This window comes from Malaclemys terrapin, chromosome 17, assembly GCF_027887155.1.
Source record: "Malaclemys terrapin pileata isolate rMalTer1 chromosome 17, rMalTer1.hap1, whole genome shotgun sequence".
In the NCBI taxonomy this organism is placed as follows: Eukaryota; Metazoa; Chordata; order Testudines; family Emydidae; genus Malaclemys; species Malaclemys terrapin.
This window is the reverse complement of record NC_071521.1, coordinates 21,591,497-21,713,392: the sequence shown is the minus strand read 5'-3', so window position 1 is coordinate 21,713,392 and position 121,896 is coordinate 21,591,497. Positions and strand designations below refer to the sequence as shown.

The 121,896-nt window shown below is 55.5% G+C and overlaps 5 protein-coding genes across 5 annotated transcripts; 3 read left to right on the top strand and 2 right to left on the bottom strand.

Annotated features, from left to right (window-relative positions):
* Nucleotides 1–701: 701 nt before the first annotated feature.
* On the bottom strand, nucleotides 702–45,597 carry NDOR1 (NADPH dependent diflavin oxidoreductase 1). Its single transcript, XM_054007452.1, has 15 exons — nucleotides 45,531–45,597; nucleotides 38,476–38,610; nucleotides 37,088–37,165; nucleotides 36,352–36,449; nucleotides 34,362–34,460; nucleotides 32,976–33,077; nucleotides 29,681–29,872; nucleotides 28,706–28,827; nucleotides 22,638–22,858; nucleotides 20,884–20,991; nucleotides 19,758–19,872; nucleotides 18,645–18,791; nucleotides 18,209–18,327; nucleotides 6,047–6,141; nucleotides 702–964 (listed from the first exon to the last, which is right to left on the bottom strand). The coding sequence occupies exons 2-15, from the start codon at nucleotides 38,608–38,610 to the stop codon at nucleotides 820–822; spliced, it is 1,776 nt and encodes a 591-aa protein (XP_053863427.1). The 5' UTR covers nucleotides 45,531–45,597; the 3' UTR covers nucleotides 702–819.
* A 38-nt stretch (nucleotides 45,598–45,635) lies between these two features.
* TMEM203 (transmembrane protein 203) lies at nucleotides 45,636–46,393 on the top strand. Its single transcript, XM_054007453.1, has one exon. It carries the CDS (start codon nucleotides 45,636–45,638, stop codon nucleotides 46,044–46,046), a length of 411 nt encoding a protein of 136 aa, XP_053863428.1. The 3' UTR covers nucleotides 46,047–46,393.
* A 5,978-nt stretch (nucleotides 46,394–52,371) lies between these two features.
* On the top strand, nucleotides 52,372–76,100 carry TPRN (taperin). Its single transcript, XM_054007369.1, has 4 exons — nucleotides 52,372–54,386; nucleotides 72,489–72,681; nucleotides 73,279–73,394; nucleotides 74,186–76,100. The coding sequence occupies exons 1-4, from the start codon at nucleotides 52,377–52,379 to the stop codon at nucleotides 74,246–74,248; spliced, it is 2,382 nt and encodes a 793-aa protein (XP_053863344.1). The 5' UTR covers nucleotides 52,372–52,376; the 3' UTR covers nucleotides 74,249–76,100.
* Nucleotides 76,101–80,304: 4,204 nt separating this feature from the next.
* Nucleotides 80,305–87,928, bottom strand: SSNA1 (SS nuclear autoantigen 1). Its single transcript, XM_054007968.1, has 3 exons — nucleotides 87,835–87,928; nucleotides 87,167–87,366; nucleotides 80,305–80,520 (listed from the first exon to the last, which is right to left on the bottom strand). Exons 1-3 carry the CDS (start codon nucleotides 87,884–87,886, stop codon nucleotides 80,419–80,421), a joined length of 354 nt encoding a protein of 117 aa, XP_053863943.1. The 5' UTR covers nucleotides 87,887–87,928; the 3' UTR covers nucleotides 80,305–80,418.
* A 548-nt stretch (nucleotides 87,929–88,476) lies between these two features.
* ANAPC2 (anaphase promoting complex subunit 2) lies at nucleotides 88,477–110,584 on the top strand. The gene is made up of 13 exons (XM_054007383.1): nucleotides 88,477–88,595; nucleotides 90,333–90,955; nucleotides 92,458–92,590; nucleotides 98,316–98,490; nucleotides 98,684–98,803; nucleotides 99,284–99,401; nucleotides 103,956–104,137; nucleotides 104,314–104,455; nucleotides 105,398–105,473; nucleotides 106,103–106,306; nucleotides 107,908–108,037; nucleotides 109,016–109,251; nucleotides 110,020–110,584. The coding sequence occupies exons 1-13, from the start codon at nucleotides 88,509–88,511 to the stop codon at nucleotides 110,230–110,232; spliced, it is 2,439 nt and encodes an 812-aa protein (XP_053863358.1). The 5' UTR covers nucleotides 88,477–88,508; the 3' UTR covers nucleotides 110,233–110,584.
* Nucleotides 110,585–121,896: the final 11,312 nt, after the last annotated feature.

The window sequence follows — 121,896 nt, the reverse complement described above, 5'->3', positions numbered from 1 at the left end:
GAAGCTCACACTTCTCTGAGTCATGCGTTCAGGCTACTGGCAGACTCCGGAAGGTGAACTGGCATCAGTGACACCTGCTTCAAGTATTCAAGGACTCACTAGCTTCCCTACATGACACCACCATTCTGCAGCAGGAGGCAGACTCTCAGAGAGGAAATACAGGACACCATGGCCTTGTTTACATGGGCGGGTGACTGGGTATACTCATGATTCTGCCATGGACTCACTTAGCCTTGGGCAAGCCATTTCCCCTCTTTGCGCCTCAGTTTCCCCTCTAGAGATGGGGATAACGTGACTCAGCACTTTGAGCTCTGCCTAGGAAAGATGACAGGTGAAGAGAAACTTCCCGTTCCTGAAGAGAGCACATATCTACGCAGCCCCTCGCTAACACCCCTTGGCCAGCTCCACAGATACCAGCTCGAGTCCATCAAACAGCTGTTCTGTGGCCAGCGTGAGAAGTCTGGGGCCTTGGCCTAGACAGGCAAAGCACCAGCACGGCTTGGCAAGGAGACTGAGCGCCCCCTCCAGGCCAAGGGTGAGGTGCGCAGGTAAACAGGCAGCGTGACGGACACTGACACTGCTGCTATGGGTGCAGGGGCTGGTGTGGGGACAAACCCAGCCACCTCCAGGACCAACACCCTGTTACCGGCAGGGCAACTGTGCCAACTGAGACGCCCTCGGACTGAAGTGTGAGGTTGATACAAGGTGCTGACGGGTTTATTGGACGTTGTCTGTGCCTGGACACTCCCACATAGCTACAAGCATTTGGCTGGGCGGAGGAATGGCCAGGAGCAGGCAGTCCCAGGCTCGGCTCCAGGCTTACGACCAGGTTTCCATCTGGAAGCGATGGGCTCTTTCCAAGGCTGTTAGATACTCCTCGGCTTCAGAGGGGGACAGGTCCCCTTCCAACTGGAACACGGATTTTAGGGCTTCTGCAACTGCTGCCGGCATTTGCTTGGCATTTCTGGAAGAGAGAAAGTCTCTATTGTAACTGCAAAGCAGAACACAGGACAGTCTCAACACATCAGCCCCTCCAGCTCCCCTGTAAGGCCAGCTCTGTTCATTCCTATCACTGATGGGGCCAGGGCAGGGCTTTCTCTGCAGTCCCCCCCATTGCTTCTCCAAGGCCCCATGGTGGGCTGGATACAGCTCTCTCTCACTCCCAGAGCTGCGCAGTAAGGGTTGGTTTCAGCTTTGTTGGCCCGGTCGTGGGACCAAACCCAGCTGTGCTGTCCTGACCAGTACAAGGGCGAGCTCCATCGTAGTGACACTCAAGCCCTTTCTCCAGCCCTGCCGTGAGCACGCAGCTATTCCCAGCAGGGCTAGCCTGGCTCCCCTTGATGCAGCCCATCGGCTGCCTTGCGGGTCAGTTCCTGTGCGGTGGCTTTATAAACACGCACGCAGCATAGCGCCCCTGGGCACTGCGCTGGATACAGAGCAGCTTACACTTGAACCAATGCACTCGCCAGACGGGGGTCCAGCGCCCAGCAGGGAGTATGTGCCTGTGGGAACGCAGCTGAGGCACATGGCTGCGAGCAGGGGTTCCCGGGCATTAGACTCCTCGGCACGACAGGGGCAGCCTGTCTGGCTTTGCACCGAGGGAGGCCGGGGGGCTTCCCGGATACATAGACCCAAACCAAACCCTGGGTTCCAAAAGCCGTTGTGGCCATTCCCTGGCAAACAGGGCCACTATCTCAGGTCAGCTCCAAGCTCAACCCTCAAAACCAAGGACACGGCCAGCTACGGAGTCATGGACTCACCTCCCCACATCACAAACCACAGTATAAAGCCGGGCCGTTTCGTCACAGCGCAGCAGCCTTAAGGCGGCCCTGTAGATTGTTGTGGTTTTCCGAGTATTATTTCATGTATGTATGTATGTATGTATACATACATCTATTGTCTTTAGAGTGATTTTGATCACCAAGGATCTTCTCTGAAGGGATTTCTTAGGTGGGAGATATCCCTCACTATTTAGTAACTGGCGGTGGAATATGATACCGGCGTATCTAGGGCTGCCACGGATCTTCTGTGGTCTGCACAAGAGGGTCAGGATAGCAGGAGAGTGTTGGCTTGTTTGGAGTCCAGGGCCGCCCTTATAAACTCACGTGGCTTTGGTTAGCCACCAGCATGGATTTTGGCAGGCTGCCTACCAGCCCTATGGCCTGAATCAATTTGCTGACCACAGTTAGAACTGAAAGGCCTCCTGAGACAATCTACATTGAATCAGTCAGTCAGCCAGGTGGATACGCAGACTCCCAGGGTCCTGAGCAGAATGCCCATACAGGCAGGCATTCAGTGAAGACCCTTGGGACCATGGACAGGCTGTATGGTAGCACTGGGTGATGATATTGTCTGCCCCTTACTATGAAACAAAGGTCCCCTGCGAGCTGGATGAACCGTGATGTCCTGCAAGACCAGAGGGACGCGCTCCGGAGGAGGGTCTCGGGAGGGCATGAGGGAGGTTCATGTCACTGTCTGGAACTTCAGCTGTTTCCTGGACTTGCCCAGATGTCTGTATCCCACGATGGGGGGCAGTCCTTTCTGCAGGACGCATTACCTTCCATCAGCCCTTCCGCAGGAGTTAGCCACCGTCCTTTGCTGGCTCTACGGCACCTTCATTTATGGGTACGGCCACTGCATCCACTTCTTTGGGCTGCAGGGTGTCAAAGAGACTGTGGGATTTCTCTTGTCTCTCTGACCATTCTGAGTCTCGGTCTGTGAAACTGTGCCAAGCAGCTGGTCAATGAACCTGACCCTCACAACTTTAAATCCAGGCTGGGGGTTTCTAAACCATCCTCGCGAGTTCAAACAGGAATTAATTCAGGGCAGTCCTATAGCCTGTATTCTACAGATCAGAATGGATGACGCCGGGTGTGACAGAATATACCGGGGTGGCCAAACTTACCGAGCCGCCGAGCCACATACCCCGATCTTCAGAAGTTCAAGAGCTGGGGCACACCAGCTGGGGCTCGGGGCTTCTGCAGCAGCTGGGACTCGGGGCTTCTGCCCCGCAGGAGGCACCAGCCGGGCTTGGGGCTTTGGCTCTGCTCCAGCTGAAGCCCCAAGGACTTGCAGGTGCTCCCCGTGGGGCTGAAGCCCCGCCACCGCCCTCCATGCTGGGCAGAAGCCCCTACCCCACCACCCTGCTGCAAGGTAGGGGTCCCGAGCTCTCCCCAAGTCTGGTAGGTGGCGAATGGGTGGGGGTGGGGCTCTGTAAAAGAGCCGCATGCAGCTTGCGAGTCACAGTTTGGCCCCCCCCGGAATATACCCATGTCCACTACTGTAATAATCTTTGTACACAGCAGGCCTGTCAGGGCATCGTTTGAAAACTCATAATTTGCTGGTCATTATTGTCCTAGAAAAATACGTGTGGCAACGTTGTATGTGAATTACTCACACACGTTCCAAGTCTGGGGAGTGGCCAAACCGGTTCCTCGGAGACAAAGGGCAAGCTGATGCCTCAGCCAGGTGTAAACAAGGTCAGTGGGCTAAGCTAAGTGGCCAATCTTTAGCAGGAAAGATGAAAACTACATCTTAGCAAAGAAACAGCATGGAGTTCCCGTCCACAGAGTCCGCCTGTCCCTGTGCTCCCAGCAGGACATGCTTCTCAAAGGGAGGATGGGACAATAAAGGGAAGGGGCAGACAACCCAATAGATCCCCTCCTCCTCTCTCTCTTTCTGCGCATTGATTCACTGCACCAGAAGGAACAAGAGAAGCAGCCATTACCCAGAAGAAGGGGTCCTGACTGAAGTGCCCAGACTCACAGACATGGGTGGCAGGAAGCGGCTGGGGCTGCCCTGACAGACTCTGAGCCCACACACACAAGGCACATGCCCAGACAGGTCTCTCTCCCCTTTGGGTGCCTAGCACTGGAGCCAGGTGCCTGGGGGTCGGCTCCTCCATTGGAAAACGGTGGCCAGTTGGTCTTTGGGATGATGGAGTTTTGAAACGCTCCCTGAACCTTAAACCGGAGGGTTTCCGGCCAGAGGACACTGCTCATCCAGGCAGCCAGCGGGAGAGGTGCCCCAGGGAGGATGGCGTGTCCTGGGTGGCCAAGGAAGACCTAGTGCGCACTTCCAGGACTGCAGAGGAGGTCAGTCTCACCCCCAGGATCAGCGAAGAGGTTCCTGTTCTTGTTGTGGATTGGCAGGAAGCTGAGAGGAACGGTCCCTCCTGCTATTGCTATCAATGAGGACAGAACTAACGATGGTCCGTGTTAACGTAGCACTTTACATGCTCCCGGTGCTGGACAGACGTTACATCTGCCTTCCCTAGCCCTATTCACCCGCTGACCTCACAGCACTTCCCAGACGGCAGCGATGCCACGTAACTCCCCTGCGTGTGAGACAGCAAGTCTTACCCTCATTCAACAGATGGGGGAATGAAGGTGGACAGGTGACGTGACTTGGCGTGGGTCAGCAGCAGAGCCAGGAATAAGCCCAGATCTCCTGGCTCCCCAGCCTTGCTCTAACCACTAGACCCCACTCTTTGATTAACAGCAGTCGGGATTTGACTGGGCTCAGGTCAGAATTCGTGAGCACTAGGTTCTGGGCAGAGATCTCAGGGGCTGTTTCGAGGCAGCTGCACAATGTTTAGCCAGTGACAAGGCTCACGAGTGTAACCTGGCTATGATGCAAGGCAGGGACGGAGTCAGGCAGCACGTGGAGGCCTGGCCAGAGGAGAGAGAGGCTGCTCCAGGAAGTCATTCTCCAAGGTACTATCGGAGTGAGGCAGGAAACTCTAAGGAGCTAGGAAAGCTGTCTGACATGGCGCACTGACATTTGGAATCGGATTGGCTCTCCTATGAGATGGGGCTTTAATAGTTTTGTTCTTTCCTGAAGATTATGTTGGGCTCTTCCTTTCCCTGGGCCTTACCCTGGGATCCCAGAGGGCTGTGTGTGTATGGAGGGCCAGGCAGGCAGGCTTGGATGAGATACTGTGAGCGGCAGTACCACCGCTATGCTGGAGGGGATACTGATTGGCAAAGAGAAGCACACCCTTCTGAAGGAACTGGCAATGACCACCAGGAACATGTTGCCAAGAAGACTGGAAGTCTTAGGGTCTGGCTGGCTGTGTCTTCACTCCTGTAGTCCCACACAGCAATGGTGGCCCCTGCCGGCAGCTGGCAGGCGTCCTCTCTCGTCTGGGATGTGGGCCACACCGTGCTCACTCGTGTCCGTCACCCTCAGCCACATTAACGTAGCTCTGTTTGGGGCTGAAAGCCTCAGCTGGTGCAGGATGGGCCGGGGGCACACGGACGGGTATACTGTGTGCGCTCTGCATTGGTTGACAATTGCCTGCTGAGTGCCTGGCTGTTTATAAGGCCCTAAGTGGTCTAGGCCCCAGTAATCTCAGAGTTCCGTGGCCCAGGGTGCTCGGGTGGAACTCACCGGGAGCTAGAGAGGGGAGGGTATTTTTGTGTCATCTTAGTAATAATGCTGGTTTGCACTTGCACTACAGAGCCTCCAGTCACCAGGGTTGGGGTACCGTAGTCAGGCTCTCTCCCCTGTGGGGACGACTGGAATCCGGTTTGCAATGGATCCCTGGCTCCCAGTCCCTTGGGCAGGTCCTCTGGCCATCAGCACAGTATGTTCTGTTCAGGGAAATCCCTGGACTTGTGAGTTCTGTACAAGGTGCTCAGATACCATGAGCAGGACCCTCAGAAGTGTGTGTTCTCCGTTCATGAAATACTGCGATCACACAGGGAGAGGTGTGCAGGGCGGCTAACCCCAACCGACTGCTTCCAGCTACCAAACCCACCTACAGCTCTACGCGACCCCACTTCCTGCCAGTGCCTGAACCAGCCGGCTGTGCCCATGGCAGGCTGTGCCCACTTCGCTCTGCTAGGGCCTCGCCTGGCAGCCTGTGCTGATGGGAGTGCGGGCCGCTTAGCGACGCAAGGTCTTGCCCTGCCGGCTGGGGAAGCGAGTCCCTGTCTCTTGAGGCACCGCTAGCCTGTTAATGGGAGGAAAGATGGTGCCCAATTATAATGTGAACCAGACCTGCCGTGGGAGAGCAGCACTCCTGGTGCAGCGAGATACTCACCCCGCCAGGTAGATGTGAGCGTTCCCACGGCTCAGCAGGTCCCAGACCAGTCCTTTGTTCTCTCTAATTCGGTGCTGAACATAAATCTTCTCCTCCTGCAGGGAAACACACACCCCATGCTAGCCAGCAGCCATGTCCGGTTATTGGCATAGACACCAGAACTAATGCACTTGCCCATCCCTGGGGTGAGAGCAGGATCGCACTGGTCAGTTATTTCCAGTGTTTCAACAGGCCAGTTTATACAATGGACATCAGAGGGCATCAATCCAGGCACTTGGTAGGCTCTACAGAACAAGGCCTTACAATCTCTGCTCACACAGGAGATCCTCAAGTTCACAGACAGACGAGGTCCAGGGGGGACGCGGCACTGGGAGACGGGCACAGCAGAGGGATCACATGTGGAGCTGAGTGGCTATCATAAATGGTTTTCTTTCAGGACACCGATCCCGTCCCTGCTCCTCCCCTGCAAGCAGCTGTTGGCATGGGAAGAGGTGCTGCCGGGCCATAAGTCAGAGAAGCTGCAAGGAGCAGGGTCCCTAGAAGCATCCCATTCTCCCGCAAGCCAGCACTGAAATAAGCAGGCAGCACCGCACTTCTTTAGACAAGCCCAGCAAGACACTCCGGCCAGAGAGAGTCCTGCACCTGTCCTGACTGCAGCTCCCCTACTTCACCCCAAGTGCCAGTGTTTGAGACCGTCCTGCCGGCATCTGCTCCATGGCCAACCCGGGCTGTGAACCCGACTGCCAGAATCTGCTCCAAACCCCACTCTCCTCTGGGCCTAGCGCTAGCTGGTGCAGCGGAGAAAGTGGGCAGGGCTGGCCTGAGAGGAGGAGACCAGGCTGACTAGGCGATTACCTGACTCAGTGCATCTCCTAAGCAGCCTCCCTCCAGCTGAGCTCCTGTGGAGCATGGGCAGGGATTTAAAGCTGCCCTCCCGAGGCAGAATTCCCAGGGGAGAATGACAGAAGCACCACTGCCTCTGATGCAGCTATGCCCACTGGAGACAGCCTGGCAGCCACTGGCCCAAGCACAGCAGGGCACTAGGATATCAGACATGTAACTCCCTGCTCTCCATGTGTCTGTATATAATGCCTGCATCTGTAGCTTTCACTCTATGCATCCGAAGAAGTGAGGTTTTTACTCACGAAAGCTTATGCCCAAATAAATCTGTTAGTCTTTAAGGTGCCACCAGACTCTTTGTTGTTTTTGTAGACATCTAACTGCTCGTGCTCCACCACGGCCTGCCTGCATGCAACCCAGAGACACATCCAGGGGCCTCCGGGCCACTGGGTGAGGGACAGCATCTCCCCAGGGTGCCCCCTCTGCCGTTGGAGAGGGCTGGAATGACCTCATTGGAGCTGGGTGAGCACTGGGTGCACCTCTCAAACCTGCCAGGGGTCTTTGGCATTGGAGACATAGCTGGGTGCAAGCCCAGGAGATTGCTGTCTTTTGACGCTTTAGTCTGGCCCTGTAATGGTTTCTGCTTTCAGCAGGGAGGCTGGTCTGGGCAAGATCCCCTGCCAAACGTCCCTGGCTCAAACACCCTCAGTGGTTTCAGTAACATTCCCCCAGCCACTACAGGGCACCCTGCAGTGTCACACTTCAGCGTAACTCAGAGAAGTGGAGCAAGGTCCCATGGGAAGAAAATGGAAGGGAAAAAGGAATTCAGAAGAGCTGGCAGTTCCTCAAGGAGACAATATTGAAGGCACAACTGCACACTATTCAGATGCGAAGGAAAAATAGGAAGATTAGTAAAAGGCCAATATGGCTCCATCAGGAGCTCTTTAATGACCTGAAAATCAAAAAGGAAACCTACAATAAGTGGAAACATGGCCAAATGGATAAGGAAGAGTACAAAAGAAAATAGCGCAAGTGTGTAGGGGCAAAATCAGAAAGGCTAAGGCACAAAATGAGTTACACCTGGCAATAAGACGTTCTTTAAATACATTAGGAGCAAGAGAAAGTCAAAGGAAAGTGCAGGTCCTCTATTTAGCGGGGAAGGAGAGCTAACAACTGATGTCTTCAAGAAAGCGGAGTTACTTAATGCCTATTTTGCTTCAGTCTTCACTGAAAAGATTAATGATAATTAGATACTCAATAAAATGAATACTGACAACCAGAGGGCAGGAACAAGCCAAAAGAGGGAAAGAATATGTTAAAGAATGTTTAGATAAGTTAGATCTATTCAAGTCAGCAGGGTCTGATGAAATTCATCCCAGGGTACTTAAGGGACTAGCTGAAGCAATCTCAGTGCCATTAGCAATTATCTTTGAGAATTCCTGGAGGATGGGAGAGGTCCCAGGAGACTGGAGAAGGGCGCAAGCAGCACCTAGCTTTAAAAGGGGATCAAGGAAGACCCAGGGAACTATAGACCAGTCAGCCTAACTTCAATACTTAGAAAGATACTGAAGCAAATTATTAAACAATCAATTGGTAAGTACCTTGAGAATAACAGGGTTATAAGGAACAGTCAGTGCGGATCTGTCAAGAACAAATCATGCCAAACCAACTTAATTCCCTTCTTTGAGAGGATTACTGACGTAGTGCATGGGGAGAAGCAGTAGACATGATATACCTTGATGTTAGTAAGGCTTTTGACATAATTCTGCATGACATTCTCATAGGCAAACTAGGGAAATGTGGTCTAGATGAATATATTATAAAGTGGGTGCGAAACAAGTTGCAATACTGTAATCAAAGAGTAGTTATCAATGGTTTACTGTCAATTTGGGAGGATGGATCTAGTGGGGTTCCGCAGGGGTCAGGCCTGGGTCCACTATTATTCAATATTTTCATTAATGAATTGGATAATGGATGGAGAATATACTTATAACATTTGCAGGTGACACCAAGCTGGGAGGGGTTACAAGCACTTTGGAAGACAAGTTTAAAATTCAAAAATGACCGTGACAAATTGGAAAATTGATCTGAATTCAACCAGAAGTAATTCAATAAAAACAAGTGCAAAATACTTCACTTAGAAAGGAAAAATCAAATGCACAACTACAACATGGGGAGAAATGGTCTAGGCAGTCATACTGAAAAAAGGCTCTGGGGGTTATAGTGGTTCACAAACTGATTATAAGCCAACAATGTGATTAGGGTGACCAGATCACTGACATGAAATATCGGGACGCTGGGGGCGGAGCAAAAAAAAAAAAACCAAAAACAAAAAAACCCACCACAAATAAATAAATAAATAAACAAACCCATTTTGCTGGGCACATGCGGCGCGTCCTGCCGCCCCGCGGGGAAGGAGCCACTGGAGCGCAGCCGAACGGGAGAGGTGCGGGGCTCCGGACCCCGGCAGCGGTGGTGGAGAGCGGCTCAGGGCTGCGCGAGTGGCCACGTAAAGTTTATCAGCTGCGGGGAGGGGGGACCCTGGCCGGCTCCTCGCCCTGCCCTGTAGGGGGGTAGCGTCCCTGCCCCGTGCCAGCATGTCTCGCCGGCTGCTGCAGGCCAGGTAGGGAGCCAAGTCCCCCTCCCCCCCATCCTGGCTCCTCAGCTGAGCGGCATTCCTCCTCCCTCCCCGGCTTGAAGCTGGAATGCTGGCGCAAGCCTGGAGGGAGGGGGTGGTGGCCGACTTCCAGTTCCTGGAGCTGAAAGCACCAGGTGGGCAGGCAAGGGTGCTGCTCCCCCAGGACGGAGACGGGGGGCGGGAGGGCTCAGCTGAGGAGCCAGGACGAGGGGGGAGGGGAGGACTTGGCTCCTTATCACCCCCCTACAGGGGCGAGGACCGGCCGGGGTCCACCCCGAGCCGATAAACTTTACATGGCCACTCATGCGGCCCCGAGCCGCTCTCCACCGCCGCTGCTGGACGCGCCACATGTGCCCGGGGCCCTGGGGGGGGGCACCGCACGTGTCTGCGGTGCGGCCCCCTTGCCTGCCCAGTGCCCGTACTCACCAGCTCCAGGAACTGGAAGCCAGCCACCACCCCCTCCCTCCAGGCTTGCCGCCATTACAGTGGCAAGCCTGGGAGGGAGGAGGAATGCCATGTGCTTGGGGAAGAGGTGGGGCCAGGGCGGGGATTTGGGGAGGGAGCCAATAGGGGAAGGAGGGGGCGAAGTCGGGGTGGGGGTGGGGTGAGAGCCCTTCCGGGAGGGCAAAATTGCTTGTTTGTCCAGTGTCCCGACTGCACATCGGTCAGGACGCGGGACAAACAAGCAAATATCGGGACAGTCCCGATAAAATCAGGACGTCTGGTCACCCTAAATGCGATGCAGCTGCAAAAAAGGCTAATACGGCTCTGGGGTGTATTAACAGGAGTGCTGTATGTAAGACGTAGCAGGTAATTGTCCCGGCTCTACTCGGCACTGGTGAGGCCCCAGCTGGAGTACAGCGTCCAATTCTGGGCACCGCAGTTCAGGAAGAATGTGGGCAAATTGCAGAGAGTCCAGAGGAGAGCAACACAAATGATCAAAGGTTTAGAAAACCTGATCCTACAAGGAAAGGTTGAAAAAACCCTGGGCATGTTTAGATTGAGAAAAGAAGACTGAGGGGGGGACCTGGTAAGAGTCTTCCAATGTGTTACAGGCTGTTATAAAGAGGACTGTGATCATTTGTTCTCCAGGTGCACTGGAAGGAGGACAAGTAGTAATGGGCTTAATCTGCAGCAAGGGAGATCTAGGATAGATATTAGGTAAAACTTTCTAACTCTAAGGGCAGTTAAACTCTGGAACAGGCTTCCAAGGGAGGTTGTGGAATCCCCATCATTGGAAGCTTTTAAAAATAAGTTGGACAAATTCCTGTCAGGGATGGTCTAGGTTTACTTGATCCTGTCACAGTGCAGGGGGCTGGACTTGATGACTTCTCGAGGTTCCTTCCAGTCCTACATTTCTATGATTCTATGTAAACATAGTAAAGGGGTAACAGGTGCTTTACCAAATGGTTAATCAAATCAAAGAGATTGTTAGAGAGTCTTGAACCCATGGTCCATGCCCATCTGTAACACCACCTACAGATGCGCTTACAGCCAGGCTACTAACACAGGCTACTAACGTGGGCTTATGCTTATGAGTGCCATAAATCATTCAGTAACCCATTATAAATGACTGATATATGCAGCCTTAACGGAGTGAGACCCAATCCAGACACCACAACAGGTGACTGACGCTTCATTGGGGGGGGGAGGGATAGCTCAGTGGTTTGAGCATTGGCCTGCTAAACCCAGGGTTGTGAGCTCAATCCTTGAGGGGGCCACTTAGGGATCTGGGGCAAAATCAGTACTTGGTCCTGCTAGTGAAGGCTGGACTCGATGACCTTTCAAAGTCCCTTCCAGCTCTAGGAGATGGGATATCTCCATTAATTTATTTCCACCCCCACTGAGCTAGGCTCTTGCAATTTGGTACATTACAGGACACCAAGTAGAGGAAGACATCCCATGTACCAACTTGACCTTTGATGACCTCTGATGGAAGGGCAATTCCAGGACCCCTTTGAGCTACAGTCTGGAGATCTGGAGCACACTGTCCCTATGGGAGATATCCCCAAAGTAACCTGTGATCCTGTCTGGCACTGTGGCAGGCCATCAGTGTCATGAGTACATCAGTTATGTCCATTCTTTCCATGTGGGAGCCATATTGGGCAGGGTGCTGTAAGGTATTCTGAGGTGCACAGCTCTATGGATCAGATTTTGGCCAAAAAAGTCATTAAAGGCGAGTGAGCGTGTGGCAGCCATGGCCACCCAAAGCTCAATGTCAGCATCATTGATATTAACTGGTGAAGTGCTGCCAGCAGTCCTGCCAGGCTGGGGCTCCGAACAGGTTCTGAACACCCAGAGCCACCAGGGAACACCAGTATTCCGGGGGGATCGCAAGCACCTACATTACAATGCCTCGTCTAAACCGGAATGTGGCACACTGAAAATAAGCCAGTCAGATGGGTTCGGATTGGGATCAGTCTCTCTTTCCTGCTTGGGAAGAGGCATGGATGGGGCAGGAGAACCAGGAGAATGAGAGGGTGGTTGTGACACAGGGGCTAGCTGGCAAAGGGTTCGCTGTTCTTTCCAAGCAACTCCTGTCTCAGACCTGACAAACTCACCACACCTAATACACCACTTTCATAGCATTTATCCATAAAAGATAGCATGTCTCCACTGAAAGCTGGTAACTTATCAATACTCATTGTGAGATGTGTGTACGGGTTGAATTTAAGGAATAATGTCACTATGCTGAAAATTATGCCCTTATGGCCTTGGAGTGAAAGTGAGGCAGCAGGAAATCATGTGTCTTGGTGATGGCCCATTCAAGCAAGAAGGAATTGTCACCCCTCTCTGGCTAGCTAGTTGTGTAACATATTGCTCAATTGTCTACCACTGCAACAACTTAGAAAAGTCAATGGAAAACCATCAAAGAGAACGATAAAGATCAAAACCACTTGGCAGTGAGGAGGAACCATATGACAGCGAGGGGATCGCCTTGTCTATGAATAAAGAGAAAAGACTGATTCAGTATATCACAGGGTAGAGAAAGACACTCTGTGGCCATTCACTGAGGAGGCAACTGGACAAGCAGGGGTGCTTCATGGAAGACTGGGTTGTGGCTCCTTGGGGCCAGCAAACACTGTGAAAGTCTGAACTTTGGGGGTGAGAATCTACATTATTAGCTCAGAAAAGGAACTGGTAATAAGAGCCAGCACTACTTCATGTTTGATTATTTTGCTTTGTATGTAACCATTGGTTTCCATCATTAACACTTGTTTCTATTTGAATCTCTCTTCTTTCTTACACAAATTTCCTTTTGTTTTACTATAACTGAACTGGGGTAGTGTCCCTTTGGGAATGGAGGCTCTGGGATTTCTGTGGGTATCACGTGATCAGGGCAGGACACCACAGGGGGACCTTTGGAGGGACTCAGGGGCTGGGTGCATCTATTGTCAAGGGGCAGGACTGGCATAGCCCAGAGGTGAGCGTTTGAGTAGCTTGGTTTGTCAGGGAGATGACACCCAGCTGGCACAGGTAAGACTCCCTCACGCTGGAGGCAGGGGACACCAAGGTGACTCACAGCTCTGGTGCCCCAAGAAGTGTCACAATGACTTTCCCACCTTGGGAGCGGAGGGCAGATTCTGATCAGCTCCTGAGAGGCCCAGCTTAGGACAGGATCTCCAAGCATGGACGCTCACATGAGTTAACAAGCTCCCGAAAGGCATGGACCGTGTATCAGCAGAGCATTCTGGACAAGCTGTTCCTTTAGGCCACATTTCCTTGGAGACAGTGTCAAATAATGGTATCACTACTATTCGCTGCGCATCAAATTTAAGGGTGCTCTACCTCCCCGGGCCCCACAAGGGCATCTTTCGTGGACTTCTCATCCCCATCACGGACAGACCTATCTACCTCCACACACAGCACGAGACAGGAGAGTTTCAAGCAGGGGACTGGATTAGAGGACCTCCTGAAGTCTCTTCCAACCCTAATATTCTATGATTCTAAGCACAGATACAAATCCAACCCCTGTCCCCTCCCAAAGGAGCTATAAAATATCTGACCACAGAGGAACATCAAGTCCTGCCAAGGTTGGGCTGAGCCCAATTCAGAGGGGTTTAAAAAAACACATCAAAGTGACCCGATTGTTATAATTCACCTGGATTTTCAGAAAGGTTCCGAGCTGGCCCCTCACAAGAGACTGTTAAGGAAAATGATCAGGAGGTAAAAGGCGAAGTCTTGCTGTGGCCTAAAAGCCGGCTACGTGATAGGAAAACAAAGCTCTGTAGTGAAAAGCCTGAAGAGGGGACGCCCCAGGGCTGGTGTTGGGAATGCTGCTCTCCTGGATTAATGCAAGATGGGGAGGAGGACACAGACAGGAAGTGGGTGACATGCAGAAGTGGGCTGTAGTCCACGAAAGCTTATGCTCTAATAAATTTGTTAGTCTCTAAGGTGCCACAAGTACTCCTGTTCTTCTTTTTGCGGATACAGACTAACACGGCTGCTACTCTGATGACACTGGGTTGCTTTGGCCGTCTCTCCTGTGAGTTTATGGAAGAAGACTCGGTCTCTGGGTCTGCTTTCCACACCTCTGGAGCAGTGGGGTCCACCTATTCCTCTTGCAGTCAATTAATCAGAGGAATTTAAGAGTCCAGTTGGATATTTGCTCTACTTTTAATCCGAGGGTTGGAGGGGTTTAAGATACCTTTGTAAAATCAATGACACATAAAGAAAGGAAAAACTGGGCCAGTTAAGAGAGCTGGAAATGAGCAATTAACCATTCCCACCTTATTCAGCAGATAGCAGCTCCAGAGTTAGTCTGCCACTTTTTGCCTGGCTGGTTTGCTTTGGGATTTTCATGGTGGTTTTACATCTGGACACCACAGCTGTGCTGCTCACAGATGACTGGGACTAGAGACCCAGAGCGTCAGACCTTTACAAGTTTGGAGAGAAACTTGCAAAGGTCTGAGAGAAAACGCAGCCCAGGAAAGATTGGAGAAACCAGACCAAGGTGGCCCAGTGCTCTGGGCAAGAGGTGACAGGACTCACAGCCGTCAGCCTGGGCTCACTGAGGAGCTGCCGTGCTGCTTGCAAAGGTCTGACGCTCTGCTTCAGTCTTCCCCAGAGCCCTCCCATACCAAGGTCAAAGGGCAGCTTGGAGATGGCTGGTTTTAAGCAACTGAGCTGGGCATGGGAGCAGAGAGGCTCGGTTCAGGCAGGGTTACCTTTTCCTGTTTGCTCGTTGATTACCGTGGCAACCGCCAACCCTTTGAGGGCTTAGGACCCTTTTATCTACCCCGTTTTGCTCCACCAAAGCTGATGAACACCATATCTGGGCTGGGTTCTTACTCGTGTGAGTACCCATGCTCAGAGACCCTCCTGCTTCCACAAGGGACGTTACACTACACTCCTATTGGTGACCTCGCGCACGTGGCACTGGCACGGAGAGCAGCCGGAGACCCCCGCAGAGCAGAGCTAGGGTTACCATACGTCCGGATTTTCCCGGACATGTCCGGCTTTTGGGGGCTCAAATCCCCGTCCGGGGGGAAATCCCCAAAAGCTGGGCATGTCCGGGAAAATCGGGAGGGAGGGCTGGGCCGGGGTCGCGGGGCCGGGCGCGCGGTGCCGGGACGGGGTCCAGGGGCGCAGTGCTGGGCCGGGAGCCGGGCCGGGGCCGCGGGGTCGGGCCGCCGAGGGGGTGCGCTGGGCCGGGAGCCGGGCCGCCGGGGGGGGGGTGCGCGGGGCCGGGGGGGTGCGCTGGGCCGCGGGGCCGGGGGGGTGCGCTGGGCCGCGGGGGTGCGCTGGGCCGCGGGGCCGGGAGCCGGGGGGTCGGGCCGGGAGCCGGGCCGCCGGGGGGGTGCGCGGGGCGGTGCGCTGGGCCGCGGGGCCGGGAGCCGGGGGGTCGGGCCGGGAGCCGGGCCGCTGGGGGGGTGCGCTGGGCCGCGGGGTCAGGCCGCCGGGGGGGTGCGCTGGGCCGCGGGGTCGGGCCGCCGGGGGGGTGCGCTGGGCCGCCGGGGCCGGGAGCCGGGGGGGTGCGCTGGGCCGCCGGGGGCCGGCCGGCAGTGCTGGGCGGGCCGGGGGTGGTCGGCCGGGGGCCAGGGCCGGCACCCCAGGGCCCGAGCCGACCCAGGCTGGAGCCGCCGGGGGGGCCAGCCTGGGCCGCACCTCCTCCCCCCACACCCCCCCTTACCTGCCCAGGCTTCCCGCGAATTAAATGTTCGCGGGAAGCAGGGGAGGGGGCGGAGACTTTGGGGAGGGGGCGGAGTTGGGGTGGGGGGAGGGGGCGGGGCTGGGGGCGGGGCCAGGGCCCCGTGGAGTGTCCTCCTTTTGGAGGCACAAAATATGGTAACCCTATTTAACCACCAGCTCCCAGGAGGACTTCACTCAGCTATACTTGTTCCCAAAGGGAGACAGTGAAAACGGCCACTATAGAGAATAGCAGGGACCAAGCCATTACCCCACCTGGCTTCGGGGTGACACTCCAGCCCCATGGGAACTGTTGCAGGTAGCCAGAAAGAGATGGAAAAGAAGCCATCCTTCCGAGTGGCCTGGGGCAGGTGGACGGGCAGAGCGCTGCGGGGCTTGGCTGCCTGCCGGGGAGCTGGCTCTGCCAACTGGGGGCGTGTCTGCAGCTTTAACTGACTTCGTACCCCAGCACCTGCAAACAGCCCAACCATGTTTGATGGGATCAGACCAGATGGAGGGGTCCCAACCTTAATGTGTTCATGGGACACCGGCATCAGCCCAGCCCTCTCGCTCCCCTCCCCCAGCCTGGGTGACACCAGCATCAGCCCAGCCCCCTCTCTCCCCTCCCCCGGCCTGGTGACACCGGCATCGGCCCAGCCCCCTCGCTCCCCTCCCCCGGCCTGGGTGACACCGGCATCGGCCCAGCCCCCTCGCTCTCCTCCCCCGGCCTGGTGACACCGGCATCGGCCCAGCCCCCTCGCTCCCCTCCCCCGGCCTGGTGACACCGGCATCGGCCCAGCCCCCTCGCTCCCCTCCCCCGTCCTGGTGACACCGGCATCGGCCCAGCCCCCTCGCTCCCCTCCCCCGGCCTGGTGACACCGGCATCGGCCCAGCCCCCTCGCTCCCCTCCCCCGGCCTGGTGACACCGGCATCGGCCCACCCCCCTCGCTCCCCTCCCCCGGCCTGGTGACACCGGCATCGGCCCAGCCCCCTCGCTCCCCTCCCCCGGCCTGGTGACACCGGCATCGGCCCAGCCCCCTCGCTCCCCTCCCCCGGCCTGGTGACACTGGCACAGTCTTTGGGCTCTTGCTCAGCATCCCCCCACTCACTGCCAGCACCTCTCAGGGCTGAAGTGCGTCACCAGCTACGCACGTCTCTGGAATCTGCCCCCCCTTCAGCCCAGGGGCAGGTCACACGTAAAACGCCACCCTGCTGCAACTGCACCACTGTAGCACTTCAGTGGGGACGCTCCTAGCTGGCAGGAGAGCGTCTCCCGTCGTAGGTTCAGTACTCGCCTCCCCGAGAGGCGGGAGCTAGGCCGACACAGCGCTGTCTGCACCGAGGGATACCTCGGTATAACCACGTCGCTCGGGGGGGTTCACACCTCTGAGTGACACAGTCATACCGCTCTCAGCCTGTAGTGTAGACCTGCCCTCGACTGGGAAGGGGAGGTGTCCAGGGTGCTCGGGAAGCAGAGGCCCCTGCAGGCCACGTGAACCCTGCAAAGGCTGTTGCATGGCCTGAGTGGGGTGTAGCTTGTGCTAGGGACAGCAGGACGGCGGGGACCTGCAGCTGACAGCGCCAGCCCCTCACAAGCAGTGGGAACGCCCTCCTTGAGTGCTGGGCCCATCTCTCAGATGGCCCGACAGAGAAAGAAAAGGTCGGGCAGGGCCTCAGACACCTGCTAGCCAGGGGCAGATGCCACAGGTGAGCAGACAGCAGCAAGGTGCAGGGGCAGTGCCCTGGGGAGAAGCACGGTGCCATTACCTAGCTGCAGGAATCCTGCACAGGGGCCTCTCCCAGGCCAGCCCCAGTGCCCACCTTTCAAACAGCCTCTGGCTCGAAGGAGTCCCCAGTGCCCCAGGCAGGCCCCTCCCAGCCTTCTCCTGCCCAGGGAGGGCTCCTTCTCTGAGGCTGCAGGTCCCCCCAGCGTGCCATCCTCTTGCTGCACCTTCCACTCTACCCGTCCGGGGCACACAAAGTGGAGCACAGCTCCCCGGCGAGGACATGCACTGGCGGGAATGCGTCACCACGCTCCTTTCTGCCTTGGCTCGGGATGGGGGCTTTGGAAATTGAGGTTGTGCACTGACGTATTTCCACTGAGTGTCCAGGTTGATCCCCAACCCCGTCTCTCTCAGGACTCAACTCCTCCCCTTCCCACCCCGCGGGTTTAACAACAGAAATAACATGACACCCCCACTCTCCCGCTCTCTGCCTTCCCAGCCTGCAGCAGAGAGAGATTGCTTTGGTATGGGGGAGGCGAGGTGACCCGATGCAAGGGGCTCTCTTTGTAAAGAAAAGAAAAGCGAAGGGCACAGGGAGGGGGGCCACGGTGCTGGTCGAGGTCCGGGACACATCAGGCTGCAGTTCTAGTTTGGATGCAAGGCCCCCCCACCCCGTGTCCTGCTCCAAGGTGTCTGCCATTTAGCAAAGAGCCCCTGCCAGTCTGCAGCAGGCGGGGGTGTGCTCTGCCCGTCACTCAGCAACAGGGTTCAGCAAAGCCATCCCACATTGAAAGCCCGTCACAGGGCACCGGCCCCTGCACAGTTACTAACCTGGTCCCTGGAGAAGGCTGTAAAGAGAGTCAGGTGCCCGCTCTTCACCAGCTCCTGCCACTCAGCCCCGCAGTAAAAGTCCTTGGATTTCTGGCGGCAGCCAAAAAATAAATAGTTCCCTGCAGAGACACAGAAGGGGTACGTTGGAGTGAGCAGAGCTCCTCGAGGACTCGACTCTGAGCGGAGACACAGCCAGTCTCCCCCCGTCCCGGGGCACACCCTCCCCTTGTCCTGGGGCGCACCTTCCCCCTGTCCTGGGGCACACCCCTCCCCCCGTCCCGGGGCGCACCCTCCCCCTGTCCTGGGGCGCACCCCTCCCCCTGTCCCGGGGCACACCCTCCCCCCGTCCCAGGGTGCACCCTCCCCCTGCCCTGGGGCGCACCCTTCGGTGGCAAGGAGGGGGCCTGCAGGAATAATTCCCAGGCGAGCTCCTCACCTTTCCTGCCGTGTGCAACGCGCTCTTGTATGGCTGCTCTGAAGGGTGCCACTCCCGTGCCAGGGCCAATCATGATGATGGGGGTGTCGGGCTCCACAGGGAACTTCATCCCCCCGCTCTTCACCCACAGAGGCACCCGGACAGCCCCTGCAAAAGGACCAGGCCAGGTACAGTCAGGCCCTAGAACTGCAACTGCAATGTAAGCAGCAGGCATCCAGCTGGCAGAGCACTGCCCTGGGGGAAGCTCGGCCTTGTGCCAGCCAGCCATCATCCGGTGCTATAGGGAGACATACAGATAGAGCACAGAAGGAAGCGGCAGCCTGCATGTCATGGGTCTGAGGAAGCCGCTAAGTGCTGCAGCCCTGTGGGCAAGCTCAGGGCATTTGGGGAGATGGACTAAATACGACCCCATCGTTCTTCCATCCATGGAGCCAAATCGTCATTGTTCTACCAGGCGCCGGCGTGAACCCCAGAGACCATGGCCGCGGCACAGCAGGGAGCAGCCGCAGGGCCAGCTCCTCGCCTAAACCTAGCCTTGGTGGGCAGGAGGGGCAGTGGTGGAGGAGAATCGGTCACCCCGATGATGGCGTTCGGAGCGGCAGGACTGACCACGGTGAGAGCAGTTGGGAAGGTCCAGTTACCTTGACAAAGGGATGGCTTCCTGCCCCCCGTCTCCTCCCCGGGGATCCCTGTGTCGGAGCAAAGGGCCACGCCCCTAGGGAGGGAGAGGGCTCCCTTGAGACGGACAAGGATGATGCATTTAACAGAAACACTCGCCTGCCCAGGGTCAGTGCAGGACCCTGGAGGCAGGACTCAGCACTTGTTCTGCAGCAGGGTTTGGAAGAGGGAGAGGCGCTCGGGTCCTTAGGGTGGGGGCTGGATGGATCAGGCAGTCAGAGAGGGGCTGCGTGCCAAGGGGAAAGCAGGGCAGTCAGTGCTGGGTCACTGTTCACAGAGTACCATGAAGAGGAGGGAGGCAGGGCCTTCGGCCTCTTGCCAAGCTAACCCGTGTCCAACTCTGTGCAGGCTCTCTGGCACAGAGGGGGGCATGCCCGTGGCCTAGGGGCAGTGGAGCACCCAGAGCTCTGCCTGTGATCCCGAGTGACCAGTTACCTTGCTGCGGGCGGAGGGATGCCAGCCAGGTCGAGCAGAGGCCACGTCGGGGTTTGCTGAGGCGTGTCTTGTACTGCACCACAGCCAGGAGGATCTGGAGTCTGTTGGGGAGAGCCTGGGTGCAGAGAGGTGCCATGTCAAACAGCCTGGACTCAACAGGCCCACCGAGCCAGCCAGGCCCTCCCGACTAACACCACGGGAGACCAGGGCAAAGCCCCGTGTAGCCTCGTAAAGGGCACCTGGCCCAGCCAGAGATGAGTGCAGTGGGGGTGGTGCAGAACCAGAGGGACCGACGGGCTCAGCTGATGCGGCCGGAGATGGGACAGGGGAATGGCTGGAGCACTGGTTTGCAGGAGGGGGCCACGTGGTCTGACTGGGGCAGTTCCTGGGCCTGGTGCTCTCCCCACCCAGGAGGTACTTCCTAGCCTGAGGCTCCCATTTTGGCAACAGATCAGGGAATCCCTCCTTTCAAAGCTCACCCCTGACCAGCCAGCCCCTGCAGGCACGGAGCGCCTCGCCTGCAGGAGAGGGTCCCGGCAGAAACCCTCTCGACACTGCCAGACCGAGAGGACAGGCCAGCCCCAAAGGCTGAAGAACCCCAGGACGGAAGGGAAAATCCTACTAGCTACTGGGCAACTCTTCAGCTCCTGTTCACGCCCTCGCCCCCCACGGGACAGGCGCCTGAGTGCCATCTACTGGTGGGGACAGGCAACGACTACACCCGCTGCCTTACATGACCCATGCTGGCGATACAATACCACTGTCACACCCATACCCAGAGTGCAGGGTGCCCAACAGTCCCCACCTGCGGCACGCCCAGGCCAGACACCCCTCACCTCATCGCAGCCCTCGGTCCATAGGGCCGGGGAAATAGCAGGGATCCCTTGGGCTACATTCAATGCCAAAGCTCCTGTGACTCCCAGGGGCGCAGGAGTGAGGAAACGTGAATGGCCAGAGCAAGGGGTGGAGCCTGTGAGAGTTGTGGAGTCCGCAGGATAAAGGAGCAGACAGCTCCTTCCTCTCTGGGCACTGGTGGGGTCCCGAGCGAAGAGCCTTCTCAGGCAGTGAGTCGTCAGCCCTAGCCCCAGCGACTACGTGGGAGAACTGCAATGCTGGAGCTCCTTACCAGCATGGAGGAGGCGATGGAAAAGGCACGGGGCTGGATCCGGGGGATGAGGTCCAGCAGGTAGTCAAGCGGAACAGCACAAGTGGTGTGAGGGAAATCGCAGAGGACCTGGGAACACCAAAGAGATGTGAGAAAGGACAGGACAGGACTAGGGAGATGGGCCCATGGAGAGAAACCCCTGAGCCTGGCAGAAGCAGCCCTTTACTCAGCTGTCCAATGCTGGTAATGACACAGATGGCACATGCCCAACACCCCCCCCCCCACAGCCTTTCAGGAAGGACGTTGATGAACTGGAGAGGGTTCAGAGAAGAGCTATGAAAATGATACCAGGATTAGAAAACCTGCCTTAGAGTGACACTCAAGGAGCTCAATCTATTTAGCTTAACCAGTCAATAAGAACCTAACTGGGGAACAAATACTTAATCATGAGCTCTTCGATCTAGCAGAGAAAGTGTAACACGACCCAGTGGCTGGAAGCTGAAGCTAGACAATTTGGACGGGAACTAAGGCCGACGTTTGTAACAGTGAGAGTAATTAACCTTTGGAACAACTCACCAATGGTGGTGGTGGAGTCCCCATCACTGGCTATTTGTATATCAAGGTGGGATGTTTGTCTAACAGATCTGCTCTAGGGATGATTGTGGGGCAGGTCTCTGGCCTGTGCGATACAAGGGGTCAGACGAGATGATCACAATGGTCCTTTCTGGCCTGGGTGTCTCTGACTCGACACACACCGCTATCATTCTGTTCTCCTGGAAGGCAACCTGTGAGCGGGGCAGCCTGCGGCCACCTCCTTGGCACTGGTAGGCCCTCTAGATGTGCTTGTGCTCTGCCCACCCCCACACCAGAGCCCTCCATGGGCTCCCAGCCCTTGTCTCCTTCACAGAGTGCTCCGCGCCGAGGAAAGGGAACCCGGTACTGTGGAGAGCAATATGTACAGGACATAGTTTCAGCACGGGGGCATGCAAGCCCAACCTTGCTGCCGGTGTCTAGAGCTTCCTGGCCAAACTGTCTAAGCCAATAAGGAAGGTTCTTTTCTTGCCATTCCTCCCCTGCATTAAAAAACCTGGGAAATTCCATAGGAAAAAAATGTGTGTGAAGGGAACAGCAAAGTTGCAAATTAAGTCCAAGTCAGGGAATGTCCAGGTCGCGGTGCCCTTGTGCATGTGCATTACACCCTGGGTCTTTCAACCCAGGACCACGTGCAGCCTCGTTCAGTGCCCAGCTAGGACAGCGGGAGGTGAAGGAGATGGGACTCATCGTAAGAGAGCCCTTAGCCCTCCAGTAGGGTAGGGAAGTGGGGCTGGGGGCTGACAGGGAGGAGAGGAGCAGGGGGGGAAGTAATCACATGCAAGGAGGGCACAGCCTAATCCTCCAACACACTAGGACGACCCCCACCACTTTCTCTTGTTCCCTCAACTCCCCCCCGCTCCCCTTACCCCCAGGAAGGGCCCAACTCACCCTAACACACCCCTCTGCAACCCTCTTTGGCCTCCAAGGGCTGCCTGGGACTCTGCTCTTGGCTGTTACAGGGACTGCACCAGGGGCACACTTCTCCACGAGGGCCGACCTGCTGCCCAGCCAGGGGAAGGGTGGAGCAGGCACACGGCCCTTGCTGACCCTCGCTGTGCCTGACTTCGTCTCAATCGTCCAGCATCAGGGAGAGGAGCAAGGCCAAGAAGAGCCAAGAACTCAATGCAGCTCCCCACAGAAAGTCCTCACCCTCCCCCAGCAGGTTCCTCCAGCTGCCCTACCTCCAAGGTGGTCCTGCGGGGCCGGTTGCAGTAGCTGTAGAGCTCCTCCTGGCCCTGCGCAGAGTTGAATTCCTGCAGCTTCTCCCGCTCCAGTTCGTTTGGCGAGAACCAGGACAAGAGCTCGAAGAAAGAGCGACGGGGAACACAGGAAATGTCCAGGTAGCAGGCGACCAGGTGCTGGATGGTGCATGGCTGCGGCAAGTGGGCAGGAAGGGGGATTCCTGCAAGGGAAGGCATGAGGCCAAGAGAGCTCTTGAGACTGGCGCTGACCCAAGTAAGGGGCAAGAAGCCTGGCTGCACAACTGCCCAAGGAGCTCCCTCCCCCACACCTAGGGCTGCCTCAGCTTGGAGCCTGACCGGAGCCGGAGCGGCTCTGCACTAGCAGAAGACACGTACGGTGCAGCGAGTGAGTGATGCTGCAGTCAGCTGAAGGGGGTTCACTTGTTCCTAGGGGAGTCACTGAGTCACCCCAGCGAATGGATTTGCCAGCACCCGGGGGAGCCCAGTCGAGTCGAACCCAGTGGAAGCTCCCCAGGACAGGTGACTTACCTGAGCTGTAACTGGTGCTTCGAGCTGCGGGTGCAGACATGTGTTGCACTCAGGTGCGTTTGCACGTCGCGCATGAAGAGTCGAAGACACTTTTCCTACAGCAGAATCCACTAGGGCAGCAGGCGCTTGGTGTCTCCATGCGGCCCCGCCCCAGGCTATATAAGGGTGGCACCAACCGAGCCCCCCTCAATTCTTTCCCTCGAGAGAGGCAGACTAGGACTCCAATGACGAGGGCTGGAGGGTGGGTCACAGAACAGACGTCTGCATCCACAGCTCAGAGAACAACTGCAGCAGGAAAACCATCTCCGGCTCTCCATGCCCTAGGTGCAGACACGCCTGAGTGCAAGGCACATCTGCAACCGCTTGAGGAACCGGCCACAGCATTGTCCTGCCAGCCCGCGGAGCCCTCGCTGCTCTGCTCCGCTCCGCTCCCCTCCCCCAGCCACCCCGCACGACCACAGCTCCCTACCCTCTCCCTGGCCACCCCGCGCGGCCACCGCTCCCTACCCTCTCCCTGGCCACCCTGCGCGGCCACCGCTCCCTACCCTCTCCCTGGCCACCCCGCGCAGCCACCGCTCCCCGCCCCCTCCCCGGTCACCCCTCCCTGGCCACCCCGCACAGCCACCGCTCCCCGCCCCCTCCCCTTGCTGCCCATAGCCTGAGACGGGGGAGGCTGGGGGTGCTGCAGAGAAGAGTGGGTGCTGACTCACAGGAATGGATTTTCTTAGCTGTCTTGTGTCTGTGGATCTCACTCCAGATGCACGAGCACCTCCGGGATGCGAGAGGCGAATCTTTGACCAGCAGGGTCTGTTGGCCTGTGACCTGCAATCCTTGTGCCCCGCCCGCCTGGGGGCTTGTAGGGCAGAGCAGCCCTGGCTGTCTCTGATCCCCTGACTAGTTCAGAACCCCAGCAGAGATGGACGATGAAAGGAGCAGGGCTGGAGGGCAGGCTGGGGGGCCACACGGCCAAAACACCTCAAAGCTGCACAGTTCCTGGCAGATCTGTCTCCAAGTTTCTGTCTGGGTGGGTCCCCACTTGCGGGGGCCAGATACACCCACCCACCAACAGGCGGGAGCAAGGAGTGCGGAACTGCTCTCCTGAGCCCAGATCCGGGTGCTAATGGATTGTCACAGTCTGCGCTGGTTCTGGGTAGAGTTTAGACCTCTGGAACAGCCTCCCAACAGCGGTTGTGGGGGGCAAAGAATGAATTCGCTTTAAGCGGAAGGTGGACACGTGTCTGAGTGGACTGTACGATGGGGTTGCTGGTGATGGCGGGGGGCAGGGCTCAACCCAGAAGGGTCCTGACTGCTATGTCTCATGTACCTAAAACTCATGCATCAGGTCCTCAGCTGGGAGATGCTCCCCTCCCCACCCTGTTCTCTGGGGTTTGGTTTCTTTCCTCTGATGCCCCAGGGCTGGCCCGGGCTGGAGATGCAGGGCCAGGGCTCTGAGCGTGGTCTCTCTCAGGTGCTTGGCTGGCTGGATCTTGCTAGCTGATTGCCCTGCGTGGGCTCAGGAAGGAATCTCCCCCCAGCTCAGATTGGCAGTGATCTGGGGGTGCTCACCTGCCTCTGCAGTGCCCGTGTGCAGGTCACTGCCAGGAGTATTTGGGTGTATCTCGTTTCATTCTTTCCTTGATACTCCTGGTCCCTGCCTGTGGCTGTGACGCTTTCGTCTCATCGCGGTGCTGGGGGGAGAGTGCGCGTGCTGCCGGCCTGTCACCCACAGGGAGCAGACCACTCGAGCTGGAGACCCCTGCTGGCCTTCCACGCTCAGCAGCTGCCCTGCACACTCCCAGGACAGGAGCGCTCCTGTGGCAAGCTGGAGAGACTGGCTGGGCTCCAGCTGCGTGGGCTCTGACTCCTGACAGGGCGGGTCCCAGGGTGGGTGGCGATGGGCTGGGCTGCCCAGGGCGGGTCTCGGAGCAGGCGGTGATGGGCTGGGCTGGCCGGGGCGGGAGGCGATGGGCCGGGCTGGTCTCGGGGCAGGCGGCGATGGGCCAGGCTGGCCGGGGCGGGTCTTGGGGCAGGTGATGATGGGCTGGGCTGGCCGAGGCTGGTCTCGGGGCGGGCGGCGATGGGCCAGGCTGGCCGGGGCGGGAGGCGATGGGCCGGGCTGGTCTCGGGGCAGGCGGCGACGGGCCGGGCTGGCCGGGGCGGGAGGCGACGGGCCGGGCTGGCCGGGGCGGGAGGCGACGGGCCGGGCTGGCCGGGGCGGGAGGCGACGGGCCGGGCTGGCCGGGGCGGGAGGCGACGGGCCGGGCTGGCCGGGGCAGGCGGCGACGGGCCGGGCTGGTCTCGGGGCAGGCGGCGACGGGCCGGGCTGGCCGGGGCGGGAGGCGACGGGCCGGGCTGGCCGGGGCGGGAGGCGACGGGCCGGGCTGGCCGGGGCGGGAGGCGACGGGCCGGGCTGGCCGGGGCGGGAGGCGATGGGCCGGGCTGGTCTCGGGGCGGGAGGCGATGGGCCGGGCTGGTCTCGGGGCAGGCGGCGACGGGCCGGGCTGGCCGGGGCGGGAGGCGACGGGCCGGGCTGGCCGGGGCGGGAGGCGACGGGCCGGGCTGGCCGGGGCGGGAGGCGACGGGCCGGGCTGGCCGGGGCGGGAGGCGACGGGCCGGGCTGGCCGGGGCGGGAGGCGATGGGCCGGGCTGGTCTCGGGGCAGGAGGCGATGGGCCGGGCTGGTCTCGGGGCAGGCGGCGACGGGCCGGGCTGGCCGGGGCGGGAGGCGACGGGCCGGGCTGGCCGGGGCGGGAGGCGACGGGCCGGGCTGGCCGGGGCGGGAGGCGACGGGCCGGGCTGGCCGGGGCGGGAGGCGACGGGCCGGGCTGGCCGGGGCGGGAGGCGATGGGCCGGGCTGGTCTCGGGGCGGGAGGCGATGGGCCGGGCTGGTCTCGGGGCAGGCGGCGACGGGCCGGGCTGGCCGGGGCGGGAGGCGACGGGCCGGGCTGGCCGGGGCGGGAGGCGACGGGCCGGGCTGGCCGGGGCGGGAGGCGACGGGCCGGGCTGGCCGGGGCGGGAGGCGACGGGCCGGGCTGGCCGGGGCGGGAGGCGACGGGCCGGGCTGGTCTCGGGGCAGGCGGCGACGGGCCGGGCTGGCCGGGGCGGGAGGCGACGGGCCGGGCTGGCCGGGGCGGGAGGCGACGGGCCGGGCTGGCCGGGGCGGGAGGCGACGGGCCGGGCTGGCCGGGGCGGGAGGCGACGGGCCGGGCTGGCCGGGGCGGGAGGCGACGGGCCGGGCTGGCCGGGGCGGGAGGCGACGGGCCGGGCTGGCCGGGGCAGGCGGCGACGGGCCGGGCTGGTCTCGGGGCAGGCGGCGACGGGCCGGGCTGGTCTCGGGGCGGGAGGCGACGGGCCGGGCTGGTCTCGGGGCGGGAGGCGACGGGCCGGGCTGGTCTCGGGGCGGGAGGCGACGGGCCGGGCTGGTCTCGGGGCGGGAGGCGACGGGCCGGGCTGGTCTCGGGGCGGGAGGCGACGGGCCGGGCTGGTCTCGGGGCGGGAGGCGACGGGCCGGGCTGGTCTCGGGGCGGGAGGCGACGGGCCGGGCTGGTCTCGGGGCGGGAGGCGACGGGCCGGGCTGGTCTCGGGGCGGGAGGCGACGGGCCGGGCTGGTCTCGGGGCGGGAGGCGACGGGCCGGGCTGGTCTCGGGGCGGGAGGCGACGGGCCGGGCTGGTCTCGGGGCGGGAGGCGACGGGCCGGGCTGGTCTCGGGGCGGGAGGCGACGGGCCGGGCTGGTCTCGGGGCGGGAGGCGACGGGCCGGGCTGGTCTCGGGGCGGGAGGCGACGGGCCGGGCTGGTCTCGGGGCGGGAGGCGACGGGCCGGGCTGGTCTCGGGGCGGGAGGCGACGGGCCGGGCTGGTCTCGGGGCGGGAGGCGACGGGCCGGGCTGGTCTCGGGGCGGGAGGCGACGGGCCGGGCTGGTCTCGGGGCGGGAGGCGACGGGCCGGGCTGGTCTCGGGGCGGGAGGCGACGGGCCGGGCTGGTCTCGGGGCGGGAGGCGACGGGCCGGGCTGGTCTCGGGGCGGGAGGCGACGGGCCGGGCTGGTCTCGGGGCGGGAGGCGACGGGCCGGGCTGGTCTCGGGGCGGGAGGCGACGGGCCGGGCTGGTCTCGGGGCGGGAGGCGACGGGCCGGGCTGGTCTCGGGGCGGGAGGCGACGGGCCGGGCTGGTCTCGGGGCGGGCGGCGACGGGCCGGGCTGGTCTCGGGGCAGGCGGCGACGGGCCGGGCTGGTCTCGGGGCAGGCGGCGACGGGCCGGGCTGGTCTCGGGGCAGGCGGCGATGGGCCGGGCTGGTCTCGGGGCGGGTCTCTGGGAGGAGAGGGGCTGGCCCAGTACTGATTTCTGGGGCGCTTATGAAAGACAACGGAGGAAGACGAGCTCCTGGGGTCTCGCTGGAGGAGCCAATGGTGCCTCCTGGGGCCGAAGTGCTAGACCAGAGGGGTAGTCTGGGCTGGTCCCCAAGTGATGCCCGCTGGGGCAATCCTGGGCCCTTGGGAGGAACGTGTCTGGGTGATCCTGGGCCCCCACACTGAACCCCTGGAGCTGACCAGGCAGTAAAGCGAGGAGCCACCGGAGGGCAGGAGCTTCCCGACAGGTCGGCTCTGAAGAGAGGCTCATAGACTCCTAGACTTTAAGGTCAGCAGGGACCATTATGATCATCTAGTCTGACCTCCTGCACAACGCAGGCCACAGAATCTCACCCACCCACTCCTGTAACAAACCCCTGATCTATGTCTGAGCTACTGAAGTCCTCAACTTGTGGTTAAAGACTTCAAGGTGCAGAGAATCCTCCAGCAAGTGACCCGTGTCCCACGCTGCAGAGGAAGGCGAAAATTCCTTCCCAACCCCAAATATGGCGATCAGCTAAACCCTGAGCATGTGGGCAAGACTCACCAGCCAGACACCCAGGAAAGAATTCTCTGTAGTAACTCAGATCCCACCCTATCTAACATCCCATCACAGGCCATTGGGCATATTTACCTGCTAGTAGTCAAAGATGAATTAATTGCCAAAATTAGGCTATCCCATCATACCATCCCCTCCATAAACTTATCAAGCTTAGTCTTGAAGCCAGACATGTCTTTTGCCCCCACTGCTCCCCTTGGCAGGCTGTTCCAGAACGTCACTCCTCTCATGGTGAGGGCGCTGGGATGCCGCAGGTGGAGTCCACTGAGCTCTGTCTCACGGCCCCGGCGCTAGGGGGAACTGAGGGGCCCGCTCTGCCCGTCATGCCCTCAGAAGGGCGAGGGCGAGGACGCAGGCTAAACACTGCTGGTCAAATCCCGATCTCCCACATCTGGAGTGGGACCACACGGCCAGACTGGAAGCCCAGATAAGGGCGGGAGCCTCTGTCTGCTCACGAGACAGAGAAGGACAGCCAAGCCAGCAGTGGCTGACTAGCTCTCCTGCAATCTCCCAGGCTCCAAGCCCAAGAAAGCAGAGACTGGAGCTGGAACAGAGCCACCGAATGGGCGGCCCCATCCTGGCAGGGAGAGGAAGGAGCGGGGGGTGGGGGCACGTACCGGGCTCAGAGGGCTTCAGCACGAAGCATCTGTCTGGATCCAGGCGCAGGAGCTGGCAGAACTGCTGCACGTCCTCAGGGGCATTCCGGGGCTGGATCATCACCACGTCTCCCGCACTGTACCTGCAGGGCACGTGCCAGCTGAGCATAGCCGCCGGGCATCACCGCTGCCAGCTCCTCCCGCACAGCCAACCGCAGCAGGAGGGGAGCTCACAGGCCCCTGCAGAGGGCGGGGTCCGAAAGGGGGATTGCCAAGCAGTGGGAGGCAGGTGGAAGCCTGTTCCTCAATGCAGGCCCCTCCCATGGGTGGAATCACTCTGCCCAGCTCCCTGCCGCCTCGGTTTCCAACAGCAACAAGCGAATCCCAATCAGTACCGGTGGCAGTGCCGTCCCAATCCCCAGCTAGGGCCAAAATACAGCCCAGTTTTCCACCAGCTCTGCTGAGTAGGGAGCCAGCCCACGAGGGGCTAAACGGCTGGAGACTAGGCACCACTGGGGCCCATTAAACCGTGGGGCCCAGCATCCTTGCAGAAACCTGGAGAGGAGCGGCCGGGGAGGGGGAAATGGAGGCCGGGTGGCCTGGGGATCACATTCATCCCTTCCTGTGGGATCAAGTCAGCTCCCCTCCCGAGCAGCACCTGCCTGGGGCATCACTCAAAGGGCTGCCCAGCGGCAGTGAAGCAGAGCGGTGGGGCCCACCATTGCGCAGGTGGAGAGGCTGACAATAGGACAACAAGGAGAGGTGCAGAAAGCCAAACACTGATGGCCCTGCTCAGATTGATAAACCTGCTGAACGAGTCTCTGCTCTGGCCAGCAAGAGACCCCTGGAGAAAGAAAACTCCCTTCTTCAGGGCAGCGAGCCAGCAGGGACAGAGAGTGGCTGAGGTCACGGGGTCACTGGGAGCACAAGGAGGGGCCAGGGCAGCTCCCGTTCCACGTGTCTGCTAGGAGCCCAGTGCATCTAGGGGTGACTCACTCAATCCCGGAGCCTGTGACATCAAACTCAATGAGCCGGACATCCTGAAAGTGTGATTCCGCCGTGACTCTGAGGTTGGACACCACCTGGGCAGCAAAGGGGTGCAGCTCTGAGGGGGCCTGCCTGGCTGCCTCCCCGTCGCAGCCACTGGAGCGCTCATCCAGAAAATGCAGAGTGAACTTGGAGGGTAAACTGCAGGGAAGAACAATGTGGCACAGTCAGTTCCATTGCACGGCCTCTCTGGGCCAGTGGTGGTTAGCACCAGTCGCCCCCAAAGCCCGGAGCATTGCCTGGGTACCATCTGCAGGCTGCTCCCAAACTCAGAGGCACCCAAATGTGCCCCAAACCGCTGCCAGGAGCCAGGCTAGCTCTGCAATATGAGCACAGCCTGAGGGCACAGAAACAGAGCACAACCCAGCCAGTCTGCCAAGCAGAGCCCCGCAGCCAGATGCATTCTGGGGCAGCCAGAGCCAGGCTCCAGCATCAGCTGGTCCCAGAAAGGACACAGTAAATCTGCCAGGCTTCCAAGCACGCCAGGGACGTGAGGTGTGCAGACGAGGTGCACAGAACCCCTGCAGAGCAGTACTGCCGAGAGCAACCCCCAGGCCGCTGACACAGGGACCGGGCAGCAGGGAAATGCCTGCAGCAAACGCCCACCCCAGCAGGGCCGGCTCTGGTGTTTTTGCCGCCCTAGGCAAAAAAGCCACCCGCCGCCCTCCCCCGGCCCAGCGCGGCAGGGGAGGGCGCTGAGCCCGACCGCAGGCCCGCAATCCCCGACCGGCTGGAGCACCGGGGGGAGGGCGGCGAGCCCGCCGCGGCTCCGCTCTCCCCGGCGGCCAGAGTGCCGGGGGGAGGGCAGAGAGCCCCCGGCGGCCAGAGCACCGGGAGCAGGGCGGAGAACCCGGCCGGGGCTCTCCGCTCTCCCCTGCGGCCAGAGCGCCAGGGGTAGGGCGGAGAGCCCCTGGCGGCCAGAGCGCTGGGAGAGGGTGGCGAGCCCGGCCGGAGGGCGGGGAGCCCGGACGGGGCCCCACTCTCCCCGACCGGCCAGAGCGCCGGGGGGAGGGCGGCGAGCCCGCTACGGCTCCGCTCTCCCCGGCGGCCGGAGTGCCGCAGGGAGGGCGGTGAGCCCAGTCGCGGCCCCGCTGTCGGGCCGGAGCACCCCGCTGCGCCGCCCCCCTCCAGGTGCCGCCCCAAGCACATGCCTGGTGGGCTGGTGCCTGGAGCCGGCCCTGCACCCCAGGGACACAGAGAACGGTGTGGAATCCAGGGAGCCTTTCCCACATGGGGCAGCAGAGGGAGCTCTCCCTTCCCCAGCTAAAGGAGAATGGACGGGCGTCCAGAAGGCCCCAGAGGAGTCTCCCCACCCCATGGAGCTAGCGGGACTCCCCTGCTGGTGCCCCACTGTCCCCACAGCAGAGAGCCGGACTCCTGGGCTGGGAACACGACCCGTAACAGAAACGCAGGCTGGCCGGCGGGTCAGTGCGCAGTATCCCATAGCCCCTCTTCTGGGGCAGAGGTCAGAGTCCCATGGAACAGTACCAGCCCCAGGCTGCCTGAGCCCCCTTCCCCCGCACACATCCCCAGCCAGGCCTCTGTGCAGTACCGGAGAAGGGGAGACTCCCAAGCTGAGCCCCCTTTCCCTGTGGGAGGGTCCCCAGGGCAGGAATGGGGCCCACAGAACCTGCAGCTGCTCATAGGGGAGCTCTGCTACGATAAGCCTGATGGTTGGGGGCAAGGCAAATGCCATATTTAGGGCTGTCGCAGCCTGGACTGTGTCCCTTTAAATGGTTCGCCATGAAAGACCTTCTGTGACACTGGCAGAGCAGGTGCCAGCTCATGCCAAGGCCCCCAGACCCCAACTGACCACTGACGAATGCATGGCTGGAAACACCCGTGTGTTAGTATTGTTAAAACCGGTATTAGATTGATAACCGTGGGTTTTCTGTCTAGACTTTATGAAATGCTTGTATCATGCTGCATGTATTGAGCTCACTTAACACCTGAACCCCATGGTATAAGGTTATATTAAGCGTTTGCAGTGGAAGCCTGTGTGACTGTGTAGCTCACCAAACAGGAAAGAAGCGTTAGTTAATGTAAAGGCTGGCTTCCTACAGAAGGTGGTAGGTCCTGCCCACAGGATGGCCCACATGAGCCATCGTGAAACATCAGAGGACAAAGACTTTGGTGATTTCTCCCCCCACACCCATGAAGAGGAGACACACACAAGGACCCATCCCATCAGCCTGAACTCTGGGGCAAGGGAATAAAAATTCCTGACAAGAAGAAACTGGGTCTCTATGCTACTGGACTTGGAGAGGGCAAGATTTCTAAGCATAAGCAAGGGATCCCCAGTGCTTGGCGTGGGTTAGCCCTAGAGGACATATAGAGTTTGGGTATTACAGCAGCTTCTATTACCTGTTGGAACCTAAGAGTGTAAACTCATTTGTGTGTGTACGTTTATCAGCTTTAACTTTGTAAATAACTCTCTCATTTCTTTTTCTTAGTTAATAAGCCTTTAGTTAGAGTAGAAGCTCGCTTATCTGAGCCTCCGTTATCCAGCGCTCCATATTAACCGAACTAGGCGGTGGGGCTTAGGCTGTTAGCCCTGGGCGGCAAGGCTGACAGTCCGAGCCCTGCCCATTCTCCTGATTATCTGAATTTTTAATTATCGGATCCAGTCCTGGTCCCAATGAGATTGGATAAATGGGGTTGCACTGTAATTTATTATAAGACTGGCTACATGCGTTGTCTTTGGTGCAGGATCTAAAGGTGCAATTGCTCTGGGGTAAGTGACTGGTCCTTTGGGACTGGGAGTAACCTGAATATTGTGATTTTTGGTGTAAGGGACCATTTATCAAAAAGGCAGGCTTGCGTGGATGGAGTACCCAAGGGGACTGTCTGTGACGCCGTGTTAAGGCTGCTGTTCACACTTGACATTTGGTTGGTGAAATCTCTGTATAGAACTCACAACCAGTTTGGGGTGTGTGCCCTGCTCCTTGACAGTCTGCCCTGCGGTTGGTACTCATGTCCCTGAGCCACTCCAGACAGCCTGACACCTTCCTTTTCTACTGTGTGCCAGACGGGTTGAACCAGGATCCTCCATCCAGGGCGTGTCCGGGGCTCTGGCAACCAGGGCAGGACGCTTCCAACCCAGCATACAGGGCAGAGTTGTGTGCCCACAGGGACCAGCCTGGGAAAGCAGTATTTCAAGGCAGCATGTGCAACCAATCAGCTTTCCCCTAGCCAGCAGTGGCTGGAAGGCAGTAGACGGTCTGCGCCCACCCTTGGTACTCACAGGACATCTGGGCCGATAATGCCAAGGCCAGGAGGCAGAGGGTACAAGGGTAGGATCCTTCCCCACAAGTCCAGTAGCCAGGGATCAACCACTGCATCCGGCCTGCAGGAGGTAAATACAAACTGCAGCAGGGCTGGGGGACTGCTGGGACCCTGCCCTGCTGCGTCCCCGTGACCCCCAAACTTCAGAAACCTTCTTCCTGCAACGCTGCCCTAGTGTGGCAAGCGTGGTTCCTTCCGTCAGCCAGAGGGGACACCAGAGGGATGCGAGCCGCCAGCTCCCAGCCCCCACAGCCCAGCTGAATGGGGACTACCGATGGCACGGCACGTGGCAATGAAGCTACGTAACTTGGACGCCCCCACCGGTGCTGAGCATCCGTTCCACTTCTCCCAGCTGGGCCCTCTGTGTAGTCCCACTTGGAGGAGCAGCAGTAGGCAGAGGTGACAATACAGATGCCTGACAGGTAGGTGCTGCCCAGCCGGTCCCTGTGGAGGGGTCACACAGGCAAACTGGAACAGTGACAGCGTTCTAGGGAGGAATCTCGAACCAGGCCCTGAGTTCAGAGAGGAGACTCTTCAGACCCAAGTGCAGTGGCCTCCCATGAGCTCCCTGAAGCAATGAACCTGGGGGGGACCCCAGGGGCTCTTTCCCGGGGGCCAGGAGCTCTGGGTAGCCTGGCGATAGCTCTGCGGTGGGTTAGGTGCACATTCTGTAGCAGGTCCTGGCAGCTGCCCATGCGCTGTGGACACACTTGAGTAATCAGTGCACTCTGGACGGGACAGCCGACCCAGTTAGAACATGAGGGTGAGATTTGACTTCGACGTGAACTGGCTTCGATCATGGGTGAAAATCAGCGCAGCAGCTTTCAGCCTGCCGGTCCCGCTGGACATGTGACAAAACCACAAGGCTGGCGGGGATAAGGGGGCAGTCTCGTCAGGCCTGGAAGAGTTGGTGGGGCTGCAGGTCAGGAATGGGGAAAATCAGCAGTGCAAGGTTGGGGGGGACCCAGGATTAGAACTGAGGGGGTGGGCTGCAGGCCAGGTGCGCAGAGCATTAGCAGAGACTGAGGGGACCAGGGCTGGAAAGCCAGGAAAGGACTGAAGTGTGTGTGGCGAGGGGGAGGGGATGAACAGCAGGGAATACAGGTAAATAAGCAGAGCTGTGGGGAGGAGCCAGGCCTGGACTAGCAGGGAGGGCAGCTAGTCAGATTTCAGGGGCAGGAGCAGAGCTGTTGCAGGGGTGTGAGCCGCCCTGGGAAATCAGAGCCCGCTGCCTTGCCCTACAGGCCGAGCGGGGGGTGCAGCACTCACAGCCCTAGCGGTAGCTGGAGGACCGAAGCCACAGGGGGATGCTGACAGCAGCCCCTCCCCCAGGCAGTGCGCTTACCCCAAGTCATGCTGGTCGTCTCCCAAGGCTACTGGCAGGAGGGGGCCGGCCCCGAGCTGCTGCAGCCGCTTGTGCAGCTTCTTCGCAACAAAATTAAACCTGGGCCAAGAAGAAGCAGAGACACAGACACAGTTGTGGGGGGGGACGGGGGGACACTTTACCCTTGGGAGCACGCGATCCCACTGCTGCCGGGGGCTGGTCCCTGCCCCAGCCCCCCACAAACCTGCTTGCTCTGCCCCACGTGCACATTCTGTCCTGTTGCCGAGCCGATACGAGTGACTGGGCTCCCCAGCTGAGGGGATGGACCGGGTGCAGTTGCTCCCAGGGAGGGGCTGGCTGGTTTTCAAGGATTTTTTTAATGTCAATACAAAACAATCTCCTACCCTCCCATCAGCCTCTGAATGCACAAAAACAGGCTCTCGCTCCCAGGCACGGCTTCCTCCCCACAGTATCCTGCCTGCACACAGGTCATGCAGGCGAGAGCCTCTGGGCTCCAGCCACAGCTCTGCTGCTGGGAACCAGAAGGGAAGCACAGCACGGGCTGCCCTCTCCCCGGGTGTGCTCTGCGGCTGACACACAGCACGGGCTGCCCCCTCCCCGGGTGTGCTGTGCGGCTGACACACCGCACGGGCTGCCCCCTCCCCGGGTGTGCTGTGCGGCTGACACACCGCACGGGCTGCCCCCTCCCCGGGTGTGCTGTGCGGCTGACACACAGCACGGGCTGCCCTCTCCCCGGGTGTGCTGTGCGGCTGACACACGGCACGGGCTGCCCCCTCCCCGGGTGTGCTGTGCGGCTGACACACAGCACGGGCTGCCCTCTCCCCGGGTGTGCTGTGCGGCTGACACACAGCACGGGCTGCCCTCTCCCCGGGTGTGCTCTGCGGCTGACACACAGCACGGGCTGCCCTCTCCCCGGGTGTGCTGTGCGGCTGACACACAGCACGGGCTGCCCCCTCCCCGGGTGTGCTGTGCGGCTGACACACGGCACGGGCTGCCCCCTCCCCGGGTGTGCTGTGCGGCTGACACACGGCACGGGCTGCCCTCTCCCCGGGTGTGCTGTGCGGCTGACACACGGCACGGGCTGCCCCCTCCCCGGGTGTGCTGTGCGGCTGACACACGGCACGGGCTGCCCCCTCCCCGGGTGTGCTGTGCGGCTGACACACGGCACGGGCTGCCCCCTCCCCGGGTGTGCTGTGCGGCTGACACACGGCACGGGCTGCCCCCTCCCCGGGTGTGCTGTGCGGCTGACACACAGCACGGGCTGCCCTCTCCCCGGGTGTGCTGTGCGGCTGACACACAGGACGGGCTGCCCTCTCCCCGGGTGTGCTGTGCGGCTGACACACAGCACGGGCTGCCCTCTCCCCGGGTGTGCTGTGCGGCTGACACACAGCACGGGCTGCCCTCTCCCCGGGTGTGCTGTGCGGCTGACACACGGCACGGGCTGCCCTCTCCCCGGGTGTGCTGTGCGGCTGACACACAGCACGGGCTGCCCTCTCCCCGGATGTGCTGTGCGGCTGACACACAGCACGGGCTGCCCTCTCCCCGGGTGTGCTGTGCGGCTGACACACAGCACGGGCTGCCCTCTCCCCGGGTGTGCTGTGCGGCTGACACACAGCACGGGCTGCCTTCTCCCCGGGTGTGCTGTGCGGCTGACACACAGCACGGGCTGCCTTCTCCCCAGCTGTGCTGTGCGGCTGACACACAGACCAGGCTGCCTTCTCCCCGGGTGTGCTGTGCGGCTGACACACAGACCAGCCTGCCTCTCCCCGGTGTGCTGCTCAGCCTACAGATCCAACAGACCCTCTAGTGACTTTGAGCTTTTCTAAGAAGAGGATTTTTAAAGCACCACGGGTCGATTTACACAAAGGGTCTCAGAACAGCTCTCCTCACCCCAAAGCACTCAGTGCTGGGAGGGGAATGATCAACAGTTTCAGCAACCCGCAGGCCTGGATGGGAACTCAGCAAAGGGGCTGTGGGACAAGCGACTCACTTGGGATAGGAGGAGTCTCCGAGGCCCAGCACGGCATAGTCCATCTGGCAAAGGGAGGCGGGGGACAGGTTCTTTCGGAAAATAAACCTCCAGAAATTCTACAAGCAAACACAGTCAAGAATCGCATGGCTCCAGCGTGCACCCATCCCACAGCCTGCTTTGCCCTCCTGCCCCGAGGGTCCAATCCTGCTGGGGCGGGGCCGTGATCGACTGGGGTCTGTCTCAGTTGGGTGATCGGTTCAGCTGAGTCCTTGGAGATGCAGAATACAATGAGTTCTCTGGTTTATCCAGCAAACTGAAGCCAGGAAACAGGCAACAGTCGGCCTTGCCATGGTGTCAGTGGCAGGGAGCACTCAGCAAGCAGAAGGCAACCCCTGCCTTGCCATGACAGCAGGACAAACTGAGGCCATCATCACTCAGCAAGCTGCTGAGATCGCATCACCTTCCACGTTTATGTCCCAGCAGAAGTAGGGGACGCTTCTCAGCCCCGAAGCCTCCCCAAAGAAAGGCTGCAACGGGGCTATTGTTGCATGGCTATTGTGCCATGTAGCCCCATGATCCCCATCTCTGGCGCCCCTCCAGGTCCCCATAACCCCTCCACCACTCTCTACACATCCCACCCGCCCTCCCCAAATCACTGCAGGCAGGCGCCACCTGCTGCTGCCTGCCTGTTTAGGAAACAATCGGTCTCGCAGAAACACAGTCACAGGAGACAAACTAGGGGTAGAAACAATACCTTCATGTTGTCAGGCGGGTCCCCTTGGCCTGTGGTTGCACACACAAATACCACCAGCGGCTCCTGGATCAGCTGCGCCTGCGTGCACAACAAACATGGACACACACGGTTAGGGCCAGCAATCTTCAACATCCACTGGCAAACTGCACAAGACAGCGCACAGTGCACAGTGCCCCCCTGCCCCTCCCTGGCACAGCCCCACAATGCCCCCTCACAGCCAGACCCCCCTACACCCGCACAGCCACAGTCCTGCATACTGCACCTCCTCTCCACACAGCCAGACCCATACACTGCCCCCCTGCACAACCACAGCCCTGCACAGCCTCAGCCCCGCACACTGTCCCCCACACAGCCAGCCCTGCCGGCACAGTCCCAGCCCTGCACACCGCCCCCCGCACAGCCAGACCCACATACTGCCCCCCCAGCCCTGCATACTGCCCCCCCCACACAGCTCCAACCCTGCACAACCAGACCCCCTGCACAGCCCCAGTGCCACGCACTGCCTCTCCGCATGGCCAGACACACACACTGCCCCCCCCCAGCCCCGCACACCAACCCCCCCCAGCTCCAGCCCCGCACAGCCTCAGCCCTTCACACTGCCCCCCTGTACAGCCAGACCCCCACACCGCCCTCCTGCACAGCCCCAGCCCTGCACACTGTCCCCCCCCCACAGCCCCACACAGCTCCAGCCCTGCACACTGTCCCCCTGCACAGCTCCAGCCCTTAAACCACAATCCCGCACATCCCCAGCCCCTCACAAGGTCCACCCCCACAGCCCCAGCCCCCTACAGCGCTCTCCTGCACAGGAACCAGCAGGGAGGGCATTCTGGGGACAGGCAGGCAGGTGAGCACAGCACGGATCCTCTCGTCAGCAGGATCTCATCCAGCATCTTTAATCAAGCCCAGGTTTACGCAGTACAGCCGTGTGCTCAGAAGGGCCTGGCGCACTTTGTCCGAGCCTCTCAGCCCACCCAGCACCGCACGAACAGCAGGTTTTAACAAGACCCGTTTGTGGTTTTCGCAAGTGGCTTTGCTTTATCTTATTCTGGCCCCTGACACCCCCAGTTTCTGCAGGACAGGCTCATGCTCTTTGTCTCGTAGAAAATGGCTCTAAGTAAACCCAGGGTGGCACCAATTTGCACTAACACAGCTAAAGGCGTGTTTAACTCCTTCCCAGTTCTCAGTCTCTGCAGCAGCGTAGAGCTTGTGCGCTTGCAAGGGGACTTGGAGGCCAGCGCACAAGCCAAGCCCTGTCAGAGCGCAGGCGGCTGACGTGCGGCCGGGGTGCTATCCAGCACACCCTGAAAGGAACTCAGTGGCAAGGGATGAATATAGAAGCTGCACAAGGCTCTTCTCGGCCTCACCACTCATTTTACCCCCATACTCACCACAGGGTAACTGTCCAGGGCCTCTACCCTGCAGTGAAAGCGGCGCCGCTTGGCTTCCCTGCCAATTCTCTCGGCTGTATCTTGAGCTGTCCCAGTCTGGCTGCCAAAGAGAACGAGGAGCTTCCGTTCCGCCATCTGAAAGAGACAAAACGACTCAACAGAGCCCTCGAATAGCTCAGGGGCACTGTCAGGCGGGGAGCCACTCTGGGGAGTCACCGGAGCTTCAGCAGGGTTCCGTCTGGGTGTACCAGGGAGCGATGCTTTGGCACCTAGCAAATACCAGGGGCTAAGGGTTAGAACAAGGCACTAGCAATCAGAGATTGTGGGCTCTAGTCCCAGGCCCGCTAGGCAGCCTTGGGCCAGGCGTGCCCTCTGGGCTGCAGTTTTCCCATCTGCAAAATGCATGTGACAATACATGACTACCTCATTGGCTGAAAGAGGGGTGCTGAGACTTAATTAACCTTTGAGAGTCTCCAAAGAGAAACACCAGCGGGGGGACAAAGTAGCATGATCACTACTGCCGAGCCTCTCCCTCGGCAAAGGGACTTGACAGCTGCTCCAAATAAAGTGACGCTGTTGACTCAAAGTCGAGCCGACTGTAGACAATGATTTCAAAGTAGTGTCAGGCCCAGGTCTTGCCCTACAGCCCCCTGCCAACTGCTGCTGATTTGCAATTCCACTTCCCTAGCTTTCAAATGTTTCCCACCCCTCCAGGACCGGCTCCAGGCACCAGCAAACTCCGGCCACCTTTTTTTTTTTTTTTTTGCTTCAGCAGTTGCGCTCTCGGAAGGGGTTTTATTTTGCTTGGGGCGGCAAAAAACCTAGAGCCGGCCCTGCACGCCTCGTTGCTGTGCGAAGGACCCACACACATAGGAGAAGTGACTCACTGTCTAGAACGGGAACAGCAACACTAGCTAGACACAAAGTGCCACCAACTGTACAAAGATCTGACCAGAGGATTTTTCCTCCCTAATCTCTTTCGGTGACAGGGATCCTGTGTGCATGGCTCTCGTGTCGGTAGCACACCACAGACCCAGGTCAGACTGAAGCCTGAGGTTCAAGTTGATGGTGTCCCTGGAAGGACTACGGCAGTAGTTCTCAAACTTTTGTGCTGGTGACCCCTTTCAAACAGCAAGCATGTTGCTTATAAATTAAAACCACTTTTTATATATTTAACACCATTATGTATGGATGCAAAGCAGGGTTTGGGGTGGAAGCTGACAACTCACGATTCCCCATGTAATAACCTTGTAACCCCCTGAGGGGTCCCAACCCCCAGTTTGAGAACCCCTGGACTACGGGATGTATCTTACTTCCAACCAAGGAGAGAGTGAAACTCCCATCAACTCCAGCAGGGGCAGTATCGGGCACTTATTTGCTTTTTAAAAATTGTCTATGGTACCTGCCCATTGCTGTAGTATCAGGGTGCACGGTCATCAGCCAACAGCAGAGTCGTCCCCCTACAGCCCCAGGGCCAGACGCATGATTCCAAAAGGGTCAGGGGGCCACAGTCAGCCCTTTGGGGCAGATTCTCTGATCCATACCACTCAGCCAGCACTGAGAGCAGAAACACCTGCCAGACCTGCTGGAATTTCCTCTGCTTTGAGGGAGGGGAGTCTCCAGTGGGCACAGAGCCAGTATGTTCCCACATCACTGCTCCCACAGCCCCGGGTGCAGGTGGCATGTTGGGGTGCAGGGGGGCACATCAGACGTGGAAGGGGCAGCGGCTGTTGCAGGCTGTGCTCCAACTACCCCCAGCAGGAGTGGGGTCCCCAGGGGACTGATGGCAGCTAGTGCGGGTTAGGGTAACCCCCAGGCTGCTCTGCCCGGGGCTGGGGCGGAGAATTGGGAACTGGAACTGCTGGTTGCTCTCACCTTTCCCAGCAACTGTGTGGGGCTGTGTCCCCTCTAAGCTGCGCAGCTGCCTAAAAAGTGCCGTCCAGCAGGGCGAGATTCCTCTTCCCCAGCCCCGGCCCTGCCAGGGGAGAAGCTCCCCTCCCCGGCCCCAACCCAGGCCCGGCCCTGCCAGGGGAGAAGCGCCCCTCCCCGACCCCAACCCAGCCCGGCCCTGCCAGGGGAGAAGCGCCCCTCCCCGGCCCCAACCCAGCCCGGCCCTGCCAGGGGAGAAGCGCCCCTCCCCGACCCCAACCCAGCCCCGGCCCTGCCAGGGGAGAAGCGCCCCTCCCCGACCCCAACCCAGCCCCGGCCCTGCCAGGGGAGAAGCGCCCCTCCCCGACCCCAACCCAGCCCCGGCCCTGCCAGGGGAGAAGCGCCCCTCCCCGACCCCAACCCAGCCCCGGCCCTGCCAGGGGAGAAGCGCCCCTCCCCGGCCCCAACCCAGCCCAGCCCTGCCAGGGGAGAAGCGCCCCTTCCCGGTCCCAACCCAGTCCAGCCCTGCCGCGGCCAGGGGAGAAGTGCCCCTCCCCGGCCCTAACCCAGCCCGGCCCTGCTACGGCCAGGGGAGAAGTGCCCCTTCCTGGCCCTAACCCAGCCCAGCCCTGCCAGGAGAGAAGTGCCCCTCCCCGGCCCCAACCCAGCCCGGCCCTGCCAGGGGAGAAGCACCCCTCCCCGGCCCCAACCCAGCCCCGGCCCTGCGGCCAGGGGAGAGGCGCCTATTCCATGGCCCCAGCCCTGCCATGGGGAGAGAGAGCTGGGCGGACTCCTCTCTCCCCCCCATAGCCCCGGAGAAGGCCTGCACCCCAAACCCCTCAACCCTGGCCCCACCCAGAGCCCTCACCCCCCCCCGCTCCAGCCCTTAGCCCCCTCCTGCATCCCAGCTCCACCCCAGAGTCCGCAACCCCAGCCGGAGCCCTCACCCCCCCATACCCCAGCCCTGTGCCCCCACTCACACTCCAAACCCCTCTGCCCCACCCCCGCCACATGAATTTTGTTATGGGCACCAAAATGGAGATGATGTGGTGCCCATAACAAAATGCATTCCACACATGCGTGGTGAAAATCAGAGGGAGCACTGGTGTGGGAGCAGGGAGCCGTCCGGTGCCAGAGGCTGCTCTAGGCTCAGGCAGAACCAGTCAAGCCCCTGCCCTGCCCTGCTCTCCCTGGGGCTCCCAGCAGGGAAGCAGCTGACCGAGCAGCCAGAGCTACTCTCTTGTCCCCACCTCAATGCAGCACGCAGCCAGCAGGGGGTGCTGCCGAGCAGTTGCAGCAGGTTCTTGGAGTGCCCCTGGGGCTTCATGGGAAGCAATGAACCCAATCTTCTCCCCACAGTGATGGGGATTGAACCCACTGCCTCTTGTCCTGCCCTCTGTGGCAAGGGAGAACAACTTTTCTCCATCTGTTTTATGGCAGCCTTTCGAGTATTTGAAGAGCGCTCTCATGTCCCCTCTCAATCTTCTCTCTTCCAAACTAAACATACCCAGTTGCTTCAGAACTTTGCTCACCTGCCTGGTATTCCATCCCTTTGATCATCTTTGTCGCTCACCTCTGGATCCTCCCCAGTTTCTCTACATCCTTTCTATCCATTGGTGACCAAAACTGGACACAGTCCTCCAGCTGAGACCCAACCAGTACTGAGTAGTACTCTATCATCTCCTGTGACCTGCTCTGTTAAAGCAACCTAAACTCACGTTGGCTTTTTTTTGCAATAGCATCGCGTTGCTGACTCATGTCGAGGTTGTGATCCACCACAGCTCCCAGATCCTTCTCAGCAGTGCTGCTGCCAAGCCAGTTCTCCCCCAGTCTGTATTTGTGCATTTGGTTTTTCTTCCCCAAGTGGAGCACCTTACATTTGTCTTTGTTAAATTTCATTTTGTTGTCTATAGCCCAGTTCTCCAATTTATCAAGATCCCTCTGAATTGTAGCTCTATCCTCCAAAGTGTTGGCAACCCCCCTAGCTTTGAGTCATCTGCAAGTCTGATCAGTGTGCTCTCTAGTCCTACATCCAGGTCATTAATAAAGATGTTAAACAACACCGGACCCAGAACAGATCCCTGTGGAACCCCACTTGAGACCTCCCTCCAATCTGACATCATCCCATTAATAGTTACTCTTTGTTTGCGGTTCTTTAACCAATGATGTATCCACTTAATGATAGTTCTGCCAAACCCGCATTTCTCCAGCTTGCCTATCAGAATGTCATGTGGGATTGTATCAAAAGCTTTGCTGAAGTCCATGTACATAAATTATGTCCACCGCATTCCTCCTATCCCCCAAACCTGGCTGTTGGACCAGGTAGCAAGTTACCAGGATGGCTCCCATCCACCTCCTCCCACTTATGTGTAGCCAGGAGATTCTGACAACTTCATCTGGATGAGGATTTTGCAATTGCCATCTATGCCCTTGTCACAATGATGCAGTGTGCTCTATATTTTAAATCCATCTGGAAACCGAATCTGACATAAAAGTCGACCACCTGTTTGTGACGTATCTCACAGTGGGATCTGCCTGTGTGAGACACTTGTCTTCTCTCTGGAGATATTCCGCCACGGGGCAGTCAGCAGAGGGGCTTGAGCTAGAGTCTCCTAGATATAAATGAGAGGGATTTGCTGACAGGACATTCTCCGTGAGGGGCTGACACACAGCGGTGGTTCACTGCTCTATGGCAGCAACACCTGTCAGGCCTGACATACACACTACACCTAACATACTGTTGCTATGATATATACCCCAAATGATACAATGTAATGTACCACTGGAAAACTCACAGTCACTGATCATTAATATTAGTGTGTGGTGTATGTACAGGTAACATGCAAAATTACAAATGTGCTGGAACTATGTTCTTAAAATGGCGGGCAGGCAGGTCATAGGGTACCCCAACCTAGACAAAGGAATGTGGTTCCGCCAGCTTGAATGTATCTCCAAGATAAATCAAGAGATATTGGAAATGTTTTTACATAAACAAAGTCATCAAGCTAACCAAGAGAGGCACCAGCATGTATCAACTGATTGTATACAATATGACTGTATTATACAAGTGTATTGAATAAAATCTCTTATGAAAGCCTGTGACACACTGGTGACTAATATTAAATCTTAAAGTGTATTTCTACTTTTGTTTGTTTGTAACCCTATCTTCATTCCCTATACCTGGTATCAGTTAAGCCTTTTGTTTAATAAACTTATTTTTTTAATCTAAACCAGCTCAGTACTGTGATTAATGAGCTGCTGTTTCTGTCTCTTTAAAGGAGCTGCACATTTAATAACTGTGAATAATTTGGACAATTGTAATGTCAAGTTTGAACTGAACAAAAGTATTGTCAATGTTTTAGGCCTCAAACTTCCGCAAGTTTCACAAAGCGAACCTTGTAAAAATAGCTTTAAAAAGCAAGCGTTGCCAAAGGAAACAGACTTGTGGTCAAAACGCGCTGCAACCAAATAACACAAGATGCTGACTCCCACAAAGTGAGATAAGTTGTACCCCCTGGTTACATTAACCACATTTAAAACAATAAATTATACACTCAAAGCGACACAAGGAGATAAGTAAGCATAAATTATACAGGCAAAGAGACAGCACAGACCTCACTGAGAATTTGGCCTACTCTGATTGGTCAGTCTGTTTTAAAACACGGCCCAACAGACAAAATAAAAAAAACGAAGGCACAGGACTGTGTGTGTGTTGGTCATAAGGGAAACCTGACCCACACCCCCTGAACCGAAGGGACGTGCACTTCTCAACTGTCTGTACCTGGCCAGTGCGAAAAATGGCCGGCTGAAGGGTAACTATTTTCAGACGAATGCAGGGTAAGTTTATGGAGTAAAGAAGTCTAGTTGCTCGAGCTGAATTGATCTCAAGTCTGTATTGATACTATAGTGTTAAGAATAGTAGTAAATAGCTGATGAATAATAACTTTACATGTACTTGTCTTCAGTATAACTTGCCATTTATATTAATCCTTATTCAGTGTTGCCCTTTATTCTTGCTTTTCTTATTTTGTCTGTGTTGCCTTTATAGTCGAAAGTCATTAAAAACCTTTTTTGAGGAATAATCAGTAGTTTTAAATTTTCTTATACGGGCACTACTCAACCTCATTGCCACTTCCCACCACCCAACACAGATGTAATCACCCAGGGCACAACTAGGGCCCTGATGCGTGTCCCCCCCTTCCTTCATCTCTGCAATAACGTCTGTGTTCCAGGAGATGGCTCCAGAGGGAGTTTTGTGGAAATTTTGGACCAGATGGGGTTTGGGGGGTCATTCTGCAAAAACACAAACTGGGCAGTGGAAGCCAGGGTATGACCTGCATGCTTGTCTGCTGGCTAGTGATGTATAGACGGTGAAACATAGCAGCATAGCATTTAAGACACCCAGAGTTGCAGAGCAGGAGGTGATACAACCCCTTACTGGTCTGGGTTGAACCCCAAAATGTCACAGGGTGTCAACTTTGGACCTAAAAAAAACCCTATTTACTCCTCTTCTTGAAACCTTGTCCTGCCTTGGCTTGTGACTGTCCTCCCTGGCTCTTCTCTCTAATCCAGGGGTGGCCAACCTGTGGCTCTGGAGCCACATGCGGCTCTTCAGAAGTTAATAGGCGGCTCCTTGTCTAGGCACCGACCCTGGGGCTGGAGCTACAGGCGCCAACTTTCCAATGTGCGGGGAGTGGGGGAGGTTGTGTGTGTTGCTCACTGCTCAACCCTTGGCTCTGCCAGGGGGTTGGCCCTGCCGCCACTCCACCCCTTCCCACCCCCTCCCCTGAGCCTGCCGTGCCCTCATTTCTCTCCTCCCCCCCCCCCCAATCAGGAGGTGCCGGGAGAGAGGGGGAGGTGCTGCCGGCAGGTGGGAGGCGCAGGGGGGGGGGGCTGCTGACGTATTACTGAGGCTCTTTGACATTGTACGTTGGTAAATTCTGGCTCCGTCTCAGGCTGCCCCCCCCCTCCTCTAATCGATCCTTCAATGTGTCCCCGGGCGGATCCTCACCAGCCGGCGGGGGGGGGGTCCCAGGGCTGCGTCCTTGGTCCCCTCCCCACCCAGAGACCCCGTGCGCCCGCCGGACCCGCCGCTTCCCCCTGCGCCCTGAGGCCGCGCGGGTCGGGGCTCCCCAGCGCCGCCCCCCGCCGCGCGCGGCCAGACCGCGGGGCTCCGCCGGACCCACCTGTGCGGCCGGCAGCGCGCCCCTTCCGCTTCCGGTGACGCCATCCGCGTGCGCCGCCGCCGGGCCGGAAGTCGGGGGCCGTGGGCGGGCGCGGAGCGGGCCGCGATGCTGTTCTCGCTGCGGGAGCTGGTCCAGTGGCTGGGCTTCGCCACCTTCGAGCTCTTCCTGCACGTGCTGGCGCTGCTGGTCTTCTCCGTCCTGCTCGTGCTGAAGGCGGACAGCGGCGGCGCGGGGCTCTCCTGGTGGCAGGTTTTCATCCCCTTCTTCGCGGCCGACGGCCTGAGCACGTACTTCACCACCATCGTGTCCGTGCGGCTCTTCCAGGACGGGGAGAAGCGCCTGGCCGTCCTCCGCCTCTTCTGGATCCTCACCCTCCTGAGCCTGAAGTTCGTCTTCGAAATGCTGTTGTGCCAGAAGCTCGTGGAGCAGAGCCGGGAGCTGTGGTACGGACTCATCATGTCCCCCATCTTCATCCTGCTCCAGCTCCTCATGATCCGAGCCTGCAGAGTGAACTGAAGAGCCGGGGCAGCGGGGATTTGAACCTGCCCCCCCGTGAGAGGAGCACTGCCCCGCCCCGCAGTATTAACCCCCAACCGAAGAGTTCATCGAGCTTCGCCGCTTGGTTTTCGGCAACTTTCTAGTCATTCTCTTTGGCCATATAGGTCTGAGGTGTGAGAAGAAGCTTTTGTACTTGATTAAATTATTACATAAGGTTGGCCCCGTGTTTTCCCAAAATAGATATTTATGTTGTGTCCTTCATCTAAGGTGCATGTCACACCTTGGTGTTAACGTTCACAATGTCATGAAAGGCAAACATAACCTGCTCATGTCACTTGTTTTGTAATAAAAATGTACAGCTGCTATTTAGTCGTCTCATTGATACGCTCTCTTCTTTAGAAAGCCGGTACTCATAACCTTTGCCTGGGAATGGGTGTTACTCTAGGGCTGACTGTGCCTTGACCAAGAAATTTGGACCTTGACAAAAAATAATTGACTATCCCTTCCCATTGGGTTAGTTAAGTCTGCCACAGACTTCTTTGCAAAAGTCAAAATGACAGCCGAAAAGCAAATGCAGCTGTTGGTGTACCAATCCCCCACAATCAGCTTGTGAAAAACTGTGCTCCAATATGTATGCAGGGTTCATGTAGGGTGACCAGACAGCAAATGTGAAAAATCGGGACAAGGGGTGGGGGGTAATAGGAGCCTATATAAGAAAAAGACCCCAAAATCGGGACTGTCCCTATAAAATCAGGACATCTGGTCACCCTAGGTTCATGACAGATGGGGTTAAAAAACAGTCTTTATAGAACAAGAACTGAAGCAGTTTGACAGGGGTGTTTTCTGTGTAGATCAGTGTGTTGAATGTAGGTACCACAAGAAACTCCCAGTTCAGAAGACACTCTGGATTGTCAAATAGCCTGATGTTCTGAAGTGTGGGTTCATCCCTTACTCTGCTTTGAGAGTCTCATGATTGCAGCCAATGGGAATATTTCCCCCATTTCATAGCTACTTCAGTGCCTAGGGTCAGTGGCTATAAAGTAACTGGCTGTTTTCCTGTTTGCCATGAATTTGAGATAGCCCTTTAACATTATTTTTAGTGTCATTCGTTTTGTGTACTCCATTTCTGTTTGGAGGATGGATCATGTTCTGCTCAGCTGTTATGGTGCCTCTCAACTGATGTTTGATACTGCACTTTGTGGCTTAGTAACTGTTCCTATGTGCAACTGCCGTGTCTTGGAGACTGTAGTCACTCTTCATATTTGGGAATATAAACCTTGTTTGCATGTTCCCAAAATTTTAAAATGTGGTCTATGTTAATTTCCTTTGTATTTGGAGGGGTTCTGCTTCCCCGTCTCTCCCCCGCTGTGCTCCTTCAAATGTGGTGAGTGAACGATACAGGGTCTTAAGTTTTGTTGCAAATCCAATTGTTATTTTCTTCTTTTTAAAGTATTTCTTCTGTTCCTCCCCTTCCAGCCATTTATTTATTTATTTATAAACTGGTTCCAGGTGCGTCTAATACAGGAAGCTTTGCAGCTGTATATATTCCTGTAGTGTTTTTCAAGGCAGTAACAGGCAGGTCATCAGCATCTCATGATCTTTATTTCATGCCTGTGAACTGCCGAGGAAGTGCTACTGTACTAGAATGTTGCCTTAGTACCCAAGGAAAACATGCTGAGATTTTCCCACTAGACAGAAAGTTTCATGGGCCTGAACTAAATGGAAAGCCCTGCATTGGACCAGGTAAACCTATCTAGGAATGGTACATGGGAGAGATGGAAAATGACCCATTACATTACACCCAGGCAGTCCTGTCCCCTCCGAGGGGTGGCTGTGTGGAATTGGGACACTGCCAGGCAGTCCGGCCCCCTGCCTTGGCAGGGGCTGTGTGGAATTAATCAGTTCCCCTCTGCTGTCACACCAGTGTGCATGTCCTGCTTTTGCACCCTGCTGTTACACAGTTGAGTCCTTGGCCCACTGGTGCCATGCAGTCTTTGCTAATAGATCCTGGCTGTATGGAATTCAGAGGGACCCCTTGGTGGTAGTGCTTTGGTTCCCATACCATGGGATATGCACGGGATTAATACCTTGATGGCTGGATGATCTTGATAAAGCAGAAGTCCAGTGTGTGCGGAAGGTTTCCACGCATTGTTATCAGAACTAAACAAGCACTACCTGCTGAGTGCATTTGACTATGCATGGTGATCACATTAATTTTCATTCTGCAAACACAGACTGGTGTTAGCCCCCACTTCAATGATGCCTACAAGGACCTAACCACCTACTAACAGCCAGGCAGCAGGTTAACGTGGGAAAGTGAAAATATCTGTATATCATTTGAGCTTTGTAGTGTCAGGATGTGGCAAATCATTAGCCCTCCCCGCATCTCCAAACTCTCGCTCGTTTTGTTTCCTTCCGAGTGTAAGCTCTTTGGGACAGAGGCAGGTCTTTTGTACAGCAGAATGCTGATGTTACCCAAAACAAACACTAAATCTTCCTGCTTTGCAGAAATTTCTGTGCAGCTGAGCATAATTGGTCTGTGCAGGCATGCCAAAGTCCCTGTGCTTAAGACTCACTAACAGGAGTCTGAGGGAACTGGGATTGTTTAGTCTCCAGAAGAGAAGAATGACGGGGGGATTTGATAGCAGCCTTCAACTACCTGAAGGGGGGTTCCAAAGAGGATGGAGCTCGGCTGTTCTCAGCGGTGGCAGATGACAGAACAAGGAGCAATGGTCTCAAGTTGCAGTGGGGGAGGTCCAGGTTGGATATCAGGAAAAACTATTTCACTAGGAGGGTGGTGAAACACTGGAATGCGTTACCTAAGGAGGTGGTGGAGTCTCCTTCCTTGGAGGTTTTTAAGGCCTGGCTTGACAAAGCCCTGGCTGGGATGATTTAGCTGGGAATTGGTCCTGCTTTGAGCAGGGGGTTGGACTAGATGACCTCCTGAGGTCCCTTCCAACCCTGATCTTCTATGATTCTAACAGGATCAATGCCTCCTGCAGTAAACAAAGGGCTGTTTTTCTACCTTTTCTGTATGAGGAAGTGAAACCGCTCTTGTTTAAGCAGCAGGCTGTACCTGGGAGTGGCTCATTAAAGACTGCAGGTGCTGAAGCTGAGGTAGGTACCAGTACAAAGATCAGTTATATAACTTCATGTAGACACATGCTGTCAGCAAGTTCTCATAGAGTGTTAAGATTTCAGAATGGATTGTACATAACTCCAGCTATGTGAGTCCTCTTATCTGATGCATGGCTAAATGATTACATGAACTCCTGATTATCCAAAGAAATTGGGTGTCAAGGATAATAATGCCTTTACTACAACTGGAATGGCAAAGGCTGGTGCTGTATGTTCTGGTGCATGAATAATAAAAAATGCATGAAAGGTCATAGGCAAATGTTTCCTGTTTTCCTATGTGTTGATTTCTAGCAGCATTTTGCTGACCCAGGGCACAGTAAGACTTTGCCTTCATCCCCACCATTGCTGTTCAGCTCCCAAGGCTGTCCCTCTCTGCCATTATGGTAAACAGCACCCACTGCTGGAGACATGCTTGCGCCACCACAGGCTTGGCTCCAGGAGACACACCAGGGAGCTATGGCGTGAACAGAAGTGAGGCCTCGGGTGGCCTGGTCACACTCGCACCTGTACAGACAGGAAGCTGAGGAGAGCGCTTCTTGGGGCCTGCTTTTCTTTCCCCCACTTTTCGACAGCACAGGCATGTGTTGGAGCAGCATGTTCCTCGTTATGCTGGCCAATCAGAGACCAGAGGTGGTGTCCGAGAACCTGTTTCCTTCCACCTTCTTTCGAACAGAAGAGTGTTGGGTTTTTCAGGCTTGGTGTGCAGTACACTTTGGGTGGGCCAGGCTCAGGAAGTGTTGATCGTACAGAGCTAATTCTTACATGCCTGCTCTGGGTTTAAACCTTAGAAAAATGAACGGAGGCCAACATTTTCCAGTTGGGATGTCCCAAGTCAGGCACCTAAATGAACGGGATGGTACTTGGAAGTGCGTAACCAGGCCTCAGCTCCCTTTGATGGTAATGATACCTCCCATTGAGCTCTGTGCCTTTCACATCAGGCCAATTACTTAGATCCCCCAAGGAATTTTTTTTGGAGAGGAGGGGATTTCCAGAATCATGTAAGTGAGCTTGGAGCACAAAGTCCCAATGACTTGTAATGGGGTATATGCTCCCAACACCCTGGGGTGCTGTTGGAAATCTCACCCCTAACTCTAGGCACCTGTGGTGGGAAAATGTTAGCTTTCATCTTTTTCTAAAGGACAATTGGATGGAGCAGTCACTTTATTTCCCCCTGCAGCATTCTGCATACTTATTGCCCATATTCTCTTCTCCTCTCCTCTCTTAGTTCAGGGAAATGAGCCCTCAAAAGATAGCCTTCATCGGCCACGGTGGCTGCCTTTTAACCCCTAATGAGAGTGGGTGGGTCCAGATCTGGACTGAGGTTTTTCAACAGCAGAAGAGCTAGCGTGTGGAGGAGCAAAGCAAAGAGCAGGTTGCAGGAGCTGACTCTGCAAGTTACACTCCAGGGATGCGAGGGAGCATCCCGGCCAAGGAACTTGCAGGATTGGGGCTTTTGTTTGTAACTACTAGGTACTTCAGTGGAGCTGGGGAGGCTGAAGTTAAGGAGAAATGTTCCTTTTTCAGGTCCTTTGGTGCTGGTACAGAGGCTGTGTGCAGAGTCACCACTAATGAGACAGTTCACTCATTTGGTTACCAACGTCCACCTCAGCTTGATTCCTGTTCTGCACAGAGCCACTGAAAATCTCCTACTTTCCCTTTGAAAATAGGCTGCTGGCTGGCAGTTAGGCTTGTCTACACATGGAGTTAATCCAGAATAGCTATTATGCTTTAAATCCACACTCTACCTTAATCTGAATGAACTTTCAAATGTAGACAAGCCCTTTGAGTGTGTGTTTGTGGGGCCATGATTGTCACAGTGCCCAGTCTAGTTTTCTCTCATCTGAACTGTAGCTTTGTACCACGAAAGAACCATTCCATTTCCTTAGAAGATAAAGAAGGTTGTTAAATGAGCAATGACTCTCTCCCAGCAATACAACCCAGCTCCTTATGAAATCTGTTCTCTCCAGTTAATAAGAATCATTAGGATTCTTGAGCCTAGCCTGCACTAGAACAGCGGCTCTCAACCTTTCTGGACTGCACCCCTTTCAGGATGGGTCTTGTGCACCCCAAGTTACACCTCACTGAAAAACTATTTGCTTACAAAATCACAGATAAGAAGACAAAAGTGTCACAGCCACCCTGTTACTGAACAATTGCTGACTGTCTCATTTTTCCTATATTGTCTAAAATAAACCAGTGGGAATATAAATATTGTAGGTGCATTTCCATGTACAGTACATAGAGCAGTAGAAACAAGCCACCGGCTGTATGATATGCTCGTTTGTACTGATTTCGCTGGTGCTTTTTGTGTGGCCTGCTGTAAAGCTAGGGAAACATCTAGATGAGCCCATGTACCCCCTGGAAGATCTCTGCGGACCCGTAGGGGTCCATGTTCCCGGACTGAGAACCAGCACTAGCAATCACCCGTGAGAAAAGCTCTCGGCTAGCACAGCTACCCCGGTAACCGCTCCCAGCGCCGGCCAGAAAGGCTGTCGCCGCGGGGTAGCTCAGCGAGTGACTTCAGCTCTTCTGGCAACAGGATCGTTTTGCCATTGTAACAGCATCTCCGGCCGGGCTGTGGCCAGCCTAGCACGACCCCCTTGTTGAACGGCCACACGCTGGCAGGGCGGGGCTGACCCTGCTCGTCTTTCCCCGCTCAGCAAAGACGCCCGGTGCCGGAGGCGATTTCCTGCGAGCCACAGAGCCCGGCCCAGGAAAGCGGCCCCGCAGCTCCAGGGCGGACTTTTCCCTCCCCGGCCCCCGCCCAGCTGCAGCCCGGCACCCCCGAAGGAGGCGGCTCCGGAGCCTTTCGGGGGTTGCCCCCCGCCCCGTGGGGCTCGGTGCACATGGCCCCGCGCCGGGGGAGCCCGGCTGGGCTGGGCGGGAGCCGGCCGAGCGCAGCGCCCCCTGCCGCGCACACAGTGAGCGGGGCCGCCAGGCGGCGGGGACACGGCGCAGCCCCCGGGCTCCGGGACCGAACCCCACCCGGCAGCGCGCACCTGCCCTGCCCCGCCCGCCAAGACACGCCTCTCACCCGGAACTGGCCGGCCTGGCCGTGGCGGAACTGCTGGCCAATGGGCGGCGCCGCTCGGGCGCGAGGGCGCCCTGCTGTCCAATGGGCGGGTAGAGGGCGGGGCCGCAGGGCGGGAGGCGGCCGGCAGGGGGCCCGGGGCCTGGCAGTGCTGCCCCGCACCCCGTGCCGCGCGCACCATGGAGCCGCCGCTCTCCTCGCCCGCCGGGCCGGCGCTGCCCGTGTGGAAGCGGGAGATCCTGGAGCGGAAGCGGGCCAAGCTGGCGGGGCCGCCCGCGGGCGGGGAGCCGGAGCCGGAGCCGGGCGGCGGGGGCGCGGCGGGCCCGGCGCCCCGCGAGGAGCGGCTGGTGCTGGCCGACAGCCTGGGCCCGCTGCGCGAGAACCCCTTCATGCGGCTGGAGAGCGAGCGGCGGCGGCTGCGGCAGGGGCTGCCCGGGGGCGGGCGGCGGGGCGCGGGGCCCCTGCAGGAGCTGCTGGAGCTGTACAGCGCCGTGCCCGGCATCCGCACCATCCGCGCCGACAACATCCTCATCATCGAGTCCCAGCCCGACGCCGCCGCCTGCTTCGCGGCCGGGGAGGGCGCCCGGGACACGCCGCCTGCCGCCTCGCCGCGGGGCCGCGACCCGCTCCGGGACCTGCTGGCCCGCCAGGGCTCGGCGCTCACCGAGATCCGCGCCGCCCAGGTCTTCGTCTACGAGCCGGTCGAGCCCGGCCAGGCCGGCAGGGTCAGCCGCCTGCTGCAGAAGTTTGACCAGTGGCCGCGGGGCCGGCGGCGTCGGAGCAGGGACGCGGAGCCCGCGGTGCCCAACTCCCCTGGCAGCCCCCCAGCGCGGCCGGTCCCGGACTCCCCGGCCAGCGCCGCCGCCTCCCGGCCGGTCCCGGACTCCCCGGCCAGCGCCGCCGCCTCCCGGCCGGTCCCGGACTCCCCGGCCAGCGCCGCCGCCGCCGCCTCCCGGCCGGTCCCGGGCTCCCCGGTCAAAGTTGCAGCCCCCCAGCGGGTCCCGGTCCCCTTGGCCAGCCCTCCAAACCGGCGGGCCCCGGGCTCCCCAGTCAACACCGCTGCCCCCCGGCCGGTCCCGGTCCCTCCGGCCAGCCCTCCAAACCGGCGGGCCCCGGGCTCCCCAGTCAGCACTGCTGTACCCCAGCCAGTCCTGGGCTCCACGGGCACCTCCCAGGCCTACGGCTTTCTGCACAAGATCGGCTCCAACTCCTTCACTGTCACTCCCCGGGGTCTCCGGCCAGGCAGCTGTGCCCCACTCACCAATGGCCCCTTGGAGCACAGTGCCGGCCCCTTGGAGCACAGTGCCAGCCCAGGGGGCAGGAGCCCGCATGCTAAGGTGCCTCCGGTGCCATCGCCAAGCGTTTCCCTTGCCAGAGACAACACGAGGCCAAAGCCAGAGAGGAGTGAAGAGATCCAGCCACCCCAATCCAGTGCCACCCCCAGTCCTCTCCAGCCGCTCTCTGCATCTTTCCTCAGGGACGGAGGCTCCTTTGAGATCCACCCAGCCCCCAAACCAGACCTGGCCGCCATCCCTGCCCATGATTTCCAAGCGCAGGCCCTGGCCAATCTGCGCCTGAACTCACGGAACTCCTTCCTCTTTGTGCCCCGCCGTGGCGGGGGGCAGTGTCTGACAGAGCCTGCAGGGGCCTTGTCACCCTTGAAGCCTGAGTGTGAGCAACAGGGGGAGCCCATAACCCCCCCACAGGCCCCTCAAGAGCTCTCTGTGCCTGTGACTTACATTGATGATGATATTGTGGAGCTGAACGCTGGGGGCCTGTCCCAGGAGATGGGCCCAGATGCAGGACTGAAGGAGTCGGAGCAGCCCCAAGAAGCTACCTCAGCCCTGGGGATGGAGGCTTCTGCTATACCCCTGTACAGACCCCACCCTGCCGCCTCTGCCCTGCAGCAGAGAAGCAGCAATACGTTCACCATAGTGCCCAAAAGGAAGCCACCCAACTCTGGGGTGGAGGTCGACAGTGGAGCCAGCAGAGCCTGGCAATCAGAAGAGGACGATAATGAGGAAAACAGAAGCAAGGGCAAAACCTTGGGGAGCCCTGATGCGCCCCAACTGGATCTTGGCCCACTGGGTAAAAAGCGCTACCCCACCGTGAATGAGATAGAGGTGATCGGCGGCTACCTGTCCCTGGAGAGGTCCTGCATGAGCAAGATGGGCTGTCACCGCAAAAAGGTAACCTGATGGGAGCGCCAAGGGCGGCTCTGCTCGGAAAAGTGACTCCATGCCTTCCCCATGTGTATCAGGCTCATGGTCCCAGCTGCTGTGTGTGTGCTTGGTAGGAAGGCAACAAAAGTGGTAACGGCTTCTGCTCCTGTTAGCCTTGTGAAGCCAGCACAGCCCTTGGGAGACTGAGAAGGGTTTTGTTCCATTCCGTACATCCTCAGAATGGGAGACGGCCCTCGGGGAGTGCTGCAGTCACTTTTCAGAGCAAGGCTGCGTTTCAGATGTTGTCATTTAAACCGAACAAATTGAGAACGTTCACGGGAATGAGTAGAAAGTGAGATGTCAGATGGCTAGGGGGGTGAACCTAACTTTTTTTTTTCCAGTACTGCATGCTGTGCCTAATGTGCACTATAGCACTGCACTTCCCTCCACGTGCTCGCTACCTAGCTGCTGTTCTGTGTAATGAGGTGACATAAACTTGGCTTCTTGTCTGAGTTAATGAGGTCTTGTTAGTGGCTCAGGGATTAGTAGGGCCACACAAGGCAGAGCTTGTGGGATGTCAGCAGCAGCTTAACTCCTCTTGAAATGAGACCCCCATGCCTTTTGTTTAGGCTGGAATCTGTGTACAGCTCTGAATAACGCCAAGAAATACACATGCCAGCCTGGACTGCTGTCAAATGGCTTTGAAAGCCATAGTGACTGCCAGATCGTCTCACCGGTTGGGAGCTGACTTTGCTCTTGTGGGGCTGGGATTCAGAATCATGCTTTGTGCATATTTATGCTAGTGTAACAGGCATAGTTCTATTGATACAATAGTCTAGACAGAGGAGCAGGCTTGAATTGTTACAGCATCTAATACTAAAAGACATTGTTGTATTGCCTAGTAAAGAGTTTATAATGTCACTGACTTCTAGGTTTGAAACATGACACCAAATGTCTTTTGTCTTTATCAAACCAAAGTGGAAATTACAGCAGGAATACATCGCGCTAGCCAAACCTCTAACCCTAACTCAGACTTGGAGGGAAATGGTCCACAGGGTGGCCCAAGCAGGTGTAATATTTAGAGGAAACGTCTGAACTGGATAAATGGAATGTGGAAAGTTAGCTAGGGAGTACAGCAGCTTTGGTATTTGTCACTGCTTAATGTTCATTGTGCTGGACAGCATACAGTGGCACAAACTTACCAGCTTACAGAAGACTTAGGAACTTCAAAGAGATCTAACAAAGTTAGATGAATGGACAGCAGGATGACATGAAACTCACTGTTGATAAATGCAAAGTAACATGTACTGGAGGGAATAACCTGAACTACCCAGACACAGAGCTAGAGTCTAAATTAACAACTCAGTGAATAGCTCTGCTTAATGGACAGTGGCAGTCAAAAAAGCAAACTAGTTGATGTATAAAACATGATAGAAAATGATACCTAAAGGCAATGTAATATTCTCAGAAGTCAATAATGTGGAATGTTTTCTGTAAAGTAAGCTTACACTTGGTTGAGATCACCCTGCTGCAAATGTTTTAGCAGAGGCAGGGGTAGTCAATAGGTGGACCACAGGCCAAATCGGGACTGCCAGATGCTTTTGAACAGTCCCCAAAATCTTTTTATTTACTTATTATTTTCTCTGGAGTCTGGACCTTGACCAAGAAATTTGGACCTTGACAAAAAATAGTTGACTACCCCTGCCCTGAGGGGTCACGACCCCCAGTTTGAGAACCCGTGAATTAGAGGATGAGGGTGGGTACGTTAGAGATGGTGAGAAAATTGATGAGGCCGAGAGAGACTTACTTATGGTTAGAGACGGACAAGACTGGGACTGCAGAAGAGAAGAATAAAGGGGTCATGAAAGGGGCATAAAACAAAGCATAGGTGAGAGGGTCAATCAGGCACTCCAGTTTACCCTTTCCTAATACAGGAACAAAGGGACATTTGGTGAAATTGAAAGGGAATACATTTATACCAGGAAATAACTTTCATAATACATAGCTAGCCTGTGGAACTCACTACCGCAATACAGTATAGAAACAAAGCGTGTCCAAGGACTTGGAAAAGGACTGGGTACTTGTATGGATAATGAGAACCGCCAGGGATAACTTTAATATTATAAACTCTCCTGCTTCATGACAGAAGCTAACCAATATCTGACAGAAGCTAACCAGTATCAGAAATTTTCCCTGTGGACAAGCTATTTCATAATCCCCCCCCCCCCCCCCTCGGGGGTCTTTGACACCTTCCTCTGAAGCATGTGCTGCTAGCCACGGTCAGACAGGATACACGGCTGTACAGCCCACTGATCGGGACTGGTCATTCCTGTGTTCCTGTGAACGTATGTGGTGTCTAGATCTTGGAGGTTTCGGCTGTTGACAGTCTGTCAGTGAGTTTTGGCTCTTTGCTTTTGATGACTACAAACCATCAGTGTGTCTGAACAAGAGCAAACCTACGTCTCTGCTGCTAACTTACCAGTAAGGAGGTTGCTCACAAGACATTTGGGTCAACTTTATCATTTGCAGTTTATGGAAGAACAATTTATTTCTTCAGATGCTTAAGCTCCATTCCTCGGTGCCACCCATAAACATTGACAAAGGACTGGATGTGGCTAGATCCGCCTGAGCTCACACCCTGCTTACTAGGGAAGGGGGGAAATGTGCTTTGCGCTGTGCCCAGGAGGTTAACAAATCCAAGCTGTGGCTGCTGCAAGCCCCCTGCCAGCAGCTCCTTCTCATTTCTGTTGAAGGAGCGCAGCACCTCTGATCTCAGCTCTGGCAGTGTATTACAGGGGGAGAGTGCAGTCAGCACCTCGTGTACCAGTAGATTCCTCACCGGGGCTATGGGGAGCTGTATTTTCTTGGTTCTTGCTGCTTTTTCAGGTGTCCTGGCTTTTCATGGACGGTAAAAGCAGTAGGAAATAAACAAAGAATCAGCTTAGCTGCTGCTTCTGGAGGCCACACAGCTACATAGGAGTCAATCGGAGTCACCTTGGGGGCTGGTGCAAGAAGGGCGGCATTGTGTACAAGGAGAGAGGCCTGAGCAGGGGAGAGGAACAGAGCAGTTAGCAGCGAGAGATGTTTTTTTACCACGTTAAAAATCCCCAGATATGTTCCCAGCGTTCCCCTCGCACGTAAGCAACCACTGTTGCTGCTGCAGGGCTGTCACTCTTCATTCAGAGTGGTGAAGGTTGGGGGTGGTGGTGTAGACTATGGAGAGGTTGGAGAACCCTGGATTATAGACCAGAGATCTATAGATAGACACAAAAGCCCACACGGCTGCTCTCTCATGGTTAGAGGACAGGTTGCCTTTCTTGGCAGTAGTTTGGTTCCATGCCTAGCATGCGCCTTCTCTTTCTGGTCCCTGTAGCGCTTTGACCACGTCATAGATCTGCACTGTGTGTCACTGGTGCCTGTGGTAAGCATTCCTTGGCACCATGGGCATGCATGTTTGCATGCCCAGTGTCGTATCTTCTCCCTTTGTAGGAACTTACAGACTGATCAAATTGCCTCTTGATTTTTTCTTAGATCTTGAGCTCTCTAAGCCTCTCATTGTCTTGTGGATCTTGAATCATTTTTGTAGCTCTTAGCACGCTTTCCCGTTTTTCAACACACTAGAAGTAAGGCTACATTTTAGTCACGGATATTTTTAGTAAAAATCATGAACAGGTCACGGGCAGTAAACAAAAATTCACGGCCCATGACCTGCCCATGACTTTTACTATATACCCCTAACTAAAACTGGGGTGGGGGGCCGCGGGTGCTCTGCGGGGAATGGTCCGGGAGTGCCATGGGTGCTGGGGGAGGTGGCCCGGGACCCTGCGGGTGTTGCAGGGGAGGACAGTGGCCTGGGACCCCCACTGGTGCTGGAGGGCGTGGAGGGTTGGCGGGGCTGGCAGGGGCTCCGGGTATCCCTGCAGCTCCTAAGCAGCGGAGGGGCCAGGGGGCTCCACAAGCGCCGGCTGCTCAGCTCCCATTGGCTGGGAACCACAGCCAATGGGAGCTGTAGGGGAAGGGCCTGCGGGCGCCTGCGTGCCCTTCCGTCTAGGAGCTGCAGGGCCATGCCAGTGGCAGCCGGGGAGCCCCGCCACCCTAAGGTAAGTGCCGCCTGCACCTCCCAAACTCTAGCCCTCAGCCCCCTCTCACACATACCCAAACTGCTGCTGCTGGCCCAGGGCTACCCAAGCTGGTAGCCTCTGAGCCAGCACCAACCGCTGCAGAAGTCAGAGAGGTCACAGAATGAGAGACTCGCAGCCTTAACTATAAGGAATGGGCACTAGGCCTGGACGTGGAATGCAGGTAAAGTGACTTCCTTTTTAACAACTTATAATAGTCTTGATCACAGTGAAATTCTGCTTTTCCAGTGAATGGTTTGTGTAGGGAAAGTCCTTTTCCAGGAGAGGAGCCTCTCTCTGTGACTTTGAAGTAATACATTTTTCCTGGTAAACGTGCCCTTCCGTGTGTCAGTTGTTGGCCATACAATCTGATGGAGCTGTTTGTTTCGTGTTATGCTTAGCTTAATGAGTGATATTGAAACAGTAAGAATGTGCCCGCTGTGGAATGTGCAGACACAGCCATGGATGTGCAGAATGCATCGAATCTCAACAGCCTGTTTCCTGCTCTGACGCATTTTACAGCCAGATGTGTGATTAGCTGATCTCATTCCACTTGCTGGCTGCTGGGAGACTGAGTACCCTTCCTTGTCGCCACGCTGTCATCCATACCCAAAGATGGCCGAGTGCAGGGCTCAGCTGAGAATTAGATGACTGGACCAGGACCACCCTTTCTCTTCCTGCCCCAGACCTGGAGGGGGGTGGGGGGGGGGAGAAGAAATTTACTCTGGGGCTTGTTTATCTGCCGTTCTGTTTCTCTTCTCCTGATTCTATAGAGCTTGTTCCCCTGAAATAAAGGCTGAGGCCTTGAGGTGGCTGAGATGACCCTACAATAACAAATGTGGCATTTTGGGTGCCACCTATGTGCAGGATCTGGCACACGCGAGTTGTTTCCTGTTCCTATGCAAGGGTCCTTTAGGCCTTACCCAGGTCGTTCCAAAGTACAGCAAACGCTTTTAGAGCTGGATGCTTCAACCCCACTTGGCTCTACTTGAGCCCTTATGGCTTTAGGATGCAATCTAGCCAAGTGCAACATGGCAAGTGTACGCCATCTGAAACCACCAGTCGGGCTGTCTGCTCATACAGCCGGTATGGCGAGGAGCAGACTGTGCGTGCTGACAGAGAGAGGAATTAACTAACTTGACTATTCTGGCAGGCTGGGGGCCGGAGGCTTGTGTGGTGTTCTCCTGTCCTTAACAGGTGGCTTGTCCTTTCAGTATAGGGTGTCTCGGCATGCCCTGGGCCTAGAAGTGGTACAAGGACCTACCAGGATATCGGGCGGTTGAGAGAATGGCAGCTTCAGGAGGAAGAGCTGGGCTTCGCTGCAGGGTGTGGACCCGCTGGGCTTTGCAGGGAAGGGAGGGATATTGAATATCAAATGCCTAGGAGATTGTGGGGGGAGGGGGGTAAAACCAATCCCCAGTGAGCTCATGTGACCCAGTCTCTCTCTGAGGCTGGTCATCTGCCAAAGCCAAGATACAAATCTAGGTTTCTCTCTAGCACCTGATCGTTGTCATGTCTGTGCTAGTTGGCAGCAAGGATTGCAGGCTGCTTAAGAAAGGGGGAGGCCTCTGTGGGAGGGGGATGCTAGTCTTGGTTCGAAGCCTTCCTTTTTCCTCTGGCTGCGAGGCTGCCTGTAGGTCGTGGTGTAGAACCTGCTGGGTGTTCGGAGGTTTGTGTCTCCAGGTCTGGAGCTGCACCCTGAGTCTTCGGAGGTGCCTGTGAGCATCCAGTGCTCAGGGGTACTGGTGGAGAGCCTGTCTCTAGCTCTGCACCGGGCCATTTGAGGCTTGGTAAGTGATGAGCAGGACTCAGATGGCTGGAGAGCCAGCAGAGGTCTCAGCATTAGTGTGACTTGCTCGGTTCTGCTTTGCGGAGCTTGCGGCATTGGATGAGTTGTAGCCAGGTACAGATACAAAAGTGAGCTTCTTCGTCTATGAAACTATCTAAACCCAGTGCTTTCCTGCTACTGCGTGTGAAGGGCTCTTCTTGGAGATCGTCTCCCTGCCGACATGCATGCCACATTCCAACCTGCTGCGCTGCTTAAAGCGTGGCATGCAGATAGCCATTTAGAATTAAAAGGCTCTTCAACAAAAATGCTCCCCTTCATGGAATGAGGAACAAGGATTTTAAGGACCATGCCATGTAACCCTGCTTAGCGCAGGTCTGCACAATGGTTCTTCGACAGTCAGTCTGCCCTGCAATTGCTCTACCACAGCGGTTCTCAAACTGTGGGTTGGGCCCCACAGTGGGTTGCAACCTCATTTTAATGGGGTCACCAGGGCTGGCGTTAGACTTACTGGGGCCAAAGCCCGAGCCCAATGCCTGGGCAGCCAGGCTTAGGCTTGGGCCCTCCTGCCCAGGGCATCGGGGCTCGGGTGGGTTTAGGCTTCGGTCCCTTTTCCCGGGGCCGTGCAGTAATTTTTGTTGTCAGAAGGGGGTTGTGGTGCAATGAAGTTTGAGAACCGCTGCTCTACCAGGTACCCCCAGCAGAATGGAATCAGTGGGACATGCGGGAGCTGTCGTGCTGGCAGCCACAAACCTCGAAGCACTGTTGTGCAGACCTGCTCTGAGCAGAGTTACGTGACATGGTCCTTAAAATACTGGTGGCCTCCTGGAGTCCTTCCTGCAGTTTGTAACGCCAGTGGAGCTGAACTGTTGGTAGCAGTGTCGGCAAATTGTTCCCTCCAGCCCTAGAGTACGCGTCCCCCTCTTCATGATGGAGCCTCACTGAGGGCGATATGAAATGTGACTAGCATAGTGCGGCTGCCCCAGGAACGGATTCCGACCATTGCTCTGCTGCCTTGCACACTCCAGTAAAGCGGACTACGGTTCCTGTTACTGCTGGGCAGAACACACCTACTGCCTGCAGGGACAAGGCTGTCATACACCCCAGGGCAAGAAGTGGATTGTAAAGCGGAGTGACGAATGGGCTCTGTGGTCAAAGTCCTGCTTCAGGAGAGATCCAGCCCCGGGTGGGCAGACTCCTGCTTTGCTGATCTCTATCATCTTAGCCAGTAACACCCGCTGTGGGTGTGTAACTGCAGTGTAGACACACTGAGTGCCTTTCCAGACCCGAAGAAGCGCTCGGCGTAGCTCGAAAGCTTCTCTCTCACCCAGAAAAGTGATTACCTCACCCACCTCATCCCTCCTAGTCAGTTGGGAGCCAGATGCCTTCTCGCAGGAGCAGCCGCTCTCCCCACTCTGAGAGAAGGGAGAGTTCCTCACACAGGCACCGTGCTGCAAACCACAGCCAGCCCCTGGCTCTTGGGCCTAGAGCGCAGTGGGAGCAGTGCATTCTGCCTTGGTTGGCTTGGAGGCCAGAGAGGAGAGGAAAGGGGGTATGTTGCTGTACTAGCTCCCCTCCGCCGGAAGGAGGGTTGCTGCAGCCCCGGAAGTAGCCTTGGGAAAACACTTCCTATAAAGGGCCCCTCTAATAAAGAGCAATTAAGATGACTGTCTGCATTCTATAAGAAGGGCTATTACCCCTGATCTGCCCACAATCCCCCTCTCTCTGCCTACTGCCCCCCCCCCCCCCCGAGGAGCTGTTATACAGACAGGAGGCTTCTCTTTTGCTCGGGCAACTTATGATGGTCACCGTGGCTCAGCAAGACCCTGAGGCAAGAGCTGGCTTTGAGTGGGGATTGAATCCCTGCATTGGCATGAGTGCAGGCAAGCAGGAACCTCTTCCTTGCCATCTGCGCATGTAGGAAACAAAGGCAGAGGTTCGACAAAACCCATAGCTCTTATGTCAGCAAAGAAAACCTGACTGTAACTGCTGGAGGGCTGTGTTAGTCTGCAGCTAGCTCCAGTGCGTGGCTGCTGGTCAGCCTCTACAGGTGCGGCAGGGTGAACACTGACCTATTGAAAAACGACTGTTATAAAAGCCAAATTCCTGCTCCTGTGCAGTGGGATAAGGACATGCCACTAAGCTGCGGTATAATCCCTGGGCGGGCCGCGTGTGTGTGGTTAGCTGTTCCTGGAGAAGTGAAACCTTTATCTTTACCCAGGATCTCCCCCAAGACATCTGGTACGGCTGATAAAGACAGTTTGAATCAATGAGATTTCCGGTCTGCTCTCAGTCCTTTTGATTTGTATTGGGGCTTGCCACAGGGGAGTGCCATCCTCTTGTCCGAGCGCTATTAGCCTGCAGTCATCTGAGTGAGACCTCTCGAAGGTTCTGTGCTGAGACACAAAGCTAGATTTCATAAGCAAACGCCTCAAGAAAACCGTATGGCTCGCGGTTGAAGCAGCAGGTCTGAGGACACACCTGGGAGCTTCTAATGCAACTTGGGAGACTCATTGGCTTCCTCATTAGGGAAGCATCTTTTTGTTTCTGTGTAGAACAAACATCCAACATATCGATTCTGGAAACTCTCCAGTGAGGTTATTCCATTCATGCCGCTCTCTAAACCTTTTTTTTTTTTTTTGAGGGAACCCTCTTTCAAAATGCCAAGAGACAGGCACCTATCTCCTTCAGTTCTGAACACTAGGAGAAGCTCCTCTACAGGATAGGAAGGGGATTCTGTTCCCAGTATTTCCTAGAACACAGGAGGCCTCTATTCCATTCTAGGTCTGAGAAGGCTCAGGCTCGTCTGTAGATTAAAGGTCAGAATGGTGATCCTCTTAGTCTCCTTTGCTGTAAAGGAGCCGTTTGGGGTGGTCTGCCTCATGGTTGTGTTCTTCCTCCTATCCATCAGCCCAGCACACATGGAGTACCTCAGACTGCTCCACAAGCCAGGATCCTTCTTTACCGGTACAGAGATCTCCACTTCAGCCTGTCTATGGCATCAAGAGTCTTGGCTTGTCCGCACTTGGAAGTTCATTTGGATTAACGTAGGGTGTGAAGTTATAGTGCCATAGTTATTCCAGAATAACTCCATGTGTGGACAGGCTCCTGGCCAGGATAGCAGTTCACTCTGCCCTGCTCTCTCTGCATTTGGATGAGATCTGTTTGGAAGTGGGGAAAGGAGGTGTGTTTGTGCAATTTGTAGACATTAGCTACATTAAACGGGTAACTTACTAACTCAGCTGCCGGAGGCACTGGTGCAGTTTCCTGTGTGCAGGGGAGTGAAGTCATTCTCCTGAGGTGTGGTGAATAGCTACGCTGCCACACACGAGTAACAAACTCCACTTGCCCGATGGAGCTGTGAGGCTGTTGGAACACAGCCTGGGCTGATAATGGGGGAGTGCTGAGTTCTGGAGGAACTCTACTTCCTGATGCCCTCGATGTCTCTCCTTGCACTGTCTCTTCTCACCAGGAATTTGAAACTCTTCCCTTACATGGAGTTTAATATTTCGAGTCCGGGTGCCTTCCTCCCATCTGCCATGTGCTTCAGTGTATTGATTACACAGAGCAGCTTTGTGGCTTGGCTTTGTAAGGGGAGATTCTCTTGTTGAGCAGCATGGTATGGGAACTGGTGTCTGATCCTACAGAACTCTCCTCTGCCAGCAGCCCAGCGCCCCCTGGCATGCTAGCCAGTGTAAATCTTGGGGTTACTCTGTGCAGGTAGAGACGCTGACACTCAACTGATGGGGCAAAAGAGTGTTGGTCACTGAACAGAAGTTGCTCTTGTGGGATGGCATCATAGTAGTCTAGCATGGAGTAACTAACTTCACACTCCCACCTTCCCTGCCTCAGCAAAGCGTACAGGAAAATGCTTGTTGACCAGCGTTACTGGCAAAATAATCCAGGAAGAGGATTGCAGGGCCCTAGAATGGCCGCTGGAGATGCAGTCCTAGTGATGCAATCTGTAACCTGTGATGGTAGAACCGGTTCCAGGCTCCCCTATCCCCACATTACTGTGGGCTTCCGCCAGTGAAGGCACGGAGTCAGCTTTCTTCAATCTAGAATGAGATTGAACCATCTGTCCTGTCTTCTGTGTTTTAAACTGGAAGGGTTTAAATCTTGTGACAGCCGTTCTTAGATCCCCCTTTTAGTTGGGCAAAACTCCTCTTTCCAAGACGGTGGAGGGCTATAATCTGGATGGCTCTCCTGGGACCATTGCAAATGCCCTGCTACCACAGGGCTGCTGCTAGGGCTGTAAAACTCCCAGCTTCTCCAAGGCTGTTCCAGGCTTCCATAGATGAGGTTCTGTCAGCACGTGGCTGCTCTATAATCACCTGTCATGGTAACATAACCTCCCTGACGCCTTCTGACAAGTAACCCCGGGAGGACTAGCCTCAGTGTCTCTAGTCTGCATGAAAACCTTCTTGGCATATGTTATGGAGTCCCAGGGTCTGGTCTATGCCCCAGCCTCATAACCAGTCTCTTGAGTGACCTGTTTAGTATGCTGGGTCCCCAGGACCCGGGCACTTCCACAGGGGTAGGCCTAGGGTCTCCAAGACTAGGCCTTCGGCACCGGCAATCCCTGTCTCTCTGCGGCTCTCTGCAGCGAATCTGGCCCAACTAGGCTCCTGCTGGAAGCTTGTACTGTGCTCCTTCCAGGTGCAGTGCTCTCAGGGAGTATTTACCATGACACAGGCAGCCTTTTCCAAACCAAGGTACCCGTTTGTTAGTCACCTGGCTACATAATGTGACAGGCACAGAGAGGCAGAGGTTAAGTCATAGTCCACCCTGGCAAACCCGTGCCATGGTGAGCCAGCCATGCTGTGATGGACTCTATCTCTTGCTCTCTTCCTTGTCGGTCTTCTCGGGGTTTTCTGCTGTTAGGTGTGGCTGGGTCACTCATTGGTTGTGTTCGTCTTGCTGGATGCTCTGTTGATTTGGGATCTGTTTCAGCTAGTTGGTTTGTGACCCTATTGAGTCCCTCCAGACAGCCAGGTAACGCCCCCAGACCTCCTGCCAGCTGCGCTGTTTGAGCAAGAAACGTAAAACTTTTTTCCACAATGCAAAGTGCAGAGGGAAACCGAGGCACGTCTAGGATTCCTACAGATACTTCAGAAAATTCTCATTTTGTCACAGGTTCCTGTGCGATTCACAATGGGACTGCATTGTCCCTAGCTGTGGAGCAAGTAGGTGGCGTGGCTGGCTGGTGTCAGTGACATGCCCACTGTTCTGAGATGCTTTGTTCTAGGGTGTGGCGCCTGCCCTTGCTCTGTCACGTGTTGCCGTCCAGCTGGCAGGAGCTGACAAAGAGTTGAAGGGGGAGAGTTTGGATCAGTACCTCCCCCTTTGGCTGTGTTTGTACTGCATATCTGAACAGTCTGGAGCCCTGTCGATCTGCAGGAGAGGGCCTAGTAGGGGGATAGGTGCGGAAAGCCGGGCTGGGATCGTGGTGGTATCTGGACTTTCCATGACAAACTGCTTCCCCTGCAAAAAGCCCAAGTAACAGAATACACTCCCCTGCTGCCCAGCTCTGAGATAATTGACAGCTCTCACTGCAGCCCTGCTTGTGAGGCTGAGTCACTGCCCTGCTTAGCACTGGGCCAGGTGGGTGAGGTGGTGTCTTTTATTGGACTTATCGTTTATCTTTATCTTTTATTATTCTGTGGGCGAGAGAGACGAGCTTTCCAGCTTACGCAGAGCTGACACGGCCACACCACTGCTCAGCACCGGCAGTTCAGGTGAGGGATCGTGGTTCCCTGCCTGTGGAGAAGCATGTCCCATCCTGCATCCCATCCCTGGACTAGTAGCTCTAAACGAGCTGACTATATTTCAAAGCAACCCTAAAGCTTCTTTGGAGGTGGGAAGCTTGATCTCCTGAAGGGCTGGCCTGCTTCAGAGCAGCCACTAGTTGTCCCGGGTTAGACTTGGATTCCGAATCCCGTATGGAGCTGTGAGATGTATTAAACTCGCAGGACGTTCCGTTTTGTGCCGCCCATGCGGTGGACTGGCGAATGCCTGAGCAGCCCATAAAGCTGTGGCTTGGGCAGGACTGCTGTGACACGCCCTGCCTGGAATTAACACACGTGTGGCTGGTTCTCTGGTGCGCTCGCCCATTCAGCACTGCCCCAAACCATGGGGCTGGATTTCTTCATAGATTAAAAATGGTTGTTATGCTGCCTGCAGGCACAACCTACGCCCCTCTTGGGATCAGACTGCTCTGTTCTCAGTACTCTGGAAACCTTGGCAAGTAAACAGGTTACTTGCCATGGATACCAACGTCACATGGCTTACCAGCACTGTGTGCCTCCCTGAGAGCCAGCCCGGCCTCATTCTCACCACTCAGTGGGGGACGGCTTCCATCCCTGGGTGAAGCATTAATGCTCAGACATGTTTCTGTGTAGGACATGGAGTTTGTGCCATAGGTCTGGGTAAAGCAATTGGTGAAATGAAACATTGAGACGTCAGCACCTGCAGTTAAGATAGAAGAGTAGCACTTGAGTCAGCTACACCAGCTGTGGCGCGCCATTCTGCTCCCTTCCCGTAATGGCACCTCAGCAACGGGGGTCTCACAGCTGAAATGCACAGACTGGTAAGCTCCTGTGACTAGGAGTACGTTTGCCCTTGGGAATAAAATTCTCCTCTGAAGCAAGCTGGCTGCTGGTGCCTTTGGACTTTGCTTCTGAAGCCTGCGTATCCCAGGCAGAGGCTAGCTAGAGGCTTTCCGTTGTGATTCCACAACCTAGAACCCGCTTCCTGCGTCACTGCTGTGTGAACACCTTGTGAAGAATGTGAGACGTTCTCCCCCAGCCCCAAGTGTTCTTCCACCTTTCCTGGGGGTGGAAGGCTCTGAGATAAGCCTGCACGGACGCTCCCTTTTTTCTTTCTAGCCGTAATGCAGCCATCATGAGCAAACTGCAGACGAATAACTTTATTGCTAGACACCTGCGGCGGGGGGAAGAGATCAAACTGTTCTTGAAATACTGTCTGCAGCTCCCAGTTTAGCAAATAGACTTAGTCTCTGCTTTAGAAGGCCCAGTACAATTCCAGGGGCCGGCAGTGCTGTAAACGAGTGTCATCTCTGCTCTGTGCACCAAGCGTGCTGCCCACTCCAGCCTCGCTAGTACTCACGGTGCGGTGCCGTGCTGGCTGAGTGCTACCCTGAGTGCTGCGCAGAGGGCTCCCCTTTTGGAGAAGCCAGTAACGGGGTCAGGGTTGTCTCTTGCTCTCCTCTGTTTAGTCCTGTTTCCTTGAGCACAGGCAGGCTGCCTTGGCCGCTATTGCCAATAGGGAAGTCCCACCTCGTCCCGACTCTTCGCTTCTCTTTAGGGTCCCAGAGACTCCAGCTTGCTCATTCCACCTGCTTGATGCACAGCCCTGTCTGTGAGAGCCTGTTAGGAGCACATGGAGCCACTTGGCCTACAGAGGTGAGCTTGAATCTTAACCTCCCCTATCCCCAGTGACTTTCTGGGGGGCTACACTTCCCATGGAGTTTGTCCTGCTCACAGCCCTTCCATAACCAGCATGTGGGCAGGAATCCAACGCCCTGTGTTGGAGGAAGGTCAAAGCGGCTGCCAAAATGCTGCTCAGCTGGCCAGAAGCAGAAACATGTTGCAACAAGGGAAAGTCCCAAGTCTGGTAATGACTCCCTGGAGCCTATGGTGTGAATGCAGGTGCCTGGGGAAGTCATTCTGCTCTTAGTCCTTAAGGGTGACTGTCCGGCCCTGGCCCACAGGCTGCTTGCATGTGTGTACAGTGAGTGTGACAGGAATGCGGTACTAGTGAGTGCCGTGCATTCCCTCAACCCCATCTTCCACGTACTGGCCGCTGTTTCCCCTAGGTCAGTAACCCTTCTGAACCCCAGTAAGGCTTTCCCCCAGCGGAATCAGCCCTACCGTTCCGTGATCCTAATGGTAAAGGGCCCCACTGCCACCAGCTCCATAGAGCTCCCTAATACCACCTGCTTCCTGGAGGATCTGAGTGTCCACCCAGTCACCAGTATAGCAGTGTCCCTGCAATCCATCTGAGGACTGCCCCACCACAGGCCTGTATCTCGGCAGTTCTCGCAAATGAAGCCGTGGCAGGGTGAGTGTAGCGCTGGGGTGGGAAGCAGCAAATGAAGCTGGTGTGTTTGGCGATTGCCTCACCTGACTGGTAGGGCTGTGAGGGGTGGTTGGAAGCGGCTCTCTGAGCGCCGGATTCGTTGCTGGTTGAAGGTTCTGGCACTCACCCCTCCTCGTCTGGAAATTAACCGGGTGCCCTGGCCAAACTCCAACTCTGATCATTGGGCTGACAAACTTCCTCTCCTTTCAGCTGGGTTAGTGCTCTCTGCTCTCAGTTGGGTGGGGGAGCGTTGCTCGCGGGCGAGAGGAGGAAAGCGTGTGTCTGGGAGACGCCGGGGGGCAAGGTTCGGTATTCCGTCGGGATCTCATGGATTAACTGAGCTGGGGGCGGGGCTTAGGGGAATACACTGGGAACTGAATGAGTTTGTTTACACTAGCGCTGTTCGCGGGTAAGCAGCTGCAGCTCCAAGCCCAGTCCTGCGCCGTGAGGCCATTGTTCTGCATGGGTGGCTCAGAGCATCTCCCCTCTAACCCCCGCTGAGCCCCTCCATAACGTGGCTCGTTCGCAGTGCGTTGCTAGTCGCCCTGCGTGCTGGTAACGAACACTAGTGAGGTGGCATCATGGAGACCCTGTCTGTGTGGAGGTGTCTCACTGTAGGGTAACTGCATTGTCTGTTACCTGGAGCCAGCCCCGAATGCAGGTGGGCTGCACCTGCCCCAGGCAGGGCTTACAGCGGGGCTGGGTCAGGCGGTAACATGGCAGTTGGCTGGGGCCGCCTGCCCACACCAGGGGTGTGGTGTGCACCATCCTAGGTGGGCTCCAGTGCAGGAAGAGAGGGAACCCCCAGGCTACCCAACCAAAGGCTGGCCAGCACCATTCACCCTGTCTGTCACTAGGGCTCAGCTCCGAGGTGAAGGGGAACCAGTCCGCCCAGTGTCCAGCCCAGGTAGTCCTGCCCGACGCTCCTGCCCACCCCCAGCCTCAGGGCGTCTCAGGAAATCTTCATGTTCTGCTGCTCTCCGCTTACTCCTTGGGTTCTGCCCTCCGCAAGAAGCCGCTGCCCCCCTGCGCTACTTACTGCTCCTCGCCTAATGTCTAGGGTGCCCCCGAGACGACACCCTTGTGTGCCCCAGGAACAGCCCCGGGTCCCAGGAGTGCTGCAGCTGTGGGTGTTTTCTCTCTTCTCAGTGTTCCTCATGCCACTTAGGGCACCTTACAGTCTTGCACAAAGTGGCTTGGCACCTTGGCTAGTCTGTCTGCAGCTGTTCTTTCGCCATGGAATTATAATCGGATTTGTTCAGTTGCCTTCCTCCAGGGTCTTACCCCTTCCAACAGAATCGGAGTCCCTCTGTCCTTGCCAGCTCCAGGTTAACCGCTGGAGACTGGCACCTCTCGTCCCCTTGGGATCTGGCATGTTCAGGAGCAACGCTGGCCAAGCCTCAGGTGCTAACTCACGGGATCTGTAGGCAGCCCGTGCAGAGCAGCTGGATTGTGGGGTCGGGCTCCGGAGCGTCTGAGGATCACTGAACCCAAATGTGGGATGGAAAATGCCCGGCTCCAGGCCAATGCAGGATTGTTCTGGAGCACAGCTCCAAGTGTGCGAACTGTGGGACCCTGCCGTGCTATCCTGGATCTACTCAGGCCATCTAGGCAGTCTCCTGCCACTGCCAATGGCCAAGTCCTGAAGCAGGAGCGTTCCCATCCCTTCCCAAACATCTGCTTGTCACAACTGGCTGAATGTCAATAGCAGATGTTTTATTCTAGCTCCCTCCTTCTCCCATGCCCAGTCTGAGGCCATCTGGTCCCTGCTCAGGGCCTCCTTTAGCACACCTGTTTACAATTGCTGTTTGTGCCTGGGGAGACTGGATACGTGTTGATGGTTAGCACTGGGACCAGGCCTAAGTAGCCTCATGATGCCAGATACCAAGGCCATCCCTTCTCCTTCAACACCTGCAGCACCTTCCCCTTCAGCCCCAGGGTCCAGGGGTCACAGTCAGCTCTTTTGGGCAGCTGTGATTCCTGGGGTGTGGAGCGAGGTGGGGGGGTTCCCCAGTGGACAAAGAGCTGGTGGGTTTGGTTCTGACCTCACCGCTCCACAGCCCTGGGTGCAGGTGGCATGTTGGGGTGCAGGGGGGCACATCAGACATGGAAGGAGCAGCGGCTGTTGCAGGCTGTGCTCCAACTATCCCCAGCAGGAGTGGGATCCCCCGGGGACTGATGGCAGCTAGTGCGGGTTAGGGTAACCCCCAGGCTGCTCTGCCCGGGCTGGGGCAGAGAATCGGGAACTGGAACTGCTGGTTGGTCTCACCTCTCCCAGGAGCTGTGGGGGTGGGGAGCCGTCCAGCGCTGGAGGCTGCCCTAGGCTCAGGCAGAGCCAGTCAAGCCCTGCCCGGCTCTCCCTGGGGCTCCTTCAGCCCAGCAGGGAAGCAGCTGATGGAGCGGCCGGGGGGTTATCCTAACCTGCACTACCTGGGGGGGGGCTGCTGAGCAGCTGCAATAGGGAAGGGGCAACAGGTGCTGGGGGCGCTCCCGGCCCATAGCCAAGCTGCCCCGGGGCTGAGGGGAGGCACTGCCCCCCCAGTAGCTACGGAGATGATTAAAACACTTCAACTTAGAAATCTGAGTGCAGCTGGGGAGCCCGTCCTTGTGGCCAGTCTCCTGGCAGGTTGGAGTCCGGACACGGCCCTGCTCACCTGGAATGGTGAGCGGTGATGGAATCTCGCGATCAGCTGACGCCTGCTGTGCTTCCAGAGTGGCATATGCCACGTAGCTTCCAAAGGGGCAGAGCCTCTGCTGGGCGCGCTAGCCAGGGCAGCCTGCCCTCCGTGGAGTGGGCCCTCATGCCACCGCAGCTGGAAGGTGCTTTCTCCATTCTCAGACCTTGCTGGGAAGATGCAGGCGTCTCGTGCTGGCTCAGGCTAAGAACAGGAAGGGCAAGGCTGGTGTCGGGGGAGGAAAGTGGGGTGCCAGCCTATCGCCTGCTCTTCCTGGCTAGCAGTAAGGTCCCCTCCTTGCCCCCATGGCTGCTATGATTAGGGCAGGGGGGAGCCAGCCCTGCAGCGGGTCTCGCTGGGTTCTAGCCAGCAGTTTGGCCTGTGCAGGAGCTGCCAGCCTTCCCTTGGAGACCCCTGCTGGCTCCGGGCGAGGGCAGCGTTGGGCTCTGATTGCGAAGGATGTGGCCGTTTCCCCCATTGCTCACTGGGCTGGCAGAGCCAGGGAGCTCCTCAGCCTGTGGTTGGACAGGCCTGTGGTGCCTCAGCTGCCACTTTGGGGGCAGGGAGGGTGAGAAGTGGGGGAGACCGGTACCGTTTGGTGGGTGTTACCCTGAGGCTCTGTTCATGGAGGGGTCCATTTCCAGCCTTGCTGTGGGTCCTGCACGTGATGGGGCAATTGAGTGCCTGGGCGGAGACGAGGGTCCCGCACTCTGAAGTCCCAGTGGTGGATTGCCCTGGATGTGCATTTCCATCGTGCGGCAGTTGCCGTGAGAAGGGGTTGAGGGAGCTGTAGCTGTCTCATTCTGGCGTTGCGCTGGGGGTGGCGCTGTGCTATGGGAGCTGAACCCCCTGTGTGTGGGGAGGCACTTCCTGATGTTTGGAGCAGGGGGGCTGTTCCCTTGTGTCCAGGCAGGGCCTGTGGAGGGGGAGTCCCGGATGACTGGGTTGCTGTAGTGCACGCGTGTGAGCCCCCCCTGGCCAGAGCCTCGCTTGGCAATCTGTAGGGGGAGGGGATGCTCCTTGCAGGGAGCTCTGAAGGTGATGCTGCTTCTGGCTGGGATTTGAAGGTTGGGTTTGACCCAAACCTGTTCGGTGCTCTGGGGCCTTAGCTTGCTCTGAGGGCTTCCTCCTTGGCGGTACCGTGACAGGCGAGGAGCCCGCGCTAAGAGCCCCTGGCCCAGGGAAAGGGAGCGGGAGGCTCAGGAGGGGACTCTGGGCTGCACGTCCTGCTCCAATTTGCTGTCTGCCATTTTGATAGTGCTGTGAAGCTGGGAGGGTCTGTGGGCGAGTCGGGGGTCGCTCTGTAGGGCAGGAGCATCTTAAACCAGGAGCAAAGTCATAGCGCCTGTCCTGGCACTTTGCTGGCAGCTGGCAGCAGCCTGGCTGAGCTGGGGTGGGTAGTGGCAGCTCTGTGGCCTGGTTTCCAATGACTCTCCTCGCTATTCTCCAGATGAAGATCTCTTTCAATGAGACAAGCCTGCAGACCACGTTTGAGTACCCTTCCGAGAGCTCGCTGGTGGAGGAGGAGGAGGAGGAAGAGGAAGAGTCTGCCTCAGAAGTGGAGGACGAGGAGGAGGACAAGCCCTCTTCCCTGTTTATTCCACGCCCGACCTGCACCATGCACGCCAACGTGCCCAGCTCAGGTGAGCCGGGCAATCTGTCGCCAGCGTGTTCCTGCTCCACACCTGCCTACGGACGGGCTGAGCTCGGAGTGCTGGCGCTTGGGGACTTATCAGGGTTTAGGCAGCACCCACTTGGTGTAGGCGCTCTGCAGCCAACCCAGCAGGACTGACCCCACTCCCAGATCAAGGCAGGTTTGGGGAACAGCACTAGGCAAATGGCTGCAGGGCTCCTGAATTCCCTGTGGGCAGCGTGGCGGAAGCGGGTGTTAAAAGGAATTTAATGTGGACAAGGCCCAAATAGGGGGAGGGGAGTCCCAAGCTCCTCCCACTTGAGGGGATTGTGCAGTGTCCGTGCTGGACCTGCTGGCTCCCCCTCTGAGAGTAACTGCAGGGACATCTGCAGCCACCAGAGCCCGGGCAGAAGCTGCTCACCCCACCCTAGCCCCCAGGCCTCCACTAGCCCCCAAATGACCCCCTGGCAGTGAATCCTCTTCCCGTGTGCAGCAGGCTGGGCCGGACCCGGACCCCCGTGGCCCAGAGGAAATCCCCCTTTTGGGAGGGCGGGGGAGCAGCTGGCTGCTGGGGTCCTGCTCTGATGTGTGTGTCTCGTCCGTGCAGGTTTCTCCAGCTACACTCCCAAACACTCCGTGGAGTTCAGCAAGTGGCAGGAGCAGCCTGCCACTGCCGCCGGGCCCCTCCTGAAAGAGGCCAATCCCCCAGGGAACCAGGTCATGGTGAGTTCCGAGCAGAGGTGGGGGGCCCGTGGGTCACCTGCTCCCCCCCGATTGCTCAGTCACATTATGTGGCGGGGCTGGTGAGCTGTGCTGGGCAGGCAGAGGCAGGATGAACAGCCTTTTGGGGGGAGGGGTGCTGCTTTCCAGGACGGGGAGACTGCGGGTGAGGGGGCCGTGACTCAGCTGTTCTGGGGTTGTGCCCACCTCCCAATCAGCAGACACGGGTTGTCTCTGGTTCAGAGCAGTGCTTTCCTGAGCCCATTTAGAATCCTAGAGGATCAGGGTTGGAAGGGACCTCAGGAGGTATCTAGTCCCACCCCCTGCTCAAAGCAGGACCAATCCCCAGACAGATTTTTGCCCCAGATCTCTAAATGGCCCCCTCAAGGATTGAACTCACAACCCTTGGTTTAGCAGGCCAATGCTCAAACCACTGAGCTCTCCCTCCCCCTTACTGTGGTCCGGCTCTTGGCCTAACACTGCAGTGCTGCCGCCAGCTGCGATGCAGAGGAGAGGGAAACCCTTCCACGCTGAAACACTGCCTTGTGCAGCGGGGAGCCCACAGCGGAACCAAGGCTCAGATAGGCCAGCAGGTGCTTCCGCTGCAGCCAGTGGCCTCCCGCTGCCTATATGCATAGGGGAGACTAATGCAGCTGCCAGCTTGCGTGCCTTCCTCTGGGGACTTTTAAAGCGCGTTCAGCCTAGAACTGGGGCATGGCCATCGGCCACTGCCATCCCAAAGCATGGGCACCCCGGCCAGAGACTCACGAGGTTTCCTCTCTTCTCTCCTGTAGCTTACCCCGGCCGATCAGAGTGGCCTCTCAGACTTCAGCAGTGAGCCTGCCCTGTACTTCTGACTCCTGGGCCATGCCACCTGCAGCACTCCTGCCGAGCAGGGAACCTGGCAGCTTTCCCTGTGTTCTGTTCTCAACGCCCACGGATGCACTTCGTGGGATGGAGACTTTCTGAAGCACCACAGAGATGGGCTGCTGGCCCCAGCCCACTCCACCTTGTCCCGGGTCCTGCTGCCTGCGGGGGACCATATGCCACTGGGCATTCGGGAGAATATTTGCACTGGATTCTGGGGGACACCTACTAGTTCCAAGGTAGCTGGCGTGTTCTCCGGTGGCCTTACACATTCCTTCAAGAGCAGCTGCCAATAGACTTCTGAGAGTGACTGAGTAAGAGCAAGTCTCTAGCCCCTGGCTACGGCCAGAGTGGGCTCCGGAAAGGCTTGGAGACTCTCTTCTCAGTGTGGAAAGTCTCTGCTGTGTGAGCACTGAGGGATCTCCAGGGCTGTCCGTGAATCAGGTTAGCAGTTGGACCCATGAAAGCAGCTGTGGTCTGGGAACTGCATTGTAACAGGAGCCGCTGCTGCCGCTTTGGGGTTCGGCTTGGAGGCTGTTGGAGGTTAATAGCTAAGTCCCAGGCCAAGCATATTTCTGGGCCGGATATGCAGCTGTTGTGGAGCCAATGAGTCGGCCTCGTTGGCTGAAAGGGGTGGTGCACACGGGGGGTGAAGCGTGGTAGGAGAATGATCGATAAAAGCTGGAGTGTCCCCAGCCTATAATGCTGGTTTGCTCCCTATGGGCAGCTGGACCTGCATGACTTGGCCCCTTGAACGAGTTCCCAAGCACTGGCGAGAGCTTTGATCTTCCCTCGCTCAGCTGTTGGTGTCCCAGGCTCTAGGCACTGTCACTCCTGCTGTGGTTTGCCTGTTCGCCACACGGCTGTGGCTGGCTTCTGAACCTGAATGCCATCTGCTGGGCCCAAGACCTGTCCAGTGCCTGTGCTCCCGGCCCCGGAGCAGACCTCAGAGTGGAGAGCTCATCTGCTTTCCAAGGCAAACTGCCCTGTTAAATCTGCGCCTGGCCTTTCTCCCTCCTCTGCTCCAACGTGCAAAAGGGCCGTTTCTCTGCATTCTTCCTCAGGGGCCTGAACAAGGAGTGTGCTGTTTTCTAATTCTCCTTCACTAACTGGTAATGCAAGCCAATACGCAATGCAGCCTGCTTGGCTCGGTCACTGCTGGTGGACACATCTCTAGGACTGTAGACTCAGGGTCAGAATAGCGCTCTCTGTAAAAGACCAATGTTCGTGAACTGAACATTGCTGCTAATGTGACTTGTACTCCTGGGATTAAAGGAAATGTGGCCAGCACAGAGCTGGCCTCTTTGGGCATTGTGGATGGGAGGGCGGTCTCTGAGCCCGCCACCTCCTCCAAAGGACCAAGCTCCTGTCTTTTTGATTTAAATCTACTGATTTATTTGTTTGTCTGACGGTGTCCAATCAAGTTGTCTGATTGTGTCTGAATGGAAAATCCTTTGTGTACCTTGCACTTGCCTTGATAATAGTGTGTACAAAGCAGAAGGGGAGGGTGTGTCTATGTACCCTCTGGCATTCATGGCCAGACTTTTGGCCGTGCCAGCCCCCTGCCCCCAGTGACCTAGCTGGGAACTGCTACTTCTGAAAACTCAACTGCTCCCCTGATGCTTCGCCAGGTTTGCTGGAGGAGCCCAGTACTCCCCCCCCCCCCCCCCCCCCCCCCTTCTGCCATTGTAACACTTCGTGCTTCCAAATCGGATGAAAGGACCCATGTGACTCCCACGTGTGTTGTTGCCTGGTGATTTGTAGTACTTTGGAATTACAGAAATTCAAAAGAACTTCCTTGGTGGTTTGATAAATGGGATCCAATAAATATCATGGCAGTGAGCCCTCTGTGCTGATGGTTGTCCCTGCTAACCAGTGGGGAGGTGTTCAATGAAATACACACACTGCTGAGATAGGAGCAGGAACCTGAGAAACTCTCTTCAGTCTCAGAAAGGGTATTGGGGAGGGCAGCATAAGCCATTGCCAGTGGGGAGCGGGGGGGGGGGGGGCGGCGGCAAGCCGTTTAGGAGAAGAGGAGTGGGAATTCGTAGACTGCACCCTGGTCCAGTTGCCAAACACTAAGCATGCTGATGTGCATGGTAATTAGCCACCTGCTGTGCTGACTGCAATGGACAGCAGAGCCTTTCCCCATAGGCCAGAAGAGCAGAGGAGGGTTTGGGGCAGTTAACGATCATGGGAGGATCTTTGAAGGGGCTGCAGCTTGGAGAGCCTCTAAAGCAGAAAAAGGGCCACCACTCCCCTGGAAAGATCACCAGGCCGGACCTCCAGAGCTGAGTTCAGAGCCCCCTGGTTCCACACCTGCAGCGCAGAGGTTCTGCAGCTGGTGCTGAGAAGGAGTGAGGGATGACAGGTGGGGAAAGGAGCAGATTCCCCTGGCCCAAAGGGGAGAGAAACAGGAACTGTAGTGCCGGCCCAAACCCTGAGCTTGCCTCCTTTGTCACACACCCTCCAACTTTCCCCTGTCTTCTGCTTCCTACACAGTCACTCTTCGGGTGGAAAGGGGAGCCCCACTGAGAACTGGGGACAGCATAAACCAGTGGTTTTCAAACCGGGGTACATGAGCTCTGACCAGGGGGTATACAAGAAAAATCCTGTAATGGGGAACACCGCATTTTCTTTAGTAAGACTTGTACCTATGAAGAGAGAGGTCATATGCAGTAACTTTGTTATTTGGAAAGACGTATGCAGTCTAAAATGTTTGAAAACCACTGGCATAAATCAAAGTGCATTTAATCTGTAGTTACCAGGGGTTCTCAAACTGGAGGTTGGGACCCCTGAGGGGGTCACGAGGTGTCAGCCTCCACCCAAAGCCCTGCTTTGCTTCCAGGATTTATAATGGTGTTAAATATATAAAAAGTGTTTTTAATTGATAAGGAGGGTCACACTCGGGTTTGCTGCGTGAAAGGGGGCACCAGGACAAAAGTTTGAGAACCACTGGGTTATAGGGCATGGGAGCGTGTTAGCAGCATTCCTAGTAGCTCACAGATGCTTGGCTGGAACAAGGCAGATCTTTCTGCCATGGACCAAAGGGTGACCCTGTTGAAATCTCGAGGGCGCAGGGAACTCATTCAAAGGGAACCCCGTGAGGAGGTGCTTTCCTCCTGTTCTGCTGACCAGAGCAGTCCTGCCGGAGCCCGTTCCTCGGTGCTAGTCCTTGGAGCTTCCCCTGGAGCTGCAGCTCGGCAAAACCTCCAGCCAGGGGAAGGAAGTTGCTTAGTTGAATTTGAAGTTATTAACGCAGCGAACTGGCCCTGACTCCAGTTCTGACCGTGCCAGGAGCCATGTCAGCCAATCAGCAGTGCTCTGCCGTGACTTGCACGCTGCCGTTTTACGGGGACGGCAGGTCCAGTGACTCCAGCCTGGCACGAGTGCTCAGGGCAGCTGCCCAGCTCCTGGCACACAGATGCACATGGCCAATGTCTTGTTTCAAGGGGGGCCCTGAGGCTACTATACTTAGATTGCGAACCTCTGCTCTAGACTTTTGCTGTGAGACCCTCCTCAATGTGCTCCTAAAAACTCCAGGGCCCAGTGCGGGAGGAGGGGACTCAGAGCTTCAGGCCGGGGGTGGGCCCTCAGGCATAGGCATAGTTTGACTTCTATTTTGGGGGGGCAGGAGCCGGTGGGGCTTGGGCCAGCTCCGCACAGCAGGGTCCAGGGAGGCAGCACTACCGCCACCCCCTGACTCACCTCAGCAGGTCACCAACCCTGGGCTGTGTGTGGTGGGGGTTCAGCTCAAAAGGTTTGAAAACTGCTCAGGGTGCAGGGAGAGGGTCGCTAGGGGCTGTGTGCGGACGGGGGTAGCTCAGAGTGCAGGGAGAGGGTCGCTAGGGGCTATGGGCAGACCGGGAGTAGCTCAGGGTGCAGGGAGGGGGTAGCTAGGGGCTGTGTGCGGATGGGGGTAGCTCAGGGTGCAGGGAGGGGGTAGCTAGGGGCTGTATGCAGATGGGGGTAGCTCAGGGTGCAGGGAGGGGGTCGCTAGGGGCTGTGTGCGGACGGGGGTAGCTCAGGGTGCAGGGAGGAGGTAGCTGGGGTTGTGGGCGGACGGGGGTAGCTCAGGGTGCAGGGAGAGGATAGCTAGGGGCTGTATGCGGACGGGGGTAGCTCAGGATGAAGGGAGGGGGTGCTAGGGGCTGTGTGCGGACGGGGGTAGCTCAGGGTGCAGGGAGGGAGTTGCTAGGGGTTGTGTGCGGACGGGGGTAGCTCAGGGTGCAGGGAGGGGGTCGCTAGGGGTTGTGTGCGGACGGGGGTAGCTCAGGGTGCAGGGAGGGGGTCACTAGGGGCTGTGGGCGGACGGGGGTAGCTCAGGGTGCAGGGAGGGGGTCGCTAAGGGCGGTGTGTCAGGAAGGCTCCCCAAGGGCTCCGCCGGCCACAGAGTGGGGTCCCCCTGCCTGGGCGGCTCTTACCAGCTGCGTGAGCTGAGCAGCAGCTGGGGAAGGCGGTGGCTGCCTGCTCCATGACACCAGCCACAGCAGCCGCTGCCCACACTGCAGGACTCGGGCCTGGCCAGGGGGTGGGACTGCCCCGCCCTGGCACTGCAGTGTGGGGTGCCAGGGCTCGGGGATTTCAGCCCGGTGGGGTCCTGCATGGGGCTGCAGACCCCCCGTTGAGAACGGCAGGTCTAGACTTCCCCCTCCTGGGGAGGAGGGGAGGTGCTGCCTCCCCTGAGAGCTCCCCCTAGCTCAGAGCGTTGCTGCTCCCTACCCCCTTGTTACACACCTCCCAGCTCCAGGGTGTGCTCTGCGGCTGCCCCCTCCCCTCCCCTCCTGCTGCACCCTGGGAACAAACTGTGCCCCTGCTCCCCACTCCAGGCCAGCTGGGCGCAGCTGCTCCACGCCTCCCTGGGCCGAGCACATGCCACCTTGCCTCTGCCTGTGAGCGCCAGCTTGCTGCTTGCGCGCTTCCCACTCCTCTGCACAGAGGAAACTGCTCCTGCCCCAGCAAACCAGCCGCTGGCTTGCTCCGGAGGGAACGCGGTGCCAACAAATTAAAAATGACGGGCGCCATCTTTTAAAATTCCGCAAATGGTGTTTGTTAATAAATAAATGTGGCTCCAGCGTGGCACTGGGGAGCACAGACCGCTGACTGCATGGAGGGGGGAGATCACGCTGAAGCCCTCACCTCCCCCGGTACAAGGACTTGGCAGTGAGGCTGCCCCTGCCCCAGAAACACCCTGGGGCCCTGCCACTCAATGCTAGGTGTGCCAGCTCAGCCCAGCAGGTTTCTGTGGGGGGCAATCTGCATTCTGGCAGCTCAGGGGGGATCTGGGTGCAATGGGACTCTGCAGGGGATCCAGAAGGTGGCTGGGGCTCAGTGGGGTGGGTGGGGGTGCAGCTGGTTGGGGGTGCAGGTGGTTGGGGGTCTGGGTGTGTGGGGCTTGTCAGGGGGAGGATTCAATGGGCCTGCTTAAAAGGGGAGCCCCAGCTGCTGCTGAGGGGTCACTGCATGCTGGGCTACCACTTCCCCCTGCGATTCCCACCCCCCACACACTCTATTCCACCCCCTTCCTTCCCTATGGTACTGCCTCTTCCCCAGAGCAGGCACTCCCAGCATACAGAAGGGGAACCCGCCTGGCAGTAGGACCCAGCAGGTGGCGTTCAGCTGCAGATTCAGCAGAGCCTAGAGGCAGCCTCCTTCAGCTGGGCAGCTCTGCACTTGCAAAAATATGGGAGGGGGGCAGTATCCTGTAACCCTGGGCCTTGCCTCGGGTTTGCGGGGGGCAATCTCCCCTGAAACTGCACCCATGGTCATCCCCACGTCCACCCCCATTTTCTGCAGGGTGGCAGTGTTTTCGGCAGGCGCACAGTCCTGCAGAATCTCCCCAGGAGCAACTGAAGGGGAAAGTGCTACCGTCCCAAGTCACACTACTGCCCGAGGCTGCTGCTTCTAGGCAGAGTTGCACTCCCCCAGCATCATGGCCCCCTTTACTGGCACTTGTTACACACCCATCCTGAGTTTTGCTGGATGTGGCTTGAAGTGGAATGGATTCCCACCTGGCGCTGAGGCCGTTCTGAAATGAACACTTACATTTGCAAAAGAAAGACTTTATTTCACATTGCTTCCACTCCAAGCCCCAGCGTGGGCCAGGGTCAAAGCACGGCAGCTCCCTAGGGTGACTGCCAGACCGTTTGAGTCCGAATGCTCAGCTCTCCTTCGTGATGCTACTTTTCAGTTCTGTGGCTCTGCTCAGATTCCCAGCTTCCTTCTTCAGGACGTTGAGCAGCGTCTGGGAACTCTCCAGGATCTGGGAGGACAGGAAACACGTTACTCGTTTTATGGAAACTGAGCGTTTCTCTGAGCCTGAGCCGGATTTTGAACAAGTTGCCAAGGGAGTGAGTGAGTCTCCAGCACTCTGAGCCTTGAACTCAAGCCTGGGTGTCTCTTCCTAAGAGACATGCTCTAGGTCAGACCCACGTTCCAGGCTCAAGGCAGGCACCACTGGCTGAACGTTCTCTGGCTGTGTTATGCAGGAGGTCAGACTAGATGGTCACAACCGTCCCTTCTGGCCTTAGCATCTAGCAATATTAACAAAGGCAATTTCTTTAAATACAGTTAAAAATGTAACAGGCAAACACTGTCTTTTATAGATGTTAAGGCCAGAAGTGACCCTGATTATTCAATCTGACTTGCAGCATAACCCAGAGAGTCCTGCATCCAATCAGTAACTTGGAGTTGAACTCAACTGTATTTGTTAGCCATCCACTCGTACACTCCAGTGGCTACTGAAGTATTTCATATGAACAGAGCCCCACTGGGGCTAGGGCACTCTTCTGGGACATGGGCGATCCAACTTCAAGTTCCTGGTCTGATTCAGGCAGCATGGAGATTTAACCCAGTTCCCCCTACAGACTGTGAGTGCTCTAACCACAGAGCTAGTGGGCAGAGAGCACTTCCTCCTCCTTGGTTTTTCCTGAGGAAGGACTGACTTCTCCTTATTCATAGGCTGACCTAGTTTAAAAAAAAAAATCATGCATAAAAGTGTTACATTTCCATTATGATGAAATTTCTAAACATTTATTCCTCATTTGAATAATGCACTTTTCTGAGCACAAACACAACTCTGATTTCCCCCCACCCCCACTGTAACTGTCTTGATTTCAATATGTAACTGAGTTTTGAGGCTGTCTCACCGCAAGCCGTGGCCCTGTGACTGCCGGACAGTTCTGAAGAGCCTGGGCCATGCCCTCCCTGGTCCAAAGTTTAATTTCTGTGCAAACTGATGTGACTTGTCATTTCCATTTTGCAAGAGCTCCTTGAATAAGAAACTGGATTTGACTGGCTACAGATTACAAACATCTCTGATCACCACAAGCACCCTATCCCCGTGACTGTTAGCCTGAGGGGTCATTACAGCTGAACTACTGCTACCAAGCAGCTCCGATATATTTTGCCATTTTCCGGTTCGCAAATTGCCTGAGAAGCAGCTAGATTTTCTGTAGATCTTTATTATTTGATTTGTGGTAGTGTCCAGAACTGCAGCCAAGGGTCACGGCCCTATTGTGCTAGCTACTGTACAGACAAATCACCAAGCAGACTGTCCCTGTCCCAGACAGCCCACAATGCACGGGACTGACAGGATGTAACAGGGCTCACTGGTAGTTATTTTAAAAACAATTACGTGTAACAGAACATCAGCTGCGTTTGCAGAAAATGGCCTTTTTTGTTGTTTGGTCATCAAGAAAATGCTGAGTAGACTTAGGGGTGAGGTGGAGCATCAGTTTGCACAGAAATGAAGCTTTGGGCGAAGGTGGGGCATAGTCCAGACTCCTCAGAACTGTCCAACAGTCACGGGCTGGGGCTGGCAGAGATCTGCCAAGTATTTTGTCACCGATGTCCTCAAATGTCAGTTACTTACTGAAATTCAGAGCCAATTACACCATGTGGATGGGAATTTTACCAGTGTCTCACCGAAGTGTATGCTTAAAATAGGAATAACTATTGTTCCAGAATTCACTCTCTTGGGATAATGTTTATCAACATTTCCATTTTCATGCATGAATTTTTCCAAGCTTCAGCCTTTGAGGAAGGGGCTGGGAGAGGACAGCCAGCTTCAGCCTGGGATTTGACAACGACACAAAAGGAGACAGCGAGGCGATGAGGCTAAGATAGCGGAAAGTCGTACCAGCCAGTGGAGACCAGAGGAGGTGGCCCTGGTGCTCACCAGGGTGAGATTGTGCTCTAGAGGTCTGGTTAACCACACAGAGCTCAGGACATGCAAGGCTGGGGCAGAAACACTTTTCATTATGCTCAGGAGCCAAATACCATGCCCAATTTGCTTTATATATAGAAATTAGATGCCAATTAATAGCTAAAGCAACTAATGATACAGCCCTATTCAGGGCTTACCTGACAGCCATGCAGAGACGCTCGGCCCCCCACCAATGCCCGTGGCTAAGGAGAGGGCTGGGATTCCTACTGGAACCCTCCCATGACTGACTCCACTCATCACCTCTAATAAGAGCCTGTTCCTGCTCTAGCAGGTGGAAAGCAGAAGTAGCTCTCTTTTTCCACTCCTGGCTGCTCTTGGGGGGAGGGAAGAAGCAATCTTCCTTCTCTGCCCTTGCTGTAAGCCTGTTGTGACTCTACCCCTTTACCCCCCTCTGGTTTTGGGTGCCCTCTGTGTGAATAGCCGTGTTCCAGCTTTCTCATTGGCCCCGATTATTCACATTTCCTCTACTCCCCAGAGGGTGAGAAACCTTAGCCACGAAACTAACCAGAACCTAGTCATTTTCATCCTGCTGCCCCTTGGGGAGCTGGAGCAGAGGCACTGGAGCGATCTGTCTGCACACGCCAGCACCCAGCCCTGGCATGGGAGCTAGTTTAAAGCATAGTGCTGAAGAACTCTTTTTAAAATGGAAGCTGAACTTCCTCAGCAGTAGACGGCACGGTTATTCGTTCTCGGGGTTATTCCGGTCTGGTCGGAGCTGGAGGCCCCCGGGAAGGGGCCCCACTGTGCTAGGCACCAGACAGCCGTAGAGTAAGACAGTCCCTGCCGTGAAGAGCAGTAGGGAAAGGGACAGAATACACAAGCACAACGAGTGATGTGATGGCAGCAAATAGCACCTTAGTTCCCCCAGGTTTTTGGTTTGGTTTTGTTGTTCTAAACCTTTAAGTGTTATGAGGGGGAATAACTGAAAGGGAAAGACAAGGGCGGCGGGGAGTGGGGAGGAAGAAGTCACTCGGTCATAGTGCAAGGAATCCAGTGTGGGACTTCCATGACATCATCACGCAGGTGCCTTCTTGAACCTGTCCTGCAGCTCCGGAGGCTTCACTCTCGAGCTGGCTCCCCCTGCAGTCTCTCTCACAGGGGGAGGCTGCATGGGTACTAGTGCCCTGGGGAGCGGTCTGGATCCAGGAGGTGGGGAGGAGAGCAGTGGCCCAGGCTAAGCCCCATTTTACCTTCCCCTGCCTGTCCCCCCACACTGCAGAACTATCTGCTTCAGCTGCTCTCTGCCGGCACTGCCCCTTGACCCCAGCCCACACACGTGAAAAGAAAAGGGCCTCACTCACCCTTGCTGAGTAGGTTTTTCAAGCCTGATCTTTTACAATGTTTGAGTATCTAGGACAGTAGCAGAGAGCTGGTAATTGACACACCCAAAGCTTCATTCACCTTGGAGTGAAAGCTGCTGGTATTCAGCCCAGCCCTGTGCGCCTCTCACCCTTCCAGAATGAGAGACTTCTGTTCCCAAAACGCAAACACCAAGCACCGCAGCAGCAGGAAAGGCAGTTCAGGTGACACTTCCCACACAACACAACCACAGAGCCTGAGGTGTTCCTTAGGGAGATCACAGCACCTTACCCCTCCCTAAGCTTTTGCCTTGTGTGAGACAGCAGCAAGCACACCCTGAAGCCATGAGGCTGTCCTAAGTATAAGGAGGGTTCAAAGCACTGTATGAGTAAGAGTCCTTAGCTGGAGCGGTGCCAGGCCCAGAGACAATTGCAGGTTTTGCTAGGAATGGACAAGGCACTGTGGGCCATGTATAGAATGCTGGTGGTAGACAGGGATAATACCCTGTACCCTAGGGGGCTGTGCACAGGGGTTGGAGCCAGGAGTCTGCAAGTTCAATTCTCCTCTTCCATGGCGTGCTGTTGCTATTTCTGTTCCCTTCAAAACCTTTATTACTGGCCAAACCCCCATCTCTCTTTCCTGAGGCAGAGGGAGAGGTTACTTAACAGTAACTGTTGATCTTCAAGAGTTGCCCTTGTGCATTCACACTCATGGGATGGCACTCCCAGGTGCAAGCTATGGAACCCTGGTATATAACGAAGAGGACAGGTCACCTGGCACAGGTCTGGACTGTTTGGTAAGTGGGGCACAAGCAAATAATATGCATTTTAATACAGCTAAATGTAAATGTATAAATCTAGGAACAAAGCATGTCAGCCATACTTACAAGATGGGGAACTCTATCCTGGGAAGCAGTGACTCTGAAAAAGATTTGGGGGTTGTGGTGGATAATCAGCTGAACATCTTAGTGCGATGCAGTGGCCAAAAGGGCAAATGAGATCCCTGGATGCACAAAGAAGGGAATCTCAAGCAGGAATCGAGAGGTTATTTTACCTCTGGATTTGGCACTGGTGCGACTGCTGCTGGAACCCTGTGTCCAGTTCTGGTGACCACAATTTAAGAAGGATGTTGATACATTGGAGAGGGGTCAGAGAAGAGCCAGGAGATGATTAAAGGATTGGGAAACCTGCCTTAGAGTGATGAACTCAGGTTGTTGAATTTATTTAGCTTAAGAAAGAGAAAGTTAAGGAGTGACTTGATTACGGCCTTTAAGTACCTACATGGGGTACAAATAATTGATGACAGGCTCTTCCATCTAGCAGAGAAAGGTCTAAGATGATCCAATGCCTGGAAGTTGAAACTAGACAAATTCAGACTGGAAATAAAGTCTAATTTTTTTTTTACAATAAGAGTAATTAACCACCAGAACAGTTTCCCAAGGGTTGTGGTGGATTCTCCATCACTGACAATTTATAAATCAAGACAATGTTTTTCTAAAAGCTCTGCTGTAGGGACGACTGGGGCAGGTCTCTGTCCTGTGTTAGACAGGAGGTCAAACGAGATGATCACAATGATCTCTTCTGGCCTTGGAATCTCTGAAAGGTCCTCTGTCAGCCTGGTAAATTGTTCCAAAGGTTAATGTCCCTCACTGTAAAAAAGGTATGCCATATTCCCAGTCTGATGTTAGCTGCTGAAGCTAGATGAATTCAGACTGGTCAGGCTGTCCACATGTGGTGTGGTGTTGTGCTGATTTTTGTTTACATCACATGGAGGGGTCTCCGATACTCCAGACCCAGCACTTGAGTGCTGAGGCCATGGCTGGAATTGATGGCTTAGCCCCCCTTGCTGCACGTTTCAATGCAGAGGAAGGTTCCCAGTGGTGCACAGAACTCTGACCCTCCAGAGGTTCAACAGCCATCAGGGCCTCTCCCATGAGGTGTGCCAGAGCCAGCAGTCCTGGTGGGGAGATAAAAGCTGTAAGGGTGGCACACTGGGCCAGGGAATGAGTTTTACAAGAAAGAAATTAAGCACTGGACACAGGCATCCAACTTGGGAGATCCGCCGGCACAATGCACATCTGTTATAACACTGCACAGAGTTGCTGGCTCCTTTAAGGGGAGTCTGAACCCAGGCTACCCCCGAGGAGCTCGTTTAAAGGGAAAGAGACAGTTAATTGGATAAAGAACACCTGTGCCTCATATCTCACACTCTCTTGGACTTTGTGGAGTTCTTAAGGGCCCTGAGAGAAGAGCAACTGAGGCAGGGAATGCCTGCAGTGCCAACCGTAGGTCAGGAGAGGGTGCTACATGGTAGGCATGTCCTGTGACAAACACCTTTTGGGGGTCCAGTCCATAGTCCTAATGATGGGGCAAGCCTGGAGGCTCGAACATGAAAAAGATGGGGAAATACCCCTTTTCGGAGACACTATAAAACCATACTATTTACCTAAGATCCAAACTACAGTTACATGTCCGTACACTTTTGGCAAACTAGCCTAACGGGGTTAGGAAAGCAACAGCCATGGCAGAGGGTTGCTTCTACTCTCTGTGGTGATGGTGAAGGAGTGGAAGCAGCTAGGGCTGCATTCCCTGGGAGGTGGGATACGGCTTTCAGGAAGGTTCCACCTGCTCATCACTGGGGAATTCCATCCCATAGTGGGAATGCACAAGGCTCTCAAAGAAAGAAATCTGAGGTTGCACAAGGGCACTTCAGGTGGAACTGGAAAAATAGCCCCAACCTCAAACCCCCAAGTCTCACCCAATCTGCCTTCTGAAATTAACATGCCAAGCCTGCTTATCCGGTCTGTTGCTGTTATTCTAACCAACAGGCCACACTGCCTTTCCAGAACCAGGAGGAGAGTGCCGGAATCCCAGTTCCCCCTGTTCTAATGCTGACCAGCAAGCCACCCGCAACGCAGTCAAGTGGCAGAGGGCAGTGGTATGAGTCTGAAGGTCCCATGTTCAAACTGTGCGGTGCCCGTTTTTTGCAAAATTGTGATTTGTTTTCCCGGCAGCGGTAATCCTCTTTTGGGAGAATTGTGGAAAGGCCTTAGCTGGAACGTTTCCCAAGGTGGGAAGTGCCATGCCCAGAAGGAAGGCCCTGGTGTGTGGCAGTAAACTTAACTTACTTGCGTAGAGCTGTTTGTAGGCGACAGAGGGGTTTGGCCAAGGAATGATTTGAACCTAGTTCTGGTTCAGCCACAGCACAAAGCCCTGCTTTCGCCTGGTTCTCGATTACAGTTTAGGGCTTGATCTAGACGTGAGGCCTTACTAACGGCAGAGAGAGGCCCTGCCGCTGTGCTTTCGCAGCAACACACAAGCCCCCCGAGCGTAAGGGGCTGCCTGGGAGACATCCAACGGCCCAGCCTCCAGAGGCCAGATACCTTCGTGTAGGCAGCCTCGGTCTCGGCGATGGTTTTCTCAAACTCGTTGCGGGTGGCCATCTTGCGAGCCAGGCTCTCGTTGACGCGGGCCAGCTTCTCCGTCAGGAGCCGGATGTCGTTTTGCAGCTTGCTCTTCTCCTCCTCCTCCTGCTGGATCTGCTGGCTCAGCTCCTCCCGCTTGGCGCACAGCTCCTCGATACCTGGGGCAGGAGGCGAGTCAGGCCACGCCCGCAAGCACGGGCCGCACGGGACCCAGCCCGCAAGCACGGGCCGCCCGGGACCCAGCCCGCAAGCACGGGCCGCACGGGACCCAGCCCGCAAGCACGGGCCGCCCGGGGCCCAGCCCGCAAGCACGGGCCGGGGCGAGGCAGGCCCTCGGGGGCACCGCCTGCATGGAGCGGCTGGGCCAGGCAACCTAGACCCCTTCACCTTCTCCCCCGCAGTGCCTGGGGACGGGGCCCAGCCCGCAAGCACGTGCCGTGGGCGAGGCAGGCCCTCGGGGGCACCCGGACCCCTCCCCCTTTGCTGCCTGGGGCCCCGCCCTCCCCAGGCCTTGCCATGAGGCCTGGCCCGGGCCCGCCACTCGATGTCCCTTGTAAGCGCTGGGGGCCCCGCACGGCCTGCCCCGGCCGCTGCCCCCGCCCCGCCCCGCCCCGCCCCGCGCTCACACTTGACCAGCTCGTTGTTGTAGCTCTGCAGCGCCGCCCCCTGCTGAGTCATCGCGGCCCCGGCCCCGGCTCCCCGGCCTCCGCCCCGCCCCGACCGCCTCCAGCGCGCGCCCCGCCCCGGCCCAGGCCCCGCCCCAACCGCCTCCAGCGCGCGCCCCGCCCCGCTCCGGCCCAACCGCCTCCAGCGCGCGCCCCGCCCCGGCCCAGGCCCCGCCCCAACCGCCTCCAGCGCGCGCCCCGCCCCGCTCCGGCCCAACCGCCTCCAGCGCGCGCCCCGCCCCGCTCCGGCCCAGGCCCCGCCCCAACCGCCTCCAGCGCCCGCCCCGCCCCGGCCCAGGCCCCGCCCCAACCGCCTCCAGCGCCCGCCCCGCCCCGCTCCGGCCCAGGCCCCGCCCCAACCGCCTCCAGCGCCCGCCCCGCCCCGCTCCGGCCCAGGCCCCGCCCCAACCGCCTCCAGCGCGCGCCCCGCCCCGCTCCGGCCCAGGCCCCGCCCCAACCGCCTCCAGAGCCCGCCCCGCCCCGGCCCCGCCCCAACGGCCTCCAGCGCGCGCCCCGCCCCGCTCCGGCCCAGGCCCCGCCTCCAGAGCCCGCCCCGCCCCGCCCGGCCCAGGCCCCGCCCCGCCTCCAGCGCCCGCCCCGCTCCCGCCTCAGAGCCTCCTGGCGCGCGGGGCCGGATGGAGGCGGCGGGGCCCGGCCCGGAGCTCTCGGCGGCCTGGCACGCGCTGAGCACCGGCCTGGTGCCGCCCGCCGCCCTGGGGCTGGTGAGTGAGAGCGGCAGGGCCGGCGCCGCGTCCCCCCAACCGGGCCCCGCCAGGCTCCCTGCCCCCGAGCCGGCCCCGCCAGGCATGTCCATGCCGCCCCCCGCCCCCTCCGAGCGCCCTGAAGAGCCGCCCCAGGCCCTGCTCTGTGTGACTCGCTGGTGCTGCCTGGACTCGCCAACCCCCCCGCTGCAGGGCCGTGCAGGTTGTGAGCGGCCTGGATGATCCCAGGGAAGGGCCCCTCAGAGGCTGTTCGGGGGCTAAGCTCCTGGGGGCAGGGAGGGTCACGGGGCTGTACAGCACCTGGCACAATGGGGCATTAGCTGTTTGGCCTCTTGGTGCTACTACAGTAGAAATGTGTATTGTTAATAGCTGAACAAACCAGGTCAGAAACTAGGAAATCCGGAGTTAAGAGGCCCAAATATCCAGAATTTGACAGGTTCGGTAACTAGACGGTCTTAACGCCGCTGTCCTAGGCACAGCCACCTCCTTGTGACATTGCTCCTTTCAGGGACAGGATCAGAAATACAGACCACTGGTTTTCTCATGTGTGTCCCATATTTGTTTCTAGGGTTTGTTACTGTGCTGGCCTTGCCTCTTCTCAGAAATGCTGTAATTTCATGATCTGGGAGGTTTGCACATGGACACATTGCTAGCTCATGGCTAATTGGCAACACATGGGATCATAGAGCCCCACCCTGGGAGCTCGTGAGCATCCTCAGCTCCTTGCAGGATTTTTGGGGGAGGAATGTCCACTTTCACCATGCTGTGTACGTGTGTTATAGATGAGTAAGATATCTTGACTTTCTTTTTTTAATAGGGCATCACTTGGACAGTAGAGTTAAGGTAGTGCCTTTGGACCTCTTATAAGCGCAGACTTAACTCTGAATTTCCTCCATCCGAAGAAGTGGGCTGTAGTCCACGAAAGCTTATGCTCTAATAAATTTGTTAGTCTCTAAGGTGCCACAAGTACTCCTGTTCTTTTTGCGGATACAGACTAACACGGCTTCTACTCTGAAATCTGAATTTTCTGGGTCTCTAAATTTTGTTTATATCCAGTTGTTCTTGAAAAGTGACAAACCAGAGAAATGGATGTCTGCCTGCATTCTAAGAACATTTGTATGTGGGAATTTCCTTAGTTTGTGTTCCTCCAAAGTCCAAGATGGTCACAAGAGGATGTCCACAGGCCTTGGGATCTCCACAGTAGTTCAGAGAGTGCCCCTGTTTTTAGAATCTTCTAATTTGGGAACCAATTCACTTTGCATTGTCTAGAAAAATGCATCTTGTTTCTAAATCTAATCTGCCAGCTCTGAGGCTGGTCTGAGTATTTCTGCTGGTTTTCGAGGGTTTACCTGAGCCATTATTAATGCTGAATGGCTGCCGTTGTGGCTTCCTGCTCTTAGACAGATAAATAGGCCAGTCAGCTTATGGCTTCCATGGCAGCTGCCAGCAAGGGGAGCAGTCGATGCTAATTGCAGTGTTCATGCTTGTGATGTGGGCACCTTCCCATCAGGAGCAAGACTCAGACCCCAGCCTCTCCAAAGAGGGAACACCAAACAGCAGTTGGTTGGTAACCTACAGTCACCCTGACACACATGTGACCCAACTCCCTACTGATGACAGGCTCCGTTCATATCCTGCTCGCTGTTCTCTGAAGTGGTCTCTCTTCTGGTTTGCAAAGTCCAGCGTTAGTAATTTTTTGGTGCCAATGCTTGTATTTAACTTAATGTCTCTCTTTAGGCAGCACCCAGATCCAGTTCAGTGGAGCTGCTGAAGGACAGCGATTTGCGGGCTGCTGTGGAAGTGCTGCAGCGCTATGACTTGCACTCTGTCCTAGAAGAGTGGTTCACTGAAGTTTTACAGACAGACCTTCAGGCAAATATAGCTCCTGAGTTCTGGAATTGTATTGGCCAGTATGAAAACACGGCCGAAGAACCACAGTGCTCCTTGCTTCTCCTGGATGCGTTTTGTCTGCTCAAGTGCCGCCTAGACCCTTATCTAAACAGCTTGGACCTTCTGGAAAAATGGACCAAAATGGGCTTGCTCCTTGGAACAGGCTCCCAGATGCTGCGAGAGAAAGTCTACACCATGTTCAAAGCCATCCTCTTCTTCACCACCACAAAGACTTTCCAGGAGATGATCCAGCAGTTCTACAGCCGCACCTTCAAGATTTACATGCGGCAGTGGAAGAAGGGTGAAGACAGAATGAACGCGTGCGAGAGCAGCATGAGTGAAAATGAACAAGAGAGTGATATGGAGGATGGAGGAGGAGACGGCCTGCAGTGCATGGGCTGCAGCAGTAAGAAAGAGCAGTGCTGGTGTCCCACAGCCATGGAGCAGTTTCAGCAGCTCAATGAAATCCTGTGCGTATCTTAGAGGGAGGGGTCTGTTAGACAGAATGAACACACAACCCGCATAGGAGCCCATCAGCAGGCTACATAGGTTTTTAAGGCCAGAAAAGACCTTTATGATCAAGTCTTCTCTGGACAGCACAGACCAGAAAATCTCACTCAGTGGTGCTTGCATCAAGCCCATGATCTGTGGTTGAGCATGTTATTAGACAAACAGGTTCTGGTGATGCATGAGCATACATCTGATGGTACCAAGGGTGCAAAGCACAGTTGCCCTTCATTACTCCTCAGGGATATATGGAGAAGGCCTGAATAAGGGGGAATCAAACAGGACTGTTTTTAAACCCATTAGAAATATCAGGTCACTGGCAGTGTTTGGCTGGAAGCTGCTATAGGCGATTGGAGAACTAATGGGGTTATACCATCACAGGAGAGAATAGGACCTGAACCCTTGAGAGGGGAATGGATTCTTAGTCTATTTAAAATCTCTTGGTTTTTATTTTTGTTGCTGATTTAATGCAAGCTCCTGACAGGCCCCTGGGAGAAAAGATTTGCTAAAGAGCCAGACCCCTCTCCCTTTGGTTGAGGGATGGGAAAGCTCCCACTCCAGTTCTCTGATCCTCTGTGCTGATAGGGAGCTATAGCTGGACATTCTGTCTGTCCCTAAGATTACCCACCGAGGATTAACAGAGTATTGTATGTGTAAAAAAAATATATCTAACCCCCAACTTGATGTAACGTTAACTGAACTTTTGGCTTTGTATAAAACCAAAGACCAGGAAGGAATGAAAGGTCTAGGAATGTGACTCCTTACCTTCTCTGCCTGGCTGGGAATGGAAAAAAAAAACCCCTTTGTGTTATAAGTTTGGAAAGGAGTTTCTTCCTTTGTAGTGTTGTTTGATGAACTTTCTGATGGCCAAAACCTGTGAAATGCTCAAAAGGCATTATTTTTGTTATAAGTAACATTTCATTGTATAGAATATATGTATTTTGTCTCCAGATCTGCTTTTCCCCAATAGACTAGTGTAACAATTTGATATGATTTGGACTATATCACGTTATACCATATCCTGTTGTTTGGAATCCATGAGTTTTATATTGTCTCACTAATTTTCTTTTCATTAATGTCTGATGTTGTAAGTTTGGTTCTAGTTGCCCTATTTTCTAATTTTTTTCCTTCCTAGTGGATAAAAACCCTTCCCAAATAAACACCCTGCTTACTGAGCAAACCCAATCCCCCTCAAGTCTGTGGCCCCGTTATCCAGCTAGATGTTTACATAGTGCCAATCGCCTTGGTATTTGAGCACCCAAGAACCATACAATGTTGACATCTGGCAGGGTTAGAAATGCTCCTCTGTCTATGTGGAGAGAGGCCAGTTCCTAATCTGACACATGCTAGCCAATGTGCAGTATGGACCTCTACCCCTTCCCTCTCCTGAACCCAGTTACTTTGCACTTTGTTTTGTGCTTTTCTGTCTACATGTTCTGAACGAGGCCACTGTTTATGTCTGCAGTCACAGGCTGAACTTGCTGGAGAGAGTGAGTGCGAATGCTGTCACCACCATCCTGCACAAGATGATAGAGGAGAGGATGGAGCGCAGATGCAGGGGAGAGTATGAGCACTCTTTCCTGAATGAGTTCCAGGAGGTAAGGCCCACAGCCACCAGGAGCTGTTCTGGTGGCGGCATGTGCTTGTTTCTGTCACAAGTTAAAGGGCTGATGTCAAAATGAAACTCCTATTTGAATAAATCCTAACTTGACCTGCCAAGCCCCCTAAACTGTTGACATAGAAGCCCATGGAAATACTCCATTTCATAGAGTCACATAGTTTCAGCCCGGAAGGGACCATTGTGATCACCTAGTCTGACATTTTGCATAACACAGGCCATTACAATTCATTGTTTCCCCTGTATTAATTAAAGAATTAATTCAGGGTTATGCTGGAGGTCAGAGTAGATAATCACAATTGTCCCTTCTAGCTTTCAGAACATAAGAACGGCCATACTGGGTGAGACCAAAGGTCCATCTACCCCAGTATTGTGTCTGCTGATAGTGGTCAATGCCAGGTGCTTCAGGGAGAATGAACAGAACAGGTAATCATCAAGTGACCCATCCCTGTCGCCCATTCCCAGCTTCTGGCAAACAGACTAGGGACACCATGCCTGCCCATCCTGACTAATAGCCATTGATGGACCTATCCGCCATGACTTTATCTAGTTCTTTTATGTACCCTATTATAGTCTTGGCCTTTACAACATCCTCTGGCAGAGATGTTTAAACTCTATGAATCTGTGTACTGAGCCCAATAATTGGTGTTTGGCTGAAGGATAATTTCTAGAAAAGCATCCAATTTTGATCTGAAGACCTCAAGAGATGGAGAATCCACCTCTTCTCTTGGGAGTTTGCGCCAATTGTTAATCACCCTTGTTAAAAAATTGTGCCTAATTTCTAATTTGAATTATCTGGCTTGAGCTTCTAGCTATTGGTTCTTGTTCTGCCTTTTTCTGCTAAATTAAAGAGACCTTTAGTATCTGCTGTTTTCTTCCCATAAAGGTACTTGTACACCATAATTAAGTTGCCTCTGTCTTCTTTTTGATAAACTAAGCAGATTGTGCTCTTTAAGTCTTTCACTGTAAGGATTTTTCTCCAGCCCTCGAACCATTTTTGTGGCTCATTTCTCCATCCTCTCCAATTTTTCAGTAGCTTTTTAAAAATGTGGACCTCAGGACTGGATGCAATATTCTAGTATCGGTCTCACCAGTGCCGTATAGAGAGGTGAAATCATCTCCCCAGTCCTACTCACTCCTCCCCTGCTTATACATCCCAGGATTGCATTAGCTCTTTTTGCCCCGGCATTGCACTGGGAGCTCATGTCCACTGTGACCCCTCAGTCCTTGTCAGAGTCGCTGCTTTCCCATATACAGCCCCCTATTCTGTAGGTACATCCTGCATTCTTGGTTCCTAGATATATAACTTTGCACTTGACTGTATTAAAATGCATTTTGTTTGAATGGGCCCAGCTTATGAAGTGATCCAGATCACTCTGTATGACTGCACTGTCTTTATTATTTACCACTCCAGTCTTTGTCATTCACAAATTTTATAAGCATTGATTTTATATTTACTTCTAGATCATTGATGAGAACGTTAAATAGGGTTGGACCTACCCAATCCCTGGAGAACCCCATTAGAAGCTCCCTGTCACAGGGTGACTGCACCCTGCAAGAAAGGGAGCAGGGTTGAATTCACCTGCTGCCCAGTTGGGTTTAAGGGAAGGTACCTTGAGTCTTATAAAGAGGGAGAGAGCTGCAGAGAGGACCCATGCTGCTGATAGTGTGGGGGCAGAATGAGGGCAACCGGCTTCAGCAGTGTTATTGAGCATGCTCAGTACAAGCCAAGCAACAAATCTGAGGGGGGCACATGATCCTGCATGTCCCCCCATGTTGCCTCTGGACTAACAGCTGCATCATTTGGGAGCATAATGTAGTAAAATCTCATTCTGTGGGCAAGTTAGTGATAGAAAGATAAGGGCGATGTCATTTGATTTGTAAAAATCTACAGAATCCTAATTTCAATGGTGTCACCCTCTGTGGCAAGGCAGCAGGGGACTCACTGCCCCTCAGCTCCCAGGTCCTCCAGTTGGTGGAAACAGTGTAGTCAGAAATGGGGTAGGTTGGGTATCGTTCAAAAGCCCTTTCTCCCACAAACGCAATGGAACCAAACGTGACAAACCTAGAACAATTATGTAGATATATATTCGAGAAAATGTTTAAAAATCAATGTTTTTTAAATTATACTTTATTACAGGGATGCATTGTTCACATAAAGATACCCACCTTTGGTAAACCTAGGGAAGTTAGCCTTGACATGTGGGATTGAAAACATTTATTCATCAAAGTCATCATCAGTGTTGTCTCCATCTAGGGCACCCTTGTTAGACATGTTGTCACGCTGATCGTTGTCCATGCGGCACTCACACATCTCTGTGCAAGGCAGGCAAACGTTTGCAGCATCTGGTTTTTGCACATGAGCATTTGATTAGCTAAAGAATTGATTCAGGAGTGCATGGTATTCACACGCAACTGGTGTGATCAGCCCATCCTCCAAGACCCATCCATGTCTGATGGGGAAGGTAGTTTTGGATGCATTCAGCCATCCCAGAGTCATTCCACGGCTTGATAATTTGCCCTCTTGATAGCAGGTAAAAAAGCATCCCATGTTGGTTGGCAATTTTTCTCCTTTTCTCTGCTTCTTGCAAAACATCCACCAATATAACTCTGCAAGTGTTGTAATGTTGGTCTTCAAATGGTAAACTCGGCACATGAACACTTCCAATGCATTTATGATCTCATCAGTGACTGTCTCAGGCATTCGGAGCACCTTCAGAGCAAGGAGAGAGTCTTCAGAGACTGAATCAAATGCCTTCTAGTAAGATAATATGGTCTTTCCAGCCACCCTTCCAGTAGTGGCACATCCTGAGCATAGAAACCTGGCAGTGCAATGGCTTTTTATGGTCTGAGTTATAGGAAAACATCTCTGAGGGATATACAGCGATTCTGTTCCCCAGCAGCAGGCACAAAAAGAATCTTGCGGAAGTCTTGGGTAACATCTCACAGAGAATACTAGAGCGTCTGAATCTTGTGCAAAAATCTGGAGTTAAGTAGCACCTCTCTCTGTGGCATTGATGGCATGCAAGATAATTTTAGTGTCAGCCTCCTCATGGGAATAACAAAGAAACTCCATAGAACAGTGGGAGGCAGAAGCTTTATTATGCCATGCGATGACATTCTTCGAGAAATTCTTCTCATGCTGGAGTGTTTTCTCCACAGGCTGTGTGGTTAACTTGTCCTTTGTGTGGGTATGAGACAGTTCATTGTGATGTTGGAGATGTTGATGGAATCAATGATTTTGTATTGGACAAGCGTAATACCATGGAGTCTCTCTGGTAATATTTTTAATTGATTCCTCTACATACATGTCAAACGCAAGGTGGACTTCATCACAGGTCCAATATTTTCTATGTAGCCTCATAACGAAGTGTTCAGCCAAATCTCGGCAGGTGTAAACAGTTTGTTTGTCGAGAGCTTGTACCTCAGCCATACCATCTATGATTGGTACTCTGAAAGGCCTCTGCTGGTATAAGGTATCAGTCACGTTGTCAGTAGGTGCTGGCTTATGAAAAACATGCAAGATGAGCATTAGTTTGCTTTTCGCCTGGCACATAAGTATTCTGTTGTATTCAAACATCAGTTGTGGCACCATGGAGAACTTGTATTTCCCAAAGTCTCACGTAGATCAACATCACACTGAGATCTGGGCATGACCAGGAGATGAGCAAACAATGACCTATCTGCAGTCAGCTCTGTAAGAGTCTCTGCCACCTTCACTCTGACTTTATTCTTGCATTCTTGATTGGAACCCATAGATTGATGGAGCCTTGGATAATTCTTCGTGTTTTGAAGGCTTCTTACAAGTCATGATCCAAAGTAACCATTTGACTGACAGCTTTAGCTGTCTCATCACTGAAGACTGCTTATGTCATGATATTAAGCTTTGGTCCATCAGATGTGAATGGATTGCAAGTGTGAGTAACCTCATCCTGTAGCTTAAAATTGCCCCTTCTTGGCATTTAACAGCATTTAATGAGTCTGGATGGTGCATGGTTGCTTCTGGGAAAAACATCCCAGCCATGCAGCCACTTAAACTTTACTTTCCATGCTATGCTCTTGCTAAGAGTGACTGCTTCATTCAGTTTCTCACCTGATTTAGGTGCTGAAAGTAGGTGGATGCCTTTGGGTTCTGGTTTACCACAGAAGAAGCAGTGTTTTCAAAGTGCATGCCACAGGACCTAGTATAAGGCGAGTCTTACCCACAGCTGGCACTTTTACCAGCATCTTCAACTATTTCCTGATGCTCAGTGTATTTCCTCTCCAACCTTCCCTAATTCAGTTTATGGACACATTTCTTATAGCGTGTAAGGTACCACTGAGCATTGTATTTAACTGAGTCTTCTGCGGTGGTATGGTCCAAAGATTGAGGAAGTCGTCAGTACTCATTGTTTCCCCATTGATGCCTAAAAATGATCAAGACCAAAGTAAAAACAAGGATTTTGTAATAAATTACATTGGGGTTGTAGTGTATCAGAGGGGTAGCCGTGTTAGTCTGAATCTGTAAAAAGCAACAGAGGGTCCTGTGGCACCTTTGAGACTAACAGAAGTACTGGGAGCATAAGCTTTCGTGGGTAAGAACCTCACTTCTTCAGATGCAATGGGGTTGTAATTAATTACGTAGTGTATATTACGTAACTGCGCATATAGTATGCGGATGGATTCCAGTAATTTCTGGCTGGATACTGACAACTTAACCAGTGCCTCATTACAGCTCTTTTGGCATAATAAAGAAGGCTGATAATCAGTACTACTGAACTGCTTCTTTTTTGCTGATGGCTCCATGTGGCCAGTAAGGAGGGTGATCGGGTTTGTTGTCTGGTAGGAAATGCTACCGCCATCCCTAGTGCTGGCCCTGGGGATTCCTGCTGGGGAAGAGCCATTCATTCAAGGATGGGCATCCCCACGACTTTGTGAATGTAGATCTTCAGCAGGTGGCAACTTGGTGCTGCAGCATTTGGCAGTGTACCTGGGGCACATCTCAGGAGGCTAGGAAATGCAGCTCCAGTCACCCCCCTTTCATAGGGATACAGGTACGTCAACACGCGTCTCTCTCTCTTATGCAGGTCGTGGAAGTCCTCTCTGCTGCAGGTCTGGCTATTGACTTGCGACGATCTCGTAGGGTACATGGTTAGTGGCTGTGCTCAGAATATAGCATGTCTGCTGGACACATGAGATCTGTTGTGTTAGCAGGAGTGGCTTGTGGGATCTGTCTCATGGTGTTCCTGTGGTTTATTTCAAATCTGGCTGCATCTGCTAACTCACTCCCCCAATGATGCTTCCTCTAGCTGCACTGCTGTCTATTAGGGACCAGTGATCTCTAGTCAGAGCTGGGTTTGGACCATGGCAGAGGGCAATGCTCCTCTCAGGTGGCTAGCGTGGAGTTGTGTGCCCCAGGAGCCTGCCGTGAATGTCATAGATTCCAAGGCCAGAAGGCACCATTGGAATCAGCTAGTCTAACCTCCTGTATAATACAGGCCAGAGACCTGCCCCAAAGTAACTCCTACAGAAGATCTTTTGCTCCAGTCTTGATTTTAAAATTGTCAGGTGATGGAGAATGCACCATGACCCTTAGTAAATTGTTCCAATGGCTAATTACTCTGTTAAAAATGTACACTTTATTTCCAGTCTGCTGAAGGTGTGTGGGATGGTGGCTGGCACGGTTGGGCTGTGTGGCTCTCGCTATTGTCCCTCTTGTTGTGCAGTGGATCGAGAAGGTGATTGGCTGGCTTAGCAGAGTGTTCCTGCAGGACAGCCCCATGGCTCACTCCACCCCAGAGGCCAGCAGCACCCTGAAGCGCTGGAGGTGCCACGTCCAGAGGTTCTTCTACCGCATCTATGCCAGCATGCGCATTGAGGAGCTCTTCAGCATCATCCGTGGTGAGCATGACCACTGCCTGCTGCCCAGGCTGTGTTGACTCTCTCTCTCTCTCTCCTTGCTTGCCAGCCCAGACCTGCCTCGTGGCCATGCAATCCTGCTTTCCCCTCCCCACATGTCCTGGGGCATCTTGTGCTCTCCCATCGCCTCCTTATGGAGCCTGGCACCCTCTCTGACTGCTGTTTTGGGTTGTAGATTTTCCAGAGTCAAAGCCAGCTGTGGAGGATCTCAAGTTCTGCCTGGAAAGGACCAATCAGAGGCAGCAGCTGCTCAGCTCCCTGAAAAGCGCTCTGGAAATGCGGCTTCTCCATCCCGGTGAGTGTTTCATCCCTCGTGTGTCCCCCAGGGGCTGGGCATGTGTGAGTGGGGATATCCTGGAAAGCCGCTCTACCATGGCAAGGTGAGCGTATGGTAACCATGTCCCCGCCCCCTCCGCGCTAGTGCGCTCTTGGATATCAGTGTGTTGTAGGAATGCTCTGTCCCACACCTCGAGTTCCCCTTTTCTCTGCAGTGCCGCAAGGAACCGAGTTAGAAGGTTGTCTTTGCTCAAAGGCTTCTCCAAAGTGCTGTATGGGCTGAGTGCTCAGTGTGTGCTGAGCTGGTTCTCAGCAGCTTCCCTGGTTGGAGTCTGCTGCCCAGACACGTGGAGCTTTGTCCCTCCATCTGACCAGGGCACTGCAGCAAGCACCTCTCCTCCAGCTCTCTGGATCTAACTAAGGCTCCCTTAGGGCCCTTCCTGGGTCCGAGCTTTGCTCTCTGCTCTGAGACTCTGCCTGTTCTTCCCCCTTGCTTTAGGAGTCAACACGTCGGACATCATTACTCTCTACATCTCGGCCATCAAGGCCTTGCGAGAACTGGACCCCTCCATGGTTATCCTGGAGGTGGCCTGTGAGCCCATCAGGAAGTACTTGAGGTAAGTGTGAATGGGACAATTTAATGAATCTTCTGATCTGCCAGTAGATTTTAAAACTGAAATCTAACATCTCAAACTGGCAGATCTAGTTTAAGTGTTATAGCCGGTAAAGGGATAGAATTTAATTAGGGTAACCCTTTCTGTTGAGTCCAGGGAGCACTAGCTTACTAATTTTAAGCTCTAGGTTCTTTTATTTTGGACAGTATTTCTCAAACCAAGACACTTGGTTATTCTTAGCCAATTAACCATTTATTAAATTCACAAAGAACCACATCAGTAAACCATCATCCATTAAGCGTAGATACAACAAACGTTCTAGGCATGTACAGAACACACAGGCAGTCTTGTGATTAACACAGATCTATTTTGGGGCCCAAGCAGCTGTACCAAGGAATAATCGATTTATAATCTCAGGCTATTGACTCTTTAGCACTCTAATATGTTTGTCCCACTTCGAATAATTCACCAGGGAATAAGGATGCACTTGACTTAAGGCGTGACTAGGAATGTGGTCCCTGCTATTGGAATTGTTTGGTACGAAGAGGACTAATTTAAAACATCAAGAGCAGTTTCTTAAAGTTGTTGTGTAAGTTTTTCTTAGGCCAGTTTGCTTGGTTTTATAAAGGAGGAATATGCATATAGCATTAGTTAGTTAAAATCCAAGTATGTTTATTTGAGGTCTCATTGGAAAGAACAGGTTTCAGAGTAGCAGCCGTGTTAGTCTGTATCCGCAAAAAGAACAGGAGTACTTGTGGCACCTTAGAGACTAACAAATTTATTAGAGCATAAGCTTTCGTGGACTACAGCCCACTATATGCATCCGAAGAAGTGTGCTGTAGTCCACAAAAGCTTATGCTGTAATAAATTTGTTAGTCTCTAAGGTGCCATTAGAAAGAACGTAGCCCCAACAAGATGGCTCTATTAGTCATGTTAAAGGACACAGCGAAATACAATCTCTAAATGAAATCTCATCACTTTGTAATCCTGGTAACAATTGGATCGGGAGAGTCTGTCCATGTGGCTGGTACAGGTCTCGCTGGCCCGTCTGGGTTCTGCAGCGTATTTGCGGGGTTCAGTCAGAACTCTAAGTCCTGTGACCGGGGAGGAAGGCAGAGGCTGTCTGACAGGGTCCGTGGAGGACTTGACCATGCCCAGTTATCTACACTGGGTAGTTCCAGCACTTCCTTACTGTTTGTGGGGGCAGCTCTGCCCTTTTGTGCACCTTCTTTAATCTCTCTGGATGAGGGATCAAAATGAAAGTCTCAAACCCCAACATATTCAGGGATACTCCCTTCCTGTGGCCCCTGCAAAGAAAGGGGTGGTAAGTCTACAGTGCTGCCAAAGATCCAGCACCAATGTAGGGAGGGTTGGGGAAATCGCTCTGGCTGGGTGTCTGAGCCCTTGGCTACACTACACAGTTTTGCTGACAGAACGGTGGAAGTGTACGCATTACAATGCTCCTCCCACCGACGACAACTCCTGCTTTGCCGACAGAATAAAACCACCTCGACGAAAGGTGTAGAGCTTTTTGTGGCAAAGTTAGTTAAATCGCCCTTACTGGCCTCCAGGAAGTATCCCACAATGCCATGATTGCTCTGCTCACTGTTTTGAACTCCACTGCCCTGCATTCAGCTACACAGGCATGTGCCCCTCCCCTTTCAAAGCCCTAGGAAGCTTGAAATTCCTCAGTGTGAAGAGTTCACATAGCTACTGCCCAGCTGGGCATGCCTGCTCCTGGCAGCAAACACATTCCTGCCTGGACTACAGGGGAGGGGGTGGATCTCCTTGGTTTGCGAAGAGGAGGCTGTGGGAGAACTTGTGGGAGAATCAAAACATTAATACAGAATCCTGCTCTCCTGGGCTAGGAGCACAGCAACAGGCAGGCAGGATGGGCTGCTACTGGGTTGGGTAAGAGACTTGTGCTGTGCAGAGTGGGGATGGAGGTGGGGGGCTGATGTCAGGGTGTCCCCCTCCCCCTGCCGGTGGTGGTGGGGGAACAGAGGGACACCAGCTCTCTGCACCAGCATGCTGACACACATACACACTTCCCCAACACACATTCTGTCTCTCTCTCCTCTCCTCCCCCCCCCCCAACACACACTCTGTCACACACTCTCCCTCTCCTCCCCCTCAGCAATGTCAGTTTGGTCAGATTACCGAGTGCTACTTTAAAACGTGATTTACAATGTGTTGCTTTTCGGGGGCACACAGCAATCATTACTAGGTTCATAGCACAGTGCAAACAAACAGTGCCAGGCTCAGCACACTACAGCAACACACATCACTGTGGCTCAGTGTTAAAATACTCCTTCAAGCCTCCCTCAGCTGAATAGTCGCCCTTTGGGCTCCTCTTGTAGCCTTGTGTTCATAACGCACAGCACAATACTGAAGAGCAGTGCAGGATCCAGGCTTTCTGACAGAGATGGCTGGGCTGCAGGTTACCGCGGCAGTTGAAAAGCAGCTGGCAATCTAGTAGGATGCCCATGGGATGATGGGATTGAGAAACCTTCATCATGTGATGCTATCCACACCCCATGAGGCATTGCAAACCCATCCCAAAGCACCCAGTGGCCAGTTGCATGGTGGGATCACTACCCACAGTGCACTGCTCTGTGTGTGGTGCAAGCAGGGCCGGCTCCAGGGTTTTGGCCGCCCCAAGCAGCCCCAAAAAAAAAAAAAAAAAGCCGCGATCGTGATCTGCGGTGGCAATTCGGCGGGAGGTCCTTCGCTCCAAGCTGGAATGAGGGACTGTCCGCCGAATTGCCGCCAAATAGCTGGACGTGCTGCCCCCCTCCAGAGTGGCCGCCCCATGCACCTGCTTGCCAGGCTGGTGCCTGGAGCCGGCCCTGGGTGCAAGAGATGCTATTGTGGCAGTGCTTCACTGACACAAGAAGCATAGTGTGTACATGCAACAGCGGTTTAATTACAGTGGTGGCTGTACATCAGTGTAACTTGCGTCGACAAAACTCTGGAGACAAGGCCTGAGTTGGGCTCAGCCTGTCCGTCTTACCTGGAGTCTGCTGTACTCTTCTCTGGGTTGAGGTAAAGGTCTCCAAGCTAGGAGTTCTGTCTGTGGCTTCAGGGCTCACTCCTGCAGTCCCCTGCTTGAGGCAAACCTGCACCTCCTGCCCCTGCTAACTACATCCTCCTCCCTATCATACAAGACTGACAGGGCTGGAGGGGCAGGGTTAGCCCCTACCACCAGGACATCTCTGGCACTTTCCTCTCTGGTCTGTACGCCCTGTCACACTGTCCATGTGAGCGTGGCTCGTTCTGGGCTCCTGCACAGGGACCTCAAGTTTTACACGCTGTTGCAGGTTAGTTGGAGGAGGGCAAGTCTGTTATTTTTATTGGACACTTGCTAGTGGCAATCAGGTTTCAGCTGTTTCTGTGCTACTTCCATCGATACCCAGTAGATGGTGCTGATGTACAGTAAATTCCTCTGATCCTTTTCTTGATGGAGGGTTTTTGTTTCTTTCATTTCAAGAGTTGTACTGCTGTATTACCCAGACTATTAACTGGAACGACCCCCTCTTTAAGCAATGGTGTTTAGTATTGCAAAGCTATGTCTTGGTTAGATGCTCAGACCTTTCAATATTCTGTTTTGTGCCATACAACTCAGAGCTTGCAAGGCCAAAGGGACCATTGTGATCATCTAGTCAGTGACCTCCTCTCTAACGCAGGCCAGAGACCTGTCTCAAAATAATTCCTAGAGCAGAGCTTTTAGAAGAACATCCAGTCTTGATTGAAAAATTGTCAGTGATGGAGAATCCCCTGCAACCCTTGGTAGATTGTTCCTATAGCTAATTACTCACTGTTAAAAACCTACACCTTATTTCTAGCCTGAATTTGCCTCGCTCCTAGCCATTGAATCATGTTAGCTCTTTCTCACCTAGATGGAAGAGCCTGTTGTTAAATATTTGTTCCCCATGTAAGTACTTAAAGACTGTAATCAAGTCATCCCTTAACCGCCTCTTTCTTAAGCTAAATAGATCGGACTCCTTGAGTCTGTCACTATAAACCATGTTTTCTTATCCTATAATGGTTCTCATGGCTCTTCTCTGAAACCTCTCCAATTTATCAACGTCCTTCTTGAATCGAGCACACCAGAAATGTACACAGGATTCCAGCAGCAGTCGCACCAGTGCCAAATACAGAGATAACATAAGATTCCCCTGTTTATGCATCCCCGGTTCATATTAGCTCTTTTGGTCACATCGGCACACGGGGAGCTCATGTTCGGCTGATTATCCACCACAACCCCCAAATCTTTTTCAGAGTCACTGCTTCCCAGGATAGAGGCCCCCACCCTGGAAGCGTGGCTGACATTCTTTTTTCTGAGGTGTATACATTTACATTTAGCCACATTAAAATGCATATTGTTTGTCTGTGCCCACTTTATCAAGCCATCTGGTCCCCTTCGTTAGTGACCTGTGCAGTTTATAATTTACTACTCCCCCAGTTTTGTGTTTGACAGCTGTACATCTCATGCCAGGCTGGGCTGGGCTTACTCCTTTGCTGACCCCGCCCCTTTCACCCCCTGCTTTCGGACAGGACCAGGGAGGACACGGTGCGGCAGATTGTGGCGGGTCTAACGGGCGATGCCGAAGGGTCTGGTGATTTAGCTAATGAGCTCTCGAAAGCTGACCCAGTGACGCTGGAAAATGGCCAGGAGAGTGACGACGACATCTCCGAGCCAGAGGACTGGCTGCCTGACCCAGTTGATGCTGACCCAGGTTAGCCGCAGCTGCCCCCATCCTGACCTGAACGTTCCGCAGCCTGTGACTTCCTCCTTGTTCCCTTTGGTGGCGGTGTGAGTGAGCGCTGCTCGACCCCAGGCCCTCCGTGGGGCAGAGCCTGGGGAGATGGGGGGGCTCTGTGTCTCATGTTCTGGTCTGGCATGTCTTCTTAGGGAAGTTGAGTTCCAAGCGCCGCTCCTCGGACATCATCAGCCTGCTGGTGAGCATCTATGGGAGCAAGGATCTGTTCATCAATGAGTACCGCACACTGCTGGCCGACCGTCTGCTGCACCAGTTCAACTACAGCGCTGAAAGGTGAGGCCGGCACCCACCCCCAGGGTCTGCAGGGGAGATGCCCCAGCCAGGCAATCCCAAGAAAGGCCTTGTCTGATGTGGGGCTGTCTCCGCAGTTCTGGGTTCCCAGCCTGAAATCCGTGATCTCACTCACTGAACTGTGGCTGTCTACTTGGACACTTGTCATTGGAGGGAGACTGGAGTGAAATGGCCTCTGGCTTTGTGTGGCTAGTGCCAGGAGAGCAGCATGGGCCATGAGAGGCAAGGAACCTGGCAGTGTGGGCCAGGATCTTTGGAAGGGAAGGTCAGCCACAGAGCTGAATGCCTGGCCTCTCAGTCTGTTACAGGCTGCCCTGGGCAGCCCTGAGACGCTAGGAAGAGGATGCTGTGCTGCTCAGTGAGGGTAAAGAGTTCGAGTCCAGGGAAGAGAACAGGCTTTGCCCCTCCCCAGGATCCTCTTGGCCCCATCACATCTGCTTCAGGGGCACTGGAGGCCTGCAGAGGCTGTTATGTGGGGAGGCAGCATTGCCCAGTAGGAAGAGCATGGGACTGGGAGTCAGGAGACCTGGGTTCTGTCCCAGCTCTGCCTCTGACTTGCTTGCTGACCTTGGGCAAGTCACGTTGGTTCCTCCACCTTTGGAATGGGGCTCATGAAAGCCAGGCGCTCTGGCAAGGGGGCCAGGCATGCTGCTGTGGTGTTAGGGACGGCAAGGGCAGGTACAAACTGCCAGCCCAATGGCAGGGGGATGGGAAGTTCCTGCAGCAGCCCCAGGCTCAGGGGGTGAACATCCTGGAAGTGGGCGTGTCCCTCACTCAAATGCCTGGGACCATCCGCCTGAGGTAGCAGAGACTGCAGGGGCAGCTTGTTCAAAGGGACTGCCATTCCCCGCTGTACTCTGTGCAGGGGACTCAGCTTCTCTTCCCAAGGTCTTGTTTGTGATCCTCTGCCTCCGTCGTTCTCAGGGAAATCCGCAACGTGGAGCTGCTGAAGCTGCGATTTGGCGAAGCCCAGATGCACTATTGTGAGGTCATGTTAAAAGTAGGTTCTTGATGATCTAGCGCCAGGGCTTGGTGTGTGCTCCACAGCACGTCTCGCTGACTCAGAGAATGGCAGCCAGGGGTGGCCTGTGGGACGCTTGCCTTAAATCTGAGCCTATGCCTTGGAGAGGGGCCTCTGGGGGTATTGCAGAGTAAGGTGGGGGCTTTTGGAGTGGGACAGAAGCAGCATGAGGAATGGGAGGGGCTCCCTGGGACTCTGGATGAGAGATGGAGGGGGCTCCATGGGGAGTGGGGGTGATGTGGGGGTCCCAGAACTGTGGTCAAAGTCCTTCCATATTTTGAGCCCTTGAGTGGGTTTGCTGGTGAATCTGGGGCTGTCATCCCGTCTGTCATTAGAGCAGGTACAGCAGGCTGCCGGCGTGGGGCGATCCCTGCTTCTCCCTGGCCGTCTGTGCTAAAGCCAGTCTGGTGCTCTCCTCAGTGGATAGTGGGGACAAACGGCCATCTGATGTTCACATCCTCTCCTGCAGACAGTTCTCATGCCCCCTTCTCCAGCTCAAGTCGCTTGGCCTGCTGAGGGGCCCAGCCTTGGTTCTGCTTCGGAGAAAAGCAGAACCAGGAGAAAAAGCAGGCACTTTGAGCTGGGTGCTGTGTCCTGCCTCTCCCCAGGATATGGCTGACTCGCGGCGCATTAACACCAACATCCGTGATGAGGAAGAGAAGCTCCCAGAGGAGGAGAGGCCCCCATTTAGCCTCGTTGCTGTCATCCTGTCTAGCGAGTTCTGGCCACCACTGAAAGAGGAGAAGCTGGAGCTCCCCGAGCAAATCAAGGAGGCCATGGAAGCCTATTCCAAGAAGTATGAGAAGTTAAAGGTGAGGGAGCCCTGTGATCTGTCTAGCTAGGGCAGGGGATGCCTTGCAGTTAGCAATGGGGGGCAGCTGGCACCCACGAGAGAGAAAGCAGAGCCGGGCTCCCTCACCCTTGGCTTTGGAGACCCTGTTCCACCAGGGGCTGCAGAGCGGGCGGAGAAGCTGGAGGCAGCACGGTGGGTAATTAGAAAGAGAAATGGCTGGTTGCTGCCAAAGCTGTGTTCTTGGCCCTTCCAAGGTGCTGTTGCTCCCCATCTGGTGCCACTTGTTCCCTGCATCCCTGGCAATGCACGTCTCCTCATGGGTCCTTAGGCTTCTCCCTTCGTCTCCAGCAGCCTGTAGCCCTTTGTGGCAGAAGACACCTTTGCTCATGCCCCTTTAACCAGACCTTGAGTCAAGGTGGAGGCTCCAAGCTCCTTCTCCTCTGTGTAGAGATGAGGGGTTCTCATCTCTGTGAAGCCAGCTGCATGGACTTACCCGGCCTGCTGCGCGCCAGGCAGAGCAGAGACCAAACGTTAGTAAGACCAAAGAGGCAGTTTGTAGGGTGCCTGCTGGCTGAGGCCAGCCCTGCACAGTGGCAGTGGTTTAACAGAAGGGCTGATTTTATCCACATGTGGCAAACCCGGGGCAGCCGTGTGTGTGGACGCTCCCGTATTGATTTCACACAGCTTAGAGCAGCTTAGCTTGTGTGAATACGTTCTACAGGCACAAGCTAAACCAGTAGAACCTGTTTAAAACCATTATAAATGTTCACACACGAGTGCACCAGCTTAGCCAAAGCAACTGAATTCAAAGCAGTGAGAGATGTGTGCCTGGAAACCCAGCTGGTTCCCATAAGCTAACCTCCACACAGCGGCCTCAGCATGGGGACAGCAAATGGAAACCTGGCATCTCTGAATTCAATCTCCACTGCCCGGCCTCTTGCTGTCTGAGATCAATTCTGTCTCAGGCTGGAAGTTGGCCAGGTCCGGGGGGCTTCCTGGGATCGTTGTCATGCCAGACAGCCCGTCTGTGTCTAGTCTTCCCCTAATAGGCCTTTGCCGATGGGGAGGGGAGATGCACATGGTGTGGGGTGCCAGTGCCCTCCCCACCTCCAGGATCCTGTCTAGGGAGGAAATGCCAAATAGCCTCTGTCTAATGGTTTATGTCCCTGGCCCAGTGGGCAGAGAGCTCTCAGCCTACGAGGTGATGCCCATTCCCGTCTTGGAGAGGCTGCATCACTCCTAAAGGAACCCTGCTCCGATTGAATAGCTCTTCTGGACAGAAACAAGCCCCAACTGCCCTCAGGCCTTCTTCCCAGTCCACCCCTGCTGCAGCGCAGTCTGAAGAGGAGAGCAGCACTGGGTGACGCAGGGCCAATGTTGGAAAGGGAGGGGTTGGGCAATGGCCTGTAGGGGGGAGGGGGGAGGCAGAGGTTAGGTCCAGAGGCCTGAGTAACTGTTGGGGAGGGGCAGCTCAGGGGGGCTGTACCTGTGTCTGGTGGGAGAGCAGTGGCTGTGTGGGGCTGAGCACGGTGCAGGCTGCAGGGAGTGGCGGTCAGTGTGATAACAGTGAGTGACCTGTCATGCATGTGAAGTGTGAGTTGCTGCTGCTTCTGCTTCCAGGCCATGAGGACTCTCAATTGGAAGCATCACCTGGGCCTGGTGAACCTGGATGTGGAGCTGGCGGATCGCACTGTCTCCCTCTCCGTGTCTCCTGTGCATGCAGCCATCATCCTGCACTTCCAGAGCAAGAGTGAGTGAGGCCAGGTGGGCCCAGCCAGGCTCCCTGGTGTGTTCACCACTGCCCTCTGCTGGGCAGGACAGGCCACTTCTGCTCTCACAGACCTAACACTTCGACACTTAGGCTAGCAGATCCAGAGCCCACTGAATCTGGCCATGGTTCTTCTACTCTTAGTGCTGCTCTGAGAGAGGCCTGTTCCCCTGCGCAGCAGCTCAGCACACACCTGCTTTCTGCAACCCATTGCGCAGTTACCCCCTGGCAGCTCCTCCCTCAGTTCCCGCCACACTTGCCTGCCCCCTCCCTGCTCCCACGCCCTGCCCCCCAGCTCCCTCCCTCTGGTGGTGCCAGTTCAGTGCCATCCCAAGTGCACAGAGATTGCCACAGTTCCCTCTGAGTAGCCCGTTCAGTGACTTCCTAGGTTGGGGATGTTTGGAGGCCTGGGTCGGATGACTGTTGATATAGAGGAGGTGAATCTGACTTTTGTATTCAGTGAAACTGCAGGGCAGCAGTGCTGGCACTGGTGAAAGGAAATCCTTTCACACAACACAATTAGCCCAAAGAACTCATTGCTACAAGAGGGTAGAGAGGCCAAGTACTTAACAGACTTCAGAAAAGGCCTGGCCATTGATATGGATAATGAGAACATCCACTGTTACATTAGAAGGGCTAGAATCCTGCGTAGGCATCTAAGCCTGCCCTTCACGTACAGGGTTTGGGAGAAACATGATCCCAGAATACCCCACCATGGGGATTCTTGCCCTTCCTGTGCAGCCTGGTTTGACAGGAAGTTGCTGCTGGGGACAGGACACTGGGCTAGAGGGAGTGCTAATGTGATCTGCTCTGGCAATGCCTGTGCTGATGGTATGCAGGCTCAGGCCTGTGTGGTGGCAGTGTTATCTTGATGCTGGGCTGGGCATTGCTGTGTTGAGTCCAACTCCCATACTCCGGAGTGACTCTACTCCTCCTTGTGGTGCCTATGGTCCCCCTCAGGTACATGGACGCTGGCGGAGCTGAGTGAAGTGCTGAAGGTTCCCGTGACATCGCTGAGGCGTAAGATGACCCTGTGGCTGCAGCAGGGCATCCTTCGTGAGGATCCCCAGGGCACGTTCACAGTGATTGAGGAGGAGCAGAAAGATCTGGTGGAGAAGGTGGTTCTGATAGACAGCGATGAAGAAGGCGACTCTGCCATGGCATCACAGGCTGACCAGAAAGAGGAGGAGTTGCAGGTACTTTCCTGAGCACCTTGGGTGTTTCCAGAGTGGGAAGACCCTCGCCATTCCTTTGTGTGGTGGTTTGTTGCTCCATTCCAGTCACCTCCAGTTAGCAAAATGACCAGTCTAGGGCGAATGGGGCTAATGCTCCCACCTCAAGGCTGGGCTGCGAGGCACAGGCTAGGAGCCAGCCATACACAGTGTCTCCAGTCTCTGGAGGGACTCTGTCCCAGAACCAGCTGCTTTCAGAGGGTCCCGAGAATTCCTAAAAGCAGTGATAAGCCAGCTCCTCTGGCTTGGAATGACCACTGTCCAGCCAGAGGCGCCTTGGGTCATGCCCTGGGCTCCACCATTCTTTCTGGGTTCCTAAGAAGGGGTGTGAAGTCCAGCAGCCAGAAAGCATCCTGTTGGCGTCAGACATTGGGGATTCTGTGGGCACTAGGAGAGGATAAGGAGAGCTGCCATGGAACATGGAGGGACTCAGCCTGTACTTGGCCACTGGGAGTCGTTAGCGCACTGCCAGCCAGAGCTTGTTCCCCAGCATTGTGTCCTAAAACACCTAGCGCTACTGTTAGGCATTGACCCTGCAAAGGGTGGGTCTGTATGGCTCCGAATGCAGCAGAGTGCAGCACGTGCACTGTCAATCCTGCAGATCTCTTTCATGCTGTCTCAGGTGTACATCTGCTCCCAAAGGCTCTGTTCCCGGATTTGTAGTGAAGCATGTGGGATGCCAGGCTTGGGGGTGTGGTTGGGATTTACCTCCGCCTTTGTGTCCCCCTGCAGCTTTTCTGGACGTATATTCAGGCAATGCTGACCAATCTGGAGAGCTTGTCCTTGGAGCGGATTCACAGCATGCTGAAGATGTTTGTGATGACGGGTCCGGTGGTGACAGAGATTGACATCCAGGAGCTGCAAGGCTTCCTCCAGAAGAAAGTCCGGGACCAGCAACTCATCTACTCCGGTGGTGTCTATCGCTTGCCTAAGAACTGCAGCTAGAATGTGAGCCTCCCCACCAATCCCTGAGCACCGTGCTCCCGTGCAGCCATTCTGCCTGCATTCAGCACCTCCGTTACACTTGCTTCAGGTGACATCCAGGCGCCCCTAAGCACAGGCTCTGCCTCTCCACTGGGTTGCCGTGGTTTCTGGGATGCTCTTTCTCCCCATTGGCTGCTCTTTGCGTGGAGGTAGCTCAGCAGTACTCTGGACTGAAGCACAGTGCACCTGGAGAGGTCCTTTGAGCTGGGCCAAGCAGAGGGGCTGATGCCAGCAAGCCCATTTTGTCCTGTATTTTGGTGTCTAGGGTCCATTTCCCTGGTTAATAAAAATGCTAGCCGTGTTTCTCTTAGAATGCATTGACTCCTTTCTTCCCTTCTTGCCCCCCAGCAGAGCCCTCGGGAATCCCCCCTCCCTGGGCTGGAGGAGCTGGTATTCCAGTGTCTGCAGGCCAAGATGCTCTCTACTCTCACCCGGGCCTCCACACAGCCTGTGCTGCTCACAGCCCATGCAGGGGGAGATGGGCTCTTGGCTGCAAGAGCCATCTGGGTCCTGTCCTGCGGCTGGAGCAGCTTCCTACAGCTGGCTGTGGTGGCTAAGGCGCCACTTAAGGCACCTCTTGGCATAGGCAGAGGAAAAGCTTTCGTGCAGGCTAACCAATCTGCAGGACTCTCCCAGGGAGCGTGGGGCTGACCATTCAAACTCGGGGGGGGGGGGGGGGAGCCATTTCAATCTGCAGCTGCCATTGGCCTATGCCACTGGGAGCAGGCGTTAATTGGCCGAATGCGACCCTGCGGTGCAGGTATTGGGAGTCACTTGGTGGTGTAGGCTGGTCATGGGGAGAATCAAATCCAGAACTGTTCAGACAAACAGCTTCATGGAATCCTGCTGTTCTTCTAATGTGTGTTCATTGCATATCAAACCCACTCTAGGGGCGCCTGAGCAAACGAGATCGGAATCTAGAAACAGCAGTCTCAATTGGGCTGCATTGTGAGCATCCCTGTGGGCCTGCCCACCACGAAGACACAGAGGGCAAGGCGGCCACAGTCATCCCTCCATTTCCTCTTACCACCTGTGGCAGCAAGATGGCATGAGCAGTGTCCTCCCGCTACCCTTTGGTGGAATTTTCTTGCAGTTTCCTCTAGTTCCTTAGCTAGGTTTAAATTCCAGAAAAATTCCCTGTTAAATTATTTTTTCAAAAATTAAAATTAATTGATTAAATTTCTCCTAGGTTCTTTGCATCATGATCTTACCATTTTAGGTTAACTTCTGTGTCCTTGGGGGCTTCACACCCTGTCCTCCTTGCCCCAGACTCATTCCACTCTCACACAGCCATAGCTGCTGTCTTTTGTCTTGGTGAGAGTCATTTGGTAGAGTGCAGCACGGTTTGCAGTTCGTTTCTAACAGGACAAGATAATCCAGGAACACTCACCTGAAGTTGTACTTTGGCTGCTTGAGAGAGGAACTGTAGACCCCAAGGAACAGGCAATGACCGATGAGATGGAACTGGTCACTAGGGACGTTGGCTGGACCAGCTAAAAATCCTCAGTGCCATCGGACAAGAATCCAAGACCAAAGACCACCTTGGTACCTGCTACCACTGTGGCACTGAAGGCCAATGCCACCTCCTCACCAAGGCCAGGGAGATCTGATCACTGGGCAGACATGATTTCTGATACTGATCTCCCTCTTTCCACAAGGAGAAGCTTCAGCCCTTCCTCTCTTCCCAGGAACTAAGCTTGCTCCTAGGGCAGGGTCAAGTGATTCCAGCTCAACTTCCAGCTCAGTACTGAAGAAATACAAGACACCCTCAGTGCCTACAACTGCCATTCGGCAGTTGCCCTCTTGACATCAGCACTGGCTGATCGAAAGTCGCTGTGTCTCTGGCATGCCTTAGGCATCAGTAGTATCACACTCAGCATCGGTACAGATCTTAGACCAGGCCTGCACAACTCGTAAAGCGGGAGGGCCATATTACTCCAAAGAAAACAGCTGAGGGCTGACCCCCCGCCCCAACTCCTCCGAAACACACCTTTCCCCCTCCCATCGGTTCATTGAGGGGCAAATCCCAATGAGCCTTTATAGACCCCAGGGGCCAGCTGTGGCCAGGGGCTGTTCCCATACCAGGTTCTCCCCCCGAACTCCCCTGGAGGGTGCACAGCCCCCCCGCGAGCCCTCCCCATCCCGGCAGCCTGCGCCCCAAGTCCACTCACTGGCTTTGCTGGGCTTGGTCCGCTGCAGCAGCTTGGCAGGGAGGAGCTGCCTTCCGGAGGCACCAGAGAGCCAGAGCCATGGAGGAGCCGGTGCGGTGCAGGGGGGCAGCAGCCCTGCAAAGGCAGCGGCGTGGCTAGTGGGGAGCAGCCGCGCCTCCTGCCCAGGCTGCATCCCGGGGGCTCCTGCAAGCTGCAGTGGATGCATGCGGCACCGGCCCCCTATGCGCCCCCCGGCTGCCCCCTCGCCGTGCTCGGGCTCTGCGGCTCCCGGGAGCGTGAGCCACCACCGCCGTTGCCCCTCCCGGAGCAGGCTCAGGGCCCCGCGCCCCGGCAGCTCACATGCCTGGGAGCCGCAAAGCCCAAACATGGCGAGGGGGGAGCCGGGGGGCGCACGGGGGCCGCTGACCGCATGCATCTGCTGCAACCTGCAGGAGCCCCCGGGGGGGGGAGGGTGCGCCAGGCCACAGTCTGGGCAGGAGGGGCAGGGGGTGCGACTGCTCCCCGCTAGCAGTGCCGCTGCCTTTGCAGGGATGGTGCCCCCTGTGCCGCGCTGGCTACTCCATGGCTGGGGCTCGCTGCCCCTGCAAGCCGACGCTCTGGCTCTCCGGTGCCTCCGGAAGGCGGCTGCTCCCTGCTGAGCCAGGGCACCGCTTTTTTTAGGGTTACCATATTTCAACAATCAAAAAAGAGGACGGGGGGAGAGCTCCACCCGAGCCCCGCCCACATCCACTCCCTCCCACTTCCCACCCCCCTCAGAACCCCCAACCCCCCCTGCTCCTTGTCCCCTGACTGCTGAGACCCCCCTCACCCTAACTACCCCCCTAGGATCCTATTCCCTACTTGTCCCCTGGCTGTCTCAACCCTTATCCACACCCCTGCCCCCAGACAGACCCCCAGGACTCCCACGCTCCATCCAACTACTCCCTGCCCCCTGACAGGCACCCCCTCCCCGAACTCCTGACCCATCCAACCCTCCTCCTGCTCCCTGACTGCCCCCCGGGACTCCCCTTACCACCATGCTGCTCCATGTGGAGTCAAACCAAACAAGCTGCGGAGCACACAACCCCTCCCCCACAGAGTGCTGCGACACTGAGGCAGGGGGAGGGACTCTGCCTGCTGGAGGCCAATGGGAGCAGCTAAATCAGGCCCAGGCGCCCAATCAGCCGCGCCGCACTCTGCGTGAGTGGAAGGAGGAAAAATCCTGGACGCCCCCAACCACTAGGCGCCCTACGCGACTGCCTAGTTCGCTGGCCCTAGTGGTTGCACCGGCCCTGGGTAGGGTGACTAGATGTCCCGATTTTATAGGGACAGTCCTGGTATTTGGGGCTTTTTCTTATATAGGCTCCTATTACCCCCCAACACCCGTCCCGATTTTTCACACTTGCTGTCTGCTCACCCAGCCCTGGGTGAACCAGACAGCCGTACCCCGCTGCTTGCCCGCAGGCTGCACAGTGAGCCCAGGGCCCGCAGGCCGCATGTTGTGCAGGCCTGTCTTAGACGTTTGCCTCGAAGTTCAGCACCACCTCTCTTCTCCAGCCCCCCCCTCTAATTTCTGGTAGAGAACTTTCTTCTCTCTGTTCACACAGATCAGGGAGGCTTCTCCAAACTAGGGACACTCGCTTCAGAGCCCCAGGTTATCCACCTCCGTGGCAGTGGCTCAGCCTTATCATAATCAGCCTTGTCCCTACAACAGCCCATCTTGGCCCTGTTGGACATACTGGGGACTTCCATCCATGAGCTGAATTCCTTCCGATCAGTCACAAAAATGCAGCCAGTTGCACTCTCCTCCTGCATCCTTTGCCAGACCCCCAACGGCAAACATGGAAGAGCAAAGACAATCTGCAGACCAAGAAAAGGCATGTCTTGAGCCTCCATCATCTCCTAAATATCTATCATTGTCTTCTAACGAGGCAGTCTCCTCAGCTCCTAATGATTATAGAGCCTTCTAAGAGCTGCTGTCTTGTATAGCTGAGATCCTCAAAATAGAAACCTCAGTAACGAGACCAAGCTCACAATCTTTGACATATTACATTCTTCCTCAGCTGCCAGAATAGCATTGCCAATGAACCATCTAAAACTCTGGGGGAGACACCAGCAACGTTAGTCCCAACTGCTAAAAAGGCAAAAAAGTACCAAGTAGCACAAAAGGATTTTGAGCAATTTTGCACCCAACACCGGGTTTTAGTGGTCCCTGCAGTTCCCAAGGAGGCCGCACAAAGAGCACTGCTAAAGGTGAGTACCCACAGAAATCAGACCTCTTGGGGAGGAAAGCTGATTTGTCAGTGCCACTTCCGCTATGAATAGCAAACTACCAAGTTCAGTGTAGTAGCGAGAGAGCCTGGAGCACTGGGATCTGAAGCCTGAACCAGAGGCTGTGAACCAGTCAGGCCGTATATTAAAGCAGATAAGCATCTAGTTGCAGTGGTCCCCAATGCGGTACCTGCGGGCGCCATGGCGCCCACTGGGGCATCTATGTGTGCCCACCTACTGACAAGGGAGCGCCCTGCCGCTGAGGAGCGTGGCCGCCAGACAAGCAGCTGCCGAAATGCCACCGAGAAGCAGCAACGTCAAGAAGCATCGCCACCGAAATGACGCTGCTTCTTGGCGGCATTCCGGCGGCGACGCTTCTTGGCGTTGCCGCTTCTTGGCGGCATTCCGGCGGCGACGCTTCTTGGCGTTGCCGCTTCTTGGCGGCATTCCGGCGGCGACGCTTCTTGGCGTTGCCGCTTCTTGGCGGCATTCCGGCGGCTGCTTGTCCGGCGGCTGTGCTCCTCGGCGGCATTTGAGTGGCTAGTCGTCCAGTGCCCGCCACACTGAAAGGTTGGGGACCACTGATCTAGTGCATGAACTTGGCAAAGTTGTTGCTAGTGTACTAGGCAGTAGATACTTACATAAATATATTCCAGCTAGTACGGATACACCCCAATCTAGTACAAGATACGATGGTTTGACAAAGTGATGAATAGGGATAGTTTGTCCAAGATATCCGGAGCAAGGGGAGGTAACAAATAGATGTCATGAAACCTATAAGGTGGTGCGTAAATTGCTTATCACAGTTGTTTGTCTCAGTCTATAAGTGTGAGGTACGGTACCTCGCCTTTACCCTTTATGTCCTACGGGACAGCAGAGCCACTCGCTGCTGCCTGAGCCACTCCTTGCTACTGGGCACTCGTGTTAGTGAACCTGTAACCATGGAGTCAGGGCACTAGGATTGTGCCTTGAGGGCAATAAACTTGGCTGAGTGCTTTTGTCACTGAACTGTGCCTGTGGTTTTTTTTTCTCCCCTAGTTGCTTTCTCCACCTTCTGAAATAAAAAAATGGTCTCCAATACATTCCAAGAACTTGCTGGATAATCTGTGCCCTGCGGTGTTATTTTCCCAACAGCTGTCTGGGTATCTCATGTCCCCCATCATCAAAGTCCTGTGCTTTGGATGATTTAGTTTTTTAAAAAAAAGCCGCCTCCACCTCTTCTTCCTCATTGGTAATCTAGAGTAGACCCCTATGCTGACATCACCCTGGTTTTTTACCCCTTTTATCCTTTCCCAGAGGCTTTCAACAAGTCTATTTCCATCTCAACCTCAGTGCAAGTGTGTACATGTTTGATATACAATACACCACATTTCTTTTTTCCCTGCCTGTCCTTCCTGAGCACGCTGTACCCTTCTGTACCAATATTCCAATCGTGTATTATCCCACTAAGTCTCTGATGCTCACTACGGCAGTTGTGTTTTATTCACTAGTATTTCTGGAGCCAGTCTTCCACTCCCAAATGGCCTGCAGTCCCACTGCCTTGCACGGAAGCTTGGCCCGAGCAAGGAGTGCAGGTTTGGGCCATATTGCAGCAATAGGAGATGCTACTGTGCCCTCCTTTACTACGTTCCCACCATGGCTTCTCCAACCCAGCCCAGGGCCCAAGCACCATCTCTCTGTGGGGCTGTCCCCTCAGTTACTTACCTGAAGCTCAGGCCAAACAAGGTCAAGGTGTAGCTTATTTTTCTGTGAATAACTGTAATCACCATCTGATACAAGTCTAAAGTGGGGTTTGTCTCCTCCTCCCCACACTGGTCAGCTCCAGCGGTTAGCCACTTCATGCAGCAGGTAAGATGCTGGTAGCATTCTTGTGTATACACCATCCCTGTGTGTTACTGGGTCACACTGTCCCTAGTAATAGCAAACTGCATCATGTGCAGCTCAGACAGGAGCAGGGGGTCCACCCTGGGACCCTGGCCGTCAACTGCAGTAAGAAGAAAATGTGTATTTGAGTATGAATTGAAATGGAGCTTTCTGGGCTGGGCCCTGCAATGTCTGAAGTGTCCCCTTTGCTAGGGGGAGGAGGCGACACCCCCTGTCAAGGTTCCCTCCCCACTCTGAACTTTAGGGTACAGATATGGGGACCCACATGAAAGACCCCCTAAGCTTATTTTTACCAGCTTAGGTTAACAGTACGCTGCCACCACCAAGCGTTAGCCAAATATTTAGGGAGAGCCACTTGGAACTCTGCTTTTCCCCAAATTTCTTCCAAGTCCCTAACCCCCCTTTCCTGGGCAGGCTTAAGAATATCTCCTCACCACTTAGTCCTGGTGAACACCGATCCAAACCCTTGGATCTTAAAACAATGAAAAATTAATCAGGTTTTTAAAAGAAGAATTTTAATTAAAGAAAAAAGGTCAGAGTACCACCTCTGTAAAAATTAGAATGAAAGATAATCTCACAGACAGTCAGATTCAAAACACAGAGGGTTTCCCTCTGAGCAAAACTTTAAAGTTACACAAAGAACCCAAATTTATCCTCCCTCTTATTTGCAAAAGAACTCACAAACAAGAAAATAAAAGTAATCAAATACATTCCTTTTCTAGTATCAGAGGGGTAGCCGTGTTAGTCTGAATCTGTAAAAAGCAACAGAGGGTCCTGTGGCACCTTTAAGACTAACAGAAGTATTGGGAGCATAAGCTTTCGTGGGTAAGAACCTCAGTGCTTCAGATGCAAGAAGTGAGGTTCTTATCCACGAAAGCTTATGCTCCCAATACTTCTGTTAGTCTTAAAGGTGCCACAGGACCCTCTATTCCTTTTCTAAATACTCACTACCCTATGGGAGTGGGATGGCTTCTTCTTTTTCTGACTCGGGCAAAAGCACACACACAGCACAGACAAAAGACTTTCTCTCCCTTCCAGATTTTAAAGTATTTTGTCCCCTTATTGGTCCTTCAATGCAAAACCGAGCTGGAGCAGAACGCAGTGGCTGCATCTCGCTGGGACTGTGACCCCAGTGCTCTGGGATCTCAAGTGGCTGCCCACGGGTTTCCAGGTGAAGTTCAAGGTGTTGGTTGTGACCTATAAAGCCCCAATCTGTCTGCCACTGGCCTTCCTGAGGAATTGTCTCTCTCCCTGGGCCAGACAGCCACAGCTGCAGTCCCCTCTTTTGTGAGAGGAGCCAGTTGACGGGGGAGCTGTGGGGCTCCCGTGCTGTGGAATTTGCTCCCTGCCTCGGTCAGTTGCAGAGGTGATGTTTGTGGGGAGTATGGGGGGGGTGTCAAGTGCCCCCCCAGATCGGCCTGCTGGGGGCAGGGAGGGAGAGGGGCTCTGCCGTCTCTCCCTGCACCTCCCCCACCCTCGGTACCTTTGGCTAAACTGGCTGCTCTCCCTGGCAGCCGGGTGGGGAGCAGGACGGAGCCGCATCTGCCTGAGAGAGCCTGGCGGGGAGGCAGTGGGGGCCCGCTCCGTGCCTGGGCTCTGCTGCGGGGGGGACGACTCCAGCTCACTCGGCCCCTGTCCCTGCAGCAGGGCCTGGGTGGGGGCAGCCTGCTGCTGCCCCAGCTGCTGGGGATGGAGAGAGCGAGCCAGAAACGTGCTGGGGGGACAGGGGGGTGGGGAAGAGGGACTCTGGCTCGGTCACCTTGAAAAAAATTAGTGGGTGCTTAGCATCCACTAGCCACAGCTGTTGGACAGTGCCACCGATCAACTAATCGGGGCACTGCCAGGGAGAGGTTTGGGGAGAGCCGCGGGTGGGGGCCTCGGGGAGGGGGTGGAGTGGGGGTGGGAAGAGGTAAAGCGAGGGTGGGACCTTGGGGAGGGGGTGGAGTGGGGGTGGGAAGAGGTAAAGCGAGGGTGGGACCTTGGGGAGGGGGCAGAGTGGGGGTGGGAAGAGGTAAAGTGAGGGTGGGGCCTTGGGGGAGGGGGCAGAGAGGGGGCAGGAAGAGGCGGAGCGAGAGTGGGGCCTTGGGGAGGGGGTGGAGTGGGGGTGGGAAGAGGTAAAGTGAGGGGGGGCCTTGGGGGAGGGGGCAGAGTGGGGGTGAGAAGAAGCAGGGGAGAGCCTCGGGGGAGGGGGCAGAGAGGGGGCAGGAAGAGGCGGAGCGAGGGTGGGGCCTCAGGGAGGGGGTGGAGTGGGGGCAGGGCCTCGAGAAGGGTCGGGGTGGAGCATCCCCAGGGAAAAGGTAAACTCAGGCCTATGGGGTCACTTGTTCTGCTGGGGAAACCCAGGCGTTCTCAGAGCTTGCATTGTCTCGCTTGTCTCCTGGTTGTTCTGGTTTCTTAATGACTCTTCATGGTGCCCAGACAGGGAGGTGATGCACACGCCTGTGTCTCTTCGCCTGCCATGAGAGCAAAGTTAATTCCCCGCTCCCCCTGCAAGGTAGCCATGCAACGTGTAGGGGAAACGAAGTCATACAAAACATTCCCCCTTCGTCACAAGTCATGTCTCCGTTGCTCCGTTATCTTGCCGGGGGATTGATGTCAGACTGACAGGACAGTAATTACCTGGGTCATCTTGTTTACCCCTTTTAGCTTCTTCCAGCCTTCGGGAGCTTCCCCAGTCTTCAAAGACTTATTGAAAATCAACATTAACGGTCCAACAATCTCCTCAGCAGCTCCTCAGCCAGCTCTATATAGAGGACACTTGAATACCAGTTACAAGGAAGCAACCGTCATTTATTGTGACATGCTGCAGTGTCAGGGTGTGGAGGGGAGGGGGTTATTGTGACACGCTGCAGCCTCAGGTGTATGTGTGTGTGGAGGGGGTTATTGTGACACGCTGTGGGGGGAGGGGTTATGCTGAGATGTTACTTTGTCAGTGTATGTGTCTGCATCATTGTGAGATATTGCAGCGCCAGTTACTGTGAGATGCTCTATTGTGTGTGTGTTGTGTTGTGGATATTGCATTGTGGGTGTGTAGGGGGTAATTGTGAAATGCGGCAGTGTCGGTGACCATGTTGTTTAGTGCGAGATGCTGAAATGTCACTGTTTTTACTGGTTATTACAGTGCTGTATTCCAAGTAGTGAGGTTTTTACCCACGAAAGCTTATGCCCAAATAAATCTGTTAGTCTTTAAGGTGCCACCAGACTCCTTGTTGTTTTAGTGCTGCATTTGGTAACCGTGTATGTACGGGGGGAGAGGGAGCGTTATTGTGGGTGCTTCAGTGTAGACACGAGTCTGCGTTTTTTTGAGCTGCTGCAGTCTCACACTCTGTGTTGATTATTGTGAGAGAGGCAGAGTAGGGGCCAGGCTAAGAACGGGGTGTGTATGTGCGGGGAGTGTTGTTGTGAGGTGTGGGGCTGGGCACGGTGTAGGGGGTAGAAGGGGTGTGTGTGAGATGGGGGTGGTAGTGTGAGGTGTAGGCTGGATGCCATGCAAGGCAGTGGCTTTCAGCCTATCCAGATAACTCTCCCCCTTTCAGGAGTCTGATTTGTCTTGCGTTCCCCAAGTTTCACCTCACTTAAAATCGACTTGCTTCCAAAATCAGACATAAAGATACAAAAGTGTCACAGCTGCCCTGTTACTGAAACATCACCGACTTTCTCAATTTTACCATAGAATCATCAAATGAATCCATTGGCATATAAATACTGTACTTACATGTCAGTGTATCTAGAGCAGCATAAACAAGTCAGTGTCTGTATGAAATTTTAGTTTGTACGGACTTCACTAGTGCTGTTTATGTAGCCTGTTGTGAAACTAGGCACTTATCTAGCTGTCAATGTACCCCCTGGAAGACCTCTGCGTACCCCCAGGGGTACGGTACCCTTAGATGAGCACCATTGGGGTGGGGGGGCTTATGAGATGTCGGGCTGGACACAGTGGTGGGGGTGCAGAGGTCTGTGAGGACCAGGTTGAGTATAGTGGGGAGGGAAGGAAAGGGGTTTTTTGAGGTGCCAGGCTGGGTGCGGAGTGGGGGGCGGGGAGGGTTGTGGTGAAGTGAAGGTTGGATACGGTGTAGTGGGTGGGAGTGGGGATTATTGTGCGGTGCAGGGCTGTCTATTATGTGAGGAGGAGCGGTTCTTGTGAAGTGCTGAGCTGGGTAAGGTGTTGGGGGTTGGGAGGGATTCTCGTGCCATGCCGGGCTGGGTATGGCGGGGGTCGCAGGGGAGGGGTTCTCGTGCCATGCTGGGCTGGGTACGGCGGGGGTCCTGCTGGGCTGCACAGAGTGTGGGGTGGGTGGTATTGTGAGGTTCCATGAGTAGGGCCCTACCAAATTCATGGTCAATTTCACGGTCATGGATTTTTAAAATCATAAATGTCATGATTTCAGCTATTTAAATCTGAAATTTCACAGTGTTGTAGAAGTAGGGGTCCTGACCCAAAAAGGAGTTGTGGGGGGGTTGCAAGATTAGTGTAGGGGCGGTTGTGGAACTGCTACCCTTACTTTTGTGCTGCTGCTGGCCGCGGCGCTGCCTTCAGAGCTGGGCAGCTGGAGAGCGGCAGTTGCTGGCCAGGAGCCAGCTCTGAAGGCAGAGCCGCTGCCAGCAGCATCACAGAAGTCAGGATGGCCTGGTCTGGTCTCGCCACCTCTACTGCCTGCAGAGCTGGGCCCTCAGTCAGCAGCTGCCGCTCTCCGGCCACCCAGCTCTGAAAGCAGCGCCGAAGTAAGGGTGGCAATACCATGGCCCCCCTAAAATAACCTTGCAACCCCCCTGCAGCTCCCTTTTGGGTCAGGACCCCCAGTTTGAGAAATGCTGGTCTCCCCTGTGAAATCTGTGTAGTTTAGGGTAAGAACACACAAAAGACCAGCTTTCACGGTCCGTGACGCGTTTTTCATGGCCGTGAATTTGGTAGGGCCCTATCCACGAGAAGTGCCACCTGGGGTGGGTTGCTCGTGAGAAGTCCAGCTAAGCAGCTGTGGAGCCAGCGTCTGTGTCCTTATCTGGGCACTCCTTGTGTCTGTGCAGTGTCCGAGAAGTGTGACTGCCCAGGCATGCCAATCCAGGCAGCCCCTACAGCGATTGTTGCCACACTGGCCTTTCTCAACGTGTGCGCCCTCGCCATCCTGCTCCTGTCGGCAGCCTTCGTCCTACGCCCGGCTAGGGGGCAAAGGTGAGTGACCGCTACAGTAGTCCCGCATCATCAACACTAGGATGGAGTTGGTAATGCCATGTGCCCTGCCGCCATACTCTGGACAGTGCTGGACGCTGAGCCCACGGCGTGCCAGCACCTTTAAGACCCTCGATAGGCAAAGTCCACTGG

Bases quoted from the DNA above. Each gene is read 5' to 3' on its own strand.
- NDOR1 (XM_054007452.1), bottom strand. From the start codon at position 38,610: ATGGCGGAACGGAAGCTCCTCGTTCTCTTTGGCAGCCAGACTGGGACA. The intron at 37,166-38,475 runs GTGAGTATGGGG...TTGTGCACGCAG, and splicing joins CCCTGGACAGTTACCCTGTG to GCGCAGCTGATCCAGGAGCC. The intron at 33,078-34,361 runs GTAAGCGCACTG...TACCTCCTGCAG, and splicing joins GACGACCAGCATGACTTGGG to GCCGGATGCAGTGGTTGATC.
- TMEM203 (XM_054007453.1), top strand. From the start codon at position 45,636: ATGCTGTTCTCGCTGCGGGAGCTGGTCCAGTGGCTGGGCTTCGCCACC.
- TPRN (XM_054007369.1), top strand. From the start codon at position 52,377: ATGGAGCCGCCGCTCTCCTCGCCCGCCGGGCCGGCGCTGCCCGTGTGG. The intron at 54,387-72,488 runs GTAACCTGATGG...GCTATTCTCCAG, and splicing joins TGGGCTGTCACCGCAAAAAG to ATGAAGATCTCTTTCAATGA. The intron at 72,682-73,278 runs GTGAGCCGGGCA...TCGTCCGTGCAG, and splicing joins CGCCAACGTGCCCAGCTCAG to GTTTCTCCAGCTACACTCCC.
- SSNA1 (XM_054007968.1), bottom strand. From the start codon at position 87,886: ATGACTCAGCAGGGGGCGGCGCTGCAGAGCTACAACAACGAGCTGGTC. The intron at 87,367-87,834 runs GTGAGCGCGGGG...CTCCTGCCCCAG, and splicing joins CAACAACGAGCTGGTCAAGT to GTATCGAGGAGCTGTGCGCC. The intron at 80,521-87,166 runs GTATCTGGCCTC...CTGTCCTCCCAG, and splicing joins CCGAGGCTGCCTACACGAAG to ATCCTGGAGAGTTCCCAGAC.
- ANAPC2 (XM_054007383.1), top strand. From the start codon at position 88,509: ATGGAGGCGGCGGGGCCCGGCCCGGAGCTCTCGGCGGCCTGGCACGCG. The intron at 104,138-104,313 runs GTTAGCCGCAGC...ATGTCTTCTTAG, and splicing joins CCCAGTTGATGCTGACCCAG to GGAAGTTGAGTTCCAAGCGC. The intron at 106,307-107,907 runs GTGAGGGAGCCC...TTCTGCTTCCAG, and splicing joins AGAAGTATGAGAAGTTAAAG to GCCATGAGGACTCTCAATTG.